The sequence below is a fragment of the Dermacentor silvarum genome, chromosome 1 (assembly GCF_013339745.2).
Source record: "Dermacentor silvarum isolate Dsil-2018 chromosome 1, BIME_Dsil_1.4, whole genome shotgun sequence".
Classification (NCBI taxonomy): domain Eukaryota; kingdom Metazoa; phylum Arthropoda; class Arachnida; order Ixodida; family Ixodidae; genus Dermacentor; species Dermacentor silvarum.
Window position 1 is genome coordinate 269,957,391 of NC_051154.1, and position 144,179 is coordinate 270,101,569.

The 144,179-nt window shown below is 47.0% G+C and overlaps 3 protein-coding genes, 7 non-coding genes and 1 pseudogene across 10 annotated transcripts in view; 5 read left to right on the forward strand and 6 right to left on the reverse strand.

The window, feature by feature from the left end:
• Positions 1-21,862: 21,862 nt before the first annotated feature.
• Positions 21,863-21,944, forward strand: Trnas-aga (transfer RNA serine (anticodon AGA)). Its single transcript has one exon. It is a non-coding gene; the product is annotated as a tRNA-Ser (tRNA).
• Positions 21,945-32,498: 10,554 nt separating this feature from the next.
• Positions 32,499-32,580, forward strand: Trnas-aga (transfer RNA serine (anticodon AGA)). The gene has a single exon. It is a non-coding gene; the product is annotated as a tRNA-Ser (tRNA).
• A 5,462-nt stretch (positions 32,581-38,042) lies between these two features.
• Trnas-aga (transfer RNA serine (anticodon AGA)) lies at positions 38,043-38,123 on the reverse strand. Its single transcript has one exon. It is a non-coding gene; the product is annotated as a tRNA-Ser (tRNA).
• Positions 38,124-42,054: 3,931 nt separating this feature from the next.
• LOC125942162 (uncharacterized) lies at positions 42,055-43,557 on the forward strand (annotated as a pseudogene).
• Positions 43,558-57,909: 14,352 nt separating this feature from the next.
• On the reverse strand, positions 57,910-57,991 carry Trnas-aga (transfer RNA serine (anticodon AGA)). Its single transcript has one exon. It is a non-coding gene; the product is annotated as a tRNA-Ser (tRNA).
• A 214-nt stretch (positions 57,992-58,205) lies between these two features.
• Positions 58,206-58,290, reverse strand: Trnas-aga (transfer RNA serine (anticodon AGA)). Its single transcript has one exon. It is a non-coding gene; the product is annotated as a tRNA-Ser (tRNA).
• Positions 58,291-63,579: 5,289 nt separating this feature from the next.
• Positions 63,580-63,662, reverse strand: Trnas-aga (transfer RNA serine (anticodon AGA)). Its single transcript has one exon. It is a non-coding gene; the product is annotated as a tRNA-Ser (tRNA).
• A 1,020-nt stretch (positions 63,663-64,682) lies between these two features.
• On the forward strand, positions 64,683-66,347 carry LOC119440343 (uncharacterized). Its single transcript, XM_037705266.2, has one exon. The coding sequence runs from the start codon at positions 64,683-64,685 to the stop codon at positions 66,345-66,347; it is 1,665 nt and encodes a 554-aa protein (XP_037561194.2).
• An 11,877-nt stretch (positions 66,348-78,224) lies between these two features.
• Positions 78,225-79,957, forward strand: LOC119440355 (E3 ubiquitin-protein ligase MARCHF8). The gene has a single exon (XM_037705275.2). The coding sequence runs from the start codon at positions 78,443-78,445 to the stop codon at positions 79,466-79,468; it is 1,026 nt and encodes a 341-aa protein (XP_037561203.2). The 5' UTR covers positions 78,225-78,442; the 3' UTR covers positions 79,469-79,957.
• A 7,065-nt stretch (positions 79,958-87,022) lies between these two features.
• On the reverse strand, positions 87,023-87,205 carry LOC119437873 (U2 spliceosomal RNA). Its single transcript, XR_005189568.1, has one exon. It is a non-coding gene; the product is annotated as a U2 spliceosomal RNA (small nuclear RNA).
• A 5,439-nt stretch (positions 87,206-92,644) lies between these two features.
• LOC119440366 (sodium-coupled monocarboxylate transporter 1-like) overlaps positions 92,645-144,179 on the reverse strand; it is a 54,167-nt gene continuing 2,632 nt past the window's right edge. Inside the window, exons 2-15 of the mRNA XM_037705282.2 lie at positions 140,088-140,153; positions 139,942-139,993; positions 139,724-139,791; positions 138,667-138,824; positions 138,451-138,591; positions 134,722-134,851; positions 134,543-134,631; positions 123,157-123,266; positions 119,056-119,123; positions 113,573-113,659; positions 112,552-112,712; positions 105,590-105,696; positions 93,835-93,929; positions 92,645-92,930 (exon numbers count right to left, since the gene is read on the reverse strand). Coding sequence (XP_037561210.2) covers positions 92,850-92,930; positions 93,835-93,929; positions 105,590-105,696; positions 112,552-112,712; positions 113,573-113,659; positions 119,056-119,123; positions 123,157-123,266; positions 134,543-134,631; positions 134,722-134,851; positions 138,451-138,591; positions 138,667-138,824; positions 139,724-139,791; positions 139,942-139,993; positions 140,088-140,153 — 1,413 coding nt within the window. The 3' untranslated portion in view covers positions 92,645-92,849. The remainder of the gene's footprint in view (positions 92,931-93,834; positions 93,930-105,589; positions 105,697-112,551; positions 112,713-113,572; positions 113,660-119,055; positions 119,124-123,156; positions 123,267-134,542; positions 134,632-134,721; positions 134,852-138,450; positions 138,592-138,666; positions 138,825-139,723; positions 139,792-139,941; positions 139,994-140,087; positions 140,154-144,179) is intronic.

Here is a 144,179-nt window from a genome sequence, read left to right on the forward strand (position 1 = left end):
TCAATTTAATTGTCTGTATTGCTAACCTGTATATTACTGATGTAATGGTAAACGAGTGAATTCTATCTTTTGCCCTCTTACCTTTATATGTTAAGTTAATTCTACTTTGTCGCCAACTGTGTGGTACTCGCCTACTTGTAAGCTTTATTCCACTAATTTCAACAGAGCTTCCTTACTTTTTGGTCCTAGTTCATTAATCAGCCTAATGGGAACCACGTCTAACCCTGTGGCTGTGCTCATAGGAATTTTAGTTTTGACCTTTGACAGTTGAAACTCATCAGCACTAGCTCCTTTTCCGTCTGGTTCTCGTTCATGCTCTTCTTTTTCTCTCAGAATCCACGTCGCCATTGCCTTGAAATAATTTGGCTGTTATTTTCTGCATGTAATTTAATGCCAAACCCCTTCCAGTTTGTTTCCATCTTCGTTTAGGATATTTTTCAGTATTGTTCAAGGCTTCTTGCCTAACATGTTAATGTGGTTCTGAAATATTCTAGGTATGGCCTTCTTTTTCTCACGTGTTTCTGACAACCAACGTTGAATTTCACCCTTTGAGGGTAAATTACTTTCGCCAAATGCGCCCCCCCCCTCGCCACTCCAGGGTCGATTTTGTTATTGTAGATTTAAAATCAGGAGAGTGACTTATTTCGAAAAAAAATATTACCGCGATTTTTTAGAGTGACCTTAAAGCGAAGAAGAAAAAAAACTTTATTTAAAGAGCCGGCACTTGGCTTTTAGTGGCCTCAAGTGTCGGCTCGAAGTCCTTGGACTCGGGTGGCATCTTCGGCTTGCCGGATGGCCCAGAGCTGGTCTTCCAGCTCCGAACTTTTCAGGGCCGCCTCCCAGCGGCGGCAACGCCGACGAAGAAGGTCCCCGGCGGTCCCAGCAGCCGGGGCAACGGCGGGAAAGTGACAAAAAATTATTTTCCCCATGTAAAAATGCATTATTCAAACATGAATACAGATGGGCTTGCATAAATACTTATAATAAGAATGAAAAAGTAGATACACTGGAATAGAGATATTCTGATTCGGCGCCTCGGCAGCAGTCTGCATCTGAGGAATCACCACTCGACTCTTGCGGGAGAGCAACTGGTGCGCACGTCCATAGCGTAATCGAACCATGTGAGCGCATGCAAGATAACTCGATGGTTGTGTGCCCGTCAGGAAAACTAAACGAGTCAGAAACATGCAGTAAACCTTCGTCCCATCGTCAACGAGGGGCAATCAGTTTTCGCGAGACTCAAGAAACGCACGCATGACAGCATCGTTCGTATACGATGGCATCGTTTGTACTAGCGCCCGCCTGTGAACAGATGTAATCACACCCTTGCGAACAATGAGCGAGCATCTTGCGTGGACACTTTGAGTGATTAGAAACCAGATAGACATCAGTTTTTGCGAGCGCGAGAAACGGACATTCCACGAGACGGAACCAAAACAAACCACCGTGCCAGCGTAAACAAACCGTGGAATTAAAACCAAGAAACAACAAAGCGAAAAAGAAAATTTTTGTATCCACACCGTGTGGCAACACGCGCTAGGCAACAAAGAGTTGAAACATTGGCGCCTTTTCCAAACATACAGGCAGCGTTGTAAATATACGGCATTGACCATTTGGGACTCGTTCGCTGCACCGTACATTTGCGTCTTTGACCCTCAGATGGTTGATCTTTGCTTGAACTAGTATTTGAACCATATACTTTTCCTCCCGGTACATTTTCCATTTTCTCTCTACTTCATTCTGCGGCAACTGCGTTTTTTTCTTTCTTCTTTTTGACTGCCTATGCTCTCCTGATGCTTTCTGTCGTTCATCGATCACTTCCTGTATCTCCTTGCTTCACCAGCTTTTCGGTTTTCTTTTTCCTTTCCTACAAACATGTTGCTTCTCTTTCCTTATGCTCTCGTTATTACACTTGGAAGCTCACTATATTCCCACTCTTTGCTTGGCCATTTGCCAACGTCTTTCTCGATTCTTTCTAGACCCTGAATAAGTAAAGTCCCTATATCGTAAAAGCACCGCCATCTGTATACTCTCTCCTCCGCCGTCTCCTCTCCTAAAACGCGTGTTTTTTTTCTTTGCTTTTTGCTTGCGAAAGCAAGTCTACGGTGGAGCCCCTCGACAGCTCCCGTTGAAGTTTTTCAGGCCGGGCGCGCGCCGCCGCCGGCGACGGCGGCTGCGCAGAGGGACTTTCGACACGGCTCTGAGGCAGAAAAAGAAATACACAAAGAGCGCGCGCTATCATCGTCCAATCGGAGATACAGGAGAGAGAGAGAGAGAGAAGCGGCGTTGTTCAAAGGATGGCGGTACTTTTCCTGTATAGGGATTTTATGAATAAGAGGAGGCCAGCGCCTTCTGACTGTGCAGTAATTTCGGTGAGCCCACCCTCCCATTGCACACTATGCAATGGAATAAAGTCAGATCACTCAAATCATTGCCCGTGCCTCCCACTGAAATGTGCGGGCTTGGGGTTTGGCCCTGAGTGCGTCAAGTCATTGCTCAAAGGGGGTATGCGAGCTATCTAGGAGGCATTGGACGTTCCGTTGCGTTTGGTGTTGTGTAAACGTCACCTGCGTGCGACTTCTTCGACGAATGATAAATTGTGAAGATGCCCGGTTTCTTATTTTAGGGTCCTTCGGATCCGGCCACCGCACTCTTTTGTCGACGGAGTTGCATGCCCTTGCACTGCGCGTGCCACGAAGGTCAATATACACCGACGTTACCTGGGGTTAATTTGCCAGAATCTGTCCTAATAAGACCACAGCGCGTGCATCAGAAAAAACAGCGGTAGAACACTATCCTTTTTCGCCGCCTCAGCTTAAGACACCAAGATCAATCAATTAAGGTATTGTTCGATGACGAGTTGTGGCTCATACCATGACAGACTAAACAACGCCAGAACCTATAATTATAATGAGCAAAGAAAGCGTTTAAAGATCACTATAAGCAGTGAACTTTTATACAAATGGAAGTGAAAATCGGGTTATAGATTGAGACGAGCAGTGCTAAAAGCTTCGCCGTCAAGCAGAGTCATGCTCAACTGGTTATAAGTGATGGCACCTATAGTTACACATTTTCCATGTTTGGTAACTGATATACAATCGTATAGTAACGTGGTGCTAATTCAGTTACCATAATCAGTAACGGTTACCAGTTTTCGGTCGAATTATTCGAGAAACAAGTCGCAACCAGTAGAACACCATCAAGAACATCTACGAGGGGTATCAAAAAGTTTTGATCTTTATGAATAATTGGAGGAAGAAGAAGAAGTCACGGAGTGCGGATGCCCATCGGGTGGACTCCGCAGTTTTCATATGATTCTCGGTGGAAAATCACAGTCTCGTGGAGAATATCCAGTGATAATCGAAAGAAGAAGTTACAAGGACCCCAAGGATACCATTTTCTACCAGGTGGGCCCATTTTTCGGCCGTCAATCGTTCTTTTTTCTCCCGCTACGTGTGGCGGGAGAGTTAAGCCTAACGCGAACGCCTCGACGCCAGTGTCTCCACCGTGGCGGCGGCTTAGAGAGCTTGGCCTAGCGCGCCGACGGAGTTGTCCGGGGCCCCCCGTTCCCCTCCGAGAGTTTTTGCTGGTGCCGTAATGGAGCTTATGAACGTGGAAGACAAATAAATACAACGGGAGGAGTTCATGAACGTGGAAGACAAAGAAGTGCAACGGGAGGAGCTCATGAACGTGGAAGACAAAGAAATGCAACGGGAGGAGTTTGGAAAAGAATCAGGCTGGTGTGAAGTTAGAAGAGGCGCGAAGAAGCGATGCAACAATGAGGCCGGATTGGTCGGAAACAAACACCATGGAAGAACCTTCATCGAGGAAGCAGCAAGACACAAATGGAAGAATGAACGCAACGTACGTCAAATCATCAGAGTAAGTAGGATGCCTAGCCTACCGAAAGAAGATTACAGAGTGATAGTGCGTCCACGTGGCGGACTTAACCTCTCGGACTACAAGCTGGATCGCATTTACTGCTGCCTACGTAATGCTGCCGGGGTCGGTCGAGAGACAGCGGAGGAAGACAGCATATGTATAAACAGCACGCAAAACATAGTGGTGCTCAGCACGCCATCCGAGGACCGGGCCAGTAAATATGGAGCTATCAATAAGCTCCGCTTTGGAGAACAAGAATTTGAAGCAAGCGCTTACAGAGCAGCTCCTGATAACACATCCAAGGGTCTCATCAGAGAAATATCCAAAGAAGAGAGTCCGGAGGACATAGTGACCAGTCTGGTAACGCCGCGCAATCCTGGGGTCTTGCACGCCAAGAGAATGGGTAACACAGACAACGTGATCGTTTTATTTGAAGGTTTTTACGTCTCAAGCTACGTGAGATATGGAGCGATGCTTATTCGATGCTCCTTGTATAAAAAGCAGATTGACATATGCTATGAATGTGGAAGAACAGGGCACAGGGCTGACGTGTGCCCCAACCCGGAAGACAAGATTTGCCGAGGGTGCGGGTGCAAGAATCCACAACACGACCACAACTGCCAAGCGGAGTGCCAACTCTGCGGCCGAGACCACCTCACGGGAGACAAGAATTGTGACGCAAGATACAAGATACCGTACCTGGTCAGGAGACGTCGCTGGGAGCGACGGAGGAGGGAAGAACAATATGCCGAAGAATACTACAACCACAACAACAAAGAAGCCAGAGGGAGCAACAACAACAACAATAACCATACGACGATATCGAGCAAGCATCCATCCACCGACAAAGAAGAAACAAGCAGGAAAAACTACGAGCGTGACCCTGGGAGAGACCGGTCCGGTTCCTTCCCGAAACAGTCCGGGGAAGCGGGCCGCGGACGCTCCAGGTCCAGGTCCAGCACCAGATCCCGGACCAGATCAAGGTCGAGGCCGAGGTCCGGTTCGAGCACTTCTCGAGGGGGAGACGGAAGCAAAGCACAGGTGAGCTGGGCAAGCGTGGTCTCCGGCACTGCTACTCATTCTCCTAAAGCTAAGGGGTCCGCCCTAGAACAGGAAATGAAAGAAATTAGAAAGATGTTGGAACATATTACTCGAGAGAATGCAACGCTTAAAGAAGAGATCAAGCAGCTTAGGGCAGAAAACACGAAGCTACAGCAACAAAAAAAGAATAGCAACACACCCTCCACCAGTAGGACGCCGACGCCTAGTCGAGCTCCAACACCAGTTCCCGCACAAGCGAACGGGGAAGCACCACCACACAAAAGGAAGGCGCAAGAAACGGTTGAGGAAAAGAGTGACTTTACAATCAGCGAGGTTATGGGAACATTTAAAGAAATGTTTGATGGGATACAGCAACAAATTACAAACATGTATGTAGATATTAAACAACGATTCGATGGATTAGAGAATAGAGTAGGGGCACTAGAAAGCATACCAAAGGATATTCGGCCGACAGGCGCGGGACCCGTTAAAAGCAAACCGTATAGCAGACCGACTGCGGCGGAAAATAGCAAGGCCACCGGGGAAGATCAGATAAATCAAAATGGCGCCGCGTAACCAATACGCGATTTGGCAATGGAACTGCCGCGGGTATCGTCGCAAGCGAGGAAACCTGCAGCAGTTCATAACAAGCAAGGAGCCGCCAGATGTCATCGCCCTGCAGGAGACCGGGGGGATGGCAAAATTATCGGGTTATAAATCTTACAGTCCTTCCGGCGAGCAGGCAACCGTCACGACACTGGTACACAGAAACCTCGTGGCTGTCGAGCACGATACCGGAATGCGAGGCATAGACCACGTCCTTATTGAAATAATTTCCTCCCGCAAAGAAGCGGGAAGTCTATTTATTCTGAACATATACAGTCCACCACGGCACAAGCCGAAATTCGGTCCACTCTTCCGCAAAGCGTTGAGCGTAGCAGACAAACAGGCGCTAGTCGTGGTCGGCGATTTTAACGCGCCACACGCGGCATGGGGATACAGCTTAGGTAACATTAAGGGCCGAAGCTTATGGGCAGATGCTCAGCAGGAAAGACTAACGCTCATAACTGATCCTCAAGCACCCACCAGAATAGGAAACAGCGTAAGCAACGACACGACACCAGATCTCACGTTTACAAAAAACATAGTGGATTCTCGATGGAAAAACATGCAGGAAAGCTTAGGTAGTGACCATTACATCGTTGTCACAACGGTAAAAGCAGGCCCAAAGAAACAGAGGGGTAGAGAACTGCAACTTGTGGAATGGGACTCTTTCCGCAAAATCCGAAAGGAAGATGCGGAAGCGAATATAACGGACATCGAGAAATGGGCAGAGAAACTACTACAAAGTGTTAAACGAGCTACCAAAACTGTTCCAAAAGAGGCAGGGATTGAGATGGATAGCAGGTTATTACATATGTGGGAAGCGAAAGGTAGTATGCTGAAAAGATGGAAAAAGCAAAAACATAATCGGAAATTAAGGAAGAGAATTGCAGAATTAGACAAGGAAATCGAAGTTTATGCGAATAGGTTAACCCAACAAAATTGGGAGGCCACGTGCAATTCGATGGAGAGGCAAATGGGTATGTCCAAGACCTGGAACATTCTCCGATGCCTCTTGGATGCCGAGAGTACAAAAACTGTACAAAGACACAATGTACAGAAGGTTATACACAGCTACGCAGGTACAGAAGAAGAGCTCTTTCGAGAGCTCCAAAAGATGTACGTTGGAGATGCGAATAGAGAACGACTTCCGGATTACAGCGGCAATGAGAATCCTGATCTCGATGCCCCCATTACGGAGGCAGAAGTCAGATATGAACTTACCAGACTGAACCCGAAATCTGCACCAGGGCCTGATGGTATAACCAATAAAATGCTCAGAAACCTTGACGATGAATCCATCCGAGCTCTCACAGACTACATGAATAAGTGTTGGGAGCAAGGTGACATTCCAAGTCAATGGAAAGCAGCCCAAATCATCTTTATACCAAAGCCTGGAAAGAAACTACACCTGACAAACTTAAGGCCCATATCGCTAACATCCTGCGTCGGTAAACTCATGGAACATGTGGTTCTCACACGCCTCACGAGATACATGGATGATGGAGGACTTTACCCACATAGCATGGTTGGATTTCGACCAAAGTTATCGACGCAGGATATTATGCTCCAACTTAAACATCACATATTAGATGCGGGCGCAAAAACTCTAGACACCAAGGCGATACTAGGGCTCGATCTAACAAAGGCCTTTGACACTGTCACGCACAAGGCAGTACTGCAAAATATCCAAGAGTTGCATGTAGGACGTAAAACATACGCGTACATCAAAGACTTCTTGACGGATCGTACGGCAAAGATTACAATTGGGGGAACCAAATCGGAGGAGATCAAACTTGGTAATAGGGGTACTCCGCAGGGGTCGGTCCTATCCCCCTTTCTATTCAACGTGGCAATGATTGGTCTGCCTGCGAGACTCGAAAAAATAGAAGGACTCGGACACAGCCTATACGCGGACGACATTACCCTCTGGGTGGCGGCTGGAAGTGGAAGAGATCCTCCAAACAGCAGTAAACACGGTCGAAAACTACATCAGAGACAAGGGACTGCGATGTTCCTCTCAAAAATCAGAACTACTGCTCTATAGACCCACATGCAGAGGTTGAAAAAGCATTAAGGAAACGCCGGACATTGTGGTCACAGTAGAAGGCACCAGGATACCGATAGTGGAGAGCCTAAGAATACTGGGACTCCGCATATCCGAAAACGGTCATAATGGGGAAACCATTAAACTACTGGATAATAGTGTTCACCAAACAATTAGACTAATAAAGCGGATATCCAACAGGAACTATGGCATGAAAGAGCACAATCTTATTCGATTAATAGAAGCATTCGTAATCAGTCGTATTGTATATGTGGTCCCTTACCTTAAGCTCTACGCTGCGGAGAAAGCCAAGATAGAATGTATCATTAGAAGGGCGTATAAGCAAGCCTTGGGACTTCCAGCAAATACGTCAAACGAGAAGTTGCTAGCACTCGGCGTGCACAACACATTAGACGAACTTATTGAGGCCCAGAAAGTGGCGCAGTATGAAAGACTTACGCAGAGTTTGACGGGCAGACACATATTAAACGACATCGGAATATCCTACGAAGCACAGCATGGACTGCGGGGAGACATTCCAAGGAAAATAAGGGAAAATCTCTCAATACTCCCAATCCCCAGAAACATGCACCCGGAGTTTCACGAAGATAGAAGAATCGCAAGAGCGAGAGCTCTCCACAAAAAATTCAGTAGTGCTAGGGACGTGGTCTATGTGGACGTGGCGGAATACACAAATAGAGTATGTAGATAGTTGCTACCAGTCTAGAGGGTGACTCCAGAGTTAGTGGCAGTGTAAAAACAGGAAAGGCTGAGGTGGCGGAGGAGGCTGCCTTAGCACTGGCAATAGCCTAAACGGAGGCCAACATCATAGTCAGCGACTCCAAGACCGCCGTCAAAAACTATGCCAAAGGAATAATCTCGCCCGAAGCGCTACGAATTTTAGCCAATTATCGAGAAGATCGAAAAGTTTACATTATATGGGCACCCACACACTCCTCCCTTCCCGGGAACGAAATTGCGCACAACCTGGCTCGAGAACTGACGGACCGAGCAGGTAACACGCAAATACTGGGAACGGAGAGAGACCGGATGACCAGCTTTACAGAGATAACCAAACACTATAAATTGGGCAGGGCCCGTTTCCCCCCGGCACACTCCTCGCTAAGTAGACGGCAAGCGACAGCATGGCGCTTGTTGCAAACAGAAACATATCCGAACCCGGTGGCCTACCACCGCTACTATCCAGAACTTTACACCGATAGATGCCGATTCTGTCAAGAAAGGGCGGACTTGCAACATATGGTTTGGGCTTGTCCTGGGACACCCATACAGAATAGAACGCACAAGACCAGAGAGCAGTGGGAGACCGCGCTGCTCAGCTCTGCACCGGAAGACCAACTTAAGGCAATCCAGCAGGCCGAAGATGCCGCCAGAGCCCAAGGGCTCGAGGCCGTCATCTAGGTAGAGACGCCTAGGTCTCACAAATCTGCTACACAAATAAAGTTTATTCCTCCTCCTCCTTTATGAATAATTTATTAGAACTACATAAATGAATGTTTCCCATCATAATAATTGAAGTATATGTGCTTAGAGTACAATTACCATGCTAATATGACTAATCATTTAGCATGTGGTGGTAGAAGTTAGAATCCCGGAAGATGGAAAAGATCGAGGCTCGCATCATTATAATATTTCTGCAGTAGAAGGACTATAACGCCCAGCAAATTCATGATGAAATGAAGTCTGTGTAAGGTAATAATTGTCCATCATATGTCACTGTTGTGAGGTTAACAAGAAATTTTTAACTGATCCCTTGACGCTCACTGACGAGCCTCAAGTTGGACGACTCGCATGAGTTGGCCATGAGTATTATTGGATACAGAGTTTCTGTGGCATACAGATCTTCCAAAAAACAGGTGCTAAAACCAACACTCCAAGCTCAACATTTCTAACCACGTCGTCTCTGCTGCCACATGTGGGCAACAAGACATGATTATCATCATGTCGTCATGATTCGCTAAATTAATTATAAAACTTCAAAGAAAAGAAAACAGTAAGAAGGTGCCACGACAGGTATCGAATGCGGGATCTTTTCTTCTGAAAAAAAAAAGCTGACGCCAGGACATCGCAGAAAAGCCAGTGATGAGATTACCAATGGCTCACAGGGTACCCGTTGTTGTTTGTGTCACAGTGTGCGGGACAGTTGACAATCATAAACCAGCAGCGTGGTGATAAAGGGGAAGCGAAAGAAGATCTTCAGCGTTCGAATAAAATCAGCGCTCACACTAAAAACTGGGACAGAGCCAGAGAGACACTACCAGAGCTAGGGTGTCGCCTTTTCTAGGGCCTCTTGTATGTGTTTCCTCACGAGAGCTTATACAGTGACTGTAGTATTTGCCTCTGTCTCCGTTTTTATTGCGATAGCAATTATATGGACACTCCAAGCGGCTTTCTACCGTCGTCATCGCCGTGAGTTTCCGTATAAAGTCCAAGGGCGATAAGATCGTCGCCGTGCGCCATACGCTGTGAGTGAAAGCGCGCGAGGGATGCGTATCTTGCGACCGGGCGCAAGGGCAATTGGCGACTCTATCACAGAGCACCTATACAAACTTAGAGAAGGGAAACTGTGCCTTCCACAGTGCAACAGAAATAAGCGTAGCGGTGGCACTCTGTACTAAAGAATGCGACCGAGAAATGGCGCTGGCAAAATCAAAACTAATATCATCATCATTACGTAGTGAGCAATATGGCTGCTACGGTAGCAGTTCGTGGGGCTCGTCGCGCTGCTCGCTCGCTGGTTCTGGGCGTTTTGTTGCCGCTTTCTGAGCGGTATACGTGTGTACTGTACTCTAACATGACTACATATATCTTTATTATGTCGCCAGATGACCGAGAGGCCTCAACTGGCAATAAAACACTTCAAACAAGTAAGCTGACGTTGTTTATTGTCAATGGTGAATGAAGCAGTACATGCTCACAATTTTCGTACAGGTCAGGTGGACTTAATGTTGTCCGTCATTGAGTTTACAACCTACAGAAACACAGATAACCATCTATTTAATGGAATCTAAAGCTGAAATCGAGAGTTTTCTCATTGTGTTCGGCGTGCCGCTAAAGCAGGGAGAACGAAGCTTCAGACCAAGATATTTATGCTGGGCTACCCTCGTACTTGTATTGCGTACAGTGCTGCTTGACGTTTTATATTGTCTGCGTTCGACGATTTCAGCTAAATTAAAGATAGGAACATAAAAAATTACTCCGCAAAGATATACTGTCAGCAAGATAAGTTCGAGTTGCAATGTCGCATTGTTTTCATAACACATTGGCGAGAGGCACGAAATGTAGGGGGGGGGGGGGGAGACGTTATGCTAAGTTTTGCATCACATATTGCCTGCTCTTGATATTCCTCTGATGCAGATTTAGTGTTCAGGTACGGCAGTAAAGGCTTTGACACAAGTTGGGAACTCGTAGGGAAACCAAGGAATGTTATGGAGACAGCATTGCTTACAAGGAGTTCTGCAAATATTATGTGAATAAACAAGGACACTAAATAAACATATAAGCAAGCCAAATTAATGGTCACAGATCCTTGAAAATTGCAATTTGCTGTTTCATGGTGGAACAGAATCTCAGTATATGTATTTAAACAAGGTAAAGAGGTTGCAAGGGGATGAACACTTCATTTGATCAACAGAGTTGAGCAAGGAAAGCCTCAGCCTGGAGCCAAGATTTCAACTAGCAAACATATTTGCGAGGGCAGAGGTGAAGACAAATTCCCACACTGAGGCGTCCGTTGCTCGTCCACTGTTGATTCGCTGAATGTTAAGCCGACGTTATTCTGCGAGTATGCTTGAAAATCTTTTTGGGAGCACAGTGTGCTCAAGTTTGTCACCGGCTGTTTGAAGCTAAAAAATGATTTTTAGTGATTTCTCAAGTTTGTGAAGTGGGAAAAAGGCCGGTTGTGTGAGCTTGCCTTTTCTAGCTATCTCTTACGATGTAGGGCTAGCCTAGTCATTGATTTCATGCAAATTGTACAAGAGCCTTTTGTAGTTAACAAATGTAAAATACTGCGCGTATCTAGATCTAGTTCTAATCCTTGCACTTACGATGTTAACAGCGTTCCCTTAGATTTTCTCATGTCATATAAATATCTTGGTGTACACACTACAAATAACTTAGATTGGACCATTCATATAGAGTACGTCATTAGCAATGGTAATCACATGCTCAGGTACTTACGGCGAAACTTTATAAAAGCACCGTCCACTTTAAAACTACAACATTACAATACTCTAATTCGCTCGAAACTTAAGTATGCATCTGCAATACGGGTTCCCGTCGCGTTAATCTTATTACTTCACTTGAACTAGTACAAAATAACTCTACTCGTTTCATTCTTTCTAATTATAACCGTACCACGAGTATAATCTCAATGTAAACTAGCCTAGCATTTATTCCGCTAGCTAATCGCCGCAAGTCACCTGTTTTAGTATTTAATAAAATTTTCCATCACACCACACTTCATGACGACTTCATACTGCGGCCTCAGTACATTTCAAACCGCGTCGATCATCCCAGTCAGGTAGGAATTCATTCATGTAACACGAAGTCTTTCTTTCAATCTTTCATCCCCCGTACATCTCAGAAATGGAACCACCAAGTATCGTATCCATCACAGATGCAAAACATTAGCTAACATTGTATAATCAGGAGATTCGATATGTTACCAGAACTTACTGCACTTGTTTGTTTTACTCTAGTACTTTGTAACCACTCCACTCTTTAATGCCATGTGGCCCTGAGGGTACTTTAAAGAAAAATAAAATAATAAAATGAAGAGTGACTGCCAGAGTTTCAGTCAACATGAAGTAATATTTCCTTAAAATTGCATTAAAATTGCATTGAGCGCTTTTGATCGTTTTAAAGTTCTTTGAATTTTCATGTAACACATTATCGTTGTGAGGGAGCACGTGATACTTCCTGGTACTAATGCCCGTCAAACTGATTTGCAAAGAGCAGATGACAGAGTTTGTGCATTAGCAAATAGGAGGTTGCAACACTGATTCGTTTCTGGTTGTCATGGCTATAATGACTGGAAAAGAAACAAGTTTGGCCTCAACATGTTATTTCTCCGATTGTCATAAAACGCCCTAAAAAGCAACTTAGCTTGTATGTCAAATGTTTCATTCCCGCTCGGTACGATACAAAACTGTAGACTGCTGCTTTCCTAATAGCGCTCACACCTCTTTATCTGGTAAACTTGCAAACATTTGATGGTGAGGCATGAAGTTCAAGAGGACCTGTTGTCATTATGGTGACAGTAGAGCGTCTTGTGTCTTAGCGTGGGCAGCTTGCAGACCAATAATCCCTCTTTTGTCCGTCTTCCTGAAAAGAGACATGACAAAGCCATGACACACATGCAAGCAAAAAATGATGAAACGAAAGTTAGTAACATAAATGAACAAATCACGGTTTTAGTTGAAATGTTCAGAAACATACCCTATGAGGATTCTGGCCCTTGATTTTACTTCCAGTGGTGACACGCTCGGTGTTCACTTGTACGTCCAAATAGAATAGAGTCCAAAGGAATGAGCAAATATAAGCAGTGCCTTGGATGCTGGAGTCGAAAGAAAAAAGAGCCTCAATTACTATGGTGGGAGTGTGGGTGAGTTTGTGAGTCATGTACGACAAAGAACAGTGCGCAAAACGCTCCATGACAGGAACACACACACACGCACATCCACACGCAAGACAACAACAACAACAACACTGTTTTGAGTGTGCATTTCTTTCAGTGGTGTCCTTGTGCGGGCGGTGCTTAGTCAAGCCTCGATTAGATGACAATTGTTTCTGCCAGATACTAGAAATAAACACATTAATTTTATTATGTCTCAAATGCAATTAATCTAACTGTATCACCGGAAGTACATTTGTCCCTAATGTGCAGTGAACTTATCGCGGTGCATCATTTATGCAGAAACAACCAAAACTTTAATATTTATGCTGTACTCATGTTCGCAGTTTTAGAAACTTGGCAAAATAGCAAGAGACTCGTTTGAATTGCTTTGGAAGGGCAATAACTTTACAATCATTATTATTTTCCACTTTTAAGAATTTACTACAGGAACCTGTTTTATCCGCCTCGCACGTAAAAAATTCAAAGTTGAAAATGCGAAGCACTGATTTTTTACTCACCGGCACACACGCCCAGGGGCTGCAAGGTTAATCCACTTTCGTGGGTAGTCTTCAAGACGACTGTGCTCGGTTCCAGCGATGAATTCTCGCGCTGGCTACCACTTTTTTTTCTCAAGCAACACGTCATTACGCGGTCAGACACGGCAGATCAATAACGGCGGAAGCCGTGCATGCAGCCGTTTTGCCAGTAAAATGCTGCAGCCGATAAAACCGATAAAACGTCACCGTCTTTAAACACGTTCGCTTAGTAGCAGCTATCGAATGTTGGACGCATGAACTGGCTGAGATATTACTGATATCTAATTAAAACGAATCTGCGTGATGCTGTTCAAAGGAAACGATCACCCCGTTCGCAAATATTTGAATCGATAAACGGTATGGACTGCAATCGATACCAGTGGGCTGCTGCTTATTACGCGTCAATGAGGCCTCAAAACCTTTATTCAAGTAACGAAACACCGACTTTAATAACAAAAGTCCAATAAAAACAATAGACTGCTTATTTTGTAAAAAAAATACATCGTAACTTTGTTTGTCAGTTATTATATGTGCACTAATAGATCAAATATTGAGCCGTGTTGAGCGCCCCGAGCAGAAAAAATACGAATTAAGGTATGCAACCAAATTACAGTAGCTCCACTTGCGCGGTTCATGCTGTAACACGCCGCGGTTGATTTTCGCCCTCTCTTGTCATTTGATAAACTCGAGAGTGTGCGGGGCCTGACTCAATCTTCCACGTGAAAGGACGAAAGCGAGAAGGCAGCGCGGGAGGGAGGGGATGCGGCTTCTGCTCTGCCAGCAACAGCGTACTTGTACTTTGCGCGGCTCCGGGCTGTCGCGCGCACCGTATTTTTACGACATTTTTACGCGCGCTGGCCTAGCCAATCAGCGTGCGCTGTAATATAATCGAATGGGATCGATACAGAATACGGTCTCTGGGGGCCTTTGCCACATTATTTTTCACAGCCCCAATATTGCTATGGCACTTTCAACGTCATCCACGAATCACTTGACAATTGCATTAGTTCGGAGTCATCGGCGTCTGCCGTAAAAACCACGGGATTTTTTTTTTTTCACTGGCACGAGCACCGAGTGACACGCTTGTTTCTTGCGCAGCAACTTCCGGTTAGGGACCGACTCCCCGTTTGTCACATAGGTGGGGCGAAATTAAAACTAAATCATAAAAACATCACCAGCCCTTCTCCTGTCGAGAAAAATGGGTGTAAGCGAAGCTTGTCGTGTGTGTACATGCCCTACTTCTTTTCCTTCCCTGTCCTACTAGTTTTCCTTCCCTTTCGTACTACTTGTCCTGCCCTTTCCTTCTACTTTTCCTTCCCTTTCGTGCAACATTTCCTTCCGTTGCGTTGTACGGTTCTCTGCTCGTCGCTGTTGTCGTTTGCGTTCGAGGTATCGAGTTTGCTCAGCGGCGTGGTTAGCAGCATTCGCCCACCGTTGCCGCTTCTGATTCTTCGAAATTTTATTGCTTCAAATTAAATATGTCCCTCATTAAAGACAATGAATGTTGGCTCATACCCCCTTCAGCAATGGCTCATACCCCTGTAAACGGTGCCCCCCCATTACAACGCAAGAAGAGAACTGAACGCTGGAATGATGAGCGGCAACAGCGCCAACTGGGGCAGACGACGACGAACGTGGAAGCAGTGGCACAAGCGCGTGCCGAGCACGAGCACGAGCGCAACCCGAGGGGCGCCAACAAGCCAGCTGCGAAAGAAGACGACGACGCTCGAGCCAATGCTGATGATGATACCGCGTACGCGTACAGCGACCGCGACACAAGTGAGCCTATAAAGCTTCGCTTAAAAATAAAAACAGGTAGATATTGATGGTTCGGCTTGTGGATGATGATAGATATGACATCACAGCACAGTTTTTGTGCAGTAAAGAGCTAATTAAGCGTCAGGAATAATTAGAAACAATTAAGTAAGGTGTAACTGCCATACACCAAAGGAGATAATCGTACACTTTAGATACCCACCGCTTCAGTATAGGTTCCCGTGAAATTTCGAGACAGAAGTGACGTCATCAGTGACGTCACACTAAACACCAGGGGTACCCGCTTATTACTAATTAAAATAAAAACATGTCGCAGTTTCGCCCGAAAGCCGAAGCATCCATTGCAATAGCAAATTAGTAGAGAGCTATTCGGAGTAGGGACAGTAGTTTTATCGGCTGCATAAACCTGGACACATTCACTTACTAACTGAATTAACAAGCGTGGTGTCAGCGCGCACAAGCAAACATGAATATATGACACTGAATAACCGCAGACAACGACTGTCAAAACGCTGGCAGCAAGCGCAGCCGCCGCAGCGGGCAAAGGTTCGTGCGGTCTATCGCTTCAACGGAAACTGAGCGGCGAATGCACACCGCATACAAAGGTCAGAGCCGTGTGGAGATAAGAGATGGTGCGGGTGACCACCACAGCTGGGCGAAGTACGAGCGCCGTTGTTGGCAGAGTAGAAGCTGCGCTGCCTTCCCGCTTTCTTGCTTTCGCGTGGGATATTGAGTGGCAAGTTCTCCTTGCACGCGGTTGCAAGATACGCCTTTGGTGCCGTAGCACAGCGTCGCCCCGCCTCCCTCGCTCCCATTCCCCCCCGGGCTTTCGCGCGATGGTCGCGTTTGCTTTCCGCCGCGCTTTCACTCTCCGTGATAGCGCGCGTCCTCCGCGCGCTTTCGCTCGCACATACGGCGCGCGGCGACGATTTAATCGCCCTTGAACTTTATACGGAACCTCACGGCGACGGCGACGGCAAATTTCCGGTTGAAGTGTCATATAATTGCTATCGCAATAAATCAACGTAATTATAGCTACGCACGTACCACCTGACACAGAGTGATCGCCTGCCTAACACAGTGGAAGGGTGACGTCACTCCCTCCTCTCTCGCTTCTCCGCTCCAAGCGCGCACCTGCTCCGTCGCCTAGGGTGCCTCGATGTCCTCCTCGCCCGCCGCTCCGTACAGGGTGGAGACAACTGCGTCGTCTGCTACGGCGTCCGCCATGTTCTTGCCCGCTGCGAGCGGCGCGTTGTAGGCGCGCGTGTGATGAGCGGTTTGACGGAAGCAATGCGCTGTTTTTGTCGACGACAGCACTTCAAACAGGCACTAACGCGTCATGACATAAAGTAGCAATATATTTTATGGCATCCGATTTAACGGAACAGCTAAATAATCTTCGTCACGTTATTTGAAGGGACACTTACGAGAAACCGGAAGTTGAGCTGTATACTGGTGGATTGCAGTCCTGTTACGATTACAGTCGTGTCACTCTTACTGCGAGCAGAGCTTTAATAAGCGAGTAAACAGCAAAAAACTGAAGGATCCTACAATACCGAATCAGGGACGACAGAAATTGAGGAAGAGATATTTGGACTTCGATTACGAATTTCTCCACTAATAAGACATCGTTTTGCACCGAACAAAAACTGTGCGCATTCCGTAAGACCCCTCTTTTATTCCAGCTGAACTTCCAGTTTCTGTTTAGTGGCGCTTTAATGCTGTCGTCTGGAAATACCCTCGTAAAACGCGTTGCAACCGCTCATCAGCGTGGCGTGTTTTGTTTACGAGCTGTAAATACAGAAATTAGGTTGCGCGGCAATCACTGACTTTGTTTCAGAGTGGGAAATAATGCTTTTAACACAAGCGTTCGTAGAGGAATGCAAAAATTGCTACGTTGCCAGCATTGCTGTTATTCGGGCAGTTACGCGGTGAACCTGTGTTGCTGTGTTGTTGTTGTGTTGCGGCCGGACAGCAATTTCACAAGTGCACTCCGCTGGCATCTACCCCACATAACAACAGGCTATGCCCTTCCATATCACCCCGTCCAACCACCGTGGGTGATGGTTCAACCTTCGGTATGCGTGCATGTCCCCGGCATACTAAAGAAATCATTAGTTCCCGTTAGCGGACTACAACAACTTGCTCTGGCATACACCTGGTCAGAATACCAGACCTATGTTCATGATTACACAGACGGGTCCGCGTCACCAAATGCATCGACAGCACCTGTGGTGATACCAGCCCAGCAGATGACTCGAGGCTTCATTATAGATCACAATTGAACATCAACCGCTGCAGTGCTTGTGGCTATTCGGGAAGCGATTCGCCACATCTGCGGGGAAAGACCTCAAGAATGGTGCATTTCACGGACTCAAAACCCGCGCTGCAAATTTTGGGATGCTACCTGCGCCACACCGCATATCAAGTTCTGGCACTACAGATTACCGAGCTACTTTCATGCGCTCAAGAAAAACACCACCGCATAGTGTTCCAATGGATCCCGGGACACTGTGGGCTCAATGATAATGAGATGGCCGATGCTGAAGCAAAGCGCGCCCTCAGCAATGGCCTACGAACTGTAGTGCCGTTCTCTAGACCGGACATCACATGCCTCCTGTCAAAATTAATGAGTGCGACGACACAGCCAGACGCTCGTCACGTCCGCCTTAAAAGGCTGGATCCCGATATGCAATTTCCTGTTCTGCGTGGAATTCTACGCCCTCATACATGCCTAATACACAGACTGCGATTAGGCGTCGCTTTCCCGCGCAAATACTTGCACATCATTAGACGGACAGACTCCCCGGACTGTTCAGTGTGTGGTGTTATAGAGACTATACACCATGTGCTCGTGGTGTGTCCTGAGTATGCGCGCGCAAGACTGACACTGGCAGCTACCTTGAGGCATTTATACAATGGACCACTGTCGGAAGACCTCTTGCTGGGCGCATGGCCACAGACTTGGCAGACGATAGAGACAATGCGTGCTATTTCACGTTTCTTAGGCGACACGGGCCTGGACTCACGATTGTGATAAAATTTATGCAATGTATCCTTTCACCTCGTTCCTCCCATTGTCATCCCCCAATGTGACCCTCTTTCTTTCCCTCTTCCCCTTCCTTTACGTAGAGTAGCAGGCCAGATGTTCCATTTTCCGGCCGACCTCTCTACATTTTCAAATCATTAAACTACTTCTTCTTCTGTGTTGCTTGTCAGCATGTTCTTATGCAGCCCTGGAAATTCCTATTACATAAAAAAATGCCGGTGCTAAAGAAAAGAGGTCAATAAGTGACGAGTAGACACGTGATTTCTGTCATGACGTTTCAGTCGCCATGCAGGTTTTTATTATGTCAGCTGTCAGGAGGTGTCAATTGCCACAGGTCTTTCGTAGATCTTAGACCAGGCATTTTGTACCGACGACACCCAGCGAACTCGTCGCAGCGATGTCCTACCACCTGCACCGGGCAGCGTGCGCGGCGGGCATGAACATGGCGGCGGCGGCTGGAACGAACCGGTTCTGGCGGCACCAACGCCGTCAAAGAATGTCTCCACCCTGTACGAAGCGGCGGGCGAGGAGGACATCGACGCACCCTACCGTCGCCCGCTCGCGCGCGCCAGCGCTTGTTACATGTCTCACGACAGCGGCGGAGGGGCGCGTAAGGCGCCCCTCGTGCGCCCTCCGCTAGGAGACTACGCGTCGCGCCCTCCTTCGCTCCCTCGCCCGCTCCTCTGCGCGTGGCGGTTTCCCACCAGTTCCGTTAGCTCGCTCCTCCGAGTTCGGTTTGCCGCCCTACACCAGGGTACACCAACGCCGAGGTGCGAGTGCCACTAGCAGACACCTACGCCAAGGATTAGGGCCGTCTCTCATTTTCTTTTAGTCCACACGGCTTTTCTAGAAATCGCCTCTAAAAGATAGCGGTGTGCCACCTTTTCAGGTGCATTTCTTCAAGGGGCAGAAAGTACCAGCATGTTAAACCGTAATGTTCAGGTAGCTCATTAAAATACTACCTAAATACTTTTCTTAATTGTTCACATTATGGCTCGTGGTGAAGCTGCGAAATTAGATTAGATTTCGGGGTTTTACATGTCAATACCACAATCTGATTATAAGGCACGACATAGTGGGGGACTCCGGATTAATTTTGACCACCTGGTGCTTTAACGTGCCCCCAATGCACGGTACACGGGCGTTTTTGCATTTCGGCCCCATCAAAATGCGGTTGCCGCGACGAGGATTTGATCCCAAGACCGCGCCTGCTCAGCAGCGCAACGTCCTAACCACTAAGCGACCACGGCAGGTGCAACTGCGAAATTGAAGCCGAGGAGTAGTAAAGTAATTTTCAGTTAGTATAAATCCTAAGACTAGCACCAATTTCGAGATATCCATCTCTGAAATCTGCCAGGAAATGCATAGGCGTTCTAGTTAAGGTCGTACGTGTGTTACCTTTAATGCCAATACATTTGGCAGCATTTTTTAAGGACCGATATCACGGTTACAATGGCTATTTCTTAAAGGGATACGGACACAAAATCTGAAAATTTTAAGAAAATGGTGAAAATGAATCCTCATGAGGCATTTATTTTCTGCATTTTCAGCATTCATGTGATTACACTGAAAAGAAGTAGTCACTTAGCTCATTTTTGAGCCGATGGCTTTATTTTTGGCGTTTTTGTGAGCGCGCGCCTCGCTGCCCGACCCGCAGGAGTTTGGAGGGCGTGACGTCCCGACGCCCTCGTCGGATAGAAAGCCGGCCGGCCGCGCTCATTCGAAGCGCGCCGACGCCGCCATCGCGAGCATGGATTCGAGTTCTAGTGCCTCTACCAGCGATGAGTACACGTCTGAAGAGGAGAACCATTCCAATTTGGCAAGAAATATTACCGCTTACGGTTACGAGCCTTCCGCGTCAAGCGATGAAGAAGAGCAGCCGGCCGTGGAAGTGCCGGTCAGGTTTTCACGAACCGTAGCGTGAAGATTTCGCTCTGCACCAAACACTTATGCAAGAATTGTTTGTCATTTCCTCTGCAAGCTTCATGAGCGCACACAGGTGAGGCAGCTGCGGGGTACTTCAGCACTGCGTGGATGACTTAATAGTAGTTTATGCCGTCGGCATGAGCAACTGCTGTGAGGTATCAGTACCTCCGAGACTCTCACGTCCACTTCGCCAGCCGCCCGACAGATGGCGGCACCTGTCTGGCATTCTCCCCAGTTTCTCCGCTTTTATCCTATGGAGAAGGAGAGCTGCGTGTTTGTCTGTCGCGCGCGCTAGCCTTGTATTGTTTTACTATGCTTTGCCAACATTTTTAAGGACATCACTGCCTTCGTGCCCAGCCTCGGGCATCTCGCGCCAGCCTCGCCCTCACACAGCTCAAGAAGGCTGCAAGTGAACGAAAACAGTACCGACATCTTTTCGCCTCCTCTTTTCAAACGCGCCGCTGATCATTTCTGCCTTGCGTTTTCATGATAAGACCGATGGCACCGCGTCAGGCTTTAGGCGTTGCCTTCTGAGCGGCATGCCGAGGCTTTTCAGCACAGCCGGGCTGGTCACATAATCATCGTCGACGAAGTGGTCCGCGCAAATGAAGTCATTTCTTAGAGGTCTCCAGGCTAGGCTTGATGGCTGACAGGCTGGTATCGAAAGTTTACGCACGTTCTCGTCTGTGGAAAACGTGTGCGACGGCGTGTCACGACCGACGATGCTGTTATAACAGCAATGTCTCGGCATTTCCTTTCGCCGCGACGAACGCCTCAATACGAAGTGACGACCGCGGGAAGGCGCATGTAAGACATTAATGTTTCAGACGGACCACGTGCCAGGATAGCCGGAAGGGTTTAAACAAACGCTGCAAGGAACCGACACCCCCGGAAACACTGCGGAGGCTGTGGCCGACTTTGGCCGCACGCGCGCGCGCGGGGCGGTATTATGACGTCAAATTTCAGCTTCTGCCGGCGGCCGCTTGGATGCAAGGTGCAACAATAAATTGCAAAAGAAAGAGGTTTGTTGTTCTTTTTTTGAAAGCAGCTTGTTGTATTCGTTATTTTGAACAGTTTGACTTTTGTTCCGACGCAAAAACCACCCACCAACTTTTGTGACCGCATCCCTTTAAACCTGCGGCTCACTTGCGTTTCCCTCATCCTTTTTCTGTGGCTGCATTGTCCAAGCACGGAGCCAGTTGTTTGCGTGTGCGGTGCATCGCGAAGAAGGCTGTGGAAGTGCCCTCTTGGACAATGAAAAGGTTGGCCGCAAGTTCCACCGTAACACTCGCGAACAAAAGAGAAAGAACTTGCAACGCAATGCGCACAGACTAATAACAACACAATACATGACGTCGCCAGCGGCAGTCGTGGCCGAGCGGTTAAGGCGATGGACTAGAAATCCATTGGGGTCTCCCCGCACAGGTTCGAATCCTGTCGACTGCGACTCTTTTATTCTTTTTTTTTTTCTTATGGAGAGTATATGCATTTTGTACATGTGGTACCTGTTTTGTTGTACGTCCAAAGCTGTTGCATCGCGACGGTATTCGACTGACGCATTGCAGACAGCAATGTTGAGAAAATGTGCGAGCATCCTAACGTGCCATTTACTAGATTTCGTCTTTATCCTGCATGGACACTTTGTTAAGTGATTTACAAAGGACCGTGCCATAAATTTTACCAGCTGTATTTCATATGCAAGGAATATCCATTGCGAAAACCTGAAAAACTTACGGCATCGTCGCCGCGCGCTGTGCGAGTTGGTCGCCGCCAATTTATTTATATCAGGCGCGGAAGGTGACTTCTGCCTTCTTTTGGAGAATGAGTAAAGCACACTCTGTGCGACAAAAAGCGCCAGTTTAAATGACATTGGACGGTTTCCGCATCTATTGGCACTGAAAGGTGACTCGCACTAGCACGGACTCGCACCAGCATAGCAGCGCGGAGTAAGGGATCACACGTCTCTGAGTAAAGGAGGGAGAAGGGAAGGCTCCCGCCTTGCTGCCGCGCTGATGGTCCCGCTTATTTCACTCTTTCCCTACCGTACCCATTGGGAATCGTTAACCTGCTATCGATAGCTTGAAGCACTGCTTTCGGTACCTTAGCTGGTACCTTTCGGTACCTCACTGTATTATTGTATTCAAAGCTGTTCGCATTTTTCCCGCCCAGCGGTAATTTTTGAACGCGCTCCGAAGTTTCGCGATCGTCAAAGCAGAAAGCTAAAATGGCCGCTTCGGGAGCTTCGCGCGCGCTTTGAAAGATCGTAGATGTCGTGATTCCGCGGCACTTTTTATCGATCTATCGAGCAGCAGTGGGTCTGAGGATGCTGACTTTTCGTCGGACTTTGACTCTTAGAGCGACGACCATGCAAACCAGCCCGGAACATCGGCGGCCGCAGCCCGGCACGCCTGTTCAATGAAGCATTTTGATGTCTTTCGGAGATAGTGCCTATTAGGCGGCAATTCATTTTGCATATCTCATAATTTTTTTTACATTTTTTAGTAGATACAAGCGCTTTACGCTGCAGAGGAGGAGAGCGCCATCTGTATGGTGTTCTGAAAATAACCTACCCGGGCGCGCCGCTGTATGAATCGTGGAAATGCTGGAAAATGGGCTTGTGTTTGAGGTTCCTCGTAACAGAATTATGTTTTCTCGTATTCAAATAACAATCCGACGCTATCATGCCTGTAGGTTGTGGTTGAGTCCTACTTTACCATTTTTCTGACAGATTTCACTGTGAGAAATTCAATTTTTGTTCACTAAGACCTTGCACATCGCGGAGGGCCTGCGCGGTCGGGGTGGTTCGGAATAATTTTCTTCTCCACTAACACCTTGCACCACGCGGAGGGCCTGCACGGTCGGGGTGGCTCGGGATGATTTTCGCCACCGACGACGCCGGCGCTTGGGCAGACACCGATTTCGCCTGCCTAATGCGTTTTGGACACGCGCGCGCATCGGGGCAATATCAAACAATTTATAAAATAATAATAAAAGGTGCTAGGGCCTACATATTTTAATATAAGACGACTTATATTGCCCCTGGAAAAAAGTCTTCCCAGCAATGCATTCCTGTTTAAAAGTCAGGGCGACTTTAAGGGGATTGGTGTAAGCTTCGTCTTTGTAAGCTGGCTTTCCCACGTTCTCTGTTGCAGTGAAGCCCACTGAAAGAAACATGCGATGCAAACGGGGGCCACTAATGGTATCGCGTTCCGCTCTTAGAAGCGAAGCTTAAGCGTTCACCAGTTTTTTTCTGCGACACGGGACCCTTAACGCTATCGCGCAAAAAATTTCAGGCTACCTTAATTTTCCCTTTAAGCGTTCCCTTTGAGCGCCATAAAAAGGCGTTTGGAAGTTTGGTAAACTTGCAAACATTTGATGGTGAGGCATGTAGTTCAAGAGGACCTGTTGTCATTATGGTGACAGTAGAGCGTCTTGTGTCTTAGCGTGGGCAGCTTGCAGACCAATAATCCCTCTTTTGTCCGTCTTCCTGAAAAGAGACATGACAAAGCCATGACACACATGCAAGCAAAAAATGATGAAACAAAAGTTAGTCCCATAAATGAAAAAATCACGGTTCTAGTTGAAATGTTCAGAAACATACCCTATGAGGATTCTGGCCCTTGATTTTACTTCCAGTGGTGACACGTTCGGTGTTCACTTGTACGTCCAGATAAATAGAGTCCAAAGGGATGAACAAATATAAGCAGTGCCGTGGATGCTGGAGTCGAAAGAAAAAAGAGCATCAATTACTATTGTGGGAGTGTGGGGTGAGTTTGTGAGTCATGTACGTGAAAGAACAGTGCGCAAAACGCTCCATGACAGCAAGACACACACACGCACACACACACGCACAACAACAACAACAACAACACTGTTTTGAGTGTGCATTTCTTTCAGTGGTGTCTTTGTGTGGGTGGTGCTTAGTCAAGCCTCGATTAGATGACAATTGTTTCTGCCAGATACTAGAAATAAACACATTAATTTTATTATGTCTCAAATGCAATTAATCTAACTGTATCACCGGAAGTACATTTGTCACTAATGTGCAGTGAAATTATCGCGGTGTACCATTTATGCAGAAACAGCCAAAACTTTAATATTTATGCTGTACTCATGTTAGCAGTTTTAGAAACTTGGCAAAATAGCAAGAGACTCGTTTGGATTGCTTTGGAAGGGCAATATCTTTACAATCATTATTATTTGCCACTTTTAATAATTTACTACAGGAATCTGTTTTATCCGCCTCGCACGTAAAAAATTCAAAGTTGAAAATGCGAAGCACTGATTTTTTACTCACCGGCACACACGCCCAGGGGCTGCAAGGTTAATCCACTTTCGTAGGTAGTCTTCAAGACGACTGTGCTCGGTTCCAGCGATGAATTCTCGCGCTGGCTACCACTTTTTTTTTCTCAAGCAACACGTCATTACGCGGTCAGACGCGGCAGATCAATAACGGCGGAAGCCGTGCATGCAGCCGTTTTGCCAGTAAAATGCTGCAGCCGATAAAACCGATAAAACGTCACCGTCTTTAAACACGTTCGCTTAGTAGCAGCTATCGAATGTTGGACGCATGAACTGGCTGAGATATTATTGATATCTAATTAAAACGAATCTGCGTGATGCTGTTCAAAGGAAACGATCACCCCGTTCGCAAATATTTGAATCGATAAACGGTATGGACTGCAATCGATACCAGTGGGCTGCTGCTTATTACGCGTCAATGAGGCCTCAAAACCTTTATTCAAGTAACGAAACACCGACTTTAATAACAAAAGTCCAATAAAAACAATAGACTGCTTATTTTGTAAAAACATTACATCGTAACTTTGTTTGTCAGTTATTATATGTGCACTAATAGATCAAATATTGAGCCGTGTTGAGCGCCCCGAGCAGAAAAAATACGAATTAAGGTATGCAACCAAATTACAGTAGCTCCACTTGCGCGGTTCATGCTGTAACACGCCGCGGTTGATTTTCGCCCTCTCTTGTCATTTGATAAACTCGAGAGTGTGCGGGGCCTGACTCAATCTTCCACGTGAAAGGACGAAAGCGAGAAGGCAGCGCGGGAGGGAGGGGATGCGGCTTCTGCTCTGCCAGCAACAGCGTACTTGTACTTTGCGCGGCTCCGGGCTGTCGCGCGCACCGTATTTTGAAAGCGATCTCCACACGGCTCTTCGCGCTCTGCTTTCGCCGCTCAGTTTCCGTTCAAGCGTTAGACCTTCGATAGACCTTCGCTCGCTGCTTACGCCGGGCATGCTCACGGAAGCGTTTTGACAGTGCTTGTCGGTGGTCATCGAGTGTGATCTATTCATGTTCACTTGTGCGCGCTGACATCAGGCTTGTTAATTGAGTTAGTAAGCGAATGTGTCCAAGTTTATGCAGCCGATAAAACTGGTATTCTCAGTCCGTATAGCTCTCTACTAATTTGCTATCGCAATTGATAGTTCACCTTTCGGGCAAAACTGCCACTTCATTTTACGTATCCTGCTTTTCCGTTCGTCAAATATTCACCAACACGCCGATGCCTTCACGCTGGTCGAACGCAACACCGCCGAGGTGGCCGTGTAAAGTGCAACGAAGCGTCGGCGTAAAAAACCTCGCCAGCAACATCCCGTGATAATGGATTGGCTTGCAATGTTGTCAGTTCAGAACATTTTGATGCCGTCGTCATGACCAGCATGTCATCACAGCAACCTATGTCTGTGATACATGCCTAACGTCAGGTGGCCAACACTAGGGGTGTGCGAATATTATAAACTTTCGAATAACGAATCGAATAGTGTCCTATTCGAGTCTTCGAATCAAATAGGCCATATTGCTGAATGCCAATATTTTTCGAACACTTTTCGAATATCTCAAAACGTCAAATGCGCTAAAATAAACATACAATTGGAGTAAAAGCACGGTAAATTTTCATCCCCGTGGGCCTAGTATAGACATAGAACATGAAAACTTTCGTATTGGAGCAGGCGACATCAGTTAGGTAGCCATACTTTACAGGCTGTACAGCAATCATTCGAATTCTCTGAACAGCACTTTGCCTCCGAAGAAACTACGTATTTGCTCCTAATGCTCCATTTGTGCTTTAAGAAACAACGCTTCTTGACGTATACTATGTAATGACAGAAACTGGCTAACTTTCAGAATACTTGGATGTGAAGTTTGTTTTATATTAAATTTTGATAACGGGAATTCATTATTCGCAAACTATTCGAAAAGTATTCGATACTCGATTCGATTCAATTCGCTTCTGGCACTATTCGATTCAGTCTCAAAAATCTCTCTTCGGACACCCCTAGTCAAAACCTAACCGCGCTGTCAATGGTCACTTTTGGGATACTTTTACTTTTGCTTGTCGTTACTTGCTGAGCGACGCCTGTTGTGATTCGGTTCTGGGGTTTGTGGTTCGGACTCAGGCGTCACACAGGGAAGTCGCATGCATACGCTACGGGTGAGCCTTAATCGTGGTAGCTGGTCTGCGCTGTACCGCGACGTCGCCTAAACTGACTAAGCTGACTCACACGATCGTCCGTATCTATCGCCGAGAGTTGCTTGTTCGTGAGGAGATGAGTTCGGGAGGTTGATGAAAACGAATGGGTTTATTTTACATATTTATAACTCGCAACTGGCTCCATGGATATGGGAGCACACTGCATGACATGATCACACTACATGTCTGAACACACACACGTCAGCACACACTACACTGCACCAAAGATCCGCTTTTTAAGCCCTCGCTTTCCCTAGGCCACTAGGCGAGGGAATTAAATTACTCAATGCCTGCCTATCATAAGGGTCGAAGTGTTCGCAGCCCTTCGCCCATGATCTCGCACAAACTTGCAAGACTGATGCGCAATCGCCTCCTCATACGATACAACCGATGCAATTGGGATTTTGATGTCGACGCTCTTCCCACGGAAGTCGTCGGATTCTGATGTCGACGCTCTTCCCACGGAAGTCGTCAACGTTGGCCGCTTGCATAAATTAGCGGGCTCTCCGAAAGGGTTAGCTTGTAGCCAGTTGAGAAACATGGCTTTGACGGCCGTTACACCGCCTCCACAGAATACGGTGGTTGCTGTCACCTCGAAGGGAGCTTCTTTGCGCGTCAGTAATCCCCGCCGGGCGCGGTCGTCATCTAGGCCAGCGTTGTTGTAGGGGTTGCTTCGTGGCAAGCACCAAAAGTATGACCATTGTCGTTTTGAGACGTACCACACCTCACTGGAGCGACGACATTTTTACGCGCGCTGGCCTAGCCACTCAGCGTGCGCTGTAATATAATCGAATGTGATCAATCCAGAATACGGTCTCTGGGGGCCTTTGCCACATTATTTTTCACAGCCCCAATATTGCTTTGGCACTTTGAACGTCATATACGAATCACTTGACAATTGCACTGGTTCGGAGTCATCGGCATCTGCCGTAAAAACCACGGGATTTTTTTTTCACTGGCACGAGCACCGAGTGACACGCTTGTTTCTTGCGCAGCAACTTCCGGTTAGGGACCGACTCCCCGTTTGTCACATAGGTGGGGCGAAATTAAAACTAAATCATAAAAACATTACCAGCCCTTCTCCTGTCGAGAAAAAGGGGTGTAAGCAAAGCTTGTCGTGTGTGTACCTGACCTACTTCTTTTCCTTCCCTGTCCTACTAGTTTTCCTTCCCTTTCGTACTACTTGTCCAGTCCTTTCCTTCTACTTTTCCTTCCCTTTCGTGCAACATTTCCTTCCGTTGCGTTGTACGGTTCTCTGCTCGTCGCTGTTGTCGTTTGCGTTCGAGGTATCGAGTTTGATCGGCGGCGTGGTTAGCAGCATTCACCCACCGTTGCCGCATGTGATTCTTCGAAATTTTATTGCTTCAAAATTAAATATGTCCGTCATTTCAGACAATGAATGTTGGCTCATAACCCCAACAGCAATGGCTCATACCCCTGTAAACGGTGCCTCCCCATTACAACGCCAGAAGAGAAGTGAACGCTGGAATGATGAGCGGCAACTGCGCCAACGTACTGGGGCAGACGATGACGAACGTGGAAGCAGTGGCACAAGCGCGTGCCGAGAACGATCACGAGCGCTACCCGAGGGGCGCCAACAAGCCAGCTACGAAAGAAGACGACGACGCTCGAGCCAATGCTGATGATGATACCGCGTACGCGTACAGCGACCCCGACACAAGTGAGCCTATAAAGCTTCGTTTAAAAATAAAAACAGGTAGATATTGATGGTTCGGCTTGTGGATGATGATAGATATGACATCACAGCACAGGTTTTGTACAGTAAAGAGCAAATTAGGTGTCAGGAATAATTAGAAAGTAAGGTGTAACTTCCGTACACCAAAGCAGATAATCGTACACTTTAGATACCCACCGCTTCAGTATAGGTTCCCGTGAAATTTCAAGACAGAAGTGACGTCATCAGTGACGTCACACTAAACACCAGGGGTACCCGCTTATTACTGATTAAAATTAAAAAATGTCGCAGTTTCGCCCGAAAGCCGAAGCATCCATTGCAATAGCAAATTAGTAGAGAGCTATTCGGAGTAGGGATAGTAGTTTTATCGGCTGCGTAAACTTGGACACATTCACTTACTAACTGAATTAACAAGCGTGGTGTCAGCGCGCACAAGCAAACATGAATAGATGACACTGAATAACCGCAGACAACGACTGTCAAAACGCTGGCAGCAAGCGCAGCCGCCGCAGCGGGCAAAGGTTCGTGCGGTCTATCGTTTCAACGGAAACTGAGCGGCGAATGCACAGCGCATACAAAGGTCAGAGCCGTGTGGAGATAAGAGATGGTGCGGGCGACCACCACAGCTGGGCAAAGTACGAGCGCCGTTGTTGGCGGAGTAGAAGCTGCGCTGCCTTCCCGCTTTCTTGCTTTCGCGTTGGATATTGAGTGGCAAGTTCACCTAGCACGCGGTTGCAAGATACGCCTTTGGTGCCGGAGCACAGCGTCGCCCCGCCTCCTTCCCTCCCATCCCCCCCCCAGGCCTTTCGTGCGACGGTCGCGTTTGCTTTCCGCCGTGCTTTCGCTCTCTGTGATAGCGCGCGTCCCCGGGCATACGGCGCGCGGCGACGATTTAAAAGCCCTTGAACTTTAAACGGAACCTCACGGCGACGGCAAAAATCCGGTTGAAGTGTGCATATAATTGCTATCGCAATAAATCAACGTAATTATAGCTACGCACGTACCACCTGACTCAGAGTGATCGCCTGCCTAACACAGCGGAAGGGTGACGTCACTCCCTCCTCTCTCGCTTCTCCGCTCCCAGCGCGCACCTGCTCCGTCACCCGCTCGTGCGCGCCAGCGCTCGTTACATGTCTCACGACAGCGGCGAGGGGCGCGTAAGGCGCCCTTCGTGCGCCCTCTGCTAGGGGACTACGCGTCGCGCCCTCCTTCGCTCCCTCGCCCGCTCCTCTGCGCGTGGCGGTTTCCCGCCAGTTCCTTAGCTCGCTCCTCTGAGTTCGGTTTGCCGCCCTACACCAGGGTACACCAATGCCGAGGTGCGAGTGCCACTAGCAGACACCTACGCCAAGGGTTAGGGCCGTTTCTCATTTTCTTTTAGTCCACACGGCTTTTTTAGAAATCGCCTCTAAAAGATAGCGGTGTGCCACCTTATCAGGTGCATTTCTTCAAGGGGCGGTAAGTACCAGCATGTTAAACCGTAATGTTCAGGTAGCTAATTAAAATACTACCTAAATACTTTTCTTAATTGTTCACATTATGGCTCGTAGTGAAGCTGCGAAATTAGATTAGATTTCGGAGTTTTACATGTCAATACCACAATCTGATTATGAGGCACGTCGTAGTGGGGGACTCCGGATTAATTTTGACCACCTGGTGCTTTAACGTGCCCCCAATGCACGGTACATGGGGGTTTTTGCATTTCGGCCCCATCAAAATGCGGTTGCCGCGACCAGGATTTGATCCCAAGACCGCGCCTGCTTAGCAGCGCAACGTCCTAACGACTAAGCGACCACGGCAGGAGCCGCTGCGAAATTGAAGCCGAGGAGTAGTAAAGTAATTTTCAGTTAGTATAAATCCTAAGACTAGCATCAATTTCGAGATATCCATCTCTGAAATCTGTCAGGAAATGCATAGGCGTTATAGTTAAGGTCGTACGTGTGTTAATTTTATTGCCAATACATTTGGCAGCATTTTTAAGGACCGATATCACGGTTACAATGGTTATTTCTTAAAGGGATACAGACACAAAATCTGAAAGTTTTAAGAAAATGGTGAAAATGAATCTCATGAGGCATTCATTTTCAGCATTCATGTGATTACACTGAAGAGAAGTAGTCACTTAGCTCATTTTTGGGCCGATGGCTTTATTTTTGGCGTTTTTGTGAGCGCGCACCTCACTGCCCGACCCGCGGGAGTTGGGAAGGCGTGACGTCACGACACCGTCGTCGGATAGACAGCCGGCCGGCCGCGGTCATTCGAAGCGCGCCGACGCCACCATCGCGAGCTTGGATTCGAGCTCTAGTGCCTCTATCAGCGATGAGTACACGTCTGAAGACGCAAACCATTCCCATTTGGCAACAAATATTACTGCTTACGGTTACGAGCCTTCCGCGTCAAGGGATGAAGAAGAGCAGGCGGCCGTGGAAGTGCCGGTCAGGTTTTCACGAACCGTAGTGCGAAGATTTCGCTCTGCACCAAACACTTGTGCAAGAATTGTTTGTCATTTCCTCTGCAAGCTTCAAGAGCCCACACAGGTGAGGCAGCTGCGGGGTAATTCAGCACTGCGTGGATGACTGAATAGTAGTAGTTTATGCCGTCGGCGTGAGCAACTGTTGTGAGGTATCAGTACCTCCGAGACTCTCACGTCCACTTCGCCAGCCGCCCGACAGATGGCAGCACCTGTCTGGCATTCTCCCCAGTTTCTCCGCTTTTATCCTATGGAGAAGTAGAGCTGCGTGTTTGTCTGTCGCGCGCGCTAGCCTTGTATTGTTTTACTATGCTTTGCCAACATTTTTAAGGACATCACTGTCTTCGTGCCCATCCTCGGGCATCTCGCGCCAGCCTCGCCCTCACACAGCTCAAGAAGGCTGCAAGTGAACGAAAACAGTACCGACATCTTTTCGCCTCCTCTTTTCAAACGCGCCGCTGATCATTTCTGCCTTGCGTTTTCCTGGCACCGCGTCAGGCTTTAGGCGTTGCCTTCTGAGCGGCATGCCGAGGCTTTTCAGCACAGCCGGGCTGGTCACATAATCATCGTCGACGAAGTGGTCCGCGCAAATGAAGTCATTTTTATAGGTCTCCAGGCTTGGCGTGATGGCTGACAGGCTGGTATCGAAAGTTTACGCACGTTCTCGTCTGTGGAAAACGTGTGCGACGGCGTGTCACGACCGACGATGCTGTTATAACAGCAATGTCTGGGCATTTCCTTCCGCCGCGACGAACGCGTCAATACCAAACGACGACCGCGGGAAGGCGCATGTAAGACGGTAATGTTTCAGACGGACCACGTGCGAGGATAGCCGAAAGGGTTTAAACAAACGCTGCAAGGGACCGACACCCCCGGAAACACTGCGGAGGCTGTGGCCGACTTTGGCCGCACACTGCTCGCGGTACGGTGTTATGACGTCAAATTTCAGCTTCTGCCGGCGGCCGCTTGGATGCAAGGTGCAACAATAAATCGCAAATGAAAGAGGTTTATTGTTCTTTTTTTGAAAGCAGCTTGTTGTATTCGTTATTTTGAACAGCTTAACTTTTGCTCCGACGCAAAAACCACCCGCCAACTTTTGTGACCGTATCCCTTTAAACCTGCGGCTCACTTGCGTTTCCCTCATCCTTTTTCTGTGGCTGCATTGTCCAAGCACGGAGCCAGTTGTCTGCCTGAGCGCTGCATCGCGAAGAAGGCTGTGGAAGTGCCCTCTTGGACAATGAAAAGGTTGGTCGCATGTTCCACCGTAACACTCGCGAACAAAAGAGAAAGAACTTGCAACGCAATGCGCACAGACTAATGACAACACAATACAGGAAGTCACCAGCGGCAGTCGTGGCCGAGCGGTTAAGGCGATGGACTAGAAATCCATTGGGGTCTCCCCGCACAGGTTGGAATCCTGTCGACTGCGACTTTTTTATTCTTTTTTTTTCTTATGGCGAGTATATGCATTTTGTACATGTGGTACCTGTTTTTGTTGTACGTCCAAAGCTGTTGCATCGCGACGGTATTCGACCGACGCATTGCAGACAGCAATGTTGAGAAAATGTGCGAGCATCCTAACGTGCCATTTACTAGATTTCGTCTTTATCCTGCATGGACACTTTGTTAAGTGATTTCAAAAGGACCGTGCCATAAATTTTACCAGCAGTATTTCATATGCAAGGAATATGCATTGCGAAAACCTGAAAAACTTAGGCCATCGTCGCCGCGTGCTGTGCGAGTTGGTCGCCGCCAATTTATTTATATCAGGCGCTGAAGGTGACTTCTGCCTTCTTTTGGAGAGTGAGTAACGGACACTCTGTGCGACAAAAAGCGCCAGTTTAAATGACACTGGACGGTTTCCGCATCTATTGACACTGAAAGGTGACTCGAACTAGCACGGACTCGCACCAGCATAGCAGCGCAGAGTAAGGGATCACACGTCTCTGCATAAAGGAGGGAGAAGGGAAGGCTCCCGCCTTGCTGCCGCGCTGATGGCCCCACTTATTTCACTCTTCCCCTACCGCACCCATTGGGAATCGTTAACCCGCTATCGATAGTTTGAAGCGCTGCTTTCGGTACCTTAGGCGGTACCTTTCGGTACCTCACTATATTATTGTATTGAAAGCAGTTCGCATTTTTCCCGCCCAGCGGTAATTTTTGAACGCGCTCCGCAGTTTCGCGATCGTCAAAGCAGAAAGCTAAAATGACCGCTTGGGCAGCTTCGCGCGCGCTTCGAAAGATCATAGATATCGTGATTCCGCTGCGTCTGCGGAAGTTTTTATCGATCGATCGAGCAGCAGTGGGTCTGAGGATGCTGACTTTTCGTCGGACTTTGACTCTTAGAGCAACGACCATGCAAACCAGCCCGGAACATCGGCGGCCGCAGCCCGGCACGCCTGTTCAATGAAGCATTTTGATGTCTTTCGGAGATAGTGCCTATTAGGCGGCAATTCATTTTGCATATCTCATAATTTTTTTTCCTTTTTTTTTCTTAGTAGATACAAGCGCTTTACGCTGCAGAGGAGGAGAGCGCCATCTGTATGGTGTTCTGCAAATAACCTACCCGGGCGCGCCGCTGTATGAATCGTAGAAATGCTGGAAAATGGGCTTGTGTTTGAGGTTCCTCGTAACAGAATTATGTTTTTCTCGTATTCAAATAACAATCCGACGCTATCATGCCTGTAGGTTGTGGTTGAGTCCTACTTTACCATTTTTCTGACAGATTTCACTGTGAGAAATTCAATTTTTGTTCTCTAACACCTTGCACCTCGCGGAGGGCCTGCGCGGTCGGGGTGGTTCGGAATAATTTTCTTCTCCACTAACACCTTGCACGTGCACACGCGGAGGGCCTGCACGGTCGGGGTGGCTCGGGATGATTTTCGCCACCGGCGACGCCGGCGCTTGCGCACACACCGATTTCGCCTCCCTAATGCGTTTTGGACACGCGCGCGCATCGGGGCTATATCAAACAATTTATAAAATAATAGTAAAAGATGCTAGGGCCTACACATTTTAATATAAGACGACTGATATTGCCCCTGGAGAAAAGTCTTCCCAGCAATGCATTCCTGTTTAAAAGTCAGGGCGACTTTAAGGGGATTGGTATAAGCTTCGTCTTTGTAAGCTGGCTTTCCCACGTTCTCTGTTGCAGTGAAGCCCACTGAAAGAAATATGCGATGCAAACGGGGGCCAATAATGGTATCGCGTTCCGCTCTTAGAAGCGAAGCTTAAGCGCTCGCCAGTTTTTTCTGCGACAGGGGACCCTTAACGCTATCGCGCAAAAAATTTCAGGCTACCTTAATGTTCCCTTTAAGTGTTCCCTTTAAGCGCCATAAAAAGTAGTTTTTGAATCTACTTTGAATTGGCGCCTTTGCGATTTACCCGAAACTATATAACACTGCTCCATAAGTTGTAAAGATGAAATATTATTTTGGGATGTGCTTCAAATGACTCTTAAGACAGACTTCATTTTCAATCAGCACACCATCCGATACTTGAGTGCGCCCCATGGTTCGTGCAATTTGATATGTTTTTCCTAAATGGACTACATAGCTTATATAATACCCGTATGTTAGACCGAAACGCTGAACTCATTGTTTCTTCGAAATTTCAGTATGCTCAGATGAGTGGTCACTTGAAGGACATGTTTGACTTGACAGAGTTTCAACCTGACTGGCACCACCTTTTGATAAACTGGTTGCGTTGCCACTTTTTAGAGTTCAAAACTACTTGGGGTTTTTGTGTGTTACATTGTGTGCACAGCGCGATTCATAGACCCTTTCTAGGCCGTGAATGCAAGATATGTTGGCTAGTGTTTGCAGGTTTCTCGCGTATCGTACGTTTCTCGCATATACATGATGCAATAAATACCATGTATGAAAAACTTTACAGCCTTTCCACTATGTGAACAAGGAAGACCAGCGAGGCTGTACTTATTGATAACTATATTAAGTTATATATGGTTAATTGCTATATTGATTGAATAAAGACACATACACATAGCTTCGTTGTTATGGTTTTTTTTCTCGTTACTTTGTCGCCATGATAACCATTGCTTTGTGGTCACTGTGCTATACTGCAATTAGTTGCCGATGCTTTTGTGCCCACTCCCGCTTCTGTTCGCGAAGGCGATCCTCACGGGCACCCTGTTGTTCTTCATCGGTCACACAGCGGCTATCCGACGTTACGGATCCTTCGGACGACACGCGTTCGGCTATAGCGGCTTCCCAACGCCTTCGCGCCCATACACGCTGTTGCTCAAGCCGGCGCTCTTTCCATGCATGTTCCAAGGTCCATCTAAATAGGTCGCGAAGCTTGGAACGAAAAGCGTGCTAGAACCTATCACCAGAGATATCAGTTAGTGGTGCACGATTGAAGCACGACTAGGTGAGCGGGGGACAAACACTGAAACCAGGAAACCTAGGTGAAAAAAAATGTTTGAACATTTTTAATCAGAATACTGTCATACGAGTAAATATTCCATTTCAAATAGTTTTGCTGTCCTAGAATAACAAATTTTAATATTACTTCTATTTCGCAGTTTATTAGTTTGTACTTGGTGACCCCTACCAAGAAGTGATTCTGGCGCAAGACTTGACAAGACTGTGCAAACCAGCTATTCTGTCGTGCGGAATGGCGTTGCTCACTTGGACGCGGCGGTTTCATCCAAGCTTTTTTTTTTCCTTGCCTGCGTGTTCAAAGTGTGGCGTGCGCTTCACTTCAAATCTTGCGTGACACATAGCTTTCATTGGAGAAAGGTGCGAGTGCAGGTTTTTGATATCGTGCAAGTTCACGCTGCGGAATCCGACGCGCTGTGTCTTGTCGTGACGATAAATGCGGAAGGCTCCGCGAAGAAACGTCGCGCTATGTTCGTTCACTCTCCGTAACACAGGCTCTGAGTGTCCTACGGGAAGCAAAATTAGTAAGTCAAATGTGTTCTAAATGATAATGTGGGGCAATGTTGTCTTATTTGATAACTGTTGGATATGAATGCATGGTGTCGCACGGAATCGTGATTGATTCTGTGAAAAGGTTTCACATATGTTGCTATACATTACGACTGTGTGCTGGCCATAGTACTTTTCATCCATTGAAACAAGTTTTGCTAGGTCAATTATATTGGTTGCATTATTCTGGATGAATAAAATGAAGTTTTCTTGTATCCTCTGCGGCACTGTCATTTATTTCCATCCTGTTCGCTCACCTTCCTTAAGAACCTACTGGAGCAATTGCCGTCAATAACAACCTAATTGTGATCACATTAAGACGTACGCCACTTATATAGTTTATTGACACGCTGGCGCTTCAGCTGAGGCGAGTCGCAAGCTCGCCTCAGCCTCAAAGGAAAAATAGCTGCTGGCGTAGCGGTTGAAATGCCGGAAGCTGTAGAAATTCAAACATTCGCGCCAAGCAGCATAAGATCTTGACGTCACTGCCCTTTCCGGTTGTGACCTGTGCGGGGTCGAAACGTTCGGCTTTGGTTTGAAGCCCGACCACGTCCCAAGAGGCGATTTCGCCGGCGGCCCATCATTGGAGCTGGTTGCCACGTTGTCCTTGTCCCCGGCCTTGTCACGGGGGCGCTTGAAGGTGGCACCGAGACTAGCAGCCCGGTCACCGTCGTTAGCGGCCTCGCCCTGTTGCATTGCTGCATCTTCATCGTCTCGTTCGTCTTTACTTGCGCCTTCCTTTGCAGGGACAGCTTCAATGGCGACCCGCGCCGGCGCAGTCATTTGCTCTGTAGTTTCAATTCCTTTGGCGTCAACGCCCTCCGGTACCGTCCCGGCCCTTGTCGCTGGGTGCACAAGGTCTCCGGCTCCCTTAGCAGCGTATTCGGTCTCGACCACGTCCATGACGTGTTCTGCTGCCTCTTCACTCGCGGCTGGGCTGTTCGCGGTAGCGCAGGTCATGACGCAGTCGGCGTCAATGTGCCCGTAAAGTTGGCACCGGGAGTAGCGTGGCGCCCTACACTCCAGCCGGACGGGCCCAGTGCCTTGGCAGCGGAGGCACTGCATCGGCCGACCGGGTACCACCACCAAGGCCAACTCTCCGGCAACACGTATCTGGTGAGGAATATCTTCCACTTTCAGGCCGCTATTCAGCTTGAGAGCAGTCCTCGTGATGAAACATTTGTCTGCAACACCTTGGACACGCCACTTCTCTCGACTCACCTTTTCCACCTTGCCGAAGGCCGCCAATGCAGTCCGTAAGTCTTCCTCGGCCACACCGTGCAGCAGCCAGTGAAGCGTGAGCTTCAGCTGCTGGTCCTGAGGGTCGACGATGACACATCGCCGCCCCTTCACCTGAAGTTCCTTCAAGGCCAGCAGGCGCTTTCTTGCTGCTGCGTCGCTGAGGGTCACCACCCACACATGGTTAACTTGGTTGGCCCCAAGACACACAATTTCCGGCAGCAACTCGTAGGCGTAAGGGCATCCCTAAAATCTTCGACCTTGTAAGGCCTCGCTCGTATATAACCAGGCAGAAACACAGTGTTATTCACTATTCGTTCTTTTGGCAGTTGAGGCAAAATAAACTGGTATTCCATTTCTTCGTCGTTGCTGTACCTGTTTCCACGGCCAAAAGTGACCGCTGTCACCGCCCCACTAGAGGCCATGATTCTACGATCCGATCAGCGCGGCTGCCGGAAGCAGAATGACTCGGCCACGACTGCAGCTGCTAACTGCATTCGTGCGCTCAGTAGTCACTACTCGGGAAATATTCAATTGCAAGTTTCCCTTCCTTATTTCCTTCAGCGCATTGTGGTCGGGCATGTGATCACCCTTTAATATTACGCGACCAATACGTAGAACGTGTGGTAACTAAATAGGCTACACTTCCTTCTTCTACAAGATGCACATGATCCCATGCAGGCTTGCAAAAAACAGTTATGCACGCAGTCAACAGGATTTGAACCTGTGCGGGGAGACCCCATGGTTTTCTAGTCCATCGCCTTAACCACTCAGCCACGACTGCTTTTTTTTCTTTATTGCCGGTCTTAGGCCTACATGGAGATATATAACTTCACAGAGAATCACAAAACAGAATCGCAATCACAATCACAATATTAGTTAAAAACGCTCGCTCAACTTGTGTGGACGCGTATACGCTAAAATTGTCTCATCGTCAAAAATAATTCCACCCGTGGCAACCATGCTGGGATAAATTCTAGCAACTTTTGTTCTTCCACAAAGTCCCTTATGCTTTCTTTAAATTACTGGCGAGCCGCTCTTCCATCGAGATCAGCGTGCCTTACTGCCATTCTGCATTTCCAAATGCTATGCAGGGCAATGAGCATTATCATATCGAATGGGGTGCCGTCATAACTTTCTATTGGCAAGTTGTGAATGCCATACGCATCGAGGGGGAATTCTTTTTTGGTTGTGCGCTGGATCACATCCCAAAGGAAAACAGCATCCCAACAATCCAGAAATACATGCTAAATTGTCTCCTCCTATCTGCATATTATACAATGGGTGCTCCAGGGAACAAAAAAACCCCTTTCAGCCATCCATGATTTAACAGTGAGCGTTCCTGTGTGGAACATAAAAAAGAAAGTTTAACACCTGACGGTATTAGCATCGCCTTAACGCGCTTTAGAACATTGTACCCATGGCCTGCACCGTAAAGGGACCGTTATCCCAGGCAGCACAACAGCACTGGGCCAAGCATGGTCCAATGCTCGCAGAAATTGGTACGAACTTTGGCCCAATCCTGGCATCATGGCAAAGTGCAACCCGATCCAAGGTTCACCCACTGTTCGAGCCAAGATTGGCCTAACAGTTTGCCATTGTAGAATCCAATGTAGTTCGAGCATAGAGCCAGTGTTCAGCCATTTTGTATTTCAAGAATCCAGTGCTCAACCATTCTGTATCCAACGCGTTTCCAGCATATCCAGTGCTCAGCCATTTTCTATCCAACGCGTTTCCAGCATATCCAGTGCTCAGCCATGTTCTATCCAACGCGTTTCCAGCATATCCCAGTGCTCAACCATTCTGTATCCAACGCGTTTCCAGCATATCCAGTGCTCAGCCATTTTCTATCCAACGCGTTTCCAGCATATCCAGTGCTCAGCCATTTTCTATCCAGTGTGTTGGAAGCATAGCCTGTACTCAGCCATTTTGTTGCTTGTATGCTGGCTTACCGCCTATAAAATTAGTAGCTAAGAAAACGTGATGTAAAAAAGTGCAGGAAGGAAACACACAAAGCATAAACGAAAATATAATTTATTTGGCCTATTTTAGGCAATGCCTCAATCGATGCAAAGAGGGGCAGGGGGAGCAGCAGGAGCAAGGGCAGGAGGAGGGGCAGGAGGAGCGGCAGGAGCAGGAGCAGGGGCAGGAGGAGCGGCAGGAGTAGGGGCAGGAGGAGCGGCAGGAGCAGGGGCTGCAGCAGGGGAAGGAGCATGGGCAGCCGGACAGGAGGGGCCAACGGTGGACTGGCCAGGGCCCTGAGGCCAAGGGTGGGGCAGGGAGAGGGCAGCAGTGGGCAGGCAATGATCCCTGCCCCGAAGGGAGGGATCATCGGGCTGCTCTGCTGCTAACGTTTCTGCAAAACGCCTCTTCCTGCCACCACCCCTGTCCACAGACCCTGGCAACCACCTCTTAATGAAGCCCTGAGCTTCTGTCAGGTCGGCCCCCCCTTTTGCACAGATGACATCTGCACACAAACATACAAAGACCACAATTAGTACATTCAACATGCACGCACAATAGAGCAGGCAAACACATTCAACAAAAGAAAACCTTAACATAGTCTTTACACACAGTTCATCTGACAGAATTTGCAACCGCAGCCAACCATATTGAATCGAGGTTCACAGCATGCTCAGCAACGAAATGCAGAATACGCAAAGTAATGCTGTGGGGAATCAAATACTGCTATCGCCTTCTCCGCCATGAAAATTCTTGATCCATTTACAGTATCTTCATCCCTGTTGCCTTCGTTGACATTCCTGTTTTTCCACCCTAACATAGCTGTTAACATCATCAGTGATGATCACACCATGTCTTTACCAACCGAGACATATTCATCAACTATCTCACCCGCTGATGCTAAACGTGTAAGCTGCCTGATGTGATGCAATTCATCGGCATGCTCGTCAAGCAATTCACCTACACTGCCATTGGCGCTAGTGCAGAGCACACCTTCGCAACGCCTTCAAGGGCAGTGGTGGCCGAGTATGTGGCTTTCATGGTAAAAAATGAAATCAGCCAACAGGGACACCTAAATTTCTTCGATGTAGAAGTTAACAATTTATATGAAAGACAGGATTTTGGCAAGCCATTTCGCTGTAGAGGAGTTCAGCTGTATACACAATACTTGCAAATGCAAAAGGATGACTAAGGAGGCCTTACCTGTGACTATCTGGCATAACTTCAGATTTACGAAAGCCCTCTTCCCCTTCCTGTCATGAAGGCTGTAGAGCACTTGGACGGGGTGTGCCATTACAGCCTTCATGGCATTCGATGCCACCTCGCGCAGCGACTTCCCTCCAATTTGCAGGAGGTGCTTGCGCTGCAAAAGACAAAAATGTGGTAATGAGCATGGTACGTGACAACGTTTTCAAGTTGAAAAATCTACCCAATACTACTAGAATATAATTTATTGCCAAGAGAAGTGAATTTTTAGCCAAGTGCAAAGCAAGACTTTTTTTGCTGCAAGAGGTTTGTGACGCAATGCTCTTTAATTGTAAATGTGCTCCACAACACCTGGAACGGTGTTGTGGAAGAAACACAAACACGAAGTGCATCAGATCTTGTATGTTCTGTGCATTTCATGTTTGTTTTTCGTAACCCTTAGCACTGTAACTGTGTTTCATAGTAACTACCTCTCCAAGCTTTCACCATCATTAAAATTAATGTAAGTGCACCAATTCTACTTGTATGCAAATTGCCAATGCATAATTAAGAGATGTGACATTAGACTGCAGAAAAGTCGGATCTACACACGTGTGGCACAAAACAGCTTAAAGGTATACCGACACGATATTTTCAGACCTTCACATTTTGTGTTAAAGGGACTGACAACCAGTTTTTAAAGACCTAGTTTTGTGGTAACCAAAAGCTAGCCCTCAGCAGTGTTTACACCTGCAGCTTCGCAAACTGTGAAAGCAGCCCATCATTCTGCTTTTACAGGATGAGGGGAACTGCAGTTACCTGCTCACATTTTGGCCTTTTCAACCACTTTTGAAAATATCAAGTTGGTAAAATAAGTTTGCATTGTCATACAGACCTTCTTACATTTGTACAGCGTTTTTCCCCTAAGTACACGCCTACATCATGGCTGTCTGGCGCCCGTTATCATTCTGTCGATAGACTTACCAAGCCAACTCATCAAAAACAAAGGCTGTGCGCCACTTTCCTGCTCACTACAAATGAAGGCTTATCAGCATATTGTAAGTTAAAAAAATAACAGAAAAATGTGGACTGCGTTTCAATAACAATACCATGAACCTTGAACCATGAACACTAATAGAAAGCCACATGATAGGCCTCTTATTCATGGTAAATAAAACTAGATTAAAATGAGATAAATACAGTATATACAGAAGATCATTGCACCCATTTTCCTGTACTGTGTCCCACTTGTTTGCACTGCTATTTATCATTCACGATGTATCTACAACTTGTCCAACAAAAAGAATTTACTTGACAAAAAGAATTGACTTTCTGAACAACTGTCGGCAAGTGAAGAGTTTGCTGTAATTGCTTCCAAACATAATATGACGCATGCGTGCATTAACGATGTCCTCGATTTCTGCCGGCGAAGAGGCATCTCCGACCTTCCAAAAGATGCTAGGGCAGTTTTGAAAACTGAGCGCAAAGCACAGGTGGAGCAAAATGGGTCATTCGTGCACTTTGGTCTTGCAGAAGGAATTCATCAAGTGTTGCAGCCGGGGCAAGTAGTTCCAAGTGAACTGAAGCTACAGGGCAACATTGACGGAGTCCCTCTTTACAAAAGTAGCCAGCTCGCCTTTTGGCCCATTTTGTGCCGCATAACAAATGTGGAGGCATCACCGCCATTTGTTGTCAGTGTGTACTGTGGTGCAGGGAAGCCGCCATGTCTGCAGGATTATCTAGAGCCATTTTTGCAAGAGGTCTCCGACCTAATCTCTGAGGGGATAAGCATAGGAGATGTTCATGTTCGGGTGAGCATTGGAGCCATAGTTTGCGATGCTCCTGCAAGGAGCTATGTCAAATGTATTGTTGGCCACACTGGCTATTATGCGTGCGAGCGATGCAACCAAAAAGGGCAGCACCTTGAGAACAGGGTGACATTTCCCAGACTTCATGCAGCTGCACGGACGAATGCATCATTTCGATCTCAAGAGAACAAGCATCACCATTCTGGTGTTTCACCATTCCTTTCCCTTGACGTCGACATGATTGTATTCTTCCCATCTGAATACATGCATCTCGTTTGCCTGGGAGTCATGCGACGACTTTTAAGGAATTGGGTATGCCAAGGCCACAGTAACAGACTGAGCAGACTGTATCGCAATCAACTGAATGAAAGCCTGCGAGAGGCATCCAAGGCCTTTCCAACATGTTTCCAGCGGAAACCAAGGGGTACAGAAGAGCTTGATCGGTGGAAGGCGACAGAGTTTCGGACATTCCTCCTTTATGTGGGGCCTGTTGTCCTAAAGCCTCTTCTGCCTGCTTCTCAGTACAAGCATTTTGTAATGTTTCATGTGGCGGTCAGAATTTTAGCATCGCCTCAGCACTACCGTGAGTACAATGTTTTTGCCAAAGATTTGCTAAGGTATTTTGTTCAGGAGCTTAGTGAGCTATACGGGAAAAAACAGCTCGTGTACAATGTACACTCACTAATTCATCTTGCTGACCAGTGCCTAGACCATGGCCCTTTAGATGAGTTTAGTGCATTCCCTTTCGAAAGCTACCTTCGACGAATTAAAAAGTTGCTGCGATCTTCCAACAAGCCACTTTCGCAGCTAAGTAGGAGAATTTCTTAACTGAGGCACTCATCCAGGAACCAAGTCAAGCAGAAACTGTAACATGTGAAGCCTGGAGACTGCTTCCTGATTGACAGTACTCCTGTGGTGGTTCTGGAGATAATGGCAGACCACTTCAAGGGTGGGATTTTGCCAAATGCCAGGGACTTTTTCAAACTGCCACTGAAGTCGTCTCAGTTGAATATCTGGCGCAGCAATACGTTGAGTAACGAAAGAAAGGTCTGGCATCTTGATGACCTTCGCAACACCGCTCGGTGCCTGAGGCTAAACTACAAGCAAGGGCATGTTGTTATTCCTCTTTTGCACTTTTACTGAAGCTGTCAGTGGCCGTTGGGCTTGTAGTGACCCAAACTGCCTTAGTCAGCCGTCCAACTGCCACATAGCATGCCGTTCAAACACTTACGGCAAGCATGCTGATAGCTGTACAACCAGTACACATTGCATGTCAATTCTCCAAGGTGCTACACCAGCTGTCATTCACGCTTCTGCTGTGTTTTCACCGCATCAGGCTCACACTGCCATGCCTCTTCAGAAGTCACTGCTCACACTGGGGCGCATCACAACCTCCATGACTTAGTTACCGAGTGGCGCAGCAGAGCGTCTGAGCCATCCAGTTCCCCTGCATCACGGATACCACCTGAGCCTGCACCTAGCTTTCTGAAACTTCAGTTGTGCCTTTGATATCTCCACTTTCTACGTGTTGAAGTGCACTTCATCTGGAACAAGTTGCAGCACGGAAGACTAAACGGCCCTCTTCAGGGCCACCCAAACTATTTGACTGGCAGGGACGTGGTAACTCCCATCTCTGCCTTCGTACACTCTCTAGAAAATTAGCATGTGGTTACGTTTGTGTGTGTTTGAATAAAATATCATTGAATATCTTGGTAAGTGCTTCTGAAAGAAAAATTATACAGAACAGTTCTTTTCGAGAATAGACAGAAGGAAAGAGCAAGAGAGTAAACAAACCATCTATTTAGTAATCACAAATAATGCCACTATGGATGAAGGGAAACAAAAACAAAAAAAAAACTTGGCAACATGAACAAGAAACCAGAGGGTTCCACATTTTCTGTGATCATGACTAACAGACCAAAATGACAAATGTAAAGTCATTGTTGCACTTCATTCCACAAGCAGTGAGTGTCTGTTAAGCTATGCTGTAGACAGGTTCTGCGTTCCAGTGATAAGTGCCCTGTTTGTGCTAGCTTAATATGTTCTCAAAACTGACGGGGATTAATTTCTGTAATTGGCATGTTTTAAATAGAGCTGCTTTGTTTTAGAAATGAAACCAGCATAAAATTCAGGAGGACAGAAACAAAAGAAGTGACAGAACAAGAGTTAGACTTGGAGATTTTAGTTTATCTTCACAATGCCCAACATGGCATTTTTGGCACACAAGAGTTCGGTAGCTCAAAAGGCTGATATAAGTGTGGGAAAGTTCATGAAATTCACACTAGTGTCTTCGACACACTGAACCTAAGTTTAAATTGTAGGTAGCTCAGATAGTCAAGTTATAAACAATTACAAAGTTATACTTTTTTTTCAGGCGGGGGGAGGATACAAATGTACTTTCCAGGCGACAAAGTTGCAGTTGTTTTTTAATCTTTATTATTATTATTATTATTATTATTATTATTATTATTATTATTATTATTATTATTATTATTATTATTATTATTATTATATGCGTCGGTCGTCTGGAATGGCTCATCTAGATCCAACAGTGATATTATAGATCGTGTCCAGAAAAAGTTTCTAAGCATATATAATCACCGCTTTGCAAACCTGGATATTGCACCCTGTACTAGCACTGTTGGATTGTTGTCATTGCCCTCACTTCGCGACCGACGTAATCGCGCTGACCTCCTGTTTCTCTTTAAACTCCTTCACGGTAACCTCACGTGTCCCGAACTTCTCAGCTGTGTCATGTTCCGTATCCCGCGCAAGATCACCAGAGAACATAGACCTTTCCATGTTCCTGCCTGTCATCATGAACACTCAACTGTTCACAGAATACAGAATCTTTATAACACTTACTTTCGTGAACTTGATATCTTTCATAACTCCTTGTCATCGTTCCTTTCCGAGATTTGCCTTGTGTTATAATTTCATGTATTGTTCAAGTGCCCTTCTCCTCCTTTTTCTTTTGTATTTACTTTGCGCTTTGTTGTCGGTACTCTCTTCTTTTCACAATTTTTATTTTTATTCATTTATTGTTTAATGATTTTTCCCTGAGTGTTTAGTTTTTGGTTTGTAATGTATGCGTGCGCCAGCACTCAGACCTTAGGGTTGTTCCTGGGCACGTTAAATAAACATGATTGATTGATTGATTATTATTATTATTATTATTATTATTATTATTATTATTATTATTATTATTATTATTATTATTATTATTATTTGTAAAATGGGTTTGGGGCTTTCTAGGGTTATTCAAAGGATATATCGCAACTTAATGTTTTGCATGTGCGTGATCCCAGCAGCCACATCTCACCTTAACAAGGTTCATACATTATTCTAAATGTCTGCACTCGCCTAAACAAGGTTCAAATGTTATTCTAAATGTCTGCATTCTTTATCAGTGAGCAAAACAGATGTCATGCTCGCATGTCAGGAGCTGTTTTCTTAATTAGTACATTTCCAGAAGCTCACTTTCAAGAGTTGTGCATGCCTTTCCTATCTCATGTACATCATTAAAACTGGTGGTATAGCTGCATTAACAACAATGAAAGAATAAGTGGCCACCTGTGTGCTCATGGGCAGCAAAGAGCAACGTTCATGCATTCTATCATTGATGTGCTGATCAATGGATGTGAACCCTGCCAAATGTAAAAGGGCTCTGCAAATTATTTCTGTGGCGTGTGAACTCTGTGGCATATTTGTCATGTAGCCGCCCTTGAATTGGTTTGCGATATGGCTACCGAAGCCATCAAGCTTGCTGTGTGCTGAAAACAGTCGATCACATTGGGCCCCTTCTCTTCTTTCTTGTGCAAAAATGCACAAATATGACATTATTTCGTTATTTATTCTTCTCTGTTGTGATCACCTTGGCGTGCATATTGCTGCCCATCTCATTTTTTTTGCACGGTCACTGTGCCACCACATCAGTGGCACTACTGAGATGCCCATCAGCTTCCAGGCAACAAATTCCTTGCTGACAGCTCTATTCATTTGAGTGAATGCAGCACTCTTTCAAGGCCTAATGCTTGAAAAATGAGCTGCAGTGAGGCGCAGTGATGTAGTTCTGCCTAGATTGCAACATATTTGGGCTAAGCCTGACAGTGACTACACAATAGAGCAGGTTGGTCATCATTCAGCACCTTGCCTATCTAAGCCTCTCATCTTAACGGCAGCAGCCCTGGCTGCTTCCACACATGTGGAAAGATAGCATGAACACAGTATATACATCTGCATCTATACATGCAGCATGCACATCGTCACTGGAGCAGCCGTTTAGTGTGCTGCTAGCACAATGGAAGCACCACATTAATCCACACTCAATTTTACATTATCTCAAGCTGTGCCGTGGAAGATGAGACATGGCACGATTACTGTATCTGTGATGCCGCATGGCACGTCCTTATAGTAGTCATGCACATGTCATCTTCGACATGATGTCCCTTATGAATGAAGCATCAGCATAACCACTGCCTCGCACCATAGCATAGGGACACTAAAGAGCAATACTAAGTCATCTTAGACTGACTTACGTTGACTTTTACTGCAGAATATAAAGGCCAAATGGTTTTTTTTTCTTTTTTAATGTCATACTGGTGCACCAATGTGGTAGTATGAAAGATTTCAGTGTGTTCCCTCATATTCAAGATATTCATATTCATATTCATATTCAGGGGAAGTACTTCAAAGTTCCTAAGGTTATTCTTTCGCTTCTTTACAATGATGTCATTCTTGACCAGATAAACAAGTAGACCCGAGTAGGTCTTGTCAAAATTCAAGACATCACAGTGAGCCTGGTGCTAGAACTTCACCGCAGCACTACCACTTATCTTCCAATTTTGTTTCTTCTCGGACTTGCCAAGCTGCCTCTTATGTGAACAGTGGCCGTTTTGCTATTGCAGTGCAGAATTTACTAATACAGCCTAACTTGGTAGTCCCCTTTAGCACACCTATAATGTAAAGTGTAAAATTGCCGTTACAGTTGAGCCTTATCTGAGGTGAGTTAATGGTTATGAAAACAGATACCAGAACCATGAGAACTGCCTGTGTGCATTGGGATGGTAGATAATGACTATTTGGTTAGAGTGAATGTACTAGCCACTTTGGCTTGGACTTCTCAGGTCTAGTTACATAATATATGATATACTATGTTAGTAGAATTACAAAAAGACAAGCTTCCTTGTGGGGGCACGTGGAAGCAATAAAAGAACACAAATTGTGCGTATGCGTAATTGACTGCTTGAAGTTTGGCATCATTTGCTTTGCCTATATAGAGGGGCTGTATTGGAGACATGATAGCATTGTTTATTATAGAAACGAGCATGCAAACAAAGAAGACTGATAAAGAAGCAAGGAGAAGCGCTGACTCGCAATTGAGGTTTTTATAGATGCTGTGTATAGTGAGATATACAGCAAACATAAAAACGACAACACACTACTAGCTTCAAAATAAAAAGCACAACCATTTATGCACTTAAGAACGTCTTTTTCATTCAATGAAATGGAAGGATAACTGCTGCGCATTTCATCAAATCTGGTGTGGTACATGTCTGTAATTTTCTGCGGGGTGAAGTTGCGTATTGCTGTGATGGATGATTCCCTAAACGAACATGTGGCTGCACTGTTGATAACTGACCCCTATGTGGTTGTTCGTTGGCTTTATTTTGTGCTCCTGCAATGTTACATCAATGCAACTTCGTGTTTCTCCTGTATTAGTGGGCCCATATTACAAATTTTGCCTCTAGCTCTTCAAGTGGCTGCAGATATGCGTTGCAACACTGCATTTTTTCTTAATGGAGCATTAGTTATTTACAGCAGGGCAAGATTTTTAAACTAATTTTTTTATTGCATGACAGAATTACGACTTGGAACTTGCACTGCACCACCACATTCAGTACGGGATATGGCATGTGCCTGTGGTGCTATGGTAGCTGTCTCCATTTTCTTTTATACCCCATGCATATGCTCCCTGCCAGTTTGAGCTTTCATGGAAAATCACTTTCTGGAAAGTTTATTTGCCAGAATAAGATTTTTATCATTAGTGTTTTACCTGGTGAAAGCCTCATCGCATCATGAATAACTCGAACATAAAAAGAAGGGCCTAAGGCCAGCTGGAAATACTCATTCGTTAAACAATATAAACATCACGTGCTACCTATATTAAATAATTGAAAATAGGATGTTTATATCGTAACAAACAAGTACACTAAGGACAGCATAGGGTAAATTACATGTACGTATTAATTGAAGCAGGAAGTGATAAATTAATGGAAATGAAAGTGGATGAAAAAACTACTGGCCGCAGGTGAGGCACGAAGCCACATCTTCACATTACGCGTGCAATGCTCTTAGCATTTCAGCTACTGCAGCACCGTTTTCCCATCCGCTTTCTGGGGTACTAAGGTTTTATCTACTGGAACTAAAGCTGGGAGTGTTAGCCAGCGCAGCTCAGGGCCTTGACGGCAGATGTGGAACATCCTTTTTTTCTCGCAAACCTCACATTGTGTGATGTATACCTACGTATCAAAGCTTGGTGATGCAAATAAAATGCATTGAAGTGATTAATGTATAAGCATGCCATCGGTCGCTCTGCTGAAGAAATAAGTAATGCATGTGCCAAAACAGAGAGACTGGACATGTATATGAATAAAAATGACATCTTCAAGGTTTAGCCAGAAAAGGAAATGGTGTACAAAAATAAACAATTGTGAGTCTGCAACTTATTTCACCTGTCCCTATATCTTCCAATTACATATCTTGTGTTTATAAGTGCTGCTAGTAGCGTGCATTGCCATGAAGTGTCGTCAACTAGCCTGGCTTATGCATTTCTACTTTACTGGTTCCAAAATGCTGCAGTCTCATGGTTATGAAAACAGACACCAGAACCATGAGAATTTCCAGTGTGCATTGGCATGGGAGATAATGATGATTTGGTTAGAGTGAATGCAATGGCCACTTGGGCTTACACTTCTTAGGTCTAGTTACAATCACTACCACAAAGTGTATGTTAATTGCAAGCACCTACTGCACGTCCTTCAAGCAACTAGTAGCAGGATTCTCACACATAACTGCTACACTGTAAACAGTTTAGAATGTATGCATAAGTAAGAACAGCTGATGGTTTGGTGTGGTAATTAACATGATGAAACAGCACTGAAGATGAACACAAAAGAAGAAACAGATAATGCTGTGAGCTTTGGAGACTGTTGCACAGAAACAACATATCAGACAAGCAGGCACAACCATGCCGACACCTTTTGCAAGGCTAACATCGTCTTTGTATACTAATAAAACACTGACTCACACTAACACTCGCTCGCTCATGCAGCATTGCACAATCTGCCATCTAGCTCACCGTATCCACAGCAAAGTTAATTTCAAAATGTTTTATCACTACCACAAAGTGTATGTTAATTGCAAACACCTACTGCACTTCCTTCAAGCAACTGGTAGCAGTATTCTCACACATAACTTCTACACTGTAAACAGTTTAGAATGTATACATAAGTAGGAACAGCTGATGGTTTGGTGTGGTAATTAACATGATGAAACAGTACTGAAGACGAACACTAAAGAAGAAACAGATAATGCAGTGACTATAAACTAAAGTTTATTAGAAATGTGTGTGCCGTTTCATCATGTTACCACACAAACTTTCCAGTTGTCATTAGTTTTGCAGATTTTAAGCTGCTTGCAGTGCTAAAGTTGAATGCCACACGAAGAAACAACAAGCTTTTTAAGAAACTGTAGCTCACATAAAAGGGCATTTAGAAACCTAGTTGGTGCATATGAAACATGATTTTAAAAACCTTTGCCCCCCCCAAAAAAAAAGCAGACATGGCACGAAAGAAAGAGTAGACAATGGACAAGCGCTTTGAGGGTTCAGAGTTGTGACTACATATGTGTTAGATGGTGCAACATTTAGGAAAAAGGACTCCTGATATATAATTGCCATGGAAGTTTACATTGATTTTCGGTATGGATAACACTGAAAATACTACTCGATCCTACCAGCAGTGGCCACAATGCAATGAACGGGGGCAAAATGCAAAATAATGCTTGTGTATAATGCACTTTGGCTTCATGTTGGACTTCCAGGAGGGCGAAATGAATCCAGTTTCTTCCACCACACTATTATAACAGCTACATACGCACTTGTTGCTTAGGGACATCAAACCCCATGAATGAAATCTTTTTATACAAAGCATTTGGTCACTTGTATGAGCTGTTATTATTGTGCACAGTGTAATGGATGACTGTGGCATTTTTAATGATATTCAAAAGTCTGTGATGACACATGAGTATGTGTATGTTTCGTGTTATATGTTTTGTTGCCATAGAAGCTTCTAACATGTTTTAATCCAGGCACTTTAGCCTCACCCTCACTTCACCAATGCTGCTATATAGTCGCCTGTTACTTTGACTAGTTAACTTTTGTTGAATGCACGGAGAGAACCATGACCACGAATATGTAAGCAAATTTGCAATAAATATGGTAAATAGCCGCCTTTAGAAAAATAATTGTCTCTCACTTGTGTGGATCATGCACAAGATCAAAAACCTCAGTTCCTTAACCATCCTGAGTTGTGTATAACGTAAGTGCTAAATTGCTATATGACAAGATAAACTAAAACAAATTAATAAAGTTATAGTAGAGTGAGTACATCGCTTCAACTCAAGGGTGGGTCCAAGGCAGCTTCACGGGGAGGGAGACGAAAATTATCAAAGACAGGGGGCGGCCTATACTGCAAGCTCACCCTCCGCTGAGAACAAAATAACTTATTAGTCACGGCTAGGTTGCGTGTGCCGCCGCCCGATTTAAAGGGTGCAGCCTTATCCACCCATCCATCCACACTTTTGTGAGCATGTCTCGGAAGTCCCCGATCGCGGGATCGAATCCCTGCCACGGCGGCCCATTTTGATGGGGGCAAAATGCTAAAACACCCGTGCACGTTAAAGAACCCCAGGTGGTCCAAATTACCGGAGTCCCTCATAATCGGCGTGCCTCATAATCAGATCGTGGTTTTGGCACGTAAAACCCCATAATTGAAGTCCCCGAGAAATGCTAGCACTTCAGCGGCATTCCTCCTAATCACCGCAGATTAATTGGGGTGAAAACGCATGGAATTACAAACGTTAAACGCGCATTAATAAGCAACTTTAAAAAAAAGTTAGGATTCGAACACGCGTCTTGTCGAGAATGGTGATAAGGTAACCGCACCCCACGCACTCGACCACAAACACGAATGGCCAATGGGTGTATTTTACGTTGTAATATATATATATATATATATATATATATATATATATATATATATATATTTCTTTTTCATTCGGTTTACTTGGGTTTACAGAATCAGTCACGCTTAAACGTCTCTTTAAGGTTCTATTAGATAAGAAAGACATCACATCGACATGCCGTCGACACCAATGATCGAGTCGAGTGCCTTTTCTGCCGACGGCGCCAAGAAAAGGACTTTGCTATTCCTGCACGTCAGGTCATCGGCTGTCGTGCGAAAACTTCGAAGCATATATCATTCTAGCGAACATTGAAAGGTCTCACTGTTTTGTTTGCTTCTGCCCAAAGCGACGCGAAACAAATTTTGAGTGCTTATGTACACGCTTCAAGCACTCGGCAGCCGCCCTTACGTGCAGACACTTGCGATTACTGTACTACGTAATCCTCTGACCGTAATGCAAGCATACGTTCCTTGTAATTAATTTTTACCATAAGGTCATTCACAAACTATTGCTTAATTATCATGTGTGGAGCACACTTAAGCGGCAGGCGCCAGTATATACCCGTGCCCTGCTGTGAACAACCCGCGGTCTGTCACAGCAAGTCGATCAGCCCGTTCCCCGTGACAGATAAGCATATAAGCGAAGCTGTTATTAAATCTGAACGAAAGTATAGTATCGTCAAGCGAATTCTAATTAATTAACCAACGTGGTATCCGCTCTGTTGAAGGGGTCACAGCTTGCAAACGTATTTCTGGTTCCTGCGCAGTGTGCCTGTGATCAGTGCATTAGTCTTTCAAACATGCTATTTAACCTTAGCAAGTCGTACCAGAAAGTATTGAAAATTGATTACTCGCAAATTGGCTTATTACGGACCAATGTAGCCCAGAGAAAGCCAACTTAGTAACCCATGTTGGCAAGTCCACATGAAAGTTGGTCCAATAATTCCCGCCTTGTTGAATGGACGAGCTAATATTGTTTACTGAATGTGTAATGCGGGCCAGCGTTGGATCTCTATCAGAATGGTACAGCCTATATTCGCGCCACACTGTTAATCTTAGGCCATCATTCGGCCAGGAATTAGAATGGCCCAGCCCATATTGGAACCACGCTGTTATCCTTAGGCCATCACTCGGCCAGGAAGTGCCAATACGTATGCAACGTTGGTCCGAGCTGACGTGCCGCTTGGGATAGAGGCACGGGTAGAACCACATCAAAAAGGTCATTGTACAGTTTTTTCCGGTTCACTTCACTCAAGTATTCAAGTGAAAACCGCTCTGACAAAAACTTACAAGAAACCACAACTTCACAAAGAAAACCATGAACACCACCGGGCAAACTGCCGGCTGAGACAACCATGTTGGGAAAGTGTCTTCCAGGCGAAGTTGACAGACAGTGTATAGGAATGGGTTTTTTACGTCCCTGAAGAAAGTAAACCGATTGACTACCTGTCTCAAAAACAAATGTGACAAACCAAGTCCTCAATTTCGAACTCGAACAAATAAATTGGTGCGACTTGATCTTTCCCAAGACGATGCCCACACGAACACAGCTATACACACGGTGAATTTTCTGAATGTTTACCCTTCAACAGTGCAACACTTGGAGGATATACCAAAGTTTGCTCACTAAAAATATGTTAAAAGTTGTAGCTCTGGAAAGCATAGACCAATTCCAGCCATTCCACTTGTTTACTTTGTCCCGCAGGTTATCAACTTCACTCCTCCAGTACGATTCACTGTCTTTGTAGCACGGGAGGGGAGCTCCGAAGTATTTAACCGGAGTCGTTACGAAACTCATGTTGGCAAAGGTGTCCGGGGCCGCCGGACAGTCCCCGTGCCAGAATCCCAGGCACTTGCCCCAGTTTACCTCGCTGCCGCTCACAGCACAGAAACGTTTAACACATCTGACAGCCTGTGTTATACTGTCTGAATCTGTGCAAAACACGGCAATATCGTCCACATAAGCCAACAGCCGTGCTTCAACCTCATGCAATTTAAACCCGCGGACACAGTCATTCTCTATGACACTCAAACAAAACGACTCCCCCACTACACTATATATAAACAAAACAACAGTGGCGAGAGAGGGCAACCCTGACGTACCGAACGCTTGACTTGAATGCGCTCCCCCACCGCCTTGTTGACAATTAGCCCCGTTGAGCAGTCCCGGTACGCCATGGCAACCCCCTCTCTAATTATTTTACCCAAATTCACATGATCTATAATGCACAAAATAATTTCATGAGGCACCCTGTCGAACGCTTTCTCAAGATCAATTTGGAGCATTGCCACTCTTGCACCGATTGCGCCGCAACATTCGAGAATACTCCGTGCTATGTGTATATTAGAGAAGATAGTTCGGCCTTGAATGCCACACGTTTTATGGGGCTCTACGAGCTCCGTAATGACTGTCTGTAACCTCTTGGCTAAGATTTTCGTCATTATCTTACAATCACCATTAGTAAGGCATATTGGGCGGTAAGAAGTTACTCTGCTCAATGCAACGGGGTCTTCCGATTTCAGTATAAGAACAGTGTGTGAAGATGAAAAGGACGGGGGTCATATTTTGAGCTCGAATGCCTCGTTGTATACATCGGCTAAGACTGGCGAGATCGCCCCTTTCAAAAATTTATAGAAGGCTGAGGTCACACCATCAGGGCCCGGGGACTTCCCCGGATGCATACTTTCAATAGCACTTTTCACTTCCTCTTGTGAAATAGGTTCCTCCAATATTTCTTTCGTGTTGTCGTCTAGTTTTGGCATCAATCTTAAAAAGTCCTTTTTAAAACGGTCAATGTTAACTGAGCATTCAGCGAATAAACCACTCAATGCGCTCAATATCTTCTGCTGCGTCGCTGACTTCCCCACCGTGTTCAATTTCCACTATCTGATTGCGCCGCGCGTGCCACTTTTCTGAGCCCAACGCTCTTTTTGACGGTGCTTCTCCCATTATCAGCCTTTCAGCCCTTGCCCTTACCATAGCACCGCGGTATCTTTCGATATCGAACTGTTCTATTTTACGCTTCAGTGCGCGAATATCTTCCATGAAGATGCCGGGCATCCTGCATTCTTCACTGATCAATTTTTCCAGAGTCCTGCGCATCTGTTTTTCTTCTGTTTTTTTCTCTGCATATCGCATTCGCGTGCTCCAATGCTTTCATTTTAACCGCCTGCTTGAAGTTCTCTCATTTTTCTCTGTGCCGTGTTACCCCCAGCTTTTATTTCAACTTGCTTCACTACGTCCGCCATAAACATTCCATCGCTTAGTAATTTCGAATTAAATTTCTATAGTTGCCACTGGAAGCCCTTTTTTCTTTCTTTCGCACTTGATACTAAAAAGCTAACCAAGCAGTGATCACTAAATGAGATGGCGCTCACTTGGTACTCCTTGCAAAAGGGTATCAAATCAAGGCTTACATATGCTACTATCTAGGAGAGCGTGGCTGGCTGCCTGAAAGTGGGTGCACTGTGTAGTCCTTCCACCACCAAGACATTCAGCCACGTCCTCCAAACCATCGTCCCTTATTATCTCGCTTAGGGCAACGGTGCTTGCGTCCTCATACGGTCGAGTGCTAGTTTTATCACGGGCTGAAAGAACGCTGTTGAAGTCACCGGTAACAATGAGAAGCCTATTACACTGGGTATACTGTTTTAGCTGTTCGAAAAATCTGCGCCTTTCATAAGCAACAGTCGGCGCATACAAACAAATTACACGCCACTCCAATGAAGAAAACAAAAAATCACATACAATAAGGCGACTAGACAGGCATGACGTCACGGCTTCTATTCTGTCTCCAAGACTCTGTCGGACGAACAACACACAGCCGGAAGAGGTTCCCACACCAAGGCTCACTAGAGCACAGTATCGCGCTAAGAATTGGCGCACCATGCCCCCGGTTTCCTCGTCGCCCTCGACTTTCGTCTCCTGCTCAGCTAAAATGTCCAGGTCAAAGTCGCTTACTAGTCGGTACAGCTGATTCTGTTTCCTCCGTGAGGCAAGCCCACGCACGTTTAAATTGGCCACACGAATCGACTTATCCGTTAGGATCATTGTGAGGCGTTGAAAAACCGAGGGGCATGACGCTTACCTCACAACAGCGCTTTAATCCTGAATGCCTTGCCACGGTACAGTCCTCACGGCGGCAAAGGCGGCGTTTCCGCCGTCTTGCGCTCCGTCAAAGTGTTCGGCCGTGGCCGAAAGGGAGGACGCCGCACGGGTGTCGTTTTCGCAGGGGGATCGTCCGTTGCGTCAGCACTAGTTCCCTTCTCATTTTCGCCTGCGTCGTGGGGCCGCTTCCCAGCCGCACTGGCACTGTTGTTGTCAATCCCGGTCATCGGCTCTAGCTCGGAGGGGGTCTCAACGGCTCCGCCGGAAGAGGTGTTGCCGGTACTACTCGCATCACCCTTTTCATTCCGCCCTTCGACGGCATCATGTGGCAGCCCGGCTTCGGGCTTACCTGGTGGTTCAAGGCGGGCGTCCTGTGGAGTGTTCGGCGAACCTGCTTGGGTAGCCGAGATTCGGCTCACACCTGCGGTTTCCTCTGAGTCTGCCTCATCCATGAGGTGATCCGATGCGTCGTTTGCCTGGACTGGTCCAGTCACGCTGGCATATGTCCTTGCGCACTCCGCGTCATCGTGGCCGAAGCGGCGACAACGATTGCAGCGCGGCACCTTGCAGTCACGACGTATGTGCCCAGTGCTCTTGCAGCGCAGACACAGCGGAGCGCGGCCCGGGACAACGAGAGTCAACTCTCCGGCAAACTTTAGCTGATGTGGAATGTCATCGACTTTGACGTCGGAATGCAATTTTAGTCCCACTGAGCTTGTCGTCGAGCCCTTTTCAGTGACGCCTTGCCCTCTCCACTTCTCTCGCGTCACTTCCAACATTTTCCCGTAGGGTGACAGGGCCACACGTACGTCTTCGTCGGTCACGCCGTGCAGCAACCAATGCAACTTTAAGCGAACCTCGAAGTTATTTGGATCAATGAGCAAACATAGGCGATCCTTTACCTTCACGTCGACGGCGGAGAGCAATTTCTGAGCAGCGTCAGCACTCGTCATTGTCACAGCCCACACGTGGTTCATTTGATACGCCCCCAACGCCAAAACTTTAGGGAGCGCACCAAGTTTGGCCAATGTGTCCCGGTAGTCTTCGACGCGTTAGGGCCGGGCTCTGGGATCGCCATGCATGAAAACGGTGTTCGCGACGATGCGTCCAGATGGCAGGTTGGGCAGAATAACCTGATAATCATCAGCACTCGACGCAAAAAACCTGTTACCGCGGCCCATTTGCGCCGCCAGAACCGCTCCGCGGGAGCGACCGTTTCGCTCGAAAGCCGGAACTGGAATGTCGGCCACGACTGCAGCTGCTAAATGCATTCGTGCACTCAGAAGTCACTACTCGGTAAAAATTCATTTGCAAGTTTCTCTTTTTATTGCGATAGCAATTATATGGACACTTGAACCGGATTTCTGCCGTCGGCGTCGCCGTCGTCGTCGCCGTCGTCGTCGCCGTCGCCGTCGCCATCGCCGTGAGGTTCTCTATAGATAAAATCTTCGCCGCGCGCCGTATGCCCGAGAGGAAGCGTGCGGGGACGCGCGCTATCACGGAGAGCGAACGCACTCAATCTCCCACGCGCAAGCAAGGAAGCAGGAAGCCAGCGCCGGAGGGAGCAAGGGGGGGGGGGGGGGGCGCCCTTCTCTTATCTCCACGCGGCTCTGACCTTTAAGCGCCGGCGCATTCAGTTTCCGTTGAAGCGATAGACCGCACGTACCTTCGCCCGCTGCGGCCTATGCTTCCTGCCAGCGTTTTGACAGTCGTTGTCTGCTGTCATTCAGTGTGATCTCTTCGTGTTTGTGCGCGCTCACACCACGCTTGTTCATTCAGTTCGTAATAGTCGGGCCACATTTTCCAACGCACGCTACACACGCAATGCTGCCCGGATCGGCAGTGCAGCGCTACACGTGTGTCCCTTCGCACGCGCGCTGCCCACGGGAAGCGCTTCTCATCAACACCACCGTTTCACACGCGCCTTCTCGTGGTCATCGAGTCTCTCTTCATGTCGGTCTACTTACGCCGCAGCACACCTGCTTACTTAATCAGCTCATGTTTACTACAATTCATATTGCTACCAAAGCCGCTCACCTTACATCGTATGACATGGCTGTGTTGCTATCGCATTCATTGCTTCGCCCTTAGGGCGAAACTGTGACATTTTTTATTTATTCATAGGCGCGTTGCGGTCGGGCATGTGATCACCCTTTAATATTACGCGACCTATACGCAGAACGTGTGGTAACTAAATATTCTACACTTTCTTCCTCTACCAGACGCACATGATCTCACGCAGGCTTGCAAAACAGTAATGCACGCAGTCGACAGGATTTGAACCTGTGCGGGGAGACCCCAATGGATTTCTAGTCCACCGCCTTAACCATTCGGCCACGACTGCAACTGCTAAATGCATTCGTGCACTCAGTAGTCACTACTCGGTAGAAATTCATGTGCAAGTTTCTCTTCATATCCATATAGGCGCGTTGCGGTCGGGCATGTGATCACCCTTTAATATTACGCGACCGATACGCAGGACGTGTGGTAACTAAATATTCTACACTTGCTTCCTCTACAAGATGCACATGATCCCACGCAGGCTTGCAAAACAGTAATGCACGAAGTCGACAGGATTTGAACCTGTGCGGGAGACCCCAATGGATTTCTAGTCCATCGCCCTAAACACTCGACCACGACTGCAGCTGCTAAATGCATTCGTGCACTCAGTAGTCACTACTCGATAGAAATTCATTTGCAAGTTTCTCTTTTTTATTTCCTTATAGGCTCGTTGCGGTCGGGCATGTGATCACCTTTTAATATTACGCGACCGATACGCAGAACGTGTGGTAAATAAATATTCTACACTTGCTTCCTCTACAAGATGCACACGATCCCACGCAGGCTTGCAAAAAAGTAATGCACGAAGTCGACAGGATTCGAACCTGTGCGGGGAGACCCCAATGGGTTTCTAGTCCAACGCTCGGCCACGAGTACTTTTTTTAACACGAAAGTGTTTTATGCCGGGGTCCACCAAGACTTCACTGACGTATTTCCGTCACGGAAATACGTCATAGAACATAATACAAAGAAAGAAACCAGAAGAAAAAGTTCCACAAACATGCAAAATTTGGAAATCGAACCCACGACCTCTCGGTCCGCGACGATAGATCGCCGAGCGTTTAACCCATTGCGCCACAAACGCATTTGCAGAGAGCTACACAGACGCGCCTTATATATCTAACACTCCTCCGTGTACCCGCGCTCTTGCTCGGGGCGGTGCCGCCGCCTACGAGCAGAAAAGAGAAGTACTGCATTATGACACTAACGCGCACCGACAGTGAACGCTTCGGTGGTCTCAGCACTACGACGCCTCGATGCCAGCATTCGAAGGGACGCTGGCATCAAGAAGCACTACCAACGCCACCTAGGTGGCGTTCACCGTACTCAGCACAGCGGAGCGTGGCCTCCGCAATTAGCTCTGAAAATGTTTCTGAAGTTGATCGCGGAGGCTGCAATTACGACGCGCTGTACGCGCTGATTTGACTCGGTGACGATTCAGTTACGTGCTTTGTCTTGCGCGTTGTATTAGTGTGTCAGTTACGTGCTTCGTCTTTCGCGTTGTGCTAGCGTGTGCAGCGTAGTGCAGCTTCCATATGCACGACGGTTGCTCATGGTCATCGACGTTGGTAGTCGTGATGGAGGAGACGTGCCACCAGGCGTCAGCGTGGGTGCATCAACGCCTAAGGGCGCTTTAGCCACAAAACACCAATAGACATTATATATCAATGTGCAATAAACATTACACTGCTTCTGTGAAGACACGTTTCACTTTCGTGTTCTATACCGATTCCTATATAAGAGGGATCAACCACATTTTTTTCTTTATTGCCTGTTTCATAACAAAACATACACAGCACACAGGAATTCTCTGCCTCGAATTCAAAACAAGAAAAGATAGTACAATATATTATATTGCGATAGAAATTATATGCACACTCCAAGCGAACTTCTGCCGTGGTCGTGGACGTCGTTGTGAGGTTCCGTATAAAGTCCAAACACGGTAAAATCGTCGCCGCGTGCCGGCGTTACGCTGCGTATGCGAGTGCAAGCTTGCGATGGTCAGCCGACACCTGCTGCTCAATCCCGCGCGCGCGAGGGGAAATGCGGGGTGGAAGCGCGCTGCTTCTGTCGCGCGTCAGGCACGGGGGGAAAGGGGAGGGGGGGGGGGTAGGATTGTCTTGCTCCGGCGGCGGCCGCGTGGGTGTCGTATCTCGAAAGCAATTTGCGACGTGAACTATGTTCAACTAGAGCCGGTAACTTCGTATGCGCTGTGTTTTCGACGTTTAGTTCGCTTTGAAGCGATAGGCGACACGAAGGTCAATAAGCTCGCGGCTATAGCTGCGCCTCTTTACTCCAGCGTTCTGACAACGAGTTTCCGCGGTCATCGAGCGAGATGCGTTCATGTTTACCTGTGCGCGCGTGACACCGTGCTTGTCTATTTAGTTAGTAGTTGAATGTTTACAAGTTTATACGGCCCATTAAACTACTCTCCTTGCTTTGTATAGCTCTCTACTAATTTGCTATCGCAATCGAGGCTTCGCCTGTCGGGCGAAACTGCGACATTTTCTTTAATACGCCAGGGAATATGTATGGGGTGGAGCACTGATGGCAGACATATCCAAATCATGACCGGCAAATTTTGCCATGACTTCCACTGAGTGAAGACGCTTAATACCGTGTGATTTGCTACACCTTCACTGGTCATCGGCCTTCAGAGGGTGGAATGGCTCTTCATTTTCTTCCTGCTTCCCTCCTAAACGCACACGTACAGGCTCCTTATATAAACAGGCAGAGCGGAAAAGGGAGTAGCCAAGTTAGCACAGAGTAACAGACACGTACGCTCGCATACATCTAGAAAAAGCGAAGATGCAATGATAGGTACCCCTTTGTTCTCCCTTTTGTGTTTGTTTCGGCGTTAAGTGGTTGACTAAGTATACGGACAGTCAATCTCTCCCACTATTTCCCGCTCTCTTGGCTCAATCCGCCCGAAGGGGAGCTTAGCGAGCATGGGCGGCAAACATGCACACGTCTAATGTCAATGACAGAGAGATGGACAGAGAGAGGTTGGGGTTGACGTCAGTGTTTATGTCACCATGAATAAATTGAAACGAAAACTTTAGTCGTGCTAGTTTTGCTCTACTTTGCAGTGTTAATAAACCAGCTCTCTTTATTAATTCAGTCAATGAATCCGTTAACTTGTACTTATTAAAACAGAACCTTATTGTCTTCCTCTACACCCCTTCCATTCTTGCAATGAGTTTATTTGTGTACGGAAACCAAACAAAATTGGCGTGCTCCAGCACTGTTCAAACAAGCATTTTGTAGGCCAGCAATTTTTTTCTGGGGGCGCAAGACGGTGTCTTCTCAGAAAGAAGAGTCGCTTTAGTGCTCAGCATGTACATTGATTTCCACTTGAGGTTATTTTGTTAACATGGCTTTCCCATCGGAGAGCGTATGTTAAAGTGACACCTAAATATTTACGCTGAAATGCACAAGTGAGAGGTGTGTCATTAATAATGTAAGTAAACTCAGATATCTGTTTCTTATTGTTAGCGTTACAGATTTTTGGGCATTTAGAGTCATGTGCCACTCCTGACACCAAGAAAAGGCAGAATTTTGTATATGGTGATTATCACTGTGATTAATTTCGCGGTACAAAATACAATAGTCAGCGAATAGACGGACGTTACCATGTAATCGGGAAGGCAAATTTTTTATGTATATTAAAAATAAAATTGGGTCCAAAACACTGCCTTGACGCACTCTCGATGCAACAAGCGCTAAATTGGAAGCTTCGTTATGAATATACACGAATTGTGAGCGGTATAGTTCGGCACAGGGCCTCATGAGTGCACTCACTCACACTCGCACTTATTTCAAAGGGGTGAGTGCGAGTGAGTGCCAGTGAATGTGAGTGGAAGTGAGTGCAAGTGCGAGTGAGTGCCAGTGAGTGGGAGTGCAGGTGAGTGCCAGTGAGTGCCAGTGAATGTGAGTGCAGGTGAGTGCGAGTGAGTGCCAGTGAGTGTGAGTGCAGGTGAGTGCGAGTGAGTGCCAGTGAATGTGAGTGCAGGTGAGTGCGAGTGAGTGCCAGTGAATGTGAGTGCAGGTGAGTGCGAGTGAGTGCCAGTGAGTGTGAGTGGAGGTGAGTGCGAGTGAGTGCCAGTGAGTGTGAGTGCAGGTGAGTGCGAGTGAGTGCCAGTGAATGTGAGTGCAGGTGAGTGCGAGTGAGTGCCAGTGAATGTGAGTGCAGGTGAGTGCCAGTGAGTGTGAGTGGAGGTGAGTGCGAGTGAGTGAGTGCCAGTCAGTGTGAGTGGAGATGAGTGTCTGTGAGTGTGAGTGGAGGTCAGTGCGAGTGCGAGTGAGTGCCAGTGAGTGTGAGTGGAAGTGAGTGTGAGTGGAGTGAGTGCGAGTGAGTGTCAGTGTGTGAGTGGAAGTGAGTGCGAGTGCGATTGAGTGCCAGTGAGTGGGAGTGCAGGTGAGTGCCAGTGAATGTGAGTGCAGGTGAGTGCGAGTGAGTGCAGTGAGTGCGAGTGAGTGCCAGTGAATGTGAGTGCAGGTGAGTGCGAGTGAGTGCCAGTGAATGTGAGTGCAGGTGAGTGCGAGTGAGTGCCAGGTGAGGGAGAGGTGAGTGCGAGTGAGTGCCAGTGATGTGAGTGCAGGTGAGTGCGAGTGAGTGCCAGTGAATGTGAGTGCAGGTGAGTGCGAGTGAGTGCCAGTGAGTGTGAGTGAGGTGAGTGCGAGTGAGTGCCAGTGAGTGTGAGTGCAGGTGAGTGCGAGTGAGTGCCAGTGATGTGAGTGCAGGTGAGTGCGAGTGAGTGCCAGTGAATGTGAGTGCAGGTGAGTGCCAGTGAGTGTGAGTGGAGGTGAGTGCGAGTGAGTGAGTGCCAGTCAGTGTGAGTGGAGATGAGTGTCTGTGAGTGTGAGTGGAGGTCAGTGCGAGTGCGAGTGAGTGCCAGTGAGTGTGAGTGGAAGTGAGTGTGAGTTGAAGTGAGTGCGAGTGAGTGTCAGTGAGTGTGAGTGGAAGTGAGTGCGAGTGCGAGTGAGTGTCTGTGAGAGTGAGTGGAGGTGAGTGCGAGTGCGAGTGAGTGCTGTGAGTGTGAGTGGAGGTGATTGTGAACGTGAGTGAGTGCGGGGCCTTGAAAAAATTATGGTGAGTGAGTGTGAGTGAGTATTCTCCCACACTGCCGACCTATACTCTCGGGTGACCTGAACGACCTTTCCAAAGGCCACCAGCGCCGTTCTTACATCTTTATCGGCCACACCATGTATTCGCCAATGAACACGCAGCCGCACCTGCTGGTCTTGCGGGTCGACCACGATGCAGCGCCGCCTCTTTACCCTGAGCTCCTTGACGTCCAGCAGCCGTTTCGTGGCGTCGGCGTTGATCATGGTCACCACCCAGACGTGGTTTATCTGGTAGGCCCCAAGGGCAAGCACCTCCGGCAGCAGTCCTGTTGGGCCAAGAGCGTCCCGAAAATCCTCATCTCTGTAGGGTCTGGCTCGCACGTCACCGTGCAAAAACACGGTGTTCAGCACCACGCGTCCTTTTGGCAGGGGAGGCAAAATAATCTGATAGCCTGTGTCGTCTTCGCAGTTCACCCTGTTTCCGCGGCCAACGAGGGCCGCTATCGCCGCTCCACTGGAGCCCATGATTCCGCTGACCGCTCAGCTAGGCTGCCGGAAGCAGAATGACTCGGCCACGACTGCAGCTGCTAAATGCATTCGTTCACTCAGTAGTGACTACTCGGTAGAAATTCATTTGCAAGTTTCTCTTTTATATTTCCTTATAGGCGCGTTGCGATCGGGCATGTGATCACCCTTTCTTATTACGCGGCGATACGTACAACGTGTGGTAACTAAATATTCTACACTTGCTTCCTCTACAAGATGCACATGATCCCACGCAGGCTTGCAAAAAAAAGTAATGCACGCAGTCGACAGGATTTGAAACCTGTGCGGGGACACCCCAATGGATTTCTATTCCATCGCCTTAACCACTCGGCCACGACTGCAGCTGCCAAATGCATTCGTGCGCTCAGTAGTCACTACTCGGGAAATATTCAATTGCAAGTTTCTCTTCCTTATTTCCTTAAGCGCGTTGCGGTCGGGCATGTGATCACCCTTTAATATTACGCGACCAATACGTAGAACGTGTGGTAACTAAATATTCGACACTTGCTTCTTCTAAAGATGCACATGATTCCACGGAGGCTTGCAAAAAAAATTATGCACGCAGTCGACTGGATTTCAACCTGGTCGGTGAGACCCCAATGGGTTTCTAGTCCAACGCTCGGCCACAAGTACTTTTTTTCTTTATTGCCTGTTTCATAACAAAACATACACAACGCACAGGAATTCTCCGCCTCGAATTTAAAACAAGAAAAGATAGTACAATTCTAGGTGCGGGTGTAGATTGTCTATAAACGTTTGTTTAAAAAAGCATAATGGTGGCAAGTTGTCCAAAGGTTGGTAACCACTCAGGTGGTTCACTGAGTACTTTATACACTTCGAATAACATCACCATGTCACATGGCACGCCTTCTGTCTCTTCAAGAGGTAAAAACCGGATTCCAAAAGGTGTTAATGGGAATTCGTTATTAATGGTCCTTTGTAGGATGTTCCAATAGAAGACTGAGTCCCAGCACTCGAGAAAAATGTGCTCCATTGTTTCCGGTTTCTTACAGATACCACCAGGGGGCGAACCGGAGCGAACGTACCTCGCATGAGCTCCGTGAACAACCAATTCTTGTGGCGTGCAAACTACGTTCCGACCAAAATTCCATCGGTGTCAGGTCCCTGATGCTACCGGCTCTCGCTGTACACCAGTTTCATCACCATCGGCCCACCGGGAGGGCAATTACGGCCCAACACCCGTTCGGGCACACCGAACGACAGCCAGCCCTAACCAAGACTACGGCATCATCGCCTCGCCGCGCCGCAGCTGCACGATACCGGACGACGCAGAGCCCCAAGGCCGCACCGAGGGCGGGTCAACCACCCCACCGACCCACCGGGTAAGCTCTTTTCAAGGCATGGACGTCGTTGAAGTAGAGGGAGAAACTATTGCACCTGGAGAAGGAACTAAAGAAGCGGGCTGGCTTACCAGCCACCGCAATAGGAGCCGTAGAGCTATAGAGCAGTTCAGCATAATGAGTAATGAAACAAGCAAAACAACTGGCACTGGCGAAGCGCGCTCTGGTGCATGCCAGAGCACAGCGCGTGCCACCAAGAAACCGAAGCCGCCGCGACAGCCACAACTTCCAAGGGAAGATATAAAGATCATCGTACGGCCCCGCGGCGGGCTAAATGTCTCAAAACTAAGTGATGCGCAAATTCGAGATGAAGTATTGCGAGCCGCAGCAGTACCGATTGCAGAGGCGGAAGATGACATATATCGCTCCTGCGCGGAAAAAAATGTCATAGTAATCAGCACTCCGCGAATGGCAAATGCTGAGAAATACAACCGCATCAGGGAACTCCAAATTGGAGACACGCACTACGAAGCCACAGCCTACGCCGCCCCACCGGCAGACACCTACAAAGGCGTAATCCACAACATTCCGGTCTACGACACTGCGGAGGACATCACCAAAAGTCTCATCTACAAGAAGAACCCCACCATCTTGCAGGCCCGTCGCATGGGCAACACCAACTCAGCCATCATCATCTTTGAAGGCCCAAATGTACCCTTCTACGTCTACTACAGAGGCGCCGAGTACCGCTGCTACCTCCACAAGAAAAAAGTCGAAGTGTGCGGAGCCTGCGGCCGGATCGGTCATCGCGCGGACGTGTGCCCTACCCCCGACAAGAAACAGTGCAAAGACTGTGGTGCCCAAAACCCCGCGGACAATCACAGCTGCAACCCTAAGTGCGCGCTGTGCGGTAAAGATCACCCCACGGGAGACAAGAGCTGCCAGAGACGCTTTCAGACGCCTTTCCTCATCAAACAGCGCCAGTGGGAAAAACAGCGACAACAACAACAACAAACCTTGCACAACCACAGCGGCGGTGGCGGCAGAGACCCATCGTTGCCACGTCAAGCAGGCAAGCAGACAACGGCAGCCCAACGCCCATCCCGATTAAAATCGAGGGACACTGCCGCCGATCGCAAGGCATCCAGATCAAGATCCCCATCGGGACATAGACCCCAAGCTAAACAAGAAAGCAAGACCTCAACCAATAACAACAAGGTGAGCTGGGCAAATGTAGTCTCCCAGTCCGAACCCACTAAAAGAGAAAACCCCACGCTCCCCTCATCTCACGACAGCGAGCTAACTAAAATCAAACAAATGCTCGAAATTCTACTAACAGAGAATAAGGCCCTCAAGGCCGAGGTAGCCCGACTGAAGGCGACACCGCCGAAAGAAGTTGTACCCGCAGAACCAGAAACTGCCCATATAGAGATAGATGCACCTCCGGCAGTTGCAGAACCTACCACACAATACGCGCAGTCAGATTTCGATACCGAGAGCCTACCCGCGAAGCGCAGAGCGGTAGAACAATCCCCTCCTTCCCAAGGGACAACCGCCCACTCTGGCACCTCTAAGCGTAACATCAGGGAAGAGACGATCATAGAGGAAATCACCAGGGCCATTGATATCAAATTCGAGATAATGCATAAAACATTCCACGCCATGATAACAAACCTTGCCGAAAATTATAATGCTAGAATCGCGGTTCTCGAAAACGCCCAATAAAGGCCTAGCGTAGGGCCCATTAAAGTAACTAGGCCTTACAACCGCCCGACCAACGATGGCCTCGAATAGCGGTAAAAGCGCTATGTACGTCATATGGCAATCGAACTGCCGGGGATACCGCCGCAAGCGAGGGAATCTCCAGCAGTTCCTACAAACTAAGGATTCCGAAGCTCCAGACATAATTGCCCTCCAAGAGACGGGGGGTCAGGCCAAATTATCAGGCTATGCGTCCTTCTGCTCCGATGTATCGGGCACAGGCAAAGCGCCAATCGCTACGCTAATCAAACGAAACATACCGGCACTCATACAGGAGACCGGCATTGTGTCGGTAGAACACGTCCTAGTGGAAATTATTCCTACGGCAAAGCGAGGATCTGGCAGCCTGTTTGTGCTCAACGTATACAGCAAGCGTAAACAGCAACACAGATTCCTCAATCTATTCCGGAAAGCAGCACACATTGCAAACAAACAACCATTTGTCAAACTAGGCGACTTCAATGCACACTCATCTGCATGGAGCTATCGCACCGATCACCGCAAAGGCCGTCAATTGTGGCTAGGCGCGCAGCAGGAGCAACTCACGCTGCTCACAGATCCGACACAACCCACGCGCACAGGAAATAGCGTCTGCGTGGACACTACACCAGACCTAACCTTCACCAAAAACGTGTCAGGCGCCACATGGTTCAACATGCAAGAAAACTTGGGAAGTGACCACTTCATAGTGGCCACCAAAATCCGAACGGGACCCGCCAAACCTATCGGCAAACGAATCCACATCATGGACTGGGACAATTTTAGGCAACTACAAACAAACAAAAACGAGCCTGCCGTTCCTGAGATTATAGACATTAAGGCATGGGTCGACAACTTACAACAAACCGTTAAGCAGGCGACCATAACCATACCAGAAGAAGCTAATATCCAGGCGGCAGATGCCAAGCTCCTCCACATGTGGGAAGCAAAAGCTAGCTTGGAAAGACGACTAAAACAACAGAAACTGAATAGATCCCTACGCAAACGCATATCGATCTTAAACAAACAAATTGAGGACTATGCTCACCAGCTAACCCACCAAAACTGGCACAGTGCATGTGATGGAATGGAAGCGCAAATAGGCATGGCCAAAACATGGCGCATACTTAGATGTCTACTCGATCCCGAGAGCAGTAAAACTATGCAGGGCATAATCTCAGCAAAATAATCTATAATTACCCGGGATCAGACACAGACTTAATTAACGAACTCAAGAATCTATACATCGGAAACCATTCCAAAATGCCCTTACCCGCATACACGGGAGATCCAAACCCAATAATCGACGAACCAATCACGGAAGCTGAAGTCCGTGAGGCCATACACGGTCTACGAACGCACTCCGCTCCGGGTCCGGACGGCGTAACAAACAAAACTATACGGAACCTGGACGATGACTCCATAGAAGCACTAAGTATCTGAATAAGTGTTGGGAGACTGGCCACATCCCTCAACAGTGGAAGGAAGCTAAAATTGTCATGATACCAAAGCCAGGCAAGAGGTTGCAGCTACAGAACCTAAGACCCATCTCGCTCACCTCCTGCCTAGGGAAACTTCTGGAACACATCATCCTTACTCGCCTAAACAAACACATGGAAGCGCACGACCTGTACCCTCACACGATGATTGGATTCAGACCCAAGCTTTCCACGCAGGACATTATGCTTCAGATTAAGCACCAAATAATAGATGGTGATCACAGCTCAGAACATGATACCCGGGCCATTCTTGGCCTTGATCTAACCAAAGCCTTCGACAATGTTCATCACGAAGCCATCCTAACCCAGATAAACAAACTAGGAGTTGGCTCCAGAGCATACAATTATATAAACGACTTTCTTACAGACAGGACAGCCACAATCACCGTCGGTGGGGTAACCTCGAAGAGCATTTCTCTCGGGAATCGAGGGACACCCCAGGGCTCGGTCCTGTCTCCCTACTTCTTCAACATGGCCATGCTAGAATTACCAAGCAAGCTAGCTAAAATCCCTAAACTACAGCATAGCTTATATGCAGACGACGTGACACTCTGGGTAACCGGAGGGAGTGACGGAGAAATCCAAGAAACTTTGCAAAGCGCGATCGAAGTTGTCACAGAATACGTAACACCTAAAGGACTTTCCTGCTCCCCGCAAAAGTCAGAGTTACTTCTGTATAGACCCACTTGCAGATGCAGGAAAACTGTCACCACACCCCCTCAAATCATGCTCAAAGCTAACGACCAGGACATCCCAATAGTACCGAGCATCAGGATCCTTGGACTCAGAATACAGGCCAATGGACACAACAACGAAGTGATAAAGGCACTAGACTCGCACGTACATCAAACAACAAGACTCATTTCACGCATCGCCAACAGACACCACGGCATGAAAGAAACTAATTTACGCAGATTGGTACAGGCTTTTGTCATAAGCAGAATAGTGTACGCTAGCCCATTCCTGCAACTAAAGAATGATGAACGCTCCAAAATTAACCTCATGATTAGGAGAGCATACAAGCAGGCTCTACACCTACCAATTACGACCGCAAACGAAAAGTTTGAGGCTCTAGGAGTACACAATACTCTTGACGAGCTCATGGAAGCCCAAAGAATTGCCCAACTGGAGAGACTCTCGCGTTCTCCGACGGGGCAACACATTCTCCAATCACTCGGGATTACATACAACACCCAATTCGGACCAAAGCGTGACATTCCCACAGAGTTAAGAAAACACATACACGTCCCACCATTACCTAAGAACACTCACCCTCTGCATAACCAAGAGCGCAGGCAGGAAAGAGCCAAATCCTTACAAACGCTTTGCAAACTCTCAGGACGTGGCCTATGTAGACGCTGCCGAGTATCGTGACCAAGACGTTATGACAGCGGCTGTACTAGATCAGCAAAATCAAATCATCGCTGCAAGCTCAGTTATTACAACCTGGCCGGAGGTCGGGGAGGAAGTCGCAATAGCCTTGGCGTGCGCTTCCTCCGCAGCCAAATTCATAGTCAGCGACTCAAAGACAGCTATACGAAATTTCGCGAAAGGGCGCATTTCGCCTGAAGCCCTCAAAATTCTGGCTAGGGTACCCGAGACCCGGCGCAGATGGACGCAACTCGTTTGGGCACCGGCGCACTCCGGTCTTCCGGGAAACGAAGCTGCTCACAGTGCGGCGCGAGAACTGGCAATCCGCGGCCGCACGACAACCTCTTGCGAGGAGCACTTCGAATCCCTCCGCCGTTCAGGCAGGGACCGGATGGTATCCTACAAGGAAATTCTACAATTCTACCGCCAGGGCAGGAGGCATTACCCTGCCGGTCACAAAAGTTTAGATAAAAAGCAATCAGTTACCTGGCGCCTTTTACAGACGCACACTTTCCCAAACCCAGTGACGTACAGTCACCTCTATCCTGGGCTATATACAGCAGATTGCAAATTATGCGCAGGTAGAGCCGATCTTTATCACATCATGTGGGCATGTCCCCTGATAAGGTACAAAAACCCACTAGCTTATTGCCTCCCCATCCCATCACTACCCTAGAGCAGTGGGAGACTGCACTGCTCAGCTCAGACCTGGATCTCCCACTCCGGGTCGTCCAGATGGCCGAAGACGCCGCCAAAGCACAAGGCCTGGCCGCCGCCTGAGGAAGAAGAGGACGGGCCCTCCCACTCCCCTCCTCCCTAAACTCCATCTCGGACAAAATAAAGTTTATACTACTACTACTACAGATGTGGCAATTAACCTTCTGCTGCAACCATGGCGTGCCAGTGTGTAGCATGAAGAAAATGTTTTTGTTGTTGCTCTTACTGGCATTCATTTTACTCGCCTAAACACGTTCAGCCCTCGCCCTAGTGCATATATTGCAAGGTATATTGGCACAGGACACATATATCTATTAAATCTTGGTATAATCACTTTCTTGCGACAATACTAATGTATTCCAAAGAAAAGTGTGCTTTTACAAGACGGAAAGCACTTATTCAAACAAAAATCCTTTGACAGGTACTTTCGGTCTAGCACATGACGTCACTACACATTCTGGCAGTGCGTCAGCTAATCGCGTCTGGATAACGCCCCGCACAAAACAATCGTGTTCGTCCCGCAAGAACATGAATCGCGACACTAACTGTTTCAAAATCAAATGTGATAACCCCAACCCTCCTTTCTGCACATAATGAAACAGATTCAGACGACTCATGCGCTCCCATGCTGACCCCACACGAACATAGCAAACACCCTGTGAAACTTCTGTACACACACTCGCGACGTACTTAAAGCTTGTAACATATAAAACACTTTGGCGACAAGAAAAAAATTGCACACCGTGGCTCTCGCGAATATTGACAGATTCTTGCCACCCCACTTCATTGTTTGTGCTTTAAGTCGCTCAGTTTGCTCGGCCCATTGCGTCTTCATATCGCGATAGTATTCTAAAGGAACACCAAGGTAACTGGCTGGCGTATCAGTGAACAGTATCGTTTCGACCATTGCTGGCTGGCTGTCCCATTCACCGTGCCCGAAGCCTAAGCTTTTTTGCCAACTTATGGCACTCTCAGTGAGAGTGCAAAACCTTCTTGCATCCTTGACTGCCTCCCGAATGCTCTCTTGATCTATGCAAAAAAGTGCGATGTTTTCTGCGTAAGCTAGTATTTTTACCTCTTGCATTCAAAGACGGTAGCCGCGAATATTTTCGTTTTCTCGTACCTTCAAACAGAAAGGTTCAAGAAAAATTGCACAAAGTAAAGGCGCAAAGGGTACCCCTGGCGGACACTGGATAACACTGGTATACTTTCACTAATTCTTTTGTTGATTACCAGGTGAGCAGAACACTTCTCATAGACCATGGCTACTCCATCCTGAAGCAATTTGCCTACATTAATGTGTTCTAACACTGCAAGCAGTATGCTGTGAGCAACCCTGTCATAAGCTTTTTCTAGATCTAATTGAACCATTGCTACGCATTCGAGGTATACTCCAATATACTCCTAGCGACGTGAATATTCGACATTATTGTTCTTTTCCTGATACCGCAATGTTTAGTGAGGACCTACTATTAACTGACTGTCGCCATTTTCTGAGCACTTTCATGTAGATTTTATAATCCACGTTTGTTAGGCTTATAGGCCTGTATCCATTAACTGATCGCAACTTTATCGCTTCATTGGTTTTAGGTATAAGTACGACATGACTTTTCCTGAATGACGGCGGCAAGTGCTTAGTTTCATGAGCTACCGCGACAACACAGTAAAGCATCTCGGCTATCTACGCCTTCAAAGTTTTGTAGAATGACGCTGCTAGACCGTCAGGTTCAGGCGCTTTTCGTTTACTCAAGTCTTCTATGGCTTCATTAATTTCTTTGACCGTGACTGGCCTCTCGAGTCCCTCTTTAATTTCATCTTCAAGTTTCGGCAGAATCATTAGAAAGGTGCTTACGAACTCTGCCGTTACGGGCACCTGCCTACACAGCAAAGCTCGGTAGTGTTCAACGAAAGCTTTTTCAATGACTTCTTGGTCTTTAGACATGGCTTCCTTAAAACAGCTTTCTTTTATTATCTTCTTGGAAGCATAACTCTTTTCGTCACTGAGCGCGCGCTTAGTTGCCGTTTCTCCCAGCCGCAGTCGTTCTGCTCGTGCTCTTATCGCAGCCCCTTGATAACTTTCAGCGTCCACCGTTTCAAGTTCGCGTTTAATTTCTCGTATCTGCTTGTAAAAAAATCCCCGCACTGTGCACTCTGCGTTTAGAAAGTGATCCAGCATGTTTTGTAATTCTTTCTCTCTTTGTTTAGCTTTATAACGTATCACGCAAGCCCTCTCGATCGCACTCATTTTCACATCAATTTTGAACTGCTCCCATAATTCAGCATAGTTTGATGTGACATCCATTTGCATTCCGTCAATTTTTTGCTTTACAGTTTTTAGGAACCATTCATCACTTAAGATTGTGTCATTCATTTTCCAATGTTCCGAGTTACAGTTAGACCCTTTAAGCTTCTCGCCCACTGTACACGTTACCAGGCTGTGGTCACTGAAGCTCACATGCTTTACTGTGTAGCTAGTGACCGTGTGCGCGAGGCTTGCTGATACGTATAGACGGTCGAGTCGAGCGTGACTCTCATCTTGAAAATGAGTAAAAAAAACAATGTTGCCGCTTAAAACCTTTCCCACGTATACTAAATCATAGTCTGCATGATTGCGCAGAGTTGATGCGCACTTTTATCGCGTACTACAGTATTCGGCACCCTATCTTCAGGCATGCATACACAATTGAAATCTCCGAGAACAACAACATTTCTTTCACATTCCAGAAGCGTCAACATAGTCAAAAATATTTTCCTATCACAAACTTTCTTTGGAGCGTACACACAGATCATTCGCCAACCCACATCATTTAAAGAGAAGTCACACAGGACCGATCGCCTATCTTGAGCTGTCATTACACTTTGCTCAACGAGGCCAATTGAATTACGCAAAAATAAAAGACAGCCACCGGCCTTGCCTACCTAATAGCAAACACAAACGTTGTAACGTAATTTAAAAACGTCGGCCATTTTGTCCGTTTCCTCTTCGCTTTCAATTTTAGTTTCTTGAACGGCAAGAACGTCAATGTCATTTTATTGTTAACGGCCAGACGGCATGGCGCCGTCTGGCCGTTAACCCACATACGTTAAGCATGTCAATACGTAATGCTAGCCCATGATTATTTGCCATGGAAATTATTATTATTATTTATACTTGATTTGTAAACATATAAACAGAAAAGAGAAAGCGAGAAGCAAGGCTGGCAACTGCCACCAAAAGGGGCACAACGCCTGCCTACTCTTCGGAAAGGACGAGAGAAACATAGAAAGAAAGATAGGAAGGAGGGGAGGAAGGAGGAAAGAAAGAGCGAGATGACAAATCTCAAAGAATAAAGTAAAACATACAGTAGGGCCCGTCCCTGCAGGTCAAGCTACTAAATAATGTAAAAAAAAAGAAATAGTTGCTGGATTACAAACGTTCCCCTAAGTTCGTTGCTTCTAGAAAAGTAAGGAGAGAACGATCAGCTTGATCACGTCGAGACGCACAACAACTGGGGTATAAACATTCATCTAGAGTCGTACACCGCAGGCCAAGGAGATGATAGTCCCTCACTAGCGATATGCGTTGCGCACTGAAAGCGGGACATTCCAATATCAGGTGCTGAAGTGTCTCGCAGCCACCGCAAGACGTACACGATGGACTGGTCACACGTCCTTGTCTGTATAAACGTTCGTGCACATTAACGCAGCCGACCCTTAGCTTGAGTAGTTGCGCTCTAGCGCGACGAGGCAAGCCTCGACCGCGAACACGCGGCGGGAACGTTCCATTTGCGACACGCTGGTCTGGATGCTGCTTGAGTAGGTGGCGACGAATCAGCAGACGAGCGTCATCAAGCTTGCACAAAATTTCAGGGCAAGCACAGTTGTTATGAGTGCAAGTTGAAGCCAGTAGATCAGCCTCTTCATTTCCGGCGATCCCTACGTGCGAAGGTATCCAGTGAGCAACGAGAGATACCCCACGTGATAAAATTTTGTTGGCAGAGTCAGTAATGCTGCGCACAATTAGGCAATCAACCTGACTGCGTTGTAATCTGCTAAGGGCAGCGCGGGAGTCCGTAAATATGAAAATCTTCGGTGTGGTTATCTCCTCTTGCACGTATTTCAGTGCAACATTAATTGCAGCTAGCTCCGCAGTTGTTGACGAGGCTGGATCGGGTATATGAAATATACCTCGTACTTTAGTTGAAGGGCAGAAAAAAGCTGCAGAGGCACCTTGACCGTCGCTGGGTACAGATGCATCTGTAAATACTTGAAGGTACTCTAGAAATCTCTCGAACATGTGCGACTGAGCCAATTGTAATATGGCCGAAACAGGCATATCAGACTTTTTTTGTATATCAGGGATTGTAAGGTAAATGGGCAGTACGTGTTTGGTGATATCTTGCGGAGGCGAAGGCGTAACTGAAGCATCATGTCATGGAAAGAGAAGAGCAAGCGAACAACACAATACCTTTATGGCATCAAAGAGAGTGAAACCTAGATGCTCTCTGCACTCTCGTAAGCTCCATCTCCCTCCGCGGCACACATCATTGACCTAAATTTCCGTAAACCCGAGTCACAACTTAGCGTTCTACGAGGACAGCACCCCGCTACTGCGGGGGAACTGCCAGTGTCTGCCGCCCGTCCGAGGGAACTGCCGGCGTCGTCCGCTTGTTTGTGGGAAGTGCCGGTGTCTGCCCCCTGTCTGGCGGAACGTTTGGTTCGGGCTTAAGTGTAGACCGGCGGATAGAGGAAGCCTTCAGGGGCGGCCCTTCGAATTGCTACCACCGTCGTCTTGCTCAAGCGCACCTTCCACGTCGGTGATTTCCAGGGGCCTCTTTGAAACCGCGATGGCTTGGTCGTTTTTCTCGCACAACTCTTTGAGTACGGCCGCGCCAGGGTTGCCCTGTCATAGAACGCCCTCGGTATCCACCGCATTGCCTGCGCTTTCACACACCGTCGAATTTTCCGCACCTGGTTCAGCTTGCGCTTCGTTGTCGTTATCCACGCTGCCGCCCTTGCTAGGTTGGCAATTGTCGCTGGCCAAGCCTACTGGCTTCTCTTGTTTGCCTGGTGGGTCTTCACCCACTCCGGCAGTCTCTTCCGCGTCCGCCTGGTCCATCAGGTGCTCGTCGATAGCGTCGCTCCGGCCAGACCCGGTCACGTTAGCGCTGCTTCGCACGCAATAGATCTCGTCATGGCCAAAACGACGACAGAGCCCACAACGTGGCACACGGCACCGGAGGCAGAGCGGAGGTCTGCCTGGCACGATCACGAGCGCATGGTCTTCTGATACTCGTAGCTGATGCGGGATGTCTTCCATGGTCATACCAGCCTTTAAGCGTAGGGATACAAGTCGCGTGCGAGAACCTTTGTCACCGCAACCGGGCACTCGCCACCTCTTCCTGGATATTTCGATCACAGAGCCGAATGGCGCCAGGGCTGCTCCGACGTCCTCGTCGGGGTTCGTGTGAAGCAACCAGTAAAGGTTCATTCTGATGTCCTGATTGCAGGGGTCAATCGCGACGCAGCGACGTTCCTTCACGGTAAAGGCCTTGGCCGACAAAAGCTTCCCTTTTCCGACATCGTCCTTGAATGTTATACGCGTAGCCCACACAAGGTTCATCTGATAGGGCCCGAGGGCCATGACCTCCGTCATAACTTATGGTGGTCAAGCACATCGCGAAAATCTTCAAAACGGTAAAGCCGGGCCTTCAAATCACCGTGCAAAAACACGGTATTACACACGGTCGTCCCTGATAGCAGCAGAGGCAAAAGAAGTTGATAATCTTGTGAAGAGGTTTCTCTAAGCCTGATACCGGGGCCCTGATGGGCTGCTGTAACCACCCCTTGGGAGCGAAACATTCCGTGACCGTTCACTGCGGTGTTCGGAAGTGGACTCGGCCACGACTACCGCTGCCGACGGTGTGCTCACTACTCCGAACAAATTTAGTTGCAAGCTGCATTATTGGAAGTTGCTCTTTTCCGTAGTATTTGCCTGGGGTACATACTCAATAACCTACATTGGCCCATATTTTTTTTTGGCTGGACTGTCTCCGGTATATCGGGGCATGAAAGAGGCTAGAAACATACCTGATATGGAAAAGTGGTGGTAACTCGCTAAGAAATACTTTATGAACGAATAACTATTCACACGCTCCAATGAAATTTTATTTCATTTTCAAAACAATACCGTGAGGTGTTTCTGGCGCATCCTTGTTATCATTCCAACAACATCATGACCTTGCGCATATGTCGTCATCGTAATGCTATCGTGGTCACTCCGTGGTCATCATTAAATCGTCGTCATACTAACTGCGTTACCTCACTGTCATCATACCATCATCGACAGGTCATCGTCGCGCCGTGGTTGTCATGTTGTAGTCATAGCATTATTGTCATACCGTCGTCATCAAGCCGCTGCCGTCATACCATCTTCGTCATTCCACCGTCATCATCCATGGTCGGTATGCCGTCGTAGCATTCCATCGACGCCACTGCGTCGTCTTCATACATTGGGCGCTATGACGTCGTGATCGTTTAATCATCGTCTGCCGTTGTCCTCACGGCGTCGTCGTCATTCCGTCATTACATCATTGTCATTCCGGTATTGCTATGCGTGGGTTGCGCTTGTTCGAGCGTTAGCCCTGGCTCCTTCAGCATAAATTTAAGCATTTAACGATTTTAAAGCTGCGACCTATAGAGGGAAAAGCGAGAAACAAACAAACATTGCATGAGATTACACATTGTATAGGGTGAAATAAACACCATTGTAAACATCTCGGATGGTTGTATAGTGGTGCGAAATCCGAGGGTCCGAGCGGCCACGAAGGTTATATGGATGGTGCCGTGCCAAGTGCCCGGAGAGGGAGAGGTCAAGAGAGATCAGAAAAGGGTTTTATATACAAATGTACATTATTCTACACGAAGGACTCCATGATTCTTGGAGCCGTCTACATGCTAACGTCTTTGCATGTCCTAGCGTTTACATCTCCGAGCCTCCACACAACACTCAAGCTGCGCTTTTTATCAGTTAATTTCCCCCTTTCACTCGTCGAGGGATTTTACTGCGGTTCTTCTCGGCCATTCACAGCCGTCAACCGTTCGCAATATCCCGCCCATCATACGGCGCCGTACCACCGGGCTCCGCCTCCAATGTTGCTCGATCGCCCACGCATACCAGGCCACGGGCGGTACCTTGGGAACCAAACATCGAAGCGGTTCCCACGGAAACGCTTGACGTTGGCACCTTGGAAGAATTATAGTGACCTTTCCGTGACGGTCAGCCTGCCAATGAGGAGACTGGCTTTCGCGGAAGTTACCGCCGAGCCCCGTCGTAGTCCGAGCGGGTGCCGGTGCTTCACAGAAACACACCAAGAGCGACGTTGCCGTTTTAGCGACGCACGAGGCCGATTTATCTTTGCAGCCGGGGGTCTAATTGCTCGTCCATTAGTCCCAGGTGACGGCGACGCTCGCCGACCTCGAGAAACGACGAAGCGTGAACAGCACTCCACAGCTGCACGCCTGTCGGTGAGGCATCCTTTGTCCCGAAGGACCGCGAGGCGCAACAATAGCCTTTACTTAAGCTCGTACCTAAATCTTCGCTTTACATAGACTGCAACAAGTATTTTGGATCTGCACAGCGGTTTTCTTGAAATCTTTGGTTTGATGAAAGCATTTCTAGGCACACCGACCAAAAAAATACTAAATGTTTAAGACAGCAAAAAATGATTGTCAACAAGGTCTCCATATAGTAGCCTAAACGTATTTTGTTCCTTTAGTATTTTTCTTGCCGGTGTCCATGTTTTTACGCAAACATTCCGTTTATTTCTTGAACACGTTTTTAATCTACGCAGCGCAGTTGCTTGTTTGGAATGCTCAAACCTGGTGCAAGACCCTTTAAGCTTCACAGCGCGGTCCGTATTGTTTTCTAGTCGGGTTGAATACTAGCGTGGGGAACCTTCGACATCCGGTTATGCAGTCGCAGTTTCGTCAAGCGTCTGCGCATATTACGGTCTAAACAGCCATGCATGTGTTGCTGATTAGAATGTTTTCTGTTTACCGACTGATACGAACACGACACCGGTGCTTTCGAAGTGGACACTGATATGGTAGCAATGCCCACTGAGAATGGCTTATGGCCTGTAGCGCAACAGCTCCTATATCATGAGAAAACCAGTATCGTTCGAAAGTGCTGAAACATTCCTTTGCGGTCAAATATAATACCAGCCTCGCATTCGTTGATGGTGGGGGGGGGGGGGGGGGTCACTCGATGCGCATAAACGCTCTGCACAATGTAATACTACGTGTCACTCGCCGCACCGTTGCTGTACAAGATATAAATGCCGAGTTATTGTTTGATCGTGGAAGGCGAGAAGGTGACGCAGGTTTCCACAGACGAGCGGATGACATTGCACTCCGGAGTACAAAGGAAGAGACCAGTATGAAAAGCACTGCCAGCCGCCTTACGCAGGCATTCATACCTTTTACGAGCACAAGTGTCAGCAGCACAGCGCAATGCCCCGTGATCAGGACGAGAGATCGAACGAGGAAACGCGCGCGATGTCCTTGGACCACCGCTTCTGTTTTCGTCAAGTTAACATACGGACACTGCGGAATCGATTCCGCCGCGAAAACAACGATGAGGCTTCAGCACCCGAAGAGAACAGCTGCCGTGTTTCCTTGCCTTCCTCTTCGCAGTGCCCAGAGACTTCCAGTGCTCACCGCGTCCCGTCCTCTGACAGTGAGCCTTCACAATCGAGTGCAATCGGAAGCCAGCCTACAGACGTGGACTCGACCCTCGAAGGCGAAAACCAGGTGGGGAAGACGAGCGCCACCGCATTGTCCAAGGACGCTCAACTTCCGGTGCGAAGCCCTGAAGCCATAAGTGACCCTCAGGATGACTCCGCGCGGAGCTGTGTCTCTCCCGATAAGTCAACTGGTAACCTCAACGGGGTTGGGAGCAGTGGACCCATCTGCCGGATCTGCCATGAAGGTGACCAAGAGGGTCCCCTCGCGTCCCCCTGCAGCTGCTCTGGCACCATGGGCTTCGTGCATGTGCCCTGCCTAGAGCACTGGTTGAACGAGCGGAACATGGACTACTGCGAGCTCTGCATTCAGCATTTCCAGATGGCGGCCCAACCCAGAAGCGTGCGCCGGTTCTTCCACTGGGTTAGGCAGAGCGAGGGGCGGCTGCGACGCGCGTTGCTGTGCGACCTGTTCTGCTTGGTCATCGTGACATCAGCCATAGTGTTCACGTTCATCATGCAGGGAACAGCGTTGGATGCGCTTGAGTCGAAGGGTCTTCTCTGGCAATTGATCCTGGTTTTCGTAAGCGGCTCCTTCCACGCTTGTTGCGCGATTTATTTGTCGAACAGGCTGCGCAGTCGGTACCATTCATTCACGACGTGGCATTTGGCGAACCCGCTGCGCCGGATCATGGTGGTGCCTTCCGTCACAGAAGTGACTCTCGGCCAGAGAGAACGCAATGACGCGCGGGCAGCTGGAGAGCCATCGACCTCCGGTGGGCGTTCTCCCCGCTAGCATCAACAGGAAGGCTACGACAGAGCGTCAAGATAAAGGCGGCTAATGCACGCCGTTAGAACCGCTGCCGAAAACGCTTTGCCAGAAGACCTGACATGTAAGCCTACGGGCTGCAGGAGACCAGAAACGTGTTTGAGGCTCGCGCAGATGGTGCAGTGGTAGCGTTGAAAGCCTCGAGATGTTGCTAATGTTGCTTGATCATTTTAATGCATGGATTTGGTGGTGACGAGCTTTTTATTATGCAATTTATTTTCTCTGCATGTTCTCAAAATCATAAGCGACGTATGCAAATCATGTTGTAGCATTTTTAATAAACAAAACCCTGATTTTATATATAATAAAAGGTGTAATATCTGGACAGAACTACATTTAGTTTACATTGTGTAAGAGTTAATGCTAATGTCTCCTTTTCATGTAAAGTGGACCGAGGAAAAAGCATTGCCTGGTAGAAATCTGCTTTCTACGAGCCTCTTTGGCCACTATCGTATTACCTGGAGCACGATACGCGAACAATGTCATGGCTACGTTAACGGTCCAGTTTTTTAAAGAATAAATGGTCCTCGAGCGCACGCCAAGGAAAACATTCGCTCTCTCGCTCGTTCATTCGACGTCATAAACACTAGGCAATCGAAAAGCGATAAAGCTCGTCTCTATAAAGCACCACCAGGTCGACGTGCGTTGGCGTCTCATGCTGCAGCGACTGGCGCAAGGCATTACGTAAAGTGTCATAGTTTTACAGTTGAGTCTGCTATTTTCCTTTTTTTAATTGAAACCAGTCTTTTAAGATCGCCTGTGAAAAATAACGCAATTTGGTCTGTTCAGGTGGATTATAGTATACAAAAAGGTAGGCATTACTTGCAAGTTGCACGACAAGTTTAGCTTGCCATATGGCTAATAAAAGAAATGCACCAATAAAATTTTGAATTATTCACTTCGTCAGTTCCTGAACTTGAAACCGATATGTAGCGAAATCATGTCTGTCTTGCAGGATTCGGGACAGTAGCGTCACTTTGGACATATCCGTCCCCAAGGTATGTTAAATTACACAGATTGGTGTTGGCAGGCATTATCCTTCCGAACGTCCTCTAGGGAGGTTCTTGTGAAAATGAACAGCAACGCCAATCTATTTCGTACTACATTTACGTGACGCTTATGTCACGATTGGTGCAAGTCCTAGTATTTCCGTTAAGTATGCATGACTGCCCAATATCAACGTGTAACGCTAAGCGAACTATTAAAAAGTTCTTTAGGACATATTTTCACCTACAGCTGCTTGAACATAGAGATTCGCTTTGCAAGTTACGTCAGCGATCTCAGGTAACCTGAACAGGCCGAATTGCGATTTGAAGGCAATTTAAAATTTTCACGAACTAAAATAAACAAAACCACGGTATATTGCAAGCATGCCGCACTTTAAGCTTGGTATGGATTTCACGCCCGAAAACCAAGGAAGGCCGTGGGACATTAAAGAGCGTACAGGTCAGCGCCTCTTCTATTTTTTGAATGCCAGTGCAATCGCTCGCTCCGCAATGGGAGCCGTTGGTGCGCCTTAGTTAAGTGAGTGGCCGCGATGTGACGCTACCCAGAGGGTACGACTAAAGTCCCTATATAAGAAAAGTACCGCCATCCTTTGACAAATGCCGCATCGCTCTCTCCTGTGTTATCCTGTATCTCCGATTGGACGATGACAGCGCGCGCTTTTCACTTCTTTATATTTTCTTTTTTTCCGCCTCAGAGCCATGTTGAAAGTCCTCTGCGCAGTCGCCGGCGGCGGCGGCGGCGCGCGCCCGGCCTGAAAGCTTCAACGTGGACTTTCTAGGTGCGCCACCGTAGACTTGGCTTTCGCAAGCAAAACGTAAAGAAAAAGCAAGCGCTTTAGGAGAGGAGGCGGCGGCGGAGGAAAGAGTAGATGGCGGTACTTTTCTTATATAGGGACTTTAGGTACGACTGCTTGCGTCACGCGTGCGTCTGAGCCACTGAGCGCGCGCAGCTGCCTTTCCGATACAGTGGCTAGAATAGGGCGGCTGAGCAAGATGTGCCATTCGAGGTAAAGAAAACGAAATTCGCATCGCGAATCGGGGCGCTTATCCGGCTAGTTGATCGTCGGGCCTGGGATGCGATCGCGCAAACAGCTCGCTTTCAGCACGTTTGGTTTGACTGCTACGTCACAAAGTGGGAAAGCTGCGGTACCGCCCCGCTGGTTCTGACGGCCGCTGACGCAATCACAATTCTGACCGATCACGAGAAGGCAAGCGAAGGAACGGAAAAGCGAGCCGTTTGCGCGATCGCACCCCTGGTCGGCGACGTGAATGCAAGCGTGAGCGCCGCCTTGCGGCTGCATCTGAAACGCTCACGCGAGCGGCGGCGCCTTCGTCACACTTACCTATTCTAGCCACTGTAGTTCCGGAGGGGATGCGGTAGACGCTTCACGCGTCTGTCAGGATTACTTCCTCCGACTTCCGTTGTGAGGCGCCATCCAGAAGGTACTCTCCCCCACGACCGTGAAGCAGGCGTAAACGCTAGCCGACGGGGCAGAGCAGGAAAGGGCGATTGGAGAGGGTGGTGAACCGTTACATTGGCCGCATCGGCTGGCCTTGAAAAAATAGAGGCGTTGCACAGGTAAAGGCAGTGTATTGTGCGCTCGTGTTCCGTTTCCCGCACAATTTTTTTGGTAAAACTATACGTATAGCCTTGGCGCTCTTTGGCCACATCTGGCCCTAGCGCCAATAAACTCCAACCGTCATCATCAAATCTATCCTTATTGCGCGTATTTGCATGTAACGCTTTGGACTTTAGGTTACAGCATATATTAGCATTTGACAGGACAAAGGTAAACGTCGTTGGGCAAATGCTTCTGGAGTCATTCGAAGATACCCCTTCGCCATCCAGCTTGAGACTTCGTCGCCTACGGTGCCACGTGATAGCCTTCCGCAACGATTGAATATGTTCTACTGAATCATTTTTGAAGCTTCATTGTTTGTTATAACTGTGCTGCGAACCACAGCGGGGCTAATGCTTCCCGGGTGTCGCTAAAGTTTTTGCTGTCAGCCCGCTCCCCTGCTTGCGACGCGGCCAACGCAGTACAGCTGCGCCCACATGAACTACAACCCCCGTCACGCCGATAGCAGCGTTAGTCTTTCCAGTGATGGCGCTCGCCCGCATCGGGTGTTAGTACGAACACGTTTAGTGTCATATAAAAATTGCTGATTTGAAATAAAAGGACGATTCCTTCGGAGAGATGCCGTTAGCGGTGGTGATCACGCGGGCGGTTGATACGAGGTAATACGAGTCGTTAATTAAGAAAAACCCTATGATAAACTTTTAAACTTTATTTCAGCGGGCTCATTGTAATCGGGATGTTGGAGCGAACTCTCCACGAACGCTACATGAACTTCTGGATCTGGAAAATTGCGATTACCCGCTGAACTGTGGCACGCCGTCATCTGTCAGAGCGCGCGAAACCGAAACTGGGAGGTTGCAGCGCGCACGTGAGCGCGCCCCTTATTACGTCACTCAGCGGGCGCAACTTACGCGCTGAGACTCCGTGCTCCACGCTGTCGCAGCTTGGTATTATTTCAAAACGCCGATGTTTAAATATTACGAAAAGTCTTCGTAGAAACACCCGGCATACCGTTTCGAGCGGCGGCAGTCACCGGAGCAGTCAGTGGATGGCGCGCCGTTGGGAAGTCTTAGTCGCTTGCGATAACGTGCTTTTATTGACAACGTTCCTGTAAAACGAGGGGACATCGTGCAGAGATGTTTGTTTTGTACTTCCTGACAAGGATACAAAAACGTGTTTTGCAGTGAAGACACAGTTCGGCAGTGCCTACCGGTGAGATTGGATGTGAACTCCAAAAAAAAAGTGGCAGTTTAGCACGTAAAGCGAATCATCAATTGCGATAGCAGATTAGTAGACAGCTATATACGAAGTAAGGATAGTAGTTTTATCGGCCGTATAAACTGGGAAATATTCGCTTACTAACTGAATTAACAAGCATGGTGTCAGTGCGCACACGCAAACATGAGCACATCACACTCTATGACCGCACACTCAGCTGTCAAAACGCTGGCGTGAGCAAGCGCGTCCGGCAGTAGCTAGCGAAGTGACTTTCGTGCGGTCTATCACTTCAGCGGAAACTGAGTGGCGAAAGCACAGCTCGCACAAAGATAGGACAAGGTCGATCCACATAGGTCGCGAAGCTTCGGGCGAAAAGCGGTTCAGAACCAATTGTCACCGACATCAACAAGGGTGGTTATGGGAGCAGCGATTGAAGCGCGACTATGTTTGGAGGGAATAAACACTGGGAAAGAAAAAAGCGTTTTTAAATTAAAGCGAGAGGCAGTTAGATTCATTCAACGAAAATAAAATTCCTAATTCATGTTATATACGCATGGCGAGAAAGCATACAACTGTATTTTACTAGATCATTATCAATAAATAATTTTTTCAGGGTCCACCGTGAGAGCGCCCATCGATAGCGGCGGGCGTTGACGCCGCTATCGCTTGCAATGCCATGCAACTCTTGGAGTGCGTGGAAAGGCGCGCTCGTAAACTTCACCTGTTACAATGCGCCCCCCTCACATGTGTTGTGTTGCATGTCGACGTTTGTCTGAATTAGGTGACGCGGGTAGTTTTATTGTTTCTTAACCTGTGCAGTCAAAAGTAGCGAGTTGCGACCATCAGATACTTGTTTACTTTAGTTGTTTTCGTGCGACAGCGCTGGCCGACGGGCTTGGCGTCCGACAAAAGGAAGAGCACTCACGCAATCTACGCCCAAAGCGTTCGTCGGCCTCCAAAGAAAGTATGTTCTGTGCAGCGATGCGATTTCGACACCCGTACGGCTTTTCCGGCATCGCTTTTCGCGCTGAAAACTCGGAACGCCCATGAAGTCGAATGGCGGGGCATTTGAATATACAGCTCTAATTGCAGGCCTCCGAAAACAAATTTCGCGCCTATGAGAACAAAATGACGTCACTTATTTTTTCACGGATATGACGTCAAATTATTTTTTCTTCCACCGGAAGTGTTCCCTCCTCACACAGATGGCGCTAAGCCCCATGAACCGCCGGTAAGCAACCATGTTTTGAACGTATGGGCTTCTATGGAAGCTTCGCTACCAGGTATATTTACCTTGGATAGGAGCTGTCTGCAGATCGCTTTCAAGATAGGGCGCGCGCGACCGCCCGCGCTGCCTTCCAGCTTTCCTCCTTTCGCGGGCAAGATTGAGCAACACCACCTGGATAGCACAGGCCTACGCACTCCGATCTATGACGTCATGCTACCTGTCCGAAATTTTCATTGCCAAGGCAGGCGTGACGAAAGCGGTGACGTCAAAATCACTGTTGCTTATGCGGGAGCATCCCGAATAGATTCTATGGCAGTTGGGCCAAATAGCATGACGTCATGGATCGGAGTGCGTAGGCCTTGTGCTATCTGGGTAGTGTTGGATTGAGTCGCCAGATCCCCTTGCGCCCGGTTGCGAAATACGCAGTTGGTGCCGGACCGCTGCCCCGTCCCCTCCCATCCCTCCGCGGCCTTTTGCGCGACGGAAGACGTCGCGTTTGCTCTCCGCCGTCTGTGAGTGAAAGCGCGTCCCTCGCGCGCTTTCACTCGCACATAAAGCATACCGCGCGCGGCGATATTATCGCCCTTGGACTTATACGGAACCTCACGGTGACGGCAAGGCCAACGGCAGAAATCGGCTTGGTGTGTCCACATAATTGCCATCGCAGTAAAAATTTTTTACTCGAATTGCTATTGGTGTGTATGAAAAGCTGGTGTGTATAATGAGCTATTTCACGTATTTTTATCTGGAATGCCCTAATGTTTAATTTAGGCGTAAACGTTGTCAAAATGGTATTTTTTGCCAAATTTGGAGATAATTTTCTGCAGAAGTGCTTGATTTCATAGTTACATTTTTTAGCATAAACAACAGCGACTGGGGAAAATAGTAAAAAAATGTGGCTGAAACCTTAACGATCTCTATGCGAAAAAAAATTGAAAAAGACAGAATTATTCCGTCTGTTCCGTCTTCTCTGGACCTAAATAAAGTTATTTCACTCACTCACGCAGAATTTCTTGCTTTTTAACTGAGCCAGTTAAACACATAAAAATACTAAATATGTTCACTGTTATGCCTGGCGGTCCCTTGGGACAAATGATGCTTCAACGGCAGACATGCAGCTATGCAGTGCTGTTCACGCTTCGTCGTTTTCTCGAGGCCAAGGAGCTGGCGACTAATTCAGCGTCACCTGGGGCAAATGAACGAGCAATTATGTCTCGTATCTTCGGCCATTCGACTGCCCAGATCTGGTGGGCGAGACGAGTTCTGGGACCCCAGCCTGCAATGAGTCATTGGCCTCGTGCGGCGCTAAGACGACAACGTCGCTTCTGGAAGCACCAGCGCCCGCCCGGACTAAACACGACGGGGCTCGGCATCGACTTTGACGCGCAAGCCAGGAGCCCCCTTCCGAGACAACAGCAGCCGCCGCCTTCCCTGGAAACAGTGGTTTCCGCGAAGGCCAGTCTCCGAACCCTGTCAGACAGACCATAACGTCAAGCTTTCCCGTGGGAACCACGTCGGCGTTTGATTCCCAAGTTTCTACCCGTTGCCTGGTGTGCGGGGGTGATCAGACAGCTTTTGAGGCGGAGCCCGGCGCAACGGGGACACAACATGGGCGAGATATTGCGAACTGGTCGAAGTTTGTGATTGGCCAAGAAGAACTGCAGTGAATTATATCATCGAGTGAAAGGGGGAAATTAACTGCATAAAAAGTGGAGCTTGAGTGTTGTGAGAGACGGTCGACCATGTAGACGCTCGACCATGTACTCGCTCGGACATGGAACGACTTAGCATGTAGTAAGCTCCGATAATCAGGGAGCCCTTGTTTTAAAATATGTACATATGTATATAAAACGCTGTTCTCAACTCTCTGGATATCTCCTTCTCCCGGCACTTGGCACGACACCACTCATGGAACATTCGTGACCGCTGGGACCCTCGGATTTCGCAACATCGCCTATGACGTCACATGAAAGAACTGCGCCAGTAGAATATTCTCAAGTAAAATTTGTGACTGTATCTAGTTTCACACTTCATTCAAGAAATCGTACATCAAACCAACTTTCGCTTCTTCGAGGAAACTTCAACAGCGCTTACACGTCGCCAAACTTTTTGTTACAAGAAAAATACTTTGACGAAACCTGATTCACACAATCACCAATAAGAACAATATCTTTCAAGAAAATTGGTGATGGCCACTTTTAGGGTCTGTGACGTATCGCGCGGAATGACCAAGAGGCGTTTCGTACGTAAGAACGGTGCGTTTTGCATAGTGCGCCTGTGCATAACGCCACACAAACGGTACTTGATGTGATGCACAGCTGCGTACGCACACATCCGATTCTTGCGCGCTTAAGGGGGGGGGGGGGGGTAGCTCTCGTTTGTTCGGGACAACGCGAGATCAATCGTTTTCGCAACTTGAGGGCGTCAAAGGTGACCAACAGAAGGCTATTACAGCGAAGCTGTGTGTGGCTAGTTCCCAGCGGATCGATGTCCGTAGACTAAAAATCCCGAAGATAGTGCAATACCGGGCCGGACCGTGGCGGGGGTGACGCATGCTTTAAGCACTCTGCCAACTTGCAAAAATAAGTTTGGTACCTTGGGTCCAAATACAACCCGTATCAGATATTAAGCTGATAACAACAGATACTTCACTTTGACCCGCATCGGCCATGTCTACGTTCGCACCATACACGTGTACACCATCCCGCGTATTCAAACTAGTGCCTACCAATCTGAGTGTCTTCTGTCTCCTGACGTCATGCTCTACGTAGGCTCCTTTCCTCAGTTCTGCTGTGACTGTGAAATGGGTAAGCCGCGTGTTGTACGGTCTGACGAACAGCGTGCCTACTAAGAACGACGGTGTGAACAGAAAAGGGAATGGGCGCAGCGGCAGCGGAAGGAGACCAATGACGAGCGTAAGCGTACTGCCCGCCAGGACCGCGAGGCCGACATAAATGCGAACCATCCATGTGGCCCCGATCCCGCAAACTTGGAACGTTTCGCTGGAACAACAGTCAATCATCACATACACAGCTTCGCTGGTCATTCATTTTCATAGTGGAATGGCACTGAATCTTTAAAACTGGTGATAAATTGAACATTTCGAATTATCGTCCTATATCCATCACATGTTCTGCATGTAAAATATTAGAGTATATAATATCTAAATATGTTGTAGAATACATTGAAAGTCATCAACTTTTTACGGCAAGCAGCATGACTTCCGTAGCTGTCTATCGACAACAACACAACTTTTCGAAATTACTCATGATTTTGCTACAGCCAACTCGAGAGAACAAATTGATGTTATTACTATATATCTGTCCAAGGCTTTCAAAAGAGTGTGTCATGTGAAGCTTTTACACAAACTGCATGAGCGTGGTATTGATGAACAAATTATCAATTGGATCGAGGCTTATTTAACTAACAGAGAACAGTTTCTGGTAATAGACGAAGAATGCTCTTCGATTGCATCACTTTCATCCGGGGTTCCGCAAGGGTCCGTTCTGGGTCTTATATTGTTTTTATTATATGTCAATGATATCGCGAAGGACATACATCCTCTCGTCGAAGTTCGATTGTTTGCGGATGATATTGTGCTATTTTATCCCATAAAAAGCCTGCAAGACCAGGTGGTGTTGAATGACTCTTTGAAAGTTGTATATGACTGGTGTGTAAAGTGGAGCATGCTAATTAATTATGAAAAGTCCACTTCTATGATTGTGTCAAAGAAGAAGACGCCATTTGTGTTCCCCTACATAATTAACAACATAGAAATAAACGTTCCAGTAAATTAAAATATTTAGAAATTACGATTTCTCATGACATGAACTGCAGTGATCATGTACAAAATATATGTGGTACAGCCCAACTAAAACTTGGATTCCTACGGCGAAAACTAAAAGATGCACAACCGGATGTCAAACTAAAAGCATATAAATCAATAGTAAGGCCAACTCTGGAATACCATTGCCGAGGATCTCGAAAGATTTTTCTCCGGTGATGGACCCCTGGCAGCCTAGCCCCGGGCACCAACAGCCTTAACCGCTGGACAAATAAAGTTTATTCCTATCCTATCCTCTGGAATACGCAAGTATAATTTGGGATCCAAATCAGAAATATCTTAATGACAAGCTTGAGCGTGTTCAGAGAATGGCAGTGAGGTTTGCATTTTCCTGTTACCGAAGAACGCAGTCCGTAACAGAACTTCTTGCACATGCAGAGCTACCAACTTTGGCTGTTCGCAGAAAAATTGCTAGGCTTAAGTATCTTTATCAGCTCTATCACAATGCATTCAATTTGGATTCCGGCTTATACTTGCGGCCGCCCGGTAGATGGTCATCACTAGAGACCGGATTTTAGGCAAATGCCTTTTTTGGTCCTTGCAGTCCTATCACCCCACTTTGATATATGAGCATGAATTAGAGGTTACGGAGGGCCTTTATAGTGTTTTTATAGTGCCTATAAATGCCTATTTTGGCGTTTGTGCCTAAATGCCTATAAATGCCTATAAATGCCTATTTTCAATATCGGCGCCTATATGAACACTATTTAGCCTCAAGTTTCGCTTTGGAGTGCCGTTAGAGAGCGTTATTCATGTTACCGGGCAATATTGTTCGGAACTCTATGAGTGTCAACCTAGTCCTCTAGTTCAACCAACTCCCGGAAAACAACCGCTAGCAGCAGTGAAATGGGACGCGCCGGCCAGTATACGCCGCCGCGCTGACATGGCGCGAGCGGTTGGCGAATGCGAAACCGCGTAGGGCCGTCAGGGGAAAGGAAGGTGAAGAGCAAACGAAGAAGGAAAACTGTGATGTGCACGCGGCTTTTGTTTTGTTTGTAATTAACTTTTATTGCGATAGCAATTATATGGACACTCAAAAGCAGATTTCTGCCGTCGGCGTCGCCGTCGCCGTGAGGTTCCGTATGACGTCAATGGAGATGAAATCGTCGCCGCGCACCGAACGCTCTATGTGCGAGTGAAAGGGCGCGTGGGGCGCGCGCTTTCACGGGGAGTGAACGCACGGCGGAGAACAAACGCGCGTTCGGCGCCGTGCTTCCTTAAGGGCTGCAGAAGTAGGCGTCTCCTTCCTCCTTTACAATCACCATATATGTAGAGCAAACGCGCCTTCTTCCGACGCGCGAGAGGCCGTGGGGGAGGGGGGGGGAGGGGGAGGGAAGGGAGGCGACGTTTAGCTGCGGCACCAAGTGCCTATTTATATCAGAGGCTCCGGTAACAGTCACCAACGCCGCACGCATTTTGAGCGAACGCGGGCAAAACGCCGACGGCGTCGACAACAGTTCTGTGTGTTGCCGGTGCTGCTGCATGTCCAAGTTTATACAGCTGATAAAGTTAATATCATTACTCCGTATAGCTCTCTACAAGTTTGCTATCGCAATTGATGCTTCGCCTTTCAGGTGAAACTGCGACAACTTTTTTAATGTGTTCACCGCCGTCGGGCGTTCCTTCTCAGCGTACGAGATCATTCTGAGTGACAAGAGGCACAATTTTGAATCCAAAAATCTGGAGATAGTGGTAGTTTGCTATTGTTTCCACAATCTTCACAGTGATTCTTAGACTACGTTCCGCGTGCTCTCCAAACACATTTCTTCAAACATGTACACTTCAAATGGGCGCAAGTGTATTTGGAAGTGTTGGGACGTGTTGCCTGTACAATTCGGATAATGTCATTGTATTAGAGGAAATTCCCAGAGTTGTACCTAAGAGTCCTAATGTAAGAACATGTTAATTTCTTAATAAATCGCAGTCTCTCTTGCATTTCTTATTTGTCTGTTTTTGGTGTATCTTAATTTAATCGCTTAAGGCAAACATAAAGTCGCGCTTTTTTTAACCAGTAGTCCCAGCTTTCAAGTATTCTTGTTCCTGCCTGTTTCACTATATGGGCCATTGAACATGAATAAGAGCAATGTGCTTGTTGAATTAAGCCAATTTATCGTGATTAGTCCAGCAGTTTTATGGAACAATTGCACGGCTATGTTCAACTGTTGGAGCATTTGTGCCATCATAACCAATAACATTTCTTGTTTTCCTGTCGAAGATACAGGTCGCGGACGTCTTCGTTTGAAATTATTTGCGTTTATGTAAACATTTATTGTGCCTATATTTACGACGTTGGAGGCCTAAAACGTTGTTTTGCCTGCCTATTTTTGGTGCCTAAAACGCGCTTTTTTAATGTCTAAAGATCCGGCCTCTAGTCATCACGTACTAACCATCCCTTTGCAGTTATGCCCTACGTGACAAGAGTTGACGTCTATAAATATTCGTTTCTGCCTAAAACAATTATACAATGGAATAACCTTGACCGACGAGTATTTTACAATAGTTGTTCATTAGAAACTTTTAAAAAAGAGCTGTAACTGGGCTGTATTGATTGAATGTACCCTTCCCACCCTTTAACAGCCCGGAAGGGCTAACAGTATTCGAAAATAAATAAATAAAATAATTTTTTGATGGCCTATACGATTTAGCTTTGCTGTGTGAAGTCAACGCGCGGCGTTGCTTAGTGCGTGCGTGGCTTAGTGCGTGCGTAATTCGGCACGTGACGGCGCAGCCAATGGGGAGGAGGTGGTGCCCCTCATGGATGCACAAAATGAGCGCGTTCATGACGTTCCGAGGTCTACAAACGGTACAATGCGTCCTTGGTCTCCGATTCCGGAGACATTGTACGTCGCATATAGTCAAAGCAATGGAAATCTCGTAATGACCACTGCAGATTCTAAATAAAGGTATCTTCTGCAATAGTATGTGTCGTATACGTTGGTTGCTTGAATGCTAATCGTATTAATGTCGACAGTCTGAATGCTGTCGGAAAAGTGTTTTCTTTATTTCGTAGTAGGGCGTTCATTGCCACATCAAAAAATAAAAGCCAAACTTCAATTTTGTTTTATAATTTATTTCGCACTGAAATCACAGCGCAGGTATGTTTGGGTTTTAAATTAATTTATCTCATTGGCATGGACCATCGTGGCGCAGTGAATTTCTGCAATGATGCCAAGGCTCTTTCGGCTTCTTTAGAATACAATCTGGTCCAACTTTTCATTAAAAAAGTGTAACTGAGCCGCCCCCAGTAAGTTTTACACAATCATAAAATTTGAGAGCACATGCCGTCAAACTCTATGACGTCACGGTGAGCCTGCAGGGTAACTTTATTGCCACCATCCTTTAGTTTTCGGGACTTTTTGGCAGTCGCCTTTAACGGCAAGAGTGGCTTTAGGGGAAGCGTAATTTGATAATGAAGCTCAACTTACTTTTCTCTTTAGTGTGCCTTGAAATGTTTAGAAGTGCCTCCTCTATTGCGTGAGTGGTTGGAAGTGGGGAGGGACAAGATCGGTCGCGGGGCTCCGTGGCAGAGATGCTGTAGCACACGCCTGGAGTGGCAAAGCTCAAGGTAATGAGGTAAACTATGTCCTCGATCTTCGTGGCTTTCGAAGAACCTAACTTTTGCAGGGACCCAAGGCGCGCACCGACGACGTGCCCTGTTACACGCATGCTGTGGCTGCCAAACGTTTGACGACGACTATGCAAATTATATGCATGAAAGATACATTGTTACGTACAGTCAACCACAAAAGTTTACGGACCACGGAATCTCAGAAAACGTTGAATTTCCGACAAGCGTGTAACAGTAGCCGGTAAAACCGTGCATCACAACGTTGTTCGCATTTACTATTAGAGACTGCAAATGTTAATACTAGCTGGCGGTGGGAGGCTGTGGAGATATTCAGCGTTTTTTTTTTCAGATCTCCTGTTCCGTAAACGTTTGTGGTTGACTGTACTTGTCCTTGTAATGTCAGCATTTTGCTACCCGCAAAGATTCAATCACACTGGCCATCAAGCGCTGATTGGTCGTCGCATCAGTGAAGGTGAGAGGAAACGCCATTAGGTCGTGTAAACTTACGCTCGGAACAGCCGCCATGATTGCTTAGTGGCTTTGTGCACGGTTACGCTGCTAAGCGCTACGTCGCGGTATCAAATCCCGGCCATGGCTGGCCGCATTCTAATGTGGGGAAATGCAAAAACGCCCGTGCATTGGGTGCACGCTAAAGAATCCCAGGGTGGTCAAAATTAACTCGGAGTCCCCCATTAAGGCGTGTCTCATAATCAGATCGTGGTTTTGGTACCTAAAACCACAGTCTTTATTTTTTTGTTGACCACGCCGAACAGTTTCCCACATCTGTTCATGTTTAACAAAGAGTGAGTCATTACAAAAACGTTTTTCTTTCGTTTTCTTTTTTTATTGTTTTGATGACAGGTACAGCTTCTTGGAAGTACTGCAGATAATGTAAAATTAAGTTTAAACAGCCGTCGAAGCATCTCTCTCTGGAGGAACGTTGCAGGCAGTGTTTTTCAGGAAGGAAGTTGTTGGCTCGCATACCTGTATGATGTCCGCAAAAAATAAATAAAAAGAAATCAAGAAACGAGAATAGCATGATTTGCACGTAAAAGAACTTTTCCTAGAAAGCATCCAAATATGGACGACAATATTCTTTACGGCAAGTCATGCCCAAAGTGTTTTTCCCTCCTATGCACGAATCTAGAAAATTTATTTCTACGAACGCGCAAATGCCAACTACAGTTCGATTTTATTTAATGATTTTTTTCAGTAGTCTGCTTGGGAGTGTCTCGTGAGAATTGCATCCTGCGACAAACTTCGCCCGAAAAAATTCTGCTCGCGCAGAATTTTGTGCACCACCTACCGACAAGCATAAAAATTAAGCAAAGGACGACGCACATCTTTCCTTGTTATTTTTTGTTGTTGTTTAGGCTCACAGACACGTGCTATTACGAATTTGTTTCGCACATGTATAAGAAGAAAGTAACGGTGCGAACTTTCACGCTTAGCAGAGGCGTAAGCTCATCGAGATTCTGCCGTTGCGACTTCGACCAGGCAGCCTGGACAAGTGGTGTGCACACAAACGATAGATAAAAAAACATGCATTGAGTCTGCATGCACACACGCGCACAGTCAAACACATGCAAAAATTCAATGTAGTGCAATTGCTATAGCTTTCTGAACCATACGACAGGTGCAAATACTACCCATGTCGCAGGAGACGCACAATAACAGACATGAACTTTAGTTCGCAGACGAAATGGATTGTTAACATGGCAGAGCAACGCTTGAATCCGCCTGCATTGCTACCAATAAACTGCCGACAGGCTGCGCTGGAACAGAGAAATCGTAATAACGGGTCCACGACCCGCTCGCATTGGCATTGCGCAAAATAAATAAATAATAATACGAGGCAGATGCTGGCCGACTCCCAAGCCAAGCTTACCGACTCAGTCTCGTCGATCAGTCCAAGCTTCCTCCACAAAGTGAGAAATAAGCCCGAAGTTAATGGTATATTCTGGTTGTACTGCTTGCGTCCACCTGAAACGACATTTTATGCACTCAAAAATTATGCGGGGTCAAAGATGTCTCTGTCAAGGTCGTCCCGATCAAAATTGGGGCTCGCTTTACTTGTCTACCATAGAGCGCGACGTACAGGAAAATACATCGAATAAAATTCAGCATTTGCGTATAAAGCGTAAAGAGAGAGAACACTAAAGAAAAGTATAGGGCTAATTTATTCGACCTCTTTTTCGTGAAATATTACAAAAACTTTCTAGTAGTACCACTGCTCGTTTAATTGTTCCTTTTTTACTGAAACGACTAATTATGTCACGTTCTTAAAGTGTATTTAACGTAGTCTCTGTCACAGTGTCTTTTTTGTGTGGGTGCGAGTGTGAGCATGTGTATGCTCGTGACTGGGCAGTGAGCTGTTGAACCATTGTTTATTTGAAGGGACACTAAAGGAAAACGTTAAGCCGAGCTGGATTAGGCTTCTATAACAACTAATTCGTCATTCGCAACGAAAACAGCGATTTTGTAAGCTAGAAAATGACGAAAATAGAAAACCGGAGTGGTGCCACCTGTTGTGAACTACAGTACATTTCATATTACGTGAGCACTTTTGATTCACAGAGAGTGGCTTTAATGTCGCGCCACTGCGTGTGGCATTGCTTTACCTGTTTACAACCGCAGAGGCGGCAACCACCCTCGCTCGATCCGGTCGCACATTGATTTGATTGGTTATTGTGGTTTATTGGCACAAGGGCCAGATGTGGCCAAAGAGCGCCAAGACGATGGTAATGGCTTGTTAGTGGTACATGAATAGTGAATTATGTGAACATTAGATGTGGCATGGCTGTAAAGGGGCCTAAAAACAGTCGCTGCCAAGTGCGTAAAATCTATACGTAATAAGATTATGGCAATGACTAATTATGTGTACTATGGACATGAACAATGCATTGCGAAAAAATGATACGACTTACAAAAGTGTCTAAACAGAGCCCTTGATACACAAGGGCCTGGAGGCATGTGCTATAAGAAACTATGACAGCAACATCCTCTGGAGAGAGGATGCGCTACGAACTTATTGGGCTAATAACAAGTCGGACCACATCGTCCAAGAAATCGAGGACTGCTTTGGTGTTAAAAAGCGGTTCTTTACCAAGAAACATAGCGGGATGGAGAGGGACACAATAGCGGTATTCTAAAGGAAAATGTTTCCTTCTTTCTCTTTCGGCTTCCCGACACTCCAGGAGGACGTGGAGGACGTGGAGGACGGTGAGCCTCTCACCACATCTACGACAGGTTGGAGGATCATTACCATTCAAGAGAAAATTGTGAGTACCATAAGTGTGTCCTATTCTGAGACGACAGAATAGGACATCAGTTCGTCGTGTTTTCGTTGTACAGGACCAGAAACCTAACTGTGGCTTAATCAAGTGGAGCTTATTATTTGTTTCGGCCTCCCACAAGCGTTGCCAATGGCTTCGCAGTTTGTTTCGTAGGAAAGGCTTCAAATCTGTAACAGGGGCAGCAGCGGGAAGACCAATACTTTGCGATGTCATTGATTGGGCGATTTCCTCGGCAAGCACATTAGCCTCGATTCCTCTATGGCCGGGAACCCAGCATATTGTTACATGTCTATGAGATACGTAAATGTTACACAAGAGTGAGTAAAGTTCAATAAAAACAGGATTTTTATGCTTTTGTAAGGATGTTAACGCTTTTACAAGACTTAACGAGTCTGTGAATATTATTGCTTTTTCTAGTATTAATTTCTTTTGTAGTGCACGTTAAAGAACCCCAGGTGGTCAAAATTAATCCGGAGCCCTCCACTACGGCGTGCCTCGTAATCAGAACTAGTTTTGGCACGTAAAACCCCAGAAATAAGAAGTTTTAATTTCTTTATATGTTTCACCGCAGACAGTACTGCATAGGCTACTGCTGTGAAGATAATGTTAGGGGGTTCAACACGAGAGATTTTGAAACAGAGGGGCCAACAGCCGCGTAAGATACGCCAGCATGGGACTTGGATGCGTCGGTGTAGAATTCCGAGCACGAGTACTTCGATTGAAGTTCGCGTAAATGTATTGCAATTTCGAGCTCGGTAGCGTGCTTTGTGACATCTACAAAGGATAAATCACATTTTATCACCTGCCACTCCCAAGGCGGTGACAACTTAGCTGGAGGCATTAGGCGATGTTCTAGAAGTGGGACATCCATCTCTTCGCTAAGTTCTCTTACACGCAGTGAGAAAGGCCGCCTCATAGAGGGTCGATTATGGAAAAGCATTGCACACTTCAAATCGTTAACGGTTGTAGAACACGGATGTTCATGATTAGAGTGGATTTTGAGAAAATATGTGCAGCTGATGTATGTTCTCTGGAGATGGAGTGAGCACTCATTTTATTCTACGCATAAGCTTTCAATAGGGCTTGTTCTGAAAGCGCCGGTAGACAGGCGGATACCTAGATGATGGACGGGATCTAGCATCTTTAGCGCGCTTGGGGGGCCGAGGGATATACTACAGCACCATAATCTAGTCGCAAGCGAATGAGACTCTTGTAAAGATTCATTAAACAGTCCATGTCGCTCCCCCAGGATGTGTGAGATAAAATTTTCAGTAAGTTCATTGTTTTTAGGCATTTCACCTTGAAATATATTATATGTGGAATGAAAGTAAGTTTATAGTCAAGTATGATGCTCTTTGTTCACAGGTATTTGTTGTCCATACATTTCGATAGTGGGATCTGCAACAAGCCCTTTCTTCCTGGTGAAAAGAACACAAGAACTTTTGTGGGGGTTCACTTTGAATCCGTTTTCGTCTGCCCACTTGGACATTTTGTTTAGGCCCTGTTGTACTTGTCTCTCACACATTGTAAGGTTGCAGGATTTGGAAGCTATTTGTATATGATCTACGTAGATTGAATAAAAAATAGCTGGTGGTAATGAAGCACGAAGTGTGTTCATCTTCATAATAAACAGTGTGCAGCTAAGCACACCTCCTTGGGGTACACCAGTTTCCAGTATAAATTGACGTGACAATACATTGCCGATTTTCAAGCGGAAGGTACGTTTAGACAAATAGCTTTCTATTATGTTTAGCATATTTCCACGGATACCCATTCCCGACAAGTCTCGCAAAATTCCGTAACGCCAAGTTGTGTTGTACGCCTTTTCGATATCGAGGAATATCGACAAGAAAAACTGCTTATGTACAGATGCGTCACGGATATGTCCTTCAATGCGCACAAGATGATCAGTTGTGGACCGCCCGTCTCTAAAGCCACACTGATAGGGATCAAGCATTTTGTTCAGTTCAAAGAAATGCATAAGTCGGCGATTAATCATTTTTTCAAAAAGCTTACACAGGCAACTTGTGAGAGCTATCGGGCGGTAACTTGCCACCAAGGAAGGGACTTTACCCAGCTTCAAAATTGGAATAACAATGGCTAATTCCTTCCATGAGAATGGGAGGTCTCCGGCAGCCCAGATAGAGTTGAAGAGTGCCATGCCGAAGTGTCATCTGTGTGTCAGTGTGTAGGTTTTTAATCATGTCATACATGATTCTGTCAGTTCCCGGTACAGAGCTACTGCATACGCTCAATTAAAGCAGCTCTCAGCACGGCAATATTAAAAGGACGGTTGCATGGTTCCTTCGGTCGGCATTTACGATCCAGTGACTTAAGTTTAGCTACTTGTTTATATTTAAGAAATGATTCTCAGTAATGCGCGGAACATGATACACGCTCGAAGTGTTCACCCAGAGCGTTGGCCTGGTCTTCCAAGGTATTCATTTAATTGGCCGTCAACTAAAGGCAATGGGTGGATTTTATGACGCTTTAGCTTCCTTAGGCCATTCCATACTTTAGGCTCTTGAGTGTAGGATAATATGCCAAAGAAAAACCTCACCCAGCTAGCCCTCCTTGCCCGTCGCCGCGTACGCCTTCCCTGTGATTTTGGCCAGATTAAATTCTATAAGATTTTCCGCAGTCGGGGAGCAACGCAGTACTCTCCGCGCTTTGTTTTGTTTCTTTCGTGCCAGTCTGAACTCCTCATTCCACCAAGGGACCCGTCTTTCACATGAGAGACCTTTTGTTTGTGGAATGAATTTTTCAGCTGCGTGGAGTATAAAACCAGTAAAATACGCTACTGCGTCGTCAATACTAAAATCGTTGATAAAATTTTGTGATAAGTAGGTTGACTCTTTAAAACCTTTCTAGTTAGCTGATGTTATTTTCCAACGGGGGGCGTGGGGTGGACTGTCATGTTCCTCTATCAAGGTCAACGTCCCAGGAAAGTGGTCGCTCCCAAATGGATTCTTAACGACAATTCATTCTATATAAGGAAGGAGGGTAGCAGAGCCAATCGCTAAATCTATAGAAGATAATGAATTATGGTGGTGTTATAATACGTGGGCTCTTTTTTGTTAAAGAAACGCGCACCAGAGGTTATTAAAAAGTTCTCTATAAGCCGACCCCTGGCCTCACACCAGGAGTCTCCCCACAAAGTGCTGTGAGCATTAAAATCACCGGTGATAATGTATGGTTCCGGGAGCTGGTCAGTTAGCGTGTAAAATTCCGTTCTGCAGAGTTCGTAATCTGGCGGTATGTAAATACAACAGATGGTTACCAACTTGTTCAAATGTATCGCTCGCACGGACACCGCCTCAAGTGGTGTCTGAAGAGAGAGATTCTGGCAAGCAGCAGATTTATGTACAATTATTGCTACACCTCCGGAGGAGGCAACGTCATCGTCATGGTCTTTAAAGAAGATAGCATATTGTCTGAGGAAGTTTGCTTGTGTGGGTTTGAGATGTGTTTCCTGAACACACAGCACCTTTGGATTATATTTATTAAGGAGTTCGCTAATATCATCGAGGTTATGGAGCAGTCCTTTTACTATCCACTGTTTAATTTGTGTGTCCATTTTGAATGTGTTTTTGTGCTGTGTGTTCAAGGATGCAGAATTAGCTCACAGAGCCGTTTCCGGGCGCCGTGATGTGGGGTTGGTCTTTTTTGGAGTGGTCCATGGAATCGCGCCGCTCCTTACGCGCTGGCTGCGCCCTCACGCTCGGTGTTGTGTCCATGGCCTCTTGCGAGGAGCTGGACACGCGCCCTTTGGAGCGATGTGTTCGCCTTGAAAGCTTCGCCTCGAAAGACGAGGCCCTGGAGCGCACCAGCCCGAAAGTTGATGGGCCCTCATTGGATGGCGGAGCAGTACTGGCTGCACCCGCCATGGGGGCGGATCGCGTCACCGCTGGCTCACTACGCGTGTGCTAGAGAGCTGCGAAGGCCGTTGTGGCGCAGCCCCCTAACGCACCACTTCGGCAAAGCTGGTTTTTGGCAGGTAGGACACCTGCCGACGTACCTCTTTAAATGAAATGTTTTGTTTTACTTTAATTGTGACAATTTCTTTTTCTTTCTTCCAGAATGGGCAGGATCGCCAGTACGCGGCGTGCTCCCCGTTACAGTTCACACAGCGAAGAGAGTTTTCACAGGATTCATAGGTGTGTTCATGATTACTGCATTTCGCACAAGTTTGCCGACCTCGGCAGTTCTGTGAACTGTGCCCAAATCGCTGGCGCTTAAAACATTTCAGAGGATTTGACGCGTATGACCTAACACGAAGTTTGATGTACCCGGCCTCGGTGGACTCGGGCAGAACACTTGAATTGAAAGTAAGTATCAGGTGCTTAGTCAGGATTTATTTTCCGTCACGCCTCATCTTAATTCATTTAACGTTGGTGACATTCAGCTCACTGAAGCCCTCGAAGAGTTCAGCTTCAGTCAGCTCCAACAAATTGTTGTCTGAGACAACGCCGCGGGTGGGGTTCATAGTGCAGTGCGGGGTTACAGTTACTTTGATGTCCCCAAAGGACACTAGATTAGGCAGCTTTTCATATTGTTTCTGATCATGGAGGTCCAAGAGGAGATCACCACTGGCCATCATCGATGCTTTATTACCTCAGTTAGGGATTTAGAGCCTCAGTTAGGGATTTAGAGACTAGAAAAGGGGGGATTGTTCGTACTTGTTTTCCTGCTTTTTCGGAGTGAATTACATGGAATCGTGGGAAGTTTTGTCTTTGATGTTCAAAGAACTGGAACATGTCTTCGGTGTGCCCTCGTTTCGGACGGCGATCAGGGAGTGATGGGAAGGAACTAGCCATATGGATATATTGGGGATTTTTCGGTAGCAATGCCAGCCACCCACCATGGAGCCCAACAAGGGGACGCTGCAGGGCCTGTAAACACAGGTCCTGCAGACGCCAACTCTACGTTGCCGCTATAACCAAATATGTACGGCCAAGGTTGGTTGCACCACAAAAGGTTAACCCTCGCTGTCTGGAAAGTCGGAAGTAAATAGAAGAGAGGAGAAGACAGGAAAGATTGAAAGGAAGAGAGAAAGACGAAGATTGGAGAGAGAGAGACAGGAAAAGGCAACTACCGATTTCCCCCGGGTGGGTCAGTCCGGGGGTGCCGTCTACGTGAAGCCGAGACCAAAGGGGTGTGTTGCCTCCGCCGAGGGGCCTTAAAGGTCCAAACACTCGGCATCAGCTCAACCCCCAGGGTCCCCTTTTCCCCGGACACGGCTAAGCCGCGCACGGTTAGACGCTGAGGGTCCAACCCTCGTGTGCTCGTGTACGTGGTGTCGCAACACACCAAACGCCTGCGGACGCAGACGCCCCTGCGGGGTCCGGTCGCGGAAGCTCAAGTCCAGTATCCTGGGGCCAAATTCACAAAGCTTTTCTTTCGTAAGTTCGCTTTGCCATTGGCTCGCCGCCTTCGCTAATGATATCTCTGGCATCCGCATTGGCTAAAATTCTTTCTTACGAATAATTCTAGAGTAAGAAGTTTTTGTGAATTCGGGCCCTGCACCCAAGTACCCGATACCTTCAACCTAAGCACAGCCGCAGAGCGACTCACGCAGGCAGAACACTTGCCCCCGCCGAGCAGTACGCTTTGTATAGGGCGAAATGAAGTGTGTTATAAACCGACATGTACTTAACAGTGGCATAGTGGTAGGACACGTGGGAATGACGTCAAAATTCTCCGTCCTGGCGCGGGCGGTTCAAATTGAGGAGCAGCAGCGGCAACTCCGCGGCAATGTTCTAATCAACAAAGTGATATATTGCCACATAGCTAGAAAACGATGATAGACTTCTAGACGAATACTGTGTCGATCCAGCTCGACTTAATATTTTCCTTTAGTGCCCCTTTAAAGGGGCCCTGAACCACTCTTTATCGAAGTGGAGAAAGGCATTGGAAGTGAAAATAGGCTATTTAAGAAATACTCTGCCGTAAAAAGTGCTTCTATGCGTTCAGCAGAGGCGGAGTTAGTGGCACTCAAACACGGCCTTCGCTGTGCTCCCGTTTCTTCTTCAATGCCTTGCACTGCGAAGACTGCGGTGGAGTGGGGCACAGCCAGAACGCTCCGCCTTCAAAATGTCACCGTGGGGCGCAGTTAAAAGTTACATTTTGGATGCTAACGTAGACGTCACGACTTCAAATTTTGTTGCCTACGACGCGCTAAGCGTATACCAAACGCGGTTGTGGTCAGCGAGCCTCACTGTGCTTAGCCAGTGGACTCGCGGCGGCACCCCGTGGTGGCCGCGGTGTAGCCGACGGCCGCGACCAATAGCAGCCGCGTATGAGAATGTGCTTTATTACGAAATAAAGCGTCCAGAAGAGAGTGAGAAGCAAGCTTCTGAATGAAAAAAGAGCATTTGAGAGAAAGGTGACGCACCGCGTACGATAGCAAAACATGGCTGAAATTTTTACAGCAGCGTATGCTACCCGCGGACTATGTTATTTCACCAAGCGCGAAGGTCGTTTAGGGCCCCTTTAAGGTAGAGGTGGGCGAATATCATTTTAATACTAATCGAATATCAATAGTAAGAATAAAATATAGAATTGGCAGAGAAACACATATTTATATCTGGTATATTTATTTTGGTATAATTAGATACAAGGGTTGTACTGACTAGTGAAAAACAGCCTACTATTACGAACAATTAGCATCAGCTTTAACTACTGGAACACTAATTATCAGTAAAGGAACTACACAAATAGCCTCTCAACATCTTTAGAGTTTGGTTGCAACAAACTTTTCAAATATGACTGGTGGCTGTGTGACTAGCTCTCCAAAAAAGCAAAATAAGTAGTTTAAAAAAAACGTCAGAAGTTGTGAAAAAAATTACCTTAGCTTGCACTGGAGGCGCAATGCTAAAGAGGCAGCGGAGCTGATTGGGCACCTAGCTAGTCCTGCCTTTTAGGCTAGGCTAAGCACTGCCAAGTCATCCCCAGAATTTTCCAGAATTTATTGATTATTGATCGATTGTCGATTAGCTATTGTGGGCTATCGATTGGATATTGCAAGGTAGTGGCCACGTATTTGGTCTAGGCTAAGCACTACCAAGTTATCCCCAGCATTTACCGGAATTTTCCGGATTAGCTATTGATTGGCTATCGATTAGCTATCGATGACTGACTAAGCTTAAGTAGCCCCAACCATGCTTAGCTATACTTCGCCAGGCACAGCTAGACTTATATAGGCTCAGCTTCGCTAGTTCACAGGGGTATGTGTCATTGCGCTCGGACCCTTTCTGCACTACCGCCAGGATCGGCCCATATTTTTTGCGGACGTCTAACAGACTAACAGCCGGCTTAAACAGCTGCACTGCTAAAAACGAAAAAAGAAATGCTGCTGAAGGGTTTGTGTGCCGTAGAAACATGTAAACAGGCGAGTTCCAAGAGACCCATCACTGGTTGTATATATAGCGTGAAAGATAAAACTGCTACATGACTAGACGGCAAGAAACATTACATTACAGACTACTAAACGAAAACCACAGGTTTTCATGTAGGCTACCGTCGCGAAATCTAAAACACAGCTTACGTTACCCAGTTTGTTTCTGCATTGCTTCAAAATTGTTTGTCCTTGTATCACTTCTGATTTCGCGATACGTTGTTTACCCGACGGAGAAGGGTAACCCAGGTGACTTTAACAGCATATTTGGCTAGTTTGAAAACATTCGAAAGTACTGAATAGTTCATTTTCGAATACGAATAGTTAGTGTGTAATATTCGATTCGTATTTGTGTCTAAGACACCTAAGGTTGCTGAAATGTTATGACAACGAAAACTAGATATCTCATGAGGTAATACAATGAGGGAGAAAAAAAATAACGGTGGTTACATGCGATATTAATGTAAAAGAAAACTGCAATTCGTGAGCTGCTTCATTACCCATCAAATAACCGCTGTAGCTCGACACGGCTTGCGCACATGCTCAGTCTAGGGCACGCGCGTAGCCTTAGTAGAACTTCTATTCAACGCTTAGCTAGTTTGCCGATAGTCTTGCTTAATTAAATTCCTGACACATGTGCACATATATGTTTTGACAGTTTACCTGGCCCGATTTCAAGTTGAACGCATTGTTACGCAGCTGACCGTGGCACTGCACCACTGCCGACAAAAAATCAACTGTTCCTTGCTGTTTTATACCACCGCAAAAAGAGGCCAGCTGGGGTCGCTGAGATCCGTCTCATGTATAAGATCCATCTGTTTTGTATTTTTCGCGATGTAATAATAAAGCGCATTCGCCACATAAAAGAAATTTATTACTGCTTCGAGTAGCTTCCGTTGCATTGAGGAAGCACACGTGCTTCGTAATCTGAGGGTCAGTTAGAATGTCCAGGGCAGGAATTTCGTCAATCCTCTTTACCAGCTGCAGCATGAAAGCCAAACCGTGCATATGCTCGCCAGGGTTACAATGCGCTATTTAAGTATGCCGCTCAAAGATAACTAGCAACTGGGTCACTCCTTTGATGCAATATAGCTGGCACGATCGAATGCGTCTGTGCATATGTGTACGGGCTACCTACGCTGTTCCGAGGTTAAGGTAGCTTTCTGTTTGTTCCGCTTCTCACATTTCACCTATGCAATGCAATGCGTACTTAATGAATGTGACGCTGCAACTGGAATTTACACAGGTTGAAAGTAGGATTTTGCGCATTGCGCAAATAGACATAAACGCAGATCTCGTATCGTGATAGGAGACATTACCGATAATGTGAAGACATGTAAGTAATTTGCTAGGAACTCCGCCAGAAACCATAACAGGTGTTAGTTACTCTGGACGAATAGCTAGGTTTCTTTAGAATGCAATTTAGCTCTAGCTTACACCAATTATTAAAGTCCGAGTCCTAAAAAAAATTATAGGGTTTTACGTGCCAAAACCAGTTCTGATTATGAGGCACGCCGTAGTGGGGGACTCCGGAAATTTGGACCACCTGGGGTTCTTTAACGTGCACCTAAATCTAAGTACACGGGTGTTTTCGCATTTCGCCCCCATCGAAATACGGCCGCCGTGGCCGGGATTCGATCCCGCGAGTGCCACGGTTACGCAACGACCCAAACACTCACTACACAGACGCAACTCCCTACCCCTCGAGGCTGAGAGGTAACGAAGCAATCGCGTCGGCTACGATCCGTACCAAGAGCACGGCCGTGGCCGAAGCGGCGGCCATAGCACTAGCCATACGAGCGGCAGAGGGCAAGAGGCAATCTGCACACGTTCTCACGGATTCGCAAGAAGCTTGCCGACTGTTTCTCAGGGGCGTCCTCCCTCGGAGCGTCCTAGGCATTCTAGGAAACAACCTTCGAGAAGACCACATCATCACATGGTGCCCCGCTCACGAAGGTGTACAGGGAAACGAACGGGCGGACCGCCTGGCTCGAGGACTAATTTTCCGAGCCGCGGACACATCGACCCGGGAGGAATACCTCACACCTACGCTGCCGCGAGGTATCCTGGACAGCCAAAGACGCGCAAGGCAGACAATGGCGCCACCCCACCCTAAACTCACACGCTGGCAATCCCAGGAGTGGAGACGCCTACAAACGAATACATATCCCAATATACACACACTGAGCAAAATACACCCGTTCCAATACGGTGACTGCTGTCCTTGGTGCAGCGATGCACCAACCCTCATACATATCACTTGGCATTGCAAACAAAGACCAGCAGAGGGAAACTCACCCCTCGTTACACGCAACGAACTTGAAAGGTCGTGGGAGGCGCGACTCGCCCGGCAGGACCTGGGAAGCCAGCAGGCAACCTTGGACCAAACCGAACGAGCCGCTAGAGCCAGTGGGACCCTGGAGTAGGGGCTTCACCCGCAAGAACCTCAATCTGCTATTTTAATAAAATGTTTATTCCTCCTCCTCCTCGATCCCGCGACCTCGTGCTCAGCAGCCCAACACCATAGTCACTGAGCAACCACGGCGGGTCAAAGTCCCAGTCCTGTCTAGATGCTGTAAATCACGGTGAGTCGGTAGAGAAACTTCAGAGTGGTGTCACCGCCCGGTTTCCTTTTTGTACGTCTCTTTTTTTTTATTAACAAGCCTCCACTAATGGTAAGAGTGGTACTTTTTCTATTTTAAGGAGCACGTCTTAGTAGCAACAAATAACTCTGTATCCCTGTTTAGTGTCTCTTTAGCGCAACAAGCAACCTCTAAGTATAAAATGAACATCCATATCGTGGTTTGGTTCACTGCATTGGGGTTTCAAAAGCAATCTGTCAAAAAAATGTTTTAAAAATAGGAACGTTTCAAACATTTTTGCACAACTTGCGCATTAAGGTATCAACTGCTGCACAAAAAATAATAATAAAGTGGTTACATTATTCATACCTGTTATTAAGCTCAACGTCAATCCAAGGATTATTGTTAGAGCCGCGCTGAGAAAGCCACTCCAATACGATGAAAATTTGTAGAGGGGAAACAGATCGTCGAGGTTCCTGTAAGATGCGAATACACAGCCATTAAAAAAACGAAAAAAAAACACCCAATGACAAACTCGTATGGTAAGTGAGCCGATGTGCTATTATGAAGCAATTGAATATATTTAATTCAATAGCCAGAGGTGTGACATATGGGGAGATAATAAATTATAGCTCGAAGTATAATCGTCTGCCATTGGAATAAGTATACTTTAGTGCACACGGCCTCGGTCACCGAGAAGGCATGACTGGCGTGGCGGCACTATTACTTACTTGTCCCCTGCTAACATGCACAGCAGCCAATCTCAAGCATGGCCACTTCTTGAAGGAGAAGAAGGGGAACCGAGGAGCCCAATGTTTGTTAGCCACAATCATATGAAGCCAACAGACAATGAAACCAAGGGAAACGAAGGGTAAATTATTTGTTTTAGTTGAAAACATTAGATATTCGTGCCTTATGGGTGATCTCCCGTCAGTCGTAGCAAGGCAGAACTTTTTCATTTAACCGAATGCTTTAGTCGAATAAAGTGATTTCAGGACGTGCTAATACGAAACAATTAGACAACCAAAATAAATAATTCTGTGTAATTTAATCATATTCTTGTGTTATCTGATCATGATTTGTCGCTAAACTGCCACACCAGCTCACGAATAGCATGCTTTGAAACATTCAATACTCGATAGTTAAAAAGACGACGGCGAGTTGAAAGAAGCAGGGATACTTGTGGTGCCGTTTGATTTTCTCCGTGACAGGCTGCGCCACAAGGTATATAAATTTACTTATTATTTAGTCTTACGTACGACAGTAAGAGGCAGTCTATAGCAGTAGTGGCAGTGAGGAAAAAAATTGAACAAGACTCAAATGAAAAATAAACTGCAAAGCTGAAAACAAAAATCTGGCCAAACAGTATTATCAAGTCATTTCCAGGGGCACATAACCCACTGGCTGGTTAATTGCAGAACGTATATAAAAACTGATGGAATGTCAGTCGACGGATAAGCAATTAATATATGCATCCAGTAAATTCCGGCAACGGCAGCCGCATTTCGATGGGGGCGAAATGCGACAACACCAGTGTACTTAGATTTAGGGGTACGTTAAAGAACCCCAGGTGGTCCAAATTATTCCGGAGTCCCCCACTACGGCGTGCCTAATAATCAGATCGTGGTTTGGTCCTCTAAAACCCCATAATCTATTTATAGATGAGCATACGTGAAATGATTGTGGTTTCTGTGCGCTCTTCGGGGGCAATATATATATATATATATATATACATATATATATATATTGTCACGACCTCGCAGGAGACGTGGAAGCTGGCGTACAGCACGTATACAAGCACTTTATATAAACAGCAAACGCAACGTCGTTGTCGTCTGTTTTTCTACCCGCGCGCTACTTCAGCGTCGTTTCCATGGCCGGGCACATACCCGCGGCGACGATATAGCATGTGGCATTTGCCCCTCCTTTGAAAGAAGCATCGTCCCAATGCACCAGCGCCCAAGAAAGTGCAGTAATGGTGCAAAAGTGAGGTCATGATGCAAAATATGGCTTCATACGAAGCACGTGCACAACCTCGGGAAGATGCTGCCGGCGTTTGGAGCAGTAAGGACTGTCGGGCACAACTTCATAATTCACGTCACTGATGCGGCGTAGAACTGTGTATGGCCCGAAGTATCTTCGCAGGAGCTTCTCAGATAGCCCCCGCCAACGAATAGGAGTCCAAACCCACACCTGGTCACCGACGTTGTACGTGACGGGTCTGTGTCGAAGATTGTAGTGTCTGGCATCGTAGTTCTGTTGCTCTTGGATGCGCAAGCGTGCAAGCTGGCTTGTTTCCTTGGCGCGTTGCGTAAACTCCTCGGCACCAGTCTCGTGATCACCACACTCGTGTGGCAGCATCGCGTCCAACAGTGTTGTTACTTCCCGGCCATAGACGAGGCTGAAAGGTGTCACGCGTGTTGTCTGCTGGCGAGCCGTGTTGTACGCAAATGTAACATATGGTAAAATCTCGTCCCAGTTCTTGTGGTCGACGTCAATGTACATACTCATCATGTCTGCCAGAGTCTTATTCAAACGTTCTGTCAGCCCATTGGTTTGGGGGTGACAAGCGGTTGTCTTTCGGTGAGTTGTACCACTTAATCGCAACACGGTACCCAGAAGCGTGGCCGTGAAAGCAGAACCTCTGTCGGTAATGACCACTGCCGGAGCGCCATGCCTTAGGACGACGGCTTCGATGAAAAATCGTGCTGCTTCGGCTGCTGTTCCCCGCTGGAGAGCACCTGTCTCGGCGTATCGGGTAAGATAATCTGTGACAACGATTATTCATCTATTGCCGGCAGAAGACACTGGAAATGGACCTAAAAGGTCCATGCCAACTTGTGCGAACGGCGCTTGTGGTATCTGTACAGAATGCAGCAGTCCAGCAGGCTTGACGGGTGGGGTTTTGCGGCGCTGGCAATCCAGGCATGTCTGGACATAACGTTTCACGACCGGCGCAAGTCTCGGCCAGTAATACTTTAGCCTAATTCTGGATAATGTGCGGGAGGAGCCCAAGTGACCAGAGGTCGGCACGTTGTGACAGGCGTGTAGGACCTCGTTCCGTAGAGATGCGGGAACGACAAGTAGGTAGCTGCTGCACTCAAAGAGAATGATGAGGGTGGCAACGAAGGCTGAACCGGCTATTATGATTCTGGCTGTGCATTTTCCAATCGGCGTCATCAACTGGCCCCCGGCAGTTCTGATGTTGGGCTCGGTCCACGGCGTCTTCACTTTTCTGAGTCTGTTGGCTAGCTTTAGACTCATTATCGAAAAATGCGAACCAGTGTCAACGAGAACGGCCACTTGGTGGCCGTCAATGTTAACGACAAGATCGGCGCTGACGGCGTCTGTTACATGTGGTAGGGTTGGAATCGTCGGAGTTGTAGAGTCGTCGATCGTCGGTGACGGGGGTTCTTGGGAAGCTGGATGGTTTGCAACCTCACCCCCGGAGGTCGCTGCCTCTAGTTTCCCCGGCGCGGGCTAAGTGACCTGCCCCGAGAGGCGTAAGGAAAATCACGACGGGTTGGTTGGGTGTAACGAGCCGGTGATGGAGAACGCGATCGAGGCGTCGTTGAACCTTCCGGTCGAAAGTTTGAAGGATTGTCGTCGCATGAACGTGGAGCGTCAAACCGAGGGTAACTATAGTTGGTGGGAAATCTGGGAAACTGAGCTGCGCGGTAGTGGCAAGCTCGATAAACATATCCTGCTTCACCGCAATGAAAGCATAGCGGCCGGCGGTCAGCGGTGCGCCACAAATCGGTTTTTCGTAGCGGATTTTCGTAGCGTAGGGTTTTTCGTAGGGTTTTCGTAGGGTTTTTCGTAGCGGCAGGGAATTCTCCGTAAGACCGCGGCACAGCGATCGGCTGTCGGCGATACGGCATTGCTGGCGGCGGCTGTGACTGTCGAAGATAGGGCGTCGGGGACGGCGGCGGTGGCTGCGTCGGAGTGGTCGACGGTGTCAGCAGCATCGAAGTGGCGGGAGGTGGACGACAAAGAGCTTCCGCGTATGTGCATCGTCGCGGCGCCGCTTGCCAGTCGGGCGAAGAAAAGGCCTGTCGAACTTCCTCCCGGACGACATCAGCGACAGAAGCCACCGCTGGTGCCATGGGAGCAATTCCGAGCTGCCGGATCTCCTCTCGCACAATCTCTCGGATAACGTCACGCAGAGATGTGCCGCCGCCCTCAGGTAGCAGTGAAGCATTTGTTGGCGAGTTCGCGCGATCGTATTGGCGGTACCGCTGCTGTAGTGCCCGTTCGATAGCGGTAGCCTCCTTGGTAAATTCGGCCACTGTCGTCGGTGGATTCCTCACGAGTCCGGCAAACAGCTGCTCCGTCACTCCCCGCAAGAGACAGTGCAACTTCTTTTCTTTGGCCATCTCAGGATCTGCTCTGTGGAAAAGGCGGGCCATATCTTCTGCAAACATGGCAACGCTCTCATTTGGCTTCTGAACACGAGATTCGAGAAGGCGCTGCGCATTGTCTTTTCTGTCGCTGCTAGTGAATGTGCCTAGCAGCTGGGTGCGGAAGGCATCCCATGTGGTCAGGCTCCTCTCCCGGTTCACAAACCATGCCCGCGCACTGTCTCGAAGAGCAAAATAGACATAAGACAGCTTTTGCCGGGAGCCCCATTCATTATGACTGGCGACACGCTCGAACTGGTCCAGCCAATCTTGGACATCTTCAATGGCGTCACCATGGAAACTTTCTGGGACCATAGGATGCTGTAGCGTCGTGCACCTGCGATGGAGTTGCAGTGGCCATGGCGGTAGTACTTAGACGCGGTCCGGCAGGATCCTGCAAGGGGTTGAACTCGGGCGTCAGGCCTAGCAGGCGGCGGCTGTACCGGTGAACAGGAGTTTCGACGAGCGAAGGCGATTCCGCGTTCGATGGATGGCTCCGCGAAGGGGTGCTAAGCATGAGGCAATCCTACCCAGCACCTCCACCAGTGTCACGACCTCGCAGGAGACGTGGAAGGTGGCGTACAGCAAGTATACAAGCACTTTATATAAGCAGCAAACTCAACGTCGTTGTCGTCTCTGTTTTTCTACCCGCGCGCTACTTCAGCGTCGTTTCCATGGCCGGGCACATACCCGCGGCGACGATATAGCATGTGGCAATATATTTATAATCAGAGTGCTGGTACAGAGCCCCGTCGGAGCAGGTCGGTGTAATAGATTTCCCAATATAGTGGTTTTATCGATTTGGCTGTTTCATGTCCGCAAAGCCTGTGTTCAATGCACGCGCGCAAATTCATTCAACGCTATAATATTACAAGTTGGGTGAGAGTACAGGAGCCGTCGAGTCTTATCGCAGGCATATCTTGCAACACGAGTAAATCGGACAAGAAGGCAGCACTTGCATTGGATCGATGTGCGCGGCCTGCGTTATAACCAGATATCTTGCTACCATGTGCGCGTTGCATCACCACCAAAGCTCAACGCCACCGGTGACCGCCAGATACGCCCCAGTCATTGCGCATCACACGCCGGTATATCAATGCCTCCCCAGCCCATTCTTTCACCCGATGAGATAGCAGAGAGAAAGCAACGTCGTGCTGAAGTGGCGTGTCTCGCCTATGCCACCAAAAAGGGTGATGCACAGGGTGATGAAAGAAGCCGCAATAAACGTGAAATCGCCAAGGATGCAAAGAAAAGGGAATGCACATGGAGGCTAAGAGAGGCTACGGCATTGACGCGAGACTCGTCGCGAACTTGTCAAAGCCACCACTAACCAAGAAAAATTGCGACTATAATATGAATGCGAAGTAAATCAACGTTAAGCGACGCTTTCGTGAAACGTTTCAACTAAATGCTCTGCAAAGAGACACATGATGAGGACAATCTTATTGGATACGCATTAGGAACAGTCCACGTTCTCCTCCCATCGCACAAGGTTTGTGTAATTTGGCTTCACGGTAATGCGCACATTAATATTTATCTTTTGCAACGCTTTTTGGCGGCATAGCGATTACGCGATTGCCGGGCAAGACGGAGACGCAACCTCGTCCCCGCAACCCATGTGATCCGGATTACACTGTATCCGGGACCGGCCCAGTTTTCATAAAACCCTCTGCGGGATCGGCTCACTTTAGTAGCACGCATGCACTGTCTTCAATATCGGCGCACTTGGCACGGCGAGAAGCCAACCGAGCAGACGTGCCAAACCCCGGCGAAAAAGAAGGCATAGAAAATTTCCCTATAATAAAGAAATTATGCCCATGCAAGACGTGTGTTTGTTGCAGTGAGGGCATTCATATAGCGTTTGTTGCTTCACTGCGTGATTCCGCAGAGAACAGAGCCGGTCGCCGGCACATCTGTAAGGGTCGTGCAAATCGGCTATGTAAGCCGATTTGTTATATGCGTGCTGTATAGTGTGCGTGGGAGCTATTCGGCAAGACAACAGAAGCAGCAGCCGCCGCTGCTGGCGGGAAGATTGGTTCGCTAAGAAAGCGTCGTTTTCAAAGAACAGGCGCCAGATTCACAAAGCTTTTCTTTCGTAAGTTCGCTTTGCCATTGGCTTGCCGCCTTCGCTAATGAAATGTCTGGCATCCCGATTGACTAAAATACTTTCTTACAAAATATTCTAGCGTAAGAAGGCTTTGTGAATTCGAGCCCTCATCCGGAGACGCGAAGTACGTCGTCCGCGAATACGCCCACAAGATCCACAGAAGAAAGCTGTCGCTGACTATGAAAGCTACGACGGTTCTTCTGCCACAATTTACCTTCTTCCTTACGTGACGACGAGCAGTCACAAAGAGAAGGGAGCAAGGGGCTGAACCGTTCAAAGGGCTGAACCGTTAAATGTGCGCACCCGCCGCTGTAGCTCCGTTGCTCTGCTAGGCGCGACGTTGAGGGTTCGATCGTGGTTGTGGCAGCCACATTCCGATGGGGGTGGAATGCCAAAACGCTCTTGCAAGCGGGCTTTGGGTGCATGTTAAAGAACCACAGTTGGTCAAAATTAATCCAAAACTTCTAATGGGACACTTAAGGGCCGATGAGGACAGAAAGCTTCCACTCTCTCTTTCATTTTCTGTTTATTGATATTCACAGTTAGGGGTTCATTGCGCTGATTCTCAGACACTTTGTTGCATTACGGCATATGGTTAGGTTTATAATCTGTTGTTTTGTATAGTATTTGATAAACATTGTCTTAGGCTTAAACGTTATAATACCTAAAGTTTTTCTAAGAGTTTGTCTAATTAAAAACAGACAGCTCTAACTATGGTTACCAAGCACTACATTTGCTCACGTGCAGATAACAAAATATGGGCGGTTTAACGTCCCCAAACTTCAAAGAGAGTTGGTTATAAGGGACGCCGACGCTGAACTTACACGCTGCTCTCTTCATTGACGAGAACACCAGGCAGGGTCAAGTTGACTGGGCACATTTCGGTAGTGACGGGCATCTTAGGAAACCGCACACCGCTCAGTGTTTTCCCGATTGCTTGCCATAATGTCAGGCAGCTCAGCAAAGTTGTCGCAACTGCGGCGCCCTGCGAAAGTTAAGTTTACGCGCAGTATTGGAACATATTAGGTGCACAAACGTAAGTCACCATAGACCCGGGCCCTGTCCTCGTGACATGCGTTGACGCATGGAGAAGAACCATGCGTTCTTTAAAATGACAGTGTCAATGTGAGGGTAGGAGAACATACAGATACATATCTTTATTCACATTATCGATGAAAGAGGAGAGAAAAAAAAAGCGGTATAAACAGTTTGGCTGGCCCTATCTTTCCTCCTGGGTACAGCAGTGCGTGCAAGACAAGTTTTTAAATAAAAATAACTATGTCAAGTACAAGAGTCATGTCTAGATATACATTCCCGTAAACAGGAAACAGGCGGCACGCTCAGACGTTTCATGATTTTTCCATTTTATTTTATGAACTTGTATTTCGTAGCGCTTCCTTGAGAATGCCGAATACATGCACACTCATTCATCCAAATATGTGCCATACTTTCCAATTTTCTGGGAGGCCGTTGCTTGATAGAATTTGTCGCTTATAGCACAGAAATGTGGCATGCGTAACAGGGATGCTATGACGATAGTTATAGCTAACTAGCAAGACATTCTACCTGCATCCCGCTTGCAGTGCACGTTAGTTACATGATGGCACTGTAAGTATACCGAAGGAATATGTGGTGCTTTAATTGCGGGTCGGCCCGTTTCATGATGTCACCACTGAAGTTCAGTACTAATGGTTTTGTTAGAAATTGTACCGGGAGTTCGCTTTTTCTACTCAAAAGTCAACTAAGTCCACTTCCATAAATACCCAGCAACTAATATTCCAGATGCTTAGAAAGCCAACTTTTTGTTGCATATTTTGTGTCGCATTATAAATTATCAGTACTTACAATGCCATTCGCCCAGGGAAAGACAACCGCCAGAAAAAAGAGGCCGACAAAAGGTCCTGTTGCACTGTTATAGAACACCATGATTATCTGCAAGAGATGAGAATAAAATTATTAAAGATATGCTGTGGTGTGACATGGCGGGTTGTAATGTGGTCATAAACTAAAAGCGAGAGCGAACAGCTTTCTTTCTTTTTTTCGCTAAAAAAAAGTTGCTACGGAATACGGGTGGGGGCACTTCTACTGCAATAATCTTCACACATGAACTTGTTTTAACTATAGACGGTTTCAGTGTTTACAAACAAACCTCGCTTGCCGCTGATTGGTTGCCCCATCGGAACTTCCGGAAGGAGAGCTAGAATCACTTCCGGCTGTGTTGTTTGAAGGCATGCGCGACGTGAGGCTGGCGTGTCGATGTTTGCACTGCTTGGTGGAATCTGTGATGAGCTGATTATACATCGTGAATATTGTCAAGATGACGAGCGACTACTTTAAGGCGCTTAGCACCGAAACAATAGATCGGTATCGCCAAAAGCTGATGTTTAGAGGCAGAGAGCTGCCCGATCCGCTGCACGATGATGTCGTGCGATTTTCGTTTTCGCTGGGCTTCGAACGCATTCCCTCAGTTAAAACCCCGGAGCAACAAGCGGAGCATCTTAGTGAGGACATGCTATGAACGCAGACTGTTGTGTTCAAGGCAGGTAATGGGACTGCCGAAAACGAGAAAAACTTTAATGGCACTTTTCTTCTTTCTGGGGTTTTACGTGCCAAAACCAGTTCCGATTATGAGGCTCGCCGTAGTGCAGGTTTCCGGATTAATTTTGACCACCTGGGGTTCATTAACGTGCCCTACAACACAAGCACATGGGCGTTTTTGCAATTCGCAATGGCACTTTTATTGCTGAACGATGGAGGATGACGTGGTAAGCTGTGCATGTGTACATGCACATGTTTTCTGAGTCATATGCCTTGTTTCTGCTTTTCAATATGCATTCACAACTATAACTGTACATTCTCAAAAGTCATTTAGTGCAAGAAGCCTAGGTCGACTGAAATGGGACTTACTTAAATGCTCACCAATTTACCACACTTCTAACAAAATGAAACCTGTAGTGTTGGGCACGAGATTGCAATCCATAATTGGCCTCCGTTAATTTGTGAATGCTTTTAGAATGTGGCGGAAACTTCCTACATGCATGCACGGAAATTGCTAACTTTTCTGCGATTCTGCTCTGCGATACCGATACGAATGCTCACATGCCGTCGCGGTGACTCAGCGGTTACGGTGCCCGGTTGCTGACACGAAAGACGCCGTTTGGGCCCTGGCTGTCGCATTTCGATCGAGGCGAAATGCTAGAGGTCCACGTACTGTGCGATGTCAGTGCACGTTAAAGAACCACAGGTGGTCGAAATTATCCGGAGCCCTCCACTGCGGCGTCCGTCATAGCCTGAGTCGCTTTGGGACGTTAAACATGATAAACCAATGCGCACATGTACCTAGGTAGTAAAGATGCAGAAGTGCACTTGTGCGCTAGATACGAAAAACATTAAAATAAAACAGCGGCAACATGGCACCCGCTAAACAATAATTGTAATTCATGTTCGTAGCATGGCGATCCACGCTGAGGCAAGAAACTGGACGAGCGGGCAAACTCGGGGCGAGAGTCGAGCTGCTCTCGCGTGAGTTACACGACATACGGCCAGAACAATCGTGCAGTAGCACTTTTATTCTTCAGCATCACAGCAGTCCGGCTACTCCACGTAGTAAGGTACCTTGGATGAAGTGAGCAGAGCAAATCTGGGAGCTCTTGGTAGGCTCCCAGATTTGAGAAACACCGTTGACGAGTAAACGTAGTGCAAACAGGCTATGCTCCAAGAGCTACTCACCGTCACGCAACACACTGAATGCCACAAGTCGCACTTATATCGATATACCCGTAAAATAACACAGAATATGCGCAGGACGAGCGCGCGAGCGAACAAATACCAGCAAAAACGAGCAAAAGGAACGGCTACCGGAAGTTTCCTAGGGGCGCCGGATGCCGGCGCACAGCGTTGCCAGAGCGCGGTGGCGCTAGATGAAACCGTCTATAAGGAACGACTTCTTTACGTAACCGTTGCACTAACATGCACATGTGTACCCCACAATGTGGATTCTTGGTGCACGCTTAATTCGAATCATAAACCATCATTGCCATGGAGGTCGAACAACGGTTCGCACGCGGTCACTGTTCATGGGGAAGTACAGGGTCGTCCACTCTTAGTACGAACACGGCGCAGCGTGGCCGCGCTCCGCGGAGCGCTAGCGCACACGGCGCGGCCGCGCATCGAAGCTAAGCGGCGCAGGCGCATAGGGAATTAAAGGCGGGGCTTCGTGTCGTCTGCTAAAGCGCCGGAGCACGCCGTGCTTTAGCAGACGACACACCACTAGAGATGCAAAATTTCCGGAAATTTTGAGCATTCGGAAAAAAACCTGTTTCTTTCACGTTTTTTTTTTCGAAATTTTGAAAAAAATGGAAAAGAACAAAGTTTCTTGAGCGTACGGTCAATAGTTTATTGCGAAATGTCAAAAGCCATAACTCTCATTATGTAAGTAACAGAAGTGAAATGCTTTCTGCCTTTTCACAAACAAATGAGGGTATAACAAGTCGAAGACAAGCCAGAAGCATCACCGCGAACGCGTTCAGTTCTCTGTGGACGGGTGCGGCTTCTTAGAATTGTTACGGTAGTTAGAACAAAGAACACTGAAATGTCTCTTCTGTGGATATTTCGTCGTGGCTTCGACTACGGAAACATGGATCAAGATGTCTCCCCGACCGTGAAGTGCATGCACACGTCAGAAATTGGCCGTACCATTGCAGAATCTACTTCCGCACGGCATCATATGCGGACTTCCGCCACAGGTTGCACAAGTTCCCGAGGGAAAGTCAAAATTGAACAATAACGGGCACCAAAACATGAGACACTGCACCCGAATGACGAAGCCACGCTGACGCTGGAGCTGACATTATGTGATATCGATGGCGAGTGGTCAGCCGTCGTTTGGTATTTCGGTATCATGTGCGACGTTTCGGTTTCGCGTTCTGCGTTTCGCTTTCACGTTAAACGCTGGGTGTTGCCTAAGTTTTATTTCTGTACGTTTTTCCCCGCGGAAATTTTGGCCAATTTTTCCAACTGCGCCGAAAAAAACGAAAAAAAGAACTGTTTTTTTTCGGAATTTTCCCGTTTTTTTCCGCACTTCGCATCTCTACACACGACACGAAGCCCCATCTGCAAGCCCCTGTGCGCCTGCGCCGCTTAGCTTCGATGCGCGGCCGCGGCGTGTTCGCTGGCGCTCCGCGGAGCGCGGCCCCGCTGCGCCGCGTTCGTACTATAAAAAAATAAGAGTGGACGACCCTGCCCATCCTTTCACTTAGAAATACTGCCTGGCGAATGAAATGGTACGATGCCGAGTAGAAAGCAGTACTAAAAGCCGCTCACCAGGCCGCATAGCAAATTTCGGTTATACGCTGGAAGTTGTTACGCGCCCTCTAGGGAGCTTTCTACGTCGTTCAGATTGGTAACCGAAATAGAAATATTTCAGTGCCACGAACCCATGATTGCAGGAGGCGAGCGTCACCGCCAACACAGACACTCTCTCCCCTTGCCCCCGTCTAGCTTCCGCGGGCGAAATTCCTTCTATGCGTTCTCAGATACCGGAGCTGGAGGATCGCGTGACGCATACGTCACGGGCGCCACCTCCTTTGTCGTTTTTTTTTTATTCCCTTTGTTGCTGCGCGGCGCACTTGCGCTGACGGTGTCGCGCGCGAGCTGTTGCGTTTGTCTCGTTTCGCACAGCGCAGATCTTGCGCGCTGAGCAAAAGAACACTTCACTAGCGGTATACGTCAGTACTACACGAACTCTGAGGCAGACACAAGCGGATCACAGAGCATGATTGCGCGCTGGAACATGGTAGAAAATGACAAGAGTTTCGTTGTCTGCGCGCGCGACGGCACGACGTGTGAACAAGCAGACTAAACAGAAGTACATCTCTCTTGCTACGGTACGAAGTAAAAATAAAGACACACAGACATTCGGTTTGTATGTTTTATTATTTTTCTAAACTTTAATTCGTCTATTGAAGCAATAGATTAAACCAATAACTGATGTTGCCTTGAATAATTCTCGAAGTTCATGTCATTGAGAGTGACGTCACAGCACGGCGATGTACGTAGCGCACTTACGATATATACGTCACTCTCCGGCTGGGAGCGCGGGGCCCTCGAGAAGAATGGCACACGGCGGTCGTTTGAAATTTCATGTCTTTCCGTGGCGCGTAGCGATGTCATACTTAGCAGACACCATCGTAAGCGCGTGTTGTATTCACAGCGCTTGTCCGCTCAAAATGGCCAGACCTGGTCGGCCCTTTAAGGGCGTCGTTTTTTTCTGACCACTGACATTGACCGCTTACGCTTCGAAGTTTCTTCGGCCGATCCTCTTGCTAACGGTCACACACATCGCACAAATATCCACAGCTAGTCTGCATAAGCCACGGCTCTAATTCTTAGAACGTCATTCTCTGCGGGTTCAATAGATACGGCGAACTGCACCGGCGAAGTCAGCCTTGTCAGTGCCACCTCTTACTTCCCATTCACCCTCGCTCATTGGCCTTTTAGACTATTCCCAAATGGGCAGCTTGTGTGTTTGATTGGCCGCCACGCATATAGTGCTCGAATTCGAGTTCTCTCTCTCGGCCACTGGCTTTCGATGTCGCCTTCCTACTCATCTGGTTCTGAAATCAATGTCTCAGGCACCGGACTCCCATACTTCTGCTGGCGCTGATCATCAAGCTTTCGCGCAATCAGGCACGTGATATCGTACCGTACAACAACATATCTCGCACAAGGAGGGAAAACGCAAAGCAAAAAAAAAAGGAACAAAGTGGACTGGCAAGTGTACCGGCCGTTTCTTGAAAGCGGTGCCATACGCGCATTCTCGAAGGGGAGACGACAGAACGGAACAAAATGGAACAATGGCACTCCGAGCCACGACTTAGCTAACGAAGCAGTAAACTGATGCTATGACTTCGTCTGGTTGTAAAGTAAATGTACTATTATCAGGACGCCGACAAATATGGGGTTGTCAACGCTTAAATAACGCAACGGTTCTGCATACAGAATCCTTTTGTTTACTGAGCAGAAAACAAAACTCAGAAGAGCAAGATTCAGTTCGTTTCAGTAATTGTTACAGGCGTATCGCGTACGTAGGTAGTAGCCGCCTCATAAATGTGTGAATTACTAAAGTTGACAAAAATTTCATCCATGTAATTATCAATTATTCGCGCGCTCGTGGGTAATTGCTGCAGTTCATGAAATACCAGGTCACAATAAACGTACCCAGCATAGCAGGAAGTGAGCTCACGTCCAAGCAGGCCAGTGAATAAGACCATGCGTGTGTAAAACATGCTAACAGTGGAAGCGCGTACTGAATACTGTGAGGCGCTCACCTTTGCAGCTGATCCCAAGTGAGGGGCTGCCATAGCGTACGCTGTCATGATTGCACCGATGACGAGAGCTGAAAAATGACGCAATGGGCACGCATGGCATTGTCAAAAGGGTAGAAAACTCATGGCGTGCAGCAAAAACAGACTTGGAGGCGTTTTACCGGAACTCCTGTTGCATCTCCAGCATTACAAAACTATGGACAACGAAGGATGTGCATTGTCTTTCCTCTATATGGCGATTCAGGATGCTGAATGTTTGACAGGAGATCCACCAGAGTTCTCTTCGTCAGCTTTCACCATACGGCGAGTTAGCCCACACTACGTTGACGAGGATTGCAAAGGGGCCTCCGTCATACTTAACACGAACACGCCTTAGGCGCCTTTTCACTTCTCCTGTGACTTGCGCTAGAGATTTCTGCTTGACATATATGCCCTGAAAGAGCTAGCCTCATGCGTCTTCCTTTCAAAGCATTCGACGTTCGCTCTTCCCAGCCTGTGTTTGCTAAACTTGGGCACCTAGAGATTTATTTGTCTTGGTTGTTCGGTTTAAGTCTGATTGTGAATGTAGATCAGTAGTGCCCAAATTCACCATTAAAGACGCTTCTTATAGCGGCTGTGATCGGAAAACAAGCTCAGTTTTTATAGGTGAATGGATGTTTTTTTTTTTTTTTTGCTAATGAGTAGTCACAGAGGTAACTAACCATAAATATTCAAAAGAAATACACTCTACGAGGTTCTAGCCGGTACATCAGGCATGAGCGGTACTGGGTCCTATGGACGGAAACCTGTTTCAAATTGCATGGCAAGCTTGAACTATAGGAGTCTAAAATTATCAAACATTGTAGCCATTTTTAGCAAAACAAACAAATAAACAAAAAAACAACGTTTGCGATTTAACTACTTTGCAAACTACATTACTGTCGAAAACCGAAATTGAAACTTTTTTGTAGCTTTTCTACGAGATTTAAGGAGCAGCTTTCAGCTTGCTGCAACATACCTGAGCATGGAAAATCGTCTCGGGAAATCCAAGAAATTGTTTCAAAGATGCTGCTTTTGTCACCTTAATGGCGTGGTGGGTGAGACGTGAGTGGCAGAAAACGTTACACACCGTGCACAAGTATTGATAACAACACATTCGCAATTTGAACGACGTTTTGTGACTAACCACATTGGAAGTACGCGTGTGATGTGCGAGAACGCTTGTGTGTTGTCAAATAATTTTCAGATACCTGTCAAATGTTCTTACGTTGTCAGCATATGTGACGGCAGCCTTCTTAATTCGCTCCAACAGTGCGAAGAACTGCGCATCCCGATAACGCGCTCTTAGAATCTGTAGCGCAAATGTATAAACTTCATCGTCAGGCTAAACAACTTACATCCGTAAGCAGTGTGGACAACCTGAGAGAGCACGCAAAGATTGGGTGAATGTGGCTTGACTGGCTCGCTTCCACCGCGTGGCGTGTAATACTGTTTTGCTGCTTATGATGCATTAACAGATTTCTCATCACGTTAAAAAACGTCCCTTTTTGCGTCATCATGAATAACTTTTCGTTTTCGCAGAACTTGGAGCATGAAAGTTAACGCAGATATACCGAGTTCCTTCGTGTAGCTAGCTTTATTGTTTAATAATGAAACCAACGACTTACGAAGGGCAAGTCGAAAGGAATGTTTCGGAACGGGTTTTAGTTTGCCCACACGAAGCTATTGTCGTCCTGCTTCTTGTAACTGCAAACACAGTTTACAAGCATCCACATCTACTGAACGCTCCTACTTTATACACATAGTTTCTTCTAAGTTAGGTGTTTTTGTGCTTGTTATTCATGGACTGCCTCTAAACGCACGCTCGTATGTCAGCAATTAGTTAAATAATTCGCAAATAAGTCAAGGATGGTGGCTTGATATTTGTTGTGGCGCCATAGCGCGTGGAGAGATGGAACTCCTTCTACAGCTTGCGTGATATATTTGTACAGCGAGCAAAAAAAAAATTTAATGCACTTGAGGCAATGCTGTTCGAGCTGCTGCATCCAAAACAAATATTACGGTGTTGTCAGACTTTGTATACAGCATAAGATGATCCAAGACGCATTTTAACCCTACAATGCCCAACGTGTCATTTTCGCTATAGGCTGAGCTTGAAACCTGTTAAGACCGTGTATCATTGCGCGCAAAACGACATGGACACAAGAGGGAACACGTATAACACACACGAAGCGCAAACTATCAACAGATTTATTGCGAGAAGATGTGACCTTTTTATACCTTGCCACAGGCAGCACAGCGCATGACACCAAGGGCGGAACCACACCGACACAAAAAATCAACACGCGCGTGACGTGCTATTCAAATACGCTATTTCCTTAGCTGATAGGGTGATAGATGCCATGCTAATACATTTATCTTTTAAAGTTGTGATGCAGTGGGCCTCAATAATGAGTCGTGTCATCTCATTGTTCGACTTTTCAATGATCATGCACTCTTTGAAGATTGGTCTACAGCCGCATTCATCACAATGAAGTGCCAGCCACACTCCCGTCTTGTTATTTACGTTGTTAGCATGCTCGCGGAGCCGGTCGTTGATGCAACGACCCGTTTGTCCGACATAAAAACGCTTACATGATAAAGGTATCTTATATACTACGCCGACACTGCATTTCACCCATTTGTTTTGGTGATTCTTGCCACATGCTTTCTTTTCTTTCTTGTTCGGGTTAGTAATTTTGCAAATTTATCCAAGCTTATTCGGCACGGAAAACACGACTCGAACGTTAGCTTTTTGGCCGATCTTCTTGATGTTGTGTGACACTTTATGGATGTATGGGATTACAGTGAACTTTCTTTTTTCTTGTCCGTAGCGGAGAAGCAACTTAAGAATATCAGAGCATCTGGCTCCACCGTGGTCCCCACCTCTCAAGAGATGGAGAAAGAAAAAAGAAAGTTCACTGTAATCCCATACATCCATAAAGTGTCACACAACATCAAGAAGATCGGCCAAAAAGCTAACGTTCGAGTCGTGTTTTCCGCGCCGAATAAGCTTGGAAAAATTTGCAAAATTACTAACCCGAACAAGAAAGAAAAGAAAGCATGTGGCAAGAATCACCAAAACGAATGGGTGAAATGCAGTGTCGGCGTAGTATATAAGATACCTTTATCATGTAAGCGTTTTTATGTCGGACAAACGGGTCGTTGCATCAACGACCGGCTCCGCGAGCATGCTAACAACGTAAATAACAAGACGGGAGGGTGGCTGGCACTTCATTGTGATGAATGCGGCTGTAGACCAATCTTCAAAGAGTGCATGATCATTGAAAAGTCGAACAATGAGATGACACGACTCATTATTGAGGCCCACTGCATCACAACTTTAAAAGATAAATGTATTAGCATGGCATCTATCACCCTATCAGCTAAGGAAAGAGCGTATTTGAATAGCACGTCACGCGCGTGTTGATTTTTTGTGTCGGTGTGGTTCCGCCCTTGGTGTCATGCGCTGTGCTGCCTGTGGCAAGGTATAAAAAGATCACGTCTTCTCGCAATAAATCTGTTGATAGTTTGCGCTTCGTGTGTGTTATACGTGTTCCCTCTTGTGTCCATGTCGTTTTGCGCGCAATGATACACGGTCTTAATGGAAAACCAACAAGCCCAAGTGAAAACCCTACTTGAAACCTGAAACGTTTTATTTGAGCGCGGGAAACACGACGGAAAGCCCATAGTTGTGTTTTTGATACGCTGGAGGGAGTTTTCAGTTCGAGATAGTTCACAAACCCAATTACTAGTTTACTACACGAAACAAGTTTTACTAAATTAACATATTATTGTTTTGTTGTACGAATGCATTCCCCATGGCAAGAGCTAAAGATGAAGAAGTTGTTGTACTTTTGCTGCATGTGGAATGAAAGTTTGGTCTTTGGGTGGTTAAGTCCGAGACACATGTTCTTACAGATACGAAAGTTGGCGCACGCTTCACTTGCGCTGCCGAAAATCTGTGATGTACGAGTGCTTTCTCCAATCTGTGAAACGCCAACGCATTTCATCAGATACGGTACGTCACCTTTTTTACAGTGCAATATATTTTTTCCGCCAAGGAGACATGAACAATAAGCTTACCTATTCCTTTTGTGACTGCAGCCGAGTGCTTTTCGTCCACTTTAAAGTATCGTGCTGCGATATCGACGTAAATGATTGCCGATTGAGAGTTGATCAGAGACGAAATCGTGCTGTGAAACGTATACGATGTTATGAAGAGCATGTCGGACGGTTAATGATCAACAGGCGTTATTAAATATAAAGTTAGCAGATTCTTACAGGAAAAATTAAAAAAAAGCTTATATAGCGAAACATCATATACAGTGTGTCCTCGCTAACTTTAGAGAAGGTTCTAAAATAAGCCAAAGCTCTCTAGGAGGACATGAATAAATGCATGTTCTTCGCTGTTGTATGGAGCAAGTCACATTATATTTCTATCCTGTATAATCTTATAATTACTCTGAATATTAATTTCAAAATATTAATTTAAAGGCTAGACTTGCAATGAAAAAGTTGTACAGCGTTCTAAGAAACATCTAATGCAGTAGCTTCTACCTTTCTAGATATCCTGTAATCACTTTTTTTTTGCGGCCTAAAGAAAGCTTGTAAAACTTGAAAAAAAAAAGCACGTGACACGCCCGCTTGCCCACCGCGACTTCAACAATTGCAGTGCTGTCAAACGTTCCCCGTATATGAACGAATAGCGCATTTAACTCGGTGTGCTGCCTGGGGTGCTATGCAGAATGCGCCGAGTTTGGCGAAACTCGGGATCTTCACGAGCTCTGGCGACGCTCCAAGGTGAAAGAACTAATGGTAACAAGACAACGTTTGTCAGTCGGCATGCCTCCAGTATCATTGGTTTATCTAGATTCACTCTGGGTGGTTATCATCTCTTGGGCATTGCCATATGGGCGGTCGACAAACTGGGGCTCACATGATCATACGGTAGGTGCATCACTTGTTTGTCGTTCCACCGAGTGCATTGCAGGCACAAGCAAGTTATAAGATAAATGCATTTAGTACAATAATATTGGTCACATTAACGAGGGATATAAGCATTTTATAGTTTAAGATGTACAGTGAATGTGTATTAGAATACTTTGTAGTTTAATATGTCTCGCGTTATCCCACGAGGGGACGCTCGCCCTCCTCTTTTTTGCTCTGGATTGGATTGGTGCGGCTAGCTACGTGCTTGCGCTAATATTTCCGAGCACAGATTGGTGTGCGCTTGGTTTTTGCCACTGGGCTTTCAACAGATTGCTTGTTGCTCCTGGGTGCGACTATTTTCACAAAAAATTCGTGCATGGTCGGGGCCTCGCCTCGATAACGTGTCATGATTTTTTGTTTTTTTTTTCGATGAAGACGACGACACTAGAACGCAATCATGTGGTTCGCATGAATGTACACAACTGAAGCGTGGCTGCATGGCCTAGTGGTTACGACGCTCGCTTTAATACCTGGGGCACGCGAGTTAGAATCCTGCCTCGGCAAGGAGTTCATTTTCTTTCTCGGTATCACCATTTTCTTCTTTTTTTCCCTCTCCGTTAGCGGCGCGGTCGGTTGTGCCCCGGTGCCGCGGCGGAAGCCGCAGTGCCGGACGCCGACGCCAAGCGGCGGTCGTTGGGGTGTTGCGGAGCGCAGCGTAGCAACACCCCAAATAAAGAAATACTGCTCCATTCAGGTAGACTGCTCCCTCCCTGATAGTGAGATTATATTTGGATCATCAAAACAGTGATGCGTTTATTTAGGAATAGCATCGAGCCCTTAACAGCAGCCACAATTGTGCCTAGTCACCAACAGCCCAGCGTGTTCTTCGTTCCAACGCCGCCAAACAGAGAGAAAGGAAAAACAAAATAAAAGGTCATACCAGGCCCCGGAAACTCCGCTGGTTTTTTGTCCACGCGAATTGCAGCGCCATCCATGAAATGGATGCGGAACCAAAATCGCTTTTCCTTTTTTTTCTTGTCAGCCCTCCCTCAACTTTATCGTTTCTCTCTCGCCTTCAACTATCGGCGGTGCGGCTGGCGCGGCCCGCGCTCGTCGTCGGCCGTGCTGATAACGGCCAAAACGGCAGAAATTTTTTTCTGGCATTATACGGTCAGTTTTTCGCCTTCCGTGCTAGCAGTGTGGTCCGTTTGGTAACCTACCGTTGCACGTTTGTCGGCTTTTTTTCCGCCATGTCTCGCAGCTGTCGCTGTTCGTGTGGGGTTAGGTGGTGCACGAACACATCAAGACGAAGTGAGCCATGCGACGTGAAATTCTACCGCATCCCTAAAGACAACAGATGAGCACTGTGCTGCTTACTCCCCGGTTTTTATTTGTGGTAGTAATTGTGCGCAGTCATACATGGCTGTCCGGTGGTGAGGCAACAGTTGGCTTATTTGAAAACGCCACAACGATGCAGTAGATCGTTATGTCAACAAGCAGCGACATAAAGCTCCTGATAAATACAGTATCACCTGTGCGTATCGCAAGGAACACGTGTGTAGGTGTGCGCTTTGCACTTATTTCTAGCTAATTGGTCGCCACCGTTTAAAAACAACGTTGCTGAGAATGAAGGTTGGCATATCACAACTAGTACTCTGCCGCGACGCGAAACGAGCTCAGCTTTGAATGTTCCAACTGCGATGATATAATTTATGATCTTCACTGTTCTTCAGGATAGAAGCGTTTTTAACCTACGCTGGAAGGATGGACCTCATGGTTTTACCCAGAGACAAGGTCAACAACCGGAGAATATGCTCGGCTCACTTCACGGAGGTGGATTTTATGGACCGAGCGAGAAGCAGGCCGTGAGAAGCTATTCTGCGCATTGGCCATTAGAGCAATTACAAGAAATGCCTGTGTCTTTTTTTGCGTCTTTTTTCGCTCTCTCTCTCTCTTTGCACTCTCTCCAACCCCTTTATCCCCCACCCCAGTGTAGTGTAGCAAACCGGAAACGGACTTCTGGTTAACCTCCCTGCCTTTCCTCTCTCGCTTGCTCTCTCTCTACAATAAATGTTTTTTACATGTGCGTACATGAAACACCATCCGCGTTTTGTTACATACTATAGTGTGTTGAACTGTCTACTCCAATTCTGGTTTTCGCAAACGAAAACAATAAACTGAGTCCAAAGAACTGTTGTGTTTAAGTGTAATTATTTTTAATATAATTTGGGCACATGCTTGCTTGATACTAATAATGAACGGGAGTGCGTGCATGAAAACGCAAAAAGAATCCACTGCGCACACGCACGCAGCACGAATGTACGAATGGCGCGGCTGGACAGGAGAGGAGCGCGGAGCGCCGGCTTCGGTCCGACGGTGCGTCTGATAACGCCCGCGACAAAAAAAAAAGAAAAAGAAAAAAGCGCGCCGCGGACAGCAAATGAAATAAAAAAAGAGCATTGCGCGTAGCATGAGGGGAGGGTGAGGCGATGCATGCGAGTAGGAATAGGAAAGTCAAGAGGGGAAAGGAGAAAAGAGCGGAACAACGTTGTAAAAAAGAAAGAAAAAAAGTACTATAGCGAAAGGGGGAGGGTAAAAAAATCGCTCCGCTTTTCTTTCTTTTTTCTTTATTTTGCCACCATGGTACCGTCATCCATCCGCTAGGGCCTAACTCAAGTGCGCATTGGCGCTAGCGTCGACTGAGCGTCTGCTACAGGAGAGCCAATGGGAGGTATAGGAAGATTCACCCCCCTGGTCATACGTCATCGAGCCGAGCCCCCGCCCTTGCACGGATTTGTTGTGAAAACAGTCGCACGCGTTGCTCCTTCTCTTTCCTATGGATTGGATTGGTGCGGCTCGCTACGTGCTTGCGCTCCCATTTCCGAGTACAGATTGGTGTGCGCCTGGTTTTCCCACTGGGCTTTCAACAGATCGCTCATTGCTCGCGCTAAAGTAAGGCTGCGAGACGAAGTGAACGTCGGCTAGCGCAGAAGTGGTTTGCCGCGCGCTTACCGTGTAAGCACACAGGAATGCGGGAAAGCACTCATACAAGGGTCAGAAAACTACCGGATGGCTTCTAACAAACGCAAGAAAGGGTCTTTGTAGCGCACGTGGCCGTTGCCTGCCACCACATCCATCCCATGTGGGACTCCAGCATAGGTGCAGTTACGCTGTACCCACCGCTGACGAGATGGCGCTTCACTTTTTGACAATAACTTTCTATATTTTGCGTGTGAACGCCCGTGATGGGGTTCAAAAAGTTCATGCTGTGGTTGACTATCTCCTAATGCAGATTTCTGCATAGCCCCGTTAACATCCACTAAATTTGGGATACAGTTGTGCGCGGCCAATTCGTCACAATGAATAATGGTCCCTGTATGAACATTGGCTGCAATAATGGCGCCTAGCATCGCCGCCTTTCGTCGGTCGAACTTGAAAAGTCGCAGCACCCCTCTGGTCGCGCACACCATGCCGGGCTCGGGCTTAAGGTAAAGGGGTGGCGGGCCGGGCCGGGCGGGTAACGTAGATTATTTCCGAGCCCGGGCCGGGCCCGGGTCTCGCCATAAAAGTTTTGATCGGGCTCGGGCGGGCCGCCCAATGTAAAAACGGGGCCGGGCCCGGGCCGGGCCCAGGCCGCAAAAATCGGCCCGTGCAGTGCTCTAGTGTATGGGACTCTCAACAGCAATATGTCTACGCTTTTGCCCACGCAGTACATAAGTCAAATCATTTGCCGCCTGGAGAGGTAGTTGTTCGAACGGCCGAGGCGGTCCGTGTTGGCGAAGTAACTTTCTTCGCCTCGCTGCCCGTGCAGTGCAGCGGTACCGTGTAACTGCGAAAACTGCTTTCGGCACCTGTTGCACCAGAAGGCAGGCAGCCCGGCGTCTATTCTGAGTCTTCCTATAGGGTGTATGCACTTGACGTCATCCGCGGGAAGCGCTACCGTCGTCCGCGATTGCCACCATGTTGTCGGTCGTCTTCCTTAGGCGGCCTAGGCCTAGCTAGGTGCTGGCAGTAGCGCAACGGATGATTCAGCGGAAGGTTGCACTTCAGTATTTATAGTCAATTTGTGTGTTCGGTGAATATAATGCACTTAAGTGCATACGCACGCGGTTTAGATAGACCTGAGCGATTGCGCTACGAAGTGCGCCTGTGCAGCGGCGTCGACCCACTTGACCCGAAAGACGCTGAACTTCAGCGCGTTGTCGGGCTGCTGCCTCGCGTGGATTTCACCGACATCAAGGACTATCTTGTGCACGGAACACGTTTTGTGTCGCGCGAGCAACTAAAATCATACAGATTCATGGAAGGTCATACTTATTTGACGAGCGGCTGCGTGCAGCAGCCGTTCGTCAAATTGTTGTTGTCGTCGTTGTTGTTGTCGGAAAGGTGAGCAAGCGTGCGTCATTTATTATTCTTCGCGCTTTTTTTTTCTTTTTTTTTGGTGAAATAGCCTTGTGAATTGTGTGTGAATTCCATAACCACGGTAATGGGATATCGCGGTCGCTGAGGAATTAGATGCAGCAGTTGCCAGCGGTTGTGTTCAAATGATTTTTTAGACCTCCACAACCGCAGGGTGCCGTGCAGGTGTTTTAGTGCTGGTTAGCGACGCCCAACTTTCGAAAGAAACAAGTATATAGTAAGAAACAAGTAATGACCGTCAGCATTTACGTAGTCCCGTAAATGCCATTCATCGACATCACACAAATTAGCGTTAACATTCGTTTATTTTGAAAAGAAGTAAGTGCTCCAACTCGATCTGCAGCCACCGCAATTTTCAAATTGAATTCAAATTTTTAGATCTCTACGCTTAAGCTGTGTGTTTGTACTCGCAGCTTCGTCATTCACAGTCATTCAATCAAAAGCTGCTCGCACCGTGGCTTCTCAAAAAGAAGACGGCGACCCCGCGCAATTCACCATTAGGCCGCTGCTGCATTGGCGTACAATGGCAGCACGTATAGTTTCTCCGTGCACGCAGATTCAAGTACTTTCTACGTAATAACACGCACTCACGACTCCGCGCACAAAACACTGCTGTGTGCGAACTCCCCACGATGGCTCGGACGATAGCTATCTCCAATACTTCCGCGACGCACGGACTAACTGACGACCGTGAACATGGCGCTGCTGCCCGGCGATGCTGTCGCCGCCTCGCGGATCAAGGTTCAGTGCATACCCCCTATATAGCAACGTTTATAGAACTTCTCTCAGTTTTCAAACTCGTCGCTGTTGCGCGGCGCCGCCGCAAGCAGCGGCTGCGAGTGGCGCTGTAGTCGCGCCAGGCTCTAGCAAGTTTCATCAGGCGTGGGCAAACAAGTGGAGGCGTGCGTCGTGTCTGGTCGTGTCTGGTCGTGTCGTGTGGATTTTTGCAGTACACAGGCAGACCGCAATGCCGACGTGTTGCGTGCCCGGCTGCACAAGCAGCTATAAGACCAACAAAAATCGAGGCCCATCTTCTGGGCCCCGCGTGATCCGGCTCTCCGCGCTGCCTGGGATCGGGCCATTCCTCGTCTGGACAAAAGGCTGTCAGACAAATCGCGAGCGTGCGATGTGCATTTCCACTGCCAGGACATCTTGAAGACGTACCTTCACGTTGTTAACGGGCAAAAAGTCGAAATCGATAGGGGTAAATGGAGTCTTGTGGAAGGGAGTGAGCCCAAAGTTTTCCCCAACCTGCCATCGCATCTTTCAAAAGCGCAAACGAAAAAAAAAAGGAAGACGCCAGATCGGGACACGCTTGTCATAGAGAGATCTTCGAATCAGTCAAGCTGTGAACCTCAAGATTCGGCAGGAAATTTTTACTTGACTTTGAATAGCGGTGTTCTCACTTTGAAGGATATCGAAGGCGCTTTCTTGCCGTCTACGAGTTAGCGTAGAATTGCCGATTGTGACGAGAAGAGTAGTTTTATTGCCTTTTACGCGATTAAGGCTGAACAAAGCACGCTGGTGATTGAAAGATGCGTCATAGTCGCTCAAGATGAGTGTGAGTGCAATGGTCGTGTGGCTAAATCCCTTAAAGCTGTTGTCATCGCCGTGTCACAGCTGACAGATGTGCTCGCGCATGTTGACGCACTGAACGTGTGCCAGGGCTGTGAAAAGTATGCGCAGGAGGGCTGCTGTATGAAGGAAGAAGCAGCTGCTGTGAAGTACTAACACAGAGCTCAAACTGCAGCCGTTGCTCGAAGCTTAAACTTAGGTTGACCAGACAGGTGGGCCAGGAAGGTCGTAGGCAAAGGCAGCGGCAGCAGAAACTGAACATTTTTAAAAAAGAGCCGTGCGATTGGCGTGTCGGCGAAGCAAACTTTTAAACAATGTGAAAGAGCTAAAAAAAAAAAGCTGGAATATAAGAATCCGACTACAACCTCAAAGAAGCACCGAGTGTGTTACCACCTATTCAACAAGTTGCCATTGAAAGTTCTCTAAAACAAGCGAAGGCGAAAGCTCCTCAAGGGGCGCGCTACAGCACGGTATGTATGATGAATTGCCTGCTCTTAAGAATCGCGAGCCCAAACGCATACAGGCTTATCAGGGCCATGAAACTCTCGGCGTTGCCAAGATGTAGTCGACTTAACCAAATTCTTTCTTGAATGCCTTGTGAATAGGGCTTTAACAAAGTGGCACTGGAGAGCATTCACGTCTATTTTAAAGAAAAAGGAGGTACGTCCTTGCACAATCAAAAACATAAGGCGACATTGTAATATTGAATGAATTTTTAAAAGAGGAACATAAAAACTGGTAATCTTCAAAGTGTACGTAATCAAAGAGTGACAATCACAAATGACCATATAATCATACTAATCATACCAACCAATAGTCATATTAACAGCCTGTAATCTTTTTATTCACTTTCAATAAAACCGATTCTGATTCTGACTGAAACAAAATTAAGAATGATTAATGAATGATTAAGGCTCATTATGCAAGATTCGGCCTTCAGTACGAATTATAGTATCATGGGAGCTGAGAGCCGAATCCTATCTGGGAGCTGAGAACCGAATCTGTACATGTTATTATACTAACTATTATGTGTCTGAGAGCTTAAAATTCATGAAATGCACTCCGCTGCATTCGCGACCTGAATAATCAATGTGCAGCGGTGTTTTCTAGTATCTCCGCTGTTTCTTAAGCTGAACGCGTCTACCATAATCTAATCTGGATTGCAACTTTCATAATCACATAGGGTCTCGTCGCAAGAAATGCAAGCAAAAAAAATGAATAATAAACACGGCTACACGAGACTGCACGCCGACCGCGCCTCCGACGAAATTCTGTAATAGCACATTTGCTTCCCAACCTACGAGAACCTTTCAGTTTTCTCTGCTAGCCAGGAAAACGGTCAGTTAAAGTCAACGTTTATAGAACCTGCGACAAAAGTACTCTTTTTGTCGTCGCAGGCGGTCGCAAGGTGCGTTTAATCAGTGAGCAACGTTGACCCTTGTCGCCTTGCACTTGACGCGAGCCTGCGCCAACCGAGCTCCCATTACAAGTGCCGAACAGTCCTGAGATATTAACTGCACGACTGCCTGAAGAGGGAAATTATTGGTTAGCTAGGCAACTCAATATTTGTGCGCAGATAGTCGCAACTGCAAGTGAGCCGCCGCCTGCGCTCGTATTCTGTCGTCTGCTACATCGAGCCTGTTGCTGCGGTCGCGCCACCTGTACCGGAAGTCGTTCTTGCGCCGCTTCGGGAGTACAGCGGAGGTGGAGAGTTTGGCAACTGAAGCAGGTTCTACAAACGTTGCTATATAATGTGACCACTTCGCCTTCGCAGGTTGGTTGTTCCGAGTTGAACCCCAGGTGCTCACACGTGCCCCAGTACTCCGATGGCGACGCCGGACCTGGCATTGGGCTGGTACGCGCTTAACGAACAGCGCTTGAAGCCGGAGAGAGCCGAAGCGATCGCACGAACTTTTCCTCCGCAGCCTAGTCACACCAGTCTGTGCTCAGAAAGCATAGTTTGCCCGCCACGCTGTCTCCGCGGACGGGGCCTTCGCCTAACTCGTCACACAGCCAGCGCATTGACGTTTTGGAAAGGCAAACATGACGCTGAAACTCTACGTCGGTTATGTAGGTGAACGGGTCCAGACGGTCATATTGACGTTTGCTGCCACTGGATGCAATGACACAGGATACTGATGTCGCCGCCATGTTCACGAGTTCAACTCGGGGGGGTTTCGCGATGTACGAGTTTGGCACGCGTTCGCCTGTCAATCAAAACCATAGGTCACGCTCGACGCGAGGCATGTAACTCTTGTGCGAGCGCCCACCACGGTTGGGCCACGCCCAACTTATTTTTAGGCAACAGCGACGTGGTGCGGAACTGAGAGGCATTAAAAATCTTGACCGGCGAAATAAAACACGCACAACGCACTGCCATCGGTGATGTACTGAGCACCACTATCAAAAACAAAGCGTCGATTTTCGCTGGCTTATGCATATGTCTTGTTAGGCTGTGATTGCCCCAACACGGTTTATTGTATGCATTGTGGCGACGTAGCACACAGCAAATAATCATCGGCACGCCACTGTGGCTGCTTGCAAGGCGTCGATGCGCCGTAGTGAAAGACGATCCTGAGCAGTGCGTGTTTTCCAACGACAACGTATCGCAGCTGTCGTTTGAGATGGCTGCTCTCTCATCGGTAATGTATCGGAGCTGCAGTGTCGCAAACACGGTCAGCGTCGAGAAGCGCTCCCTTTTCTAGACCCAGTGCGATGTCATTTCTTCATCACAAGCACGGCACACTAAACAGTTGCAACACTTTCCTGCGTTCGAAGTCTAATTTCCTAACTGCACACAAGAGCCCTGAACCGACCGCCAAAATACTATTGCTGCGCTGTCGTTACGATATCCATCTGCGATCGCTGTTAGCTCAGCAGCTGAGGCAATCGACAAGCACATTGGAGTGAACAAACTCAAATTCTGCGTACAGGCGCACGGAGGCACCTTCACTGGGCAAGCGATGACAAGCGATGAATTGTGTCGCTGGGCAGCACACTCTTCTTCGCAATGCATCGCGGAGGCTTCGCGCACGTAGATACACTGGTGCATTTTCACTGTGCTGCGTCACTACGAACCCCAGAATACCGCACCGCCATTTTGCAGCAACAGCTGTTGCTCCCGTCTCTATGGCGAATGTCGTTTCAGTTGGTTAAGTGGCGACCTTAATAGCCGCCCCAGTGGTGAACAGCCATGCCGCAGCGCTGCGTTGCCATTCCCCTAATAGACAGGGAAGGGACAGATCATTGTCATGAATAACTTTATCGATGATGATGATGATTTATTGGCATCCCATTTGAAACGGGGCGGCGACAAAGTCACCTAGCCTGCTTGATTTAATCAGGTATACTATACATGTTCTTTTCTAGCATTTTTGTACACCTCTCATTATTCTTTTTCTTTTTCAAAAGTTTACCTTGTACGGCCGCTACCTATGATTCTAAGAGATCAGGTCGTATCCATCTTTTCCCTGCTTTTTTTTCCACCAGTACTCTAACCGTCTCTTGCTTATCTCTACGGCTGATCAGTTGATGTTTCCTTCCACTTTAAACCCAAGCTCTTCTGGGAGTTGCACGTTACCTACGGTTCTCGCTGGGTGGATCCCGTCGCATTCCATTAGGATGTGCTGAGTGGTCTCTGGATCTTTACTGAAGCATACACATGCCTCATCTAGTTCAGAATATTTGCTCCGGTATGTTTGGGTCCTTAGGCAACCGGCTCGAGCCTCAAATAGCACTGCAGCGCGACTGGCGACTGCTCACCGTATGAACTCCCTCGTGCGTGCAACCCTCTAGAATGTATCCGCTTGTAAGATTTCGCCTCACTGTCGCCACTCGCGGCAAAAAAAGTGCAAAATTTAATATAATTCACTCGATGTCCGTTTGTCATCACAAATTTATAGCATTCAAAACGAAAGACCGATACTTTAAGAAATAAAATGTTCGTTATTTTATTTGTTGTGTCTTAAAGCATTTGATTGAGGGAAAGTGTAGGTGCTAGAATGCACCGCATGTGCTCTGTTCGCACTTGACGCAGGATAGAAAGATAATGCCCGAAAGAGGAGGCACGCCCTTGACGCGCCCGAGAAAGGCGTGGCGAGCGGCTCACGGCAAGTGTGCAGATAGACAGCGGGACAGTGACGGTGTTGCTAAATTGCGATAATACGTTGATAACAATACGTGGTGCTGGCGAGTTTTGTTGCGCAGACTTCTGTGCTTGACGCGCGGAAGCACTGTGCCGCGCAGGGTTCGTACGTTAAAACTGCTCGTACGAGCAGATGTGAGCCGATCGTGATGCTGGGCATACTAGTAGCCAAGACCACCGGTCAGTGGCAAAGAGTGCTTATAAAGAGAAAGCATTGTAATTACGGTCTCTGACGTTAGGCTTTATTTACCGTTGTGTAAAAATTAAGCATCTGTTTAGTCGTACTTTCCTCGTCAATTAACGATATCTTGCCGAAAGATATCACATTTGTTCTTCACTTCAAGGGTGCTGACATGTAGCTCGGAGCTGATATCAGCGCTTTATGAATGCCAGTGTACTTACCTTGTCGCGGCACTCACTACGCCGGCAAGAAACAATCCTGAGAAGCAAGGAAATTCGTTGAGGTTTTTCTTCACATAATAGGGAACAATCTGAGAAGAGATGTAAAAGACACATGGTGCAAATACTCATCGAGCGCTTATCGGCATTTCGTAAGCAGTACAACGCTGTTTCTAAGTCACCTGATCATAGGATGTTATCGCACCGGTCAGCATTGGATCACAATCGCGAAACCAGTAGATGAGGGCCACACCGAGACTCGAAGCAACCCCATAGTAGATCAGCACGAGAACTGTTCCGACAACAGCGGTCCTGGGTGCATGCATAAGATATGGGAATAAGCGTATCACACAACACTTCAGACGCATTCACACTGTAATTAGGTGTCAATACACGTAAACGTTCCTGTCATCCGGGCGTGTTAAAAAAGTTAAAAGTTAACAAAATGATATTCTGGGGTCTTACGTGCCAAAACCACGATTTGATTACGAGGCACGCCGTAGTGAGGGAACTGCGGATAAATATTGAATACCTGGGATTCTTTAACGTGTACCCATTGCACGGTACACAGGCGTTTCTGCATTTCATATTTGTGTACGCAAACGTGCACAGTCTACGTACCTTACGTGCACGCCATCTGAAACGCTTTTAGCTACACGTACGCGACGCACCACGTAGCCACATCTATCGGGAAATATGAACAATTCAATTCAAGATGAGTATTTCAGCGAAGCCAGTGATGTGCATTGATGCGTGCCGGTCATCGTCTCCGCAATGCCCGGAAGTGTGTTGTGCAAGCGTTATCTGCTGTCATCGTTGACATGGAATGAAATAGATGACCAGTCATCCTGTCGCCTTGTTTCCATGCAAGCCATCTGCGCGCGCTCAGCACGCTATCGCTTGTTCGTGATCTCGCGAAACCCCCGCGCGAAGCTGTCTACGTGCGCAAGAAACGCACTTAAAAAATCGAATCTCACGTACGTCCGTGAGACCAGCGCGCGGCCGCTACGTTCTGCGCATGCGCACTGCTTACACGTAGAAGCTCTACGTACGCAAAGCCTCTACGTGCGTGTAACTAAAAATGTCTATTCTGATTCTGCGGCTCAGACGAGCCGGCTATTCATAGTTGACTCATAGAACGTTACAGCTTAATCGCTGGGTTCGCACAAGTTCTAGAATGTACATTATTTGCGGCACGCATGCAAACTTAACACAAAAGGTTCGGTGACAACACAGAGAACAGATTTAATCGGTTGCAGCAATCGAGAATGTTCTGATACATACAGGCGGCGTCTTTGGCCTATAGCGATAACGTTTAACATTTATTAGCTAGTGAGAAGCGGTCACACGAAAATGATAAACATACACACGTCAATTAACTTTGCGTACTGCGTCTTAGTTATCACCAGCATTTGCAGCTCCTGAACGGTGGATGATAAGAAATGAATGAATAAAGCCTTTATTTTAAGGAAGGGGATGGCTCTAGGCCGCTGTTGGGGATAAAATCAGGCGAAAGGCATCCCTACATTCTATACCGACCCTGATTTACATTGCCCACCACGGGGCGCACCACGTCCTTCAACGTTATTTCCCACCACTACAGCGCAACAGCAATATTCAACATTTTGTGCGGTGATATGAACGGTGCCAAGCCGTATACAATTTAGGCAATCAATACGTGAATTGACTGGAATGACCAGGGACGTGGCAGAATACTAACACGCGTGACACAGACGAGTTTAAATCAAACCAGCCTCTTCAATGTCTAATCACCGCAAAATCTGATGTTGCAAACGCTTGCCACCATTCGCACGGCCGGTCGAACGCTTCATAGCTACACACTTGCACTTGTTGTTTGTGACCATGCTTAAAAAAACTTATTCTGGCCAAAGTTTTATGCTGTTGGTGAAGCAACCATTTCTGAAGTTCACTTCGCGCAGTGCCATGGCGTATACAATTGGTGAATTATCTGGCGTCTCTTGGCGAATTATCTTTTTTTTTTCGGAACAAAAGTCGAACATTTCTACAGCCCATTGCGTTCAATGGCTATGGCGTTCTGTTGTTGAGCGCGAGGTCGCGGGATCGATTAACGGCCGCAGTGGCCACATTACGAAGGGGGCAGAATCCAAGAACTTTCGCGCACTTTGATTTAGGTGCGTGATAAAGAACCCCGCGTGGTAGAATTTATTAAAGAGCCCTGCACTACGGCATTCCTCATAGCCCGTGTGCTGCTTTGGGACCTTAAACCCTACAAATTGATTTGATTTTTTGTACTATTTCCGCAGACTCATATAGTTAAAACATTACATGCGTTTGAGGGGGAAAACACGGGTCGCATGAAAAAGCACCGCTGCGTGCTTGGTAATGACACAGCGGAGTAGAATTTATATCCTCGACCTTATTCCTGTTCGTTGCCTGTGTGATTAGACATTTGCGATAGGCATGCAGCATCTCTCCGTCGAAACCGGCCGCTTTAGACACGCATATTCGCGTCCAAAATTTCTACTCATGAGAAAAGTAATGACGCGAACTTTGCTTCTTTAAGTTAGTGCGCTGTATCTGCCACTTCTGAACTACTGTAGACCAAGTAGTCACTACAACGTTCCCACAGAGTGGCAAGCTAGTATAATGCGCGGAGGTTAGGATAATTTACCTAAGGATTAGCGTAGAGCTAAAGTGTTTGATCGGGTTCGCATCGTGTACGGGTATGAGCAAGGCCGAGATAATGTAACGATTATATTCCAATGTTATTCCTCTTCGCACTGCCTTAGTGATGAGAGCGGCTCTACGTCCACGGTATTATCAAGATCGACTGACCGTGAACACTGGAAGACAAGAAAAGCGTGGAATCGAGCGATATAAATCCTTACAATACACTGTTCCTGTGAGGGACGAACAACCAATGCAGTTTTAAAGCGATAGCTTTATTTGGCTGTTTTACCAGCTTTGTGTGGTTGGCAGACGGTGACCAAATGAGATAGAGAGTAAGAAGAGTGAGTAGGAGGAGAAGAGTTAAGAGCGTAGAGGGAAGCGCATGTGCAAAGAAAGAGGAGGGGGAGAGAGGGAGGCGCGTGATTGGTTGGTGTAGGCGATGATGTCACGCACATAGGAGGACGAGGTTCCCGATGGTCCAAGAAAAAGATGACAAACACAACAGGATAATAGGTAAGCTATCACTGACTTTAACAAGCATCTTCGATAGTTTCTGGCGGAATTTCAAACAAGGATTACTCTTCACTTACAAGCTTCAAGCAATTTGGCAAACATGTGCCAACCAGGCCCCATATTCCCAATAAATGTGTTAGGCTAGGACTCTTCCAAAAGCAAATGCCAGCCAATCGCAGTGTTGAACATATTACCAGCGAAGGCGAATGACCGACTGGTGAAGGGACTGGTTTAACGACACGTAAGAAATAAAAGCTTTGTGAATTCAGTTCCTGAGTTTGCACTGTCCCCGCCTTGAGGAACAAAAGCTGGGTGGGAAGGGGACTGTGACCGCTTGCAAGTAAGTGCTTGTGTTGTCTGCTTGCGTGCACCCTACTGCTTGCTCTACATATAATCGCTAGTGCATGTGTGGCCTGCAGTTAATCAATCGAATAATGAACAGTGTCACCACTAAGTGCACAATAGATACCCCATAAGTTACTAAACCTACCAATTAAGAAACGTGTCAGTTTAAAGAGTCGGCAGTTCACTACGCGCTGTTCGCTTAATAGATACATTTAGACGACTGGTTATTGCCGGTCCTTTTATCAATAACACTCTCGTCAATGCTCGTTTCGAAATCCTTGGTTTAAATCATATTTCGATCTAACAGCGCACTTAAAATTGGTGGCCCGAACTTTATTACTCTAGGAAATAAGTGCCTAGCTAAAAGGTTAATGAAACAGAACGCCTTCCCCTTAAATTACCTTTGTGCTTCCTTGAGGTTTCTAGAAGCGAGAAATCTTTGCACTATCATTTGATCAACACCTCCTCTGTAGATGTACATTGTTGACAGACCTATAAGGCACGCCCAGACGTTTTCATCCTTTGTGAAATCAAAGCTGCTTCTGAAAATAAAATAAAGAACACATTTCCACATTTTCCAACACAATGAATAGTAATAAAAAAAGACGAGTGCTTACTCAAACATAAAAGTTTTTACAGCGAAGTCACTGAATGGCCGTAGGGTCAAGTCCTTCATATGAGCGTCGTAGGCAATCTTGATCATAATGGTTGCTGGCGCCAGCAACACTATGCCAGCCTGCGCGCAATCAGTCCATACAACGCCTCTCAGACCGCCCTGCAATACAGAACGCCGCTATCAGGACATTTCCTTCAGAGAGACAAACGCTCATGTTCTGTTGTAGTGCTGTGTTAACGCCGCAGAAGCAGTTAAGCTCACACTACATAGAGTACTTTACGTGGTGGAGCTGATGCTACGAAAACCTGCAATTCAAGAAGCGTTGATATATAAAGGGTAAGTGTAAGGGTACAATGTGTCATGAGAATAGGCATTCATGTAGGTTTCTTGTTATACTAAGAATTGCTGCGAGTACAGAATAAATAGTTGGATTTTACCGTGTACTTACACTCACTAATGTTTTTACCTGAACCATAACTATGAATTACACACATTGGCTCTTTTTACATGTGCCCTTCCGTATATGCTGACGCGGGGCCGAATTCGCAAAGCTTTTCGCTCGTGTCATTCGCCATTGGCCGGCTGCCTTCTCTAATAATATGTCAGACATCACGATCGGCTCGCATCTGCTCTTACGAACGGTTTTAGCGTGATAACGTTTCTTGTGAATACCAGCCCCGCGCCGGCGTGACGTAACGATCCTCTTTCGATGCTATGCCTTATTGGCCTTCGTCAATGGTCAGAGCACCGCTTCGCGCCTACGCTATATCAGTGGAATAGGCCGGCCACGAGTGGTGGATATATGAAGCGAATAGAATCGAGAGAAGGATTCGTTGCCTTCATAAAGGCCCTGTTCTGTGCCAAGAACGACTGGCGTACTGATAACCACACGTTTACGTTTAGTGTATTATACCACCGGGCAGATAGTCGCGCCTGCTCACCGGCCATGGAGATCCCCTCAAACAAATCATTTTTTAACACGATGCCTGGGAACTTGCGCGAAATGGGACAATACAAAAATATGGGCATTGAGGACTATAATAGAAATAATGGCTCACCAGAGCAGTGTAAATGCAGCCTGCTAAGCCGATAATAAAGCTGCACCAATTCGCTGAAACGCCGAAAACTGCAAGAAGAGAAGAATGTTGCTTACCATGAAGAATTCATTAACCATCGTTTGCTGCAGGCAACACACAGTTTGTCCGCATTTGCTACAGCGGTGTCGCCTGGCATTGTTAAGTAACAATTAAGCAACATTGTTTGTGTGTATACTTGCTTGTCGCAACAGCTGCCGCTGCCGGAAATATCGCTACGGCGCCCATGGTTTGCTGCAGCATACAAATAAAAAAAGATATACCGGAAACCACTCCATGTCAATTTTCCAAGACTAATGCTTTTAGAGGAATAAAAAGCATTACTCACGCTTAAAAAAAAGTACAGGACGCAAGCGGTGAGTCCGACTTTGTCCCCATAACGCATCCTAAGGTACTGTAAGAAACAATCGGAATATCGGTTTTTGCGACAAAGAATCTCAATTGCAGTTTCTCTTTTTTTAATTTTATTGACCGGTATCGCTGTCTGCAAAAATTTGTCACGTGAGGCTTTCTCTTGTATATTTGACTTCATTTTTAACTTACACAAAAATGAAGATTATGTGATTAAAATTAATTCGACCCCAAAAAAATTAAATGGGCAGCTGAGATCCTGAAAGTTGTGAGTATACGATGGAAGCGCTTGACGCTTCCATCGTATATTCCATCTACATGGGTAGTTTGCGGCCTCTGGGAGAGGCCTTTGGCACTGCAGAACATTTGACTAGGCTGCCATTGCAGCAGCTGCCGCTGATACAATGGCAGCTATAGTATGTTTGTTTCTAGTCGTAGTAAAGGCACCTTTAGTGATATGTATCGTGGCCGCGGTAATAAATAGAGTCGCTTAATCTTACGTGGAATGAGAGTCACAGTGCTTAGCAAGGCATCAGCTGCCGAAGAGAATCGAAGCATTGGCACGAGGAACTGCGCATCACTGTCCACCTCAGGCCAGTCGATGATGATGATGATGATGATGATGAAGCCTTAATTACTGGCTCAAACCCACTGTGGGGGATCGGCCATGAACCCGGTGGTACGTAATATGATTTAAAAATAAAATAAATTTGTTAAAAATTAATAAATAATAATAAAGGAAAATAAATGAATAATCGAAAATGCGGAATAAAACGATAATCAATGACATAAGGTAGTGTATAATAAGGTAGTCAGCCTTGGTACGTATACTTGTTGTGGCCTCAAAATATGGCTCATACCCACGAGGGGGCTGACCTCACTGGGGGTAATGAATACACATAGCAAACACCAAGAAAAAAATACAACGAAAAAGGAGCATTGCGTCACATAAGAACAAGAATTTTTTTATAATAATATTTTAAATAAGTCACAGTTGGTACCCCTAGCAGCATAACCTTGCTGACGCTTCAGTGACCTTAAGTAGCGCTGCTATCATGGAACTGTGGCTGATCCCAACTGGCACGCGCCGAAGGACCATAGGTTTGATGTCAATTAATTTAGGCCTTGATTGCTAGTCGGATACAGAAGGAACATCTGATGGAAGGAGGAAAAGCAGTGGCAGAAAAAACAACAACATATTGTTTGTGTTTCATTACGAAAAGAACAAAGCTTAGTTAAAGAAAAGCAGATGTCTGAAGGTAAAGATTTAAGTAGTGGAAGCTTGATAACGTCACCTCGCATTGTAGCACTGTCGCATTCTGCGCAAATGTTTGGTGCTTGGAATCATCAAAGAAAATTAGGGATGACAAGTTCATGCCCATTAGGAATAAAAGGCGTCTAAATCTAGCGCCTGCAATATTATAAAGTTTAGGGCAACCTTTAAAACCGGTCCATTAAGTAAGGACGATGCGAGAGAATCGGCGGATTCAATTACGAAGATACCAGAGTGTATGGGGACCCACAAAGATTGATCTCCACACACATTTCTCGCATAAGTGCCCAAAATATACGCATCACAGGCGACCGCTCAGCAGAAGTTAAATGTGAACAGACCGAAAGAGCATCTGTAATAATTATTACGTTAATCGCTCGAGGCCCAACTTTCTGATGGCCAAGGTAATTGCTAAAAATTCTGCGCGAAATATCTGCGTGTAATCAGATATACGGATTGCAAAGGACCAGTCAAGTTGAGCAGAAAATATGCGAACACCTGCCTTCTCTAAACTTTGAGTGGCGTCCGTAGAAATAAAAGTGACGATGAAATCGAACGACGCGATTGAAGGAGGCCTTCATGAACACGCGCAGGCAAATATTTTGCGTGGTTTGGAAAGATGTCAAAAATCAAGTCAACCCGTGTCTAATTTGAATTTGGAGAACTCCAACGCAGCACACTAATTTGAATTTCCAAGATCAGTGACTGTTCAAAGTATGTCGATAGACATTTGAGCAATAACAAACATTTCAAGCTTTTTTTTTTGCGTGTTGTTCATTGGGCATGATTTGATTCTATGTTACCCCCCTTTGTGACACTTGTTTTGCCTTTTCAAATAATTGTATGCCCGGCTGCCATCTGTACGTGCTAATGTATAGTGCCAAAATGTATTCGCGTAAAAGTGTGTGTAATTATTTATGCGATTAATATTTGTTTGTTGGAAAATTTGTCAATTAACAACCATTTAGATTTTTTTTCTTCTTTCTTTTTTTTAGTGGACTTGATTTGACTGCATGTTACCTCGTTGTGACACATCCTTTTGCCTTTTATATTATTGTATGCCCACCTGCTAGCTCTCAATTGAAAGCAGTAGTATTGAAAATAAGTAAATAAATAAATAATAAATAAATAAATAAATAAATAAATAAATAAATAAATAAATAATAACTCGAGGACATCAGAACGCCGCCAATGTGCTCTGTAAAAAAAAGAAACAGTAAAAGTAAGAAAGACTTTTTGCATACGGGAGAGAGATGAATATTGTAGCTTCCGAAAGGGTTGTACATTAAGCTGCTGTAATCTGTAGTCTAAGAGAATCATTCTCCAGGACCATGGCTTTTGCCTCGTCCTGTTTCTTATACGATGATAATTATGGTTATTTTAAACCATGCACATGCCCACTAAAACCGGTGGCAGCAGGATGCACAAAGCCAACCAATTCTTCAAGAAGAGAAATAAATACATAAGAAGATAAGAAAAAAAAACAAGAATAACGTGTAATTGAGGAGCCGGAGGAATAGAGCAAGTACGAACATGGAAATGAAAATGAGTTGAGTTAGTATTAGAAGTCAAACCAACTCATCCTGAACTATCAAAGCCAAAATTAAAGAATTGGAATTAGATGCAGCACTTCTGCCCTTTCTTTTACCGGCATATGTGTGCTGGCGCGTACTGATTCACCTGTTTCACCTTAGTGATAGTTTACAAACGTCGCTCTCACTCTGGCGTTCGACGCAACGGTTGCCGACTAAGTCATTAATGCTCTAAGTGGTCACGCTTCATCGATGTTGCAGTGGTGTATTTTTTCGCGCATATGAAGGACTTGAATCGCTCATACTGATAAAAAATATCGGCAACATAATCGCTTTTGCAATATTGCCACCATGCTTCCCCTGCGTAATACTAAAAAAAGCCCGTGACTGTAGCTCTATATAGCCTTGGGATGGAGCACACACTTTTTGTGTTTGGCAGCGAACCATTGAACACACACACACACACAAACACACACACACACACACACACACACACACACACACGCACACGCACAAACACACACACGCACACACACACGCACGCACACACACACACAGGCACACACGCACACACTCGCACACGCACACGCACACACACACGCACACACACACGCACAGACACGCACACGCACACGCACACACAGACACGCACACATGCACACGCACACACACATACACGCACGCACGCACTGTGTGTGCGTGCTTGCCTTGTGTTATTGTCTTCTCTAACGGTAGGGACGTACAAGAAGGATTTTTTGACTGTGTTCAACCTGATGATGCAGGATCTCACGGTCGAATTGCCGCATATTTATAACCTGAGGTTTATGGTCTACACCAAGCATATAGTACTGTGCTGGAATACGAAAGACGCCGAGCTAAACCACGAAGTTTTCGAAACCTTACAAGTGGCACTCGACACCATACACGCTATACCAACCCATTACTAGCATGCAACCGTCATCAGAAAACACGAATTGTTTTCTCTTTGGCGGCAATGACACAAAAGAATTGACGGAGCATCCGTCTTTTGGAGATGATTGGCGACTGTACGGCCATTATCAATATTTCTTATGACAGGTGTGTAGTCATTGAGGATACCGTAGTTGCTGCCTCAGGATATTGCCGCGTCTGTAGAGTGATGAGGACGATGTCATATACTGGCATTTAAAGGAAAACAAAACGAGGCAGAGGAAGTCTCTAGTGCGCGGTACTAAAACACAGTTCTGGGTAACGCTCCTGTATATCAACGATTTTGGCCATGGAG

Coding starts and splice junctions, on each gene's coding strand:
- LOC119440355 (XM_037705275.2), top strand. CDS start 78,443: ATGCCCCGTGATCAGGACGAGAGATCGAACGAGGAAACGCGCGCGATG.
- LOC119440343 (XM_037705266.2), top strand. CDS start 64,683: ATGGACGTCGTTGAAGTAGAGGGAGAAACTATTGCACCTGGAGAAGGA.